The 137,951-nt window shown below is 54.2% G+C and overlaps 8 protein-coding genes across 13 annotated transcripts; 2 read left to right on the top strand and 6 right to left on the bottom strand.

Moving 5' to 3' along the window:
• Nucleotides 1-8,387: 8,387 nt before the first annotated feature.
• Nucleotides 8,388-21,845, bottom strand: PTGES3 (prostaglandin E synthase 3). The gene is made up of 8 exons (XM_077838180.1): nucleotides 21,580-21,845; nucleotides 12,672-12,785; nucleotides 12,435-12,504; nucleotides 11,607-11,705; nucleotides 11,216-11,305; nucleotides 10,267-10,329; nucleotides 9,917-9,941; nucleotides 8,388-9,321 (listed from the first exon to the last, which is right to left on the bottom strand). The coding sequence occupies exons 1-8, from the start codon at nucleotides 21,828-21,830 to the stop codon at nucleotides 9,302-9,304; spliced, it is 732 nt and encodes a 243-aa protein (XP_077694306.1). The 5' UTR covers nucleotides 21,831-21,845; the 3' UTR covers nucleotides 8,388-9,301.
• Nucleotides 21,846-26,541: 4,696 nt separating this feature from the next.
• Nucleotides 26,542-43,041, bottom strand: NACA (nascent polypeptide associated complex subunit alpha). 4 transcript variants are annotated; one of them, XM_077838958.1, is made up of 11 exons: nucleotides 42,944-43,041; nucleotides 41,197-41,268; nucleotides 38,965-39,108; nucleotides 36,765-36,812; nucleotides 32,406-35,270; nucleotides 29,959-30,044; nucleotides 29,383-29,460; nucleotides 28,710-28,856; nucleotides 28,234-28,362; nucleotides 27,269-27,391; nucleotides 26,542-26,669 (listed from the first exon to the last, which is right to left on the bottom strand). In XM_077838958.1, exons 2-11 carry the CDS (start codon nucleotides 41,264-41,266, stop codon nucleotides 26,655-26,657), a joined length of 3,705 nt encoding a protein of 1,234 aa, XP_077695084.1. In that variant the 5' UTR covers nucleotides 41,267-41,268; nucleotides 42,944-43,041; the 3' UTR covers nucleotides 26,542-26,654. The 4 variants fall into 4 exon arrangements, with proteins under 4 accessions (XP_077695084.1, XP_077695085.1, XP_077695086.1 ...); XM_077838959.1 differs by lacking the exon at nucleotides 32,406-35,270 and having other exon boundaries at nucleotides 42,944-43,039; XM_077838960.1 differs by lacking the exons at nucleotides 32,406-35,270; nucleotides 36,765-36,812 and having other exon boundaries at nucleotides 42,944-43,038.
• Nucleotides 43,042-46,799: 3,758 nt separating this feature from the next.
• On the bottom strand, nucleotides 46,800-59,538 carry PRIM1 (DNA primase subunit 1). 2 transcript variants are annotated; one of them, XM_077838590.1, is made up of 14 exons: nucleotides 59,400-59,538; nucleotides 58,261-58,418; nucleotides 55,868-55,974; nucleotides 55,455-55,528; nucleotides 54,618-54,754; nucleotides 54,056-54,114; nucleotides 53,202-53,311; nucleotides 52,402-52,493; nucleotides 51,641-51,758; nucleotides 50,899-50,968; nucleotides 50,094-50,191; nucleotides 48,822-48,920; nucleotides 47,820-47,875; nucleotides 46,800-47,275 (listed from the first exon to the last, which is right to left on the bottom strand). In XM_077838590.1, exons 1-13 carry the CDS (start codon nucleotides 59,500-59,502, stop codon nucleotides 47,856-47,858), a joined length of 1,245 nt encoding a protein of 414 aa, XP_077694716.1. In that variant the 5' UTR covers nucleotides 59,503-59,538; the 3' UTR covers nucleotides 46,800-47,275; nucleotides 47,820-47,855. The 2 variants fall into 2 exon arrangements, with proteins under 2 accessions (XP_077694716.1, XP_077694715.1); XM_077838589.1 differs by having other exon boundaries at nucleotides 46,800-47,875.
• A 5,849-nt stretch (nucleotides 59,539-65,387) lies between these two features.
• HSD17B6 (hydroxysteroid 17-beta dehydrogenase 6) lies at nucleotides 65,388-68,198 on the top strand. Of its 2 annotated transcripts, none has more exons than XM_077838295.1 (4): nucleotides 65,388-65,700; nucleotides 66,472-66,730; nucleotides 67,134-67,297; nucleotides 67,978-68,198. In XM_077838295.1, the coding sequence occupies exons 1-4, from the start codon at nucleotides 65,388-65,390 to the stop codon at nucleotides 68,196-68,198; spliced, it is 957 nt and encodes a 318-aa protein (XP_077694421.1). The 2 variants fall into 2 exon arrangements, with proteins under 2 accessions (XP_077694421.1, XP_077694422.1); XM_077838296.1 differs by having other exon boundaries at nucleotides 67,134-67,294.
• Nucleotides 68,199-72,376: 4,178 nt separating this feature from the next.
• LOC144277498 (retinol dehydrogenase 16-like) lies at nucleotides 72,377-80,309 on the bottom strand. Its single transcript, XM_077838294.1, has 5 exons — nucleotides 80,196-80,309; nucleotides 77,068-77,395; nucleotides 76,091-76,349; nucleotides 74,097-74,260; nucleotides 72,377-72,710 (listed from the first exon to the last, which is right to left on the bottom strand). The coding sequence occupies exons 2-5, from the start codon at nucleotides 77,378-77,380 to the stop codon at nucleotides 72,493-72,495; spliced, it is 954 nt and encodes a 317-aa protein (XP_077694420.1). The 5' UTR covers nucleotides 77,381-77,395; nucleotides 80,196-80,309; the 3' UTR covers nucleotides 72,377-72,492.
• A 21,560-nt stretch (nucleotides 80,310-101,869) lies between these two features.
• ACKR5 (atypical chemokine receptor 5) lies at nucleotides 101,870-102,964 on the top strand. The gene has a single exon (XM_077838873.1). It carries the CDS (start codon nucleotides 101,870-101,872, stop codon nucleotides 102,962-102,964), a length of 1,095 nt encoding a protein of 364 aa, XP_077694999.1.
• Nucleotides 102,965-110,225: 7,261 nt separating this feature from the next.
• On the bottom strand, nucleotides 110,226-121,310 carry ZBTB39 (zinc finger and BTB domain containing 39). Its single transcript, XM_077838613.1, has 2 exons — nucleotides 121,242-121,310; nucleotides 110,226-117,517 (listed from the first exon to the last, which is right to left on the bottom strand). The coding sequence occupies exon 2, from the start codon at nucleotides 117,420-117,422 to the stop codon at nucleotides 115,287-115,289; it is 2,136 nt and encodes a 711-aa protein (XP_077694739.1). The 5' UTR covers nucleotides 117,423-117,517; nucleotides 121,242-121,310; the 3' UTR covers nucleotides 110,226-115,286.
• Nucleotides 121,311-129,822: 8,512 nt separating this feature from the next.
• Nucleotides 129,823-135,417, bottom strand: TAC3 (tachykinin precursor 3). The gene is made up of 5 exons (XM_077838390.1): nucleotides 135,304-135,417; nucleotides 131,132-131,240; nucleotides 130,917-130,946; nucleotides 130,263-130,316; nucleotides 129,823-129,896 (listed from the first exon to the last, which is right to left on the bottom strand). Exons 1-5 carry the CDS (start codon nucleotides 135,415-135,417, stop codon nucleotides 129,823-129,825), a joined length of 381 nt encoding a protein of 126 aa, XP_077694516.1.
• Nucleotides 135,418-137,951: the final 2,534 nt, after the last annotated feature.

The raw sequence follows: 137,951 nt of genomic DNA on the forward strand, positions 1-137,951 counted from the left end.
TTTCCTGACTCCTGATCCCACAGGCCTTTCTCAGCCCCTGGAGCCGGCGTGGCCCCCAGGGAGCGTCTACACCTAGATGGGCCCTTGGCCTGGTTTTAAGCCAGACGGTCCATTTTAACATGGGTTCGACCCCTCTCCGGTACTGAGTGAAAAACCGCACGTGGGTTGGTCTGGGCTCACTTTGAAGAGTGCAAAGCTCGCTCCCCGCTGGCGTGACCTTGCCCCAGACATTCCTGGGGCGGGGAGGGGGGCGCAGGGGGTCACCCGATCCACCCTGCCTTGTAAACCCAACTCTGCAGGGCGGTTTACAAGGTGCTGCCAAGCCGAGCTTCTGTGCCCACACTGCAGGGCTTGCAGTTGCTGGGTGTGGGTCGCCCAGCCAGGCTAACGTACCCATGCTGCAGCACGCAGCCCTTGGGGCTAGGATTTGAGTTGCATCCACACTGCAAAATGACAGGCCTTGGACCTAAATTACAATGGGACCCAAGCTCTGACTCATCCCCCTAGCAGGGTCCTGGGATTCGGGTCCTGAAGGCTCGTTGACCTGAGGCTGGTTTGTGTGTGGACGGAAGGGGAATCCGAACCAGCACAGGGTTTTGTCCCAGGTCACACAATGAGACAGTAGCACTGTTAGAAACAGAACCGTGGAGAATCCACGCTCCGCTCACCCAGCACAGAGCTGGGGAGACAACCCAGGAGCCCTGGCTCCCATTTTCCCCTCCACTAACCGCCTCATTCTGTGCCAAATCAACACCAGTGACGTTTTAGTGTGCCGTTCCCACCGTCGGGTAGCCCTGGCCCCAAGTTATGCCACCATTTTAAGTCTGCCTTTTTTTTAAAAAAAGGAGTATTTCCATAACTGTGAAGCTTGAATAGAAAACATAGTGGTTTGATCACTGTAGCTGTGACGTGCATGGGTCAGATCACAGTGCTCTCCCACTTCGGGTTTGTACCGACCTCAACGATCCACTGCAGGGTTATGCAAAAAGAAAAGGAGTACTTGTGGCACCTTAGAGACTAACCACAAGTACTCCTTTTCTTTTTGCGAATACAGACTAACACGGCTGTTACTCTGAAACCTGCAGGGTTATGAGGTGCCTTGCGAGCCTGCTTCAGTAGCAGACCCATGCCAGCACCCAAAGCTACAGGGCTGCCATGCCCTCTCCTCTCTCCCCTCGCACAGTGCTAGCTTTTCAAAGGAAACATAAAAGTGACATCCTGAGCTCCTGTGGTCACTAAAAATTCCACATCACTTTTTGCGGTGGCTAGTCCCCGAGTCCTGGCTAGAATCTCACTGGGGTAGTGAGCCTCAACCTCTTCCCACCCATGACTCAGTACCCCTTCTCCCATCTAGCCCTTAAGAAGGGTGGTTGCTTGCAACATCCCCGCTGAGAACCCTTTCACTATGGTAATTACACTGTCTCCCTAACCCACCAGTTTCATTTGGACACGTTGTTCTCCAGAAATTCCTCTCCTAAACGTGTGCGCACGGTTATAAACAGCTGCTGTGATCCACTCAGAGGTGGCTGCATTTTAGAGTATATGGGAGGAGGGAAGGTATCCCTGTGATCCGTTCTCCCATCGGTTTCTAAACCATGTTGGCTCCCCTGCCCTTGTGATGAAAAGTGCTATACAAAAAAAAGAAAGAAAGAAATACTAATAATCAGACATCCAAAATTTTGAATAAAGGAAAGTCTTGAACAGGATGGGGAGCAAAACATAGGTATCTCTTAGATTCTGTAATCCCAGGTCATACACAGGAATCTACCACCACCACCACATGAGCAAGACCCACGGATGAGTTATCTACACCTGGCTAAAGAGACTCCAAAAACAGGGAAGGGTACACAGCTTTGACCCATCCAGTTTAGGCACGAAAAGTGTTCCAAAACCTTTGAAGAACACTGACGAATCACATCATTGAATAAGGCAGGCGGTGGAGGTTTCTGAAGTCAGTAATTCATATCCACATGCTATAGCAAGAGCAAGACGTGATCGGTCAACATGAGACCTTCCGATCATCAAGATAAACCTGAGATGGCTGCACACCAATGCACGTATACGACAGGAAGCTTAGCTAAAATAACCTCCCCACTCAGGCCTTGAAAGTGCTTTACAGCCAATCACCTTATTTCACATCCCCAGTATGGAGGTGGTTTATTATCCCCCATTTTACAGCTAGGGCAACCGATGTGCTGAGAGCCGCTTTGCGAACGGTGGCAGAGTACATCAATTTCAGCAGAAACCAGGTGTCCCCACTCCTGTCTTTTAACTATGAGACGCTCCCACAAGAAGCTCATTACCAAATTGGGGACCGTAATTCTTACCAGCACCGATCCACATCATTTTTAAACAGGGTGGGCAGAATTTCATTTTATTAATATAATGTAAAGATATCAATTTAAGCATTTGTTCAGTTCTAGTTTTTAATTGATACAGTTGTGCAAAATTACAGATTTTAAACATTTTTAAATTATTTTGATTGATTCTAAAGTTTAATGACTGTACAGTAGATGTTGAGAATCAAAAAGTGCAAGCTTTATAACTGTTCAAACATAAATTGTTAACATCACGTGTCGAAATATACAAAGTAGATCTCCTTTAAATCAACAGCTGAAGTTCTCAAGTAGCGTTTTTCTTACGTTGCCTCTCTGTAAATTCCAACAATCACCAACAGAAATATTTCTTTTGCTGGCCTGTGGGCATGCAGCGAAACCAACATTTACCCATAAAAATCCAATTCTCCCAAGCCTAATTTTGCATGAACATCAAGGGCTTTACAGTAAAACAAAACATCCATGAGATCCTTAACTCTGACCCTTGGGCATGAAATACAGACACCAGAGCAGCTCTGGAAAAAAAAATCTACTTGCCCGAGATGATTATTCTGGAGGGATGATTAGTTTTTCCTGATCCTTCTTTGTGGTAAGCTAGAAGGAATAAATCTTCTGCCCAGACTGGTAATTTTCACGGGAGTTTTACAAGGTTGATCATTAAAAGATTTATTTATTAAACTCCTCTGGCTGCAGCTTGATTTCCTTTGCCTGCCTATTGTTTAGCCTTGCCCTGAAATGTAGCCACTTTGACAAATGGACCGGAAGGTAATGCTGATGTCACAGGAGCTTGCGTATTGCGCCTCTTTGTCCTTGGTTGAAGTGTTGCTTTGTAACTCGGCCAATCCTTACGCCTCCTCTAACAACAGTCCAGTAAGCGAACTTCCTCCTGAGCTAGCCCGGCCCCATTGCACAAAGCTATCCATAGACCCTGCTAAAGTGCAGACCTAAAATTAGAACTACTGGCCAGCATTTCTGAAACAGGGATGCTTCTTCCATGCCGTAGTCCCAGGTACGCTCACTGCGCCACCCGCATTCTCACCGCACGCTTGGAGCGGAGATCAAAAGGGACAGGCACAAATTGGGGGCAGGGCTGACCCTTGGCTGGAAGGTGAGCTGTCTTTTTATAGGGGATAAGCACGACGCATGAAGGGCCTGAGCCGTAACACACTGAAGTCAATGGAAAGAATCCCCATCAAGGCCAATGAGCCCCCACTCCAAGCAATTGACAGTTTGACTAGTCAGATTAGCATGAGTAATAGCCCCCAACTTGCTAAAAGTTATTCTGCACTTTTTATTCTCATTCTAGACTAAGCCTTGGCCGTGTTGCAGTTTATGTATCCCTAGGTAGACGAACTGTGGTATCCTTTTTGTCTTGTTCCTCACGTTTACAGTATTGCATGTGGTTTTTTCAAGCTACAGAGAGGGCGGGGACACCCCCCATAGAAGGGATTTATAAAAAGGACTTTGGATATGCCCAGAGCCTGACCACCGCTGTTTTACATCTACGCCCTCACGGAAAGAATTACAGTGCGCACACACTCACAGGGACTCTCACTCAAGCTGATATGGACTGAAAACAGCAATTAATAGAATCTAAGATGAGCCCTGCCTGTTACCATTACATAGGGGGGAAAGCCAGGAGAGGTATAACCTGTCTATGACCTATACATACCGGTCATCCCCTTTACTGGCCCCATAGCTCTGAGTTTAACTGGCCCAAGAGGAAGCAGCCCCTTGGTAGGACTTCGGGGACACAGTTTTGGAAAGCAGTAAAAATCATCTCTGCCTGTTGGCACTTTGGTGCTTTCGTTCCCTCCCTCAACCATAAGCTCCTCAGGGTACCGGCAAACACCACTCCTCCTGGTTTGCGTTACACTCTCTTCACAGCCCAGTATCTGCACACCACGGAACAGACGCTTAAGCGTTATCCCATGTAGCCACAGCTCGACCCGCTGGGACTCCCCGTAAACCAAGGCAAATCAGTACAGAGTTGAGTTCATCGGGGCTGTCAGACTCCACAAAAGCCTTTCTACGGTAATGCAGGTTCCAGCTGTTAGGGGACCAAGTGCTGCAGCTCAAAACATACCCTCTCCCCCCAGCATGCAGCTGCCTGGGTCTGGGTCACATGGCAGCACGTACCGATGTAGGTCAGCACGACGAGCGTCAGCGTCTACCCCGAAGCGTCCCCATTTGGACGGAGTGGCTCGAATGCCGGTGTTAGTTCTGTTGTCTCTGGATTGGTGGATGGATCCCCTCCAAGTCTGCCTGGGGGATCCCCTTTGTTTCCTTGATGCCAACCCTCACTCTAGTCAGATGCATCCTCACTGGGCTAGGGAGATCATATGCGGTCCCTGCAGGCCAAGGATCCCTGGTCGTCTCAAGGCTCATGTAAAATATCAGGGAGCTAAGAGCAGTATGTTTAGCCTGCTCAGCCTTCCTCCTCCACATAGTAGGGAAAAATGTATTAATTTGAACAGACAACTCTGCTGCTGCCTTTTACAGAAGCACGCTGGGAGGAGCACAATTGACCCAGCTTTGCCTGGAGGCAATTCGCCTCTGAGACTTTCATAGAAACAACTCGATTCAGCTCTGAGCTGCTTAGCTTCCAGGGAAACAAAACACATTAGCGGGTCTGCTGAGTGGGTCCTTCTCTGAACACCAAGAGTGATTGTTATGCCCAGATGTGGCTAAATCCATCTTCCGGCTCTGGGGGATGCCCCAAGTGGATGAGAGCAGGACGCCCTCTGTGCGCTCTTGTAGACAGCGAACAAGAGAGTTGACAGGTTTCAGAGTAGCAGCCGTGTTAGTCTGTATTCACAAAAAGAAAAGGAGGACTTGTGGCACATTAGAAACTAACAAATTTATTTGAGCATAAGCTTTTGTGAGTGGAGGTCCTAGCTGGAGGGGCCCCAGGGTGTCCAGAATGGCCACTGGTATGGGCCTGAGACCCATCCTTGCCTGGACCACTGTCCCTTAGAATGAGGCTGGGGGTGGGGTGAGGGGAGACGTTCCCCATTCTAGAAGGGATACGGATGGTATCACATCCAAGTCTGAAGAAGAAACTGAATGTTTCTGACAACAGAGAGGCAGAACCAGTTAGGACTGGTGAGGGATAGCCAAGCCCGGGGATGTCATCGGAGGCTTGCCTCTCGATTGCACGGGGTTCTGCGGAAGCTTGGGAGGTAATGGCACTGCAGGGTCTAGACACAGCGAGGTAGGAGCTGTATGTATCAGTCCAGCCGTCCACCTTTTTGTATTGCCAGCAACACTGGTACCAACAGGCTAAGCAGGTCCCTTGCAGCTGCATCTGCTTCTGGGGCGGTTGGGGACAGCACTGTCAATTGCTCCGCAGCGATCTTCCAGGGACAGCCTGGATGGACCCGGCCCAGCTTCTGGAGGCAGCAATCCTCTCTCCCTAGGCAACGGGAGTCTCAGCGTCTCTGTCTCTTCTTGGCTTCGGTACAGACACACTCAATCGACGCACCAAACTTGACGAAGGGCTCTCTTTTCTCTGGCACCGGTGAACGGGAACAAGAGGCTACAGGCAGGCTCCGGTGGGGCACTCTGTACCGAAGCTGATGTATTTGGGGTGCTTTTCCCGTGACATGACTCAAAATGGAGCCTCCAAAAGCAGCACTTGAGCCTCCCCATTGTCTTCCTGTGAGCAGGGCTTGAATCCTTTACAAACGTGACATGTGTCACTAAACTGGGATTCTCCCACACATAACTAGGGTGGGAGTGGGCTGCTGGCCAGCACAGGCTTAGCACAAATCCATCAGGGCTTAAATCCCAGTGAGGCATCGTTCCAGTACGGAGAGAAAAATTGGTCAAAAGTCCTAAAATGAAACCCTAGCACTAAGAACTACATAAGGCTAAACAACAAATTAACTTCTAACAACGGGATACATACACAGAGCGACAAGTGCTTCCCTCACAAGTCTGGAATCGCTCTGACAATCACTGGCGATAAGGAACTGAAGAGGGTTGCGGGGGGCACACATCTGCAGTGGAATGGATGTGTGCAAGGACTCACAGAACATTCACCTTCTCTGCATCAGCTGCCTCTCTCATGTTCCCATGCGTTTTCCATTTCTAGATAGCCCAGTTCTTTTCCACGCGTTTATATTCAATGCGGGGGTTTAGGCAATTGCCCTCAAAGGGCAGCGACTCTATTGAAGCAGGTAATTTAGACCTAAGTTAGATATAGGAGCTGCACAACTTCCAGTTATTACTAACAATATTTAGGACCCCTTTAAAAGGGAAGTTGCGTAAGTAGACATCCCCACTGAGCAGAGGGACACACGGCTTGTGACTACAACAGCATATAGGGACAGTAACAGAATGACAACAAAAAGTGAACAAGCAGGGTCACATCTTAGTATTAGTTGCATGAAGCCTGACGTATGTTGTGCCAGGAATAGGCCAGAGGCTCCTGTTCTGCAGAAGGTACCAGGTGAAACCATAAGTGACGACAGTGTCAGGTAACGTTCTTTGATGTACCTATTGGCAGGTAGCAGAGCTGTCATCAGCCCTACCCGCACAGTTCTATTAATGATCTTATTAACAAAGCACCGGAGACTAGAATGATCCACACAGGGCTGGTCCAGCTTTCTTCTGATGGGCACAAGTGACTCCTTTATCAAGGCTTACCAGCCTAGGAAATCTCCTTTCCTTTAAGGGTGAACCTGGCCCACTTCTCTGCAGTGTCTTTGGCAACTCACCGCTCCTCTCCCATCAGATAGCGTCAAGGCTAAGGCCAGCACCAATGGGGCTTAAATTAAGATCAAAAGGCAACAGAGGTGATCAATTTGCATCCATCTTCTCCCTTCTATGGCCTTCACTCTGCAATTCCTGTATTCCTCTAGCAGAGTCACACCAGCAGTTACAGATTGCATCCCCTGCAGATTCAAATGGCCCAGCCTGCAGTCTGAGGTAGGTGAGCCGCTTACACACCTGCACCTGTGCTTACTGAATTTGTTTCTGGGCTTCTGCACCTTTGGCTCTGAATTGTTAGGCCAGGCCTACACTATAAGCTTACATGAGTACAACTGTCACGCAGGGCTGTGAAAAACCCACACCTGCGAGTGATGCGCTTCAACTGCCCTAACTCTGCTGCAGGCAGCACTATGTCAAGGGGGGTGGATTAACCACGCTGACGGGAGAAGCTTCACTGAAGCGCTACAGCTGGGCCGCTGCAGTTTAAGTGTAGACTGACCACTGGAAGGGGTCTTGTTTTGAGGAACGGTACAAAGCAAGAGCCTCCTGCTGCAGAGGAGAGAAACTGCTCAAAAGACAAAAGTGATTTTCTGATTCGAAACTAAAAGACGTGTGGACTTAGCAACACCAGACTGTTCCCTAATTCCCATACCTGGAGCATGAGAAAGGCTAAACGCTGGCAGGTTTTGGTCTCTGCATGCAGGGACCAACTCATGGCAAGACTGTTCAGCAGAAGGCGCAATCTTCATGGAGACCCAACCCTAGTCATGGTGAGTTAACTGACTGTTCGTAAAGAGATGTACTGAAAGGAGACTAGGCTCGAGTTATGGAACACACAAATGTGCGTGGCCACAAGGCTCGGGCAGGTAGTACCGCGGGCACTAGAATACGGAAACAATCCTTGAGACCCTGTTTGCATCAGGAGCAGCACACTGCAGCTGTACCCATGTGAAGCTTTGCACTTGGGAGTCCAGACGTAGAACATCATGAAATCATGAACCAATGCACCCAGCAGCCTGACAAAGCCCAAGGGCCATTTGGGGAAACTAAAAGTGCCAAAATGCAAAAGCTCAAAGATTTAGGAGGAGGACAAAACATTGTTTTATTTTAGTCAAATCACAACACTTCTTTTTTAAACTGTTGTCAAAGTGTACCTACAATTTTCAATTACAGATCCACTTTTCTGAAGGTTTGCTGGGAACATTATAACTTGCCTCCTTCGAACAGCTGAAATAATCCCACACTAGTAATCCAACTAAAAAAAAAAATCCACTCCAGCAAATAGTAAGAATACACGAAGTTACAGTCAACCAGACAGTTCAAAGGACAGCCATGGAGTCTTCAACAGTTTATTAGAAAGAATGTAGACATTTAAAAAAAAAAAAAATCCCCTCTGCTCTTAACACAGATTGAGGTTTTTCAGTTTTGTAATAAGCTGGTCAAAATAAACGAAACAGAAACCCAATAGTGTATTAATGTTTTGTCACTTGTTTCCATACCAACAGTGCAAATACAATTTGGTCTAAATGTACAGATTGACAAGCAACAATGTACAGCCAGCCACTTTCACCCCTCTGTACTAAGAGATGTAAAAGCTTGAGGGTCAAACAATACCAAATGTACAGGCTTCACCCATTTAAGTTAGGGGGTCACTAGTTTTAGCTAGGATACATCTGGAACACTAACTAGTGATTAAATACAACAAAGTGAAGCAATTTGTTTTTCCTTTTTATTAAAACATTAGTGGAATACACCTGAAGACACCGCAGAGGTATAGCGTGTTACCAGTTTAATTTTGTAAGCCAATTAAAACATTGTTTCAGTCAGTTGAGTTCCAGGTATAAAAATCTGAAATTTTAGATGATCTGCAGTCCACACTGTGAGGGGGAAAACGCTAATTTACCACTTCCTGTAAATTGAGAATCTTCCCATTGTAATTATGTCTTATGAGGAGGCAAGGAGGCTTTAAGCCCTTTTTATTGCAACTGATTTTGTAGCGATTGCCTACACCTCAATTGTTTTTTGGAAGTCTGGAAAAGTAACTTTCCTGCATAACATTATTGCCTCATGTGGCTTAAGACTGCCCTGAACAATGGTACACACCAACCATCAGTGAAACCATTTAAAACAGATTGAACATGGGTTAAAGGATGCAGTATCTGCCTTTAGAGCGATCAACTCAGGAATTCTTCGGTTATGAAATGTTGTGATGAAGTTCTTTCCCCAAACCCTGAAGACGACAGTTCTCCTTACTCCAGATCTGGCATTTCTGAGGATAAAGGTGGCACGTTAGTGTTTGGGTTTTGTTTTGAACACAGATCACCTACAAACTGTTGCACTAGGGGCTGTACAGACATGATCCCCGCACCAGTCTAAGGAGTATGCAGCAGACTTTTCTAAGAATGCTTCTGCTACTTTGTCCACCGGTGAAAAGACAAGTTACGTTCTCAAATACGTGAGCAACTTGACAATGAGTCCTCTAACCGCTACATGAAATACAAGAGGTCAGTCAATTAGCATGTACATAGCACCATGTAGGAGATGCAAATTAGTCTCTAGCCTCAACAATTGTTGTTGGGACTGCAGCAATCTGCAAAGTTAAAAAGTGATGCTTGCAACTCTTGGGAAAGTTTATGATTCTGTATTCTACAGTCCGTTAGACCACACTGCCTAGATGACAGATGTAGGAGTTAGACCTGTATTGAGTACACACTGCAGGTTAACTAGAACACAGTGACTTGTGTCGACATGCAGCACAAAGCTTAGTGCTGGCAAGCTCTCCACAAGACTGTCCTACTTTGGATGAAACAAAGCTTATGCAAGACTAGCGCTCAGAAAAAAATTTGCACGCTAAAATAACTTACTTTCATCATCACTGTCTGGTGAATCCTGGAGAAAGAAGAAAAAAGTTAGCAAATAAGACAAGCTGTTCCTGAAGCTGCTCCTTCTGCCCTGACACTAGCTCAGTAAACACCACCACTAAACTGAGGATGTTTAAGACATACTTTTGATCAGATTTACTGTGACGACCTCCAGGAAGGACTCTATACCTCTGGTACACCCTACATGCTTCAAGGCAGAATTACCAAGAACCACAGCTGAAGGTTTGTTCAAGCACAACAGCTGTGGTGGTAAAGCCACTACCATTTGAGGTCATTGCAGAGGACACAAAAGTAGGTTTTCCCAAATCTGATGTTCCCCATAAACTACTTACATCATCTGCTCCATCTACTTCTGGCAAATCTACATCTTCATCTCCACCCATGTTGTTCATCATCTGTTATAAAGGAAACTAGTGTTAAATTAGAGACTTTGCCTCACTGACGTTTTCTCATTCTCTGTAAAACCCAAGGAATACTGCATTCCAAGTCTAAAAACAGTCCCAATTATCACAGAGCCCTGTTCCACTTGATCAGTCTCCACTGTGCTTTCTGTAAACCCGTCTACACAAGTGCAGTAGTTACTGCATCTTCATTAAGAATATTTCATGAGAAGAGCCCAAGAAAGAATGCAGAGTAGCTCAATTAGTACAAAACTCAAGATTCAAAATATTGTTTTAAAATTTACTGCATCTCAATCTGATGAGAAGTCAAATTAATGCATTAGCTGTCCTCTACCTCTGAAGAGGCACGTTAAGTATAGGTTTGGTCACAAGAACAAATAAATCTGGTAATCTTATCAGAGTCCACAGCCACACCCACACAATCTGTTGCACAGCTCAGAACTGGCGGTCTCTGCTCTGGAGAAGACATGCCTTCTAGCACCACCTATGTGCACTTGGTCTACTGCTTCTGAGTGCTGTGCAGGCCTCCCTTGGCACGAAGCCTGGTTCTTCAAAGTGCAATTAAGAGATCATCATAAGGAAAGATTAAACATACCGAAGAAGCAGCCAGTGAAGTGTTTTTTTTGTTTTTATATATTATGTATGAAGTTGCTACAATTCTAAAATTGATTTGCTTTAGTTGGAACCTGCCAAGTCACCCATTTGGTGCTGGCAACAGCTGGAGTTTAATGTGGAATGAGTGTGCATTGGTACTGATGGCCAAGGAGCAACTTGGTCTGTTAAGACAACTAAAGCGGTCTGATTGCCTAGCCACCAGCTATTGCTTGCAGCCAAAACCCCAAAATGGAACCCAGGCCTTTGGGTTCTCCTCTTCCCTCACCTCAGAGAAGCGATCAAAATTGGACAGGTCTTCATCTGAATCATCTTCCCAGTCTTTCCAGTTGTTGAAATCCACACTGAGCCAGTTGAGCTACACAGGAATACAAACAGTTATCTCCTTGAGGGAGAAATATTTGTTCTAGGGTTGTGTTGGGGGTAGAGGAAATAGACAGGAAAAGTCTTCCCTCACATTAGGAAAATGTAGGCAGGTTCCTCAAGAGCTGCCATTTTGTTTGGAGAGGGGCTGAATGACACAGTAAATACTTAACCCATTCATCATTTGGCATGACATATGGACTCTCCATAATTTGAGTGGCAGTGACCACTGCTTCCATAAGCATAACCAAAAAACAACCAACCACACGCCAAGCCCCCACAGAATAGAAGTGTACCTTTGCCTTCTCTTTTGTTAACCTTGGCCATGACTGGCCAGATTCTCCTTTTCTTAAACAACACAAGATAGATCTGTCTGTTCTTTTATGCTTGGATTCCTGGAATGAAAGAATTGTCCTATTAACATGGTAGAGTCAGGAGATAGGAGCAACTTCAGTAAAATGTATACATCTAGCATTCACCCACCCATTTGAGAGGTCATCACTCAGTTATGCTTGAGAGGATGAATAAAGTATATACAGTAGCTGCCTCCTGTCACATGGCATGAAAACTCTTTACAATGAATGCTTGAATAGATCACCAAAGTCTACTGGAGTGTCTACAGAACATTGCACTGTGATCTACCATGTACTAAAATAATCCCTCCCCCCAATTTTGGGCCCAGGATTCAAACTGAGGACAGGACTGCAAAAAGTCATTATCCATCCGAGACTAAAACCCCACACTCCTGCACAGGAACATTTTACAAGCTAGTAAATATACCTGCTCTAACAGGCGCAATGATGCTGATTGTGTTTGTTTTTGGTCTTGAGAAAGATGGACAAGAATAAAGCAAGGAGAGCTAAGAAAGGACGTGCAAGAACAGTGGTGAGATGCACATAGAAGTGCAATAAGTACGTACTCAGGAGCAGACTTTGACATGCCACTCTTCAAGTAGCAGAAAGGACGGACCAGAAATCCCTTTCTCAGACAAAAATTTCTTTAAGTACATTAAGTTACTAATGGGGCTCATTATCCATAGTATCCAAGTACCTCACATGTTTAGAGTCCCTTTTTCTTGTATAATTATTAAGGGTACAGAGGACAAACGTTCAGAAAATACTTACATTTGGATCAATATAATTAAAAAGATCGATTTCATTTAAATGCTTAAAGTTATCACTTCCGCCAAGACAACTGTAAGAGAAAAGAATTAAGCTAGTTATGTAGCTGGACTGAAAAGTCCCAAAGCAAACATAGTTGAAATAAAATAAAGGTACTAGCTATTTAGTTAGAAAAAGGGTCAGGTCAGCATTTAGATAGTGAAATTTCTCTTCCACTTGACAATGATCTCAGTTATTTACCTGAATGTAAGTTTGGATTTTTCAAAATTTACATTAACATCTTTACTGTCTTCAACGCAAAATTCAATAAAGACGTAGTCCCTTCGGTCATACCACTTCGCAGAAGCAGGCTGCCTAAAAACAGACCATTTAGTAGAATTAGATCAAAACTGAAAACTTGTTCCATTTAATTAAGTCTCTGTTAAAGACAAATTATTTCTTAATTTTTTTTAAAGACAGAGTGTACCAAAGCTCAGCTGTCCTATTCTGCTAGCACATTCAAGGGTGGACATCGCCACTTTATGCACACTTCCCTCTTCCAAACAGCTTTAATAGCATCTGTCTAGTTTTCACTGCAATTAAAGCGACTTTCATCAGCAAGAGAAAGTAGTCTTTGCAGTTATGAGATACACTGCAATAAGCAGCTTAGTACAATATGAGTAGCAGCCCAAATGGAGCTTAGGTTGAAAAGTAGATAGAAGCTGGAGAGAGAACAGAAAATTACTCAGTGTTTAATCCCCCAAAAGCATTGCAAAGTGGTAACACTCCTTGAATGCTTAAAAGTTATCACAGCTCATGAAATGCAATGAAGAGATCATACACTTAAGGCAATCAGGCCTCTTGTCTAATAGCAAGAACTCAAAGGTACTGGAGTAGCAGAACACGAGTGGTTCCTATTTAGCCAGACTCAACATATACCTGTTTTGAAGCAAGTTCTCTAGTTAAAAACTCTGTGAAATAGAAAAGTAATCAGAAGACTCAAGTTTCTGAAGATGAGCTGGTAAGAAAGAGTAAGCTCAGTTTAATTTGCATTTGAATGCCATTAGAAATGGCCAGCAAGCGCACAGGTTTGTAAACAGGACCTAGACAGACAGTTTTAAGGAGAGTAGTCTTTCAGACTTAGCAATGAGATTTTTTTTCTGCTATTTAGAAGTGCTGAGATTTATTAGGAGTTAGAAATACACTTCACTTTATTTATAAAACCCTCCCCACAAAAGCTGCTATCCCTCCGCTCCAAACTACCGTATTACAAAAGCAGAGAGCGGGCAGGAGCCATGTAATTACAAGTTAAACTAAGGAAAATACAACAGGGGCATCCATGACAAGTCTCCAGGAACTGTACCATTTTGAGTTGACCATGTCAGATCTCAGCCTAAGTAGGATAAAGGCTTGCTCAGTCCTTTATGGAGGCCTCAAAAGAACACACGTGCAACAGTATATGCGCTTCACAATTCAGTAGGCGGTAAACCAACTCCCCAGAATAATACAAATCAGATCTTTTGGTTTTTGGATAAGATGTAAAGCTGAAGCTCTGACCACACAAGGTCCATCGAGATCTTGTGTCACTTGTGGTACAAACAGCAGTATCAGTGTCCTGGACAAATTCTGACCTGGGTAATTAGATTCTTACTCCTCCTCCTCATTTCCCTCAATAGCTTCGTTTCCCCTCCTCTAGAGCAATCAATGCTTTTGCTGCAGAATGGAAACCACACCGCATAGGCAGCTGTATTTAGGTGCCCAGGAAGCAAAGCTAGTAAAGGACACAGCATTCTTTCAGGGTGACAGACTTTATACAAATCAGTTTATTAGCTTTGCTGTCAAGGTTTTGAGGTCCCTAAAAGTTCAGTTGCCTAGCCTCTATAGGTTACTTTTAACACCAGCTCTAAACGGATCCCTTGTACATGTCTAGTGTTGGAGGAACAGACAAGACTTGAAAATTGCCTTATACTGAAGTTATCACTAGTTGGTTTTATATTAAGCAGGAAGTGGGTAGATTTGATCTCAGTACCTTTAAAAGAACTGAGCGAGTATGATTTAATGGCACTTTTTGGTTCCACCTGCACTACAAGTTCAATGGTGTTACAAAAGAGACAGGTTCTGTTTTGCAGGAGGATGTGGTTGTTCCCATCTGAATCCAAGGCCTGAGCCAAGTGTTAGCCATGCCTAAGTCCTGGTTACACTGACAAATAGAACCACACCTTAACTATAGGGCAGGGTGGGGGAGAACGGGACTCACTAGGGTCACTAAAGATAACTGCACAAGCAAGCACCTTCCACATGTCTCAGTACCACAGAACAAGAGTGGAAATCCTTTGTCTTCCCCACAACTTGCTAACACTACAAGCAGGCGCAAGTTGGACTACCATTTCTACTAGAAGTAGGACAGTGTTAAGTGTCAGTGTACTCATCTGACAGGAAGAGCTAACATGCTTCAGTATACCCAGTTGCATACTTCCCAGCAAAACTTGACAGATCAGTACAGCTGACATGCAAGCCAGGCTGGATAACTGAATTTCTGCATTCTGGAGGAAAGACTAGTCACCCCCCTTTGCATAAGCTGCTGTTGCCATGATCACAAGACAGGAAGCATTCTTCACAAAGTGCAATGGACTTTGGGATACCTTCCTCCAGAGACCTGGGAGGTAGGACAGTAGTAACCCATTTATAATGTTAAAGGGCAGATCTCAGATACAGAGAACCGCAATGCTGGAACACAAATACAGTCCTGCTCATGAGTTCAGTAAATCGTTCCTATATATCAGAAACTTTTAAAGAAGTGGTCTCAAGGTTTTATTCTTTAATAAATTTTGACTACCTCAATATATTGGGTAACAGTTAATTATTAATACCACAGAAGTCTAGAGCGTTCAGTTGCATCTGAAAGAATGGGTATTTGCACTTTGTATATACAACACATGTAAAGAGCTAAGAATGTGTGGGACATTAGCTTTTTCCTGCCATTACATGGAGGGATTGAGAACAAGGTGCTCTGCAGTCCAACCCTCCATGTTAATGCATTGCAATAACCTGCCAAAAAGAGTATCTTAATACAAGGACAAGTTCTCAGACCATTTCAACAGACCACTGCTACACTTTTGAAAGGTAAAGCTTCTGAGAAGATTCTGACTCAGACTCTCAATTGACTGAGTCAAGCATGAAGTATTCTGCAACGTTTGACACAAAACCAATAGCCAAGCACATTTACATGCACCATTACACATTTAGCAAGGGATTTTCTCCATCCATCTTATAATGCAATGTTCAGCAGGTTCTGTAAGTTTATTTTATGAACAGAATTTTCAGGGTTAGTGTCGGATGGTTTTCCCAGCACACTAAAGGCAGTGTTTCGGTGTTTCATTTTACTCTTGCCAGAAAGAGTAAAGAGCTGTTCTGAACATATAGCTCTAGTATGCTTCTGTCCAGTTACTGCAGCAGAGTCTACCTAAAATTATTCAAGCACTACTCTGATTATACTAGGAACCAAGGATAAGAAGCTTGAAGGAAAGAAAATGTTTGTAAAACGGAAACTATTTATTTTATTTTTGTTGAACTTTTAGTTTGTGTCTTACTTGAGAGGTTAAATCTGAAAACACAGTATAACGTGTCGTTTGAGAGTATTCCAGTAGCACAAGGATTTTATGTTGCTAAGTGAGCAGACTTATTTTAGGTTTCAGAGTAACAGCCGTGTTAGTCTGTATTCGCAAAAAGAAAAGGAGGACTTGTGGCACCTTAGAGACTAACCAATTTATTTGAGCATGAGCTTTCGTGAGCTACAGCTCACTTCATCGGATGCTCATGCTCAAATAAATTGGTTAGTCTCTAAGGTGCCACAAGTACTCCTAGACTTATTTTAGTGGACATGGTTTTAATCAAAATCTTTTTCAAGTGTCTTACTTATTAAAAAGCACAAAAACTGATTCACAATCACACTGATTTTGAAGCATTAGGCAGAGGAGAGATTAAAGAGGCTAGGACTTTTCAGCCTGGAAAAGAGGAGACTAAGGGGGGATATGATAGAGGTATATAAAATCATGAATGGTGTGGAGAAAGCGAATAAAAAAAGTTATTTACTTGTTCCCATAATATAAGAACTAGGGGCCACCAAATGAAATTAATGGGCAGCAGGTTTAAAACAAATAAAAGGAAGTTCTTCTTCACTCAGTGCACAGTCAACCTGTGGAACTCCTTGCCGGAGGAGGTTGCGAAGGCTAGGACTATAACAGGGTTTAAAAGAGAACTGGATAAATTCATGGCGGTTAAGTCCATTAATGGCTATTAGCCAGGATGGGTAAGGAATGGTGTCCCTAGCCTCTGTTTGTCAGAGAGCAGAGACAGATGGCAGGAGAGAGATCACTTGATCATTACCTATTAGGTTCATTCCCTCTGGGGCACTTGGCATTGGCCACTGTCAGTAGACAGGATACTGGGCTGGATGGACCTTTGGTCTGACCCAGTATGGCCATTCTTATGTTCTTATATGGTGGTGGTGATGGAGAACTCAATAGGGAAAAATGCAAACTTTGGGATAGTATTCTGAGAATTTCAAAGACAGCTTCTAGCCATACACAAATAGTTGCTACCACAGAAGAGACCCACTTTATTGGCAATTCTTGCACCAGCTCTACGAAGACTGATCTGATAGCAAAGACAACTGACTGGGTTCACAATTATGTTTTCCTATGCTCCACAGGAAAAAAGTGTTTCCATTAAGGTCTGGTTCTATCTTTCTGGGACCGAGCATAACCCAATAATGCCCACGTAGGAATTAAGAAGTTCCCTCTACCACAAACAGTGATCTTCAAATGTGAAAAAAGAATCCACTCCTGGATGGGTTGTTTGAATTCAAGCAAACCACTCCAACCCACTGGGTGAAAGACTATCTTCCTTCTAGTGACACATTTGAGAAATAGCATGTAAGGCAAGAAGTTTCCTTTCATATTTGTGCGGACCCATGCTGGGTAAATTTAGTAATAAAAGAGTGGTTATTCCCCCAGTTCAATATTTTTAATTCCTTATTTGACAAAATCCTCACCCTGCTAAGGCTTAAAGGCATGTAAAGAAAAAAAGGACAAGGGTAAGCGTGCCCTACTTTTATTTGCCTAGCCCAGGCATCAGACTTGCTGCCCTTGGATGCTATGTACGTTAGCCATCTCCCAATCTGCTGGTGAGAATATGAAAATCCAACTCCATGGAACTCGATACATCAGTTATCACCCAGAGTTGTTACGTCATCAAGAGAAGGGACAGTGATCTCTCTTCTAATGCAAGAGTTTTGTTGAGCACTATTAACGTTTAGCAAGCATTTTCAGTGTCAGAGGAGATACCAGCAGCCTTCTAAGAGTTACATGCATATGTAATAGCTACACATCGGAAGAAACAAGCCATGCCCTCAGCATCTTTGCCAAGATTAACTGGGTCTTACAGGAATAAGGTACTGCACCACTATACAGTATTTCCTAAGAGTCTGCTTAAAAGATTACCTCTAGAATTAAATGGGGGTTCCCTTCCCAATTCCTTAAGCCATGTGATAGTAGGTGATAGTCGCAAGAGGAAATACACTAGACCTATGTTTAAAGTTTGAATTCTCTCGTTTTAGAGTAGCAGCCGTGCCAGTCTGTATCTGCAAAAAGAAAAGGCATACTTGTGGCACCTCAGAGACACAAATAAATTTGTTAGTCTCTAAGGTGCCACAAGTACTCCTTTTCTTATCTCTTCTCCCCCCCAAAATGGCTTGCTGCAGTCAGGTTAAACTGCTCTGGAAGTCTTGATCTGGATGGCTATCTGCTGGTCAGTGTTTAAAAATTAAGCTAAGGTCGATGGCAACCTTAATTTAGGCCCTCACATGATGTGCCAGGAATCAGAATTTCATAACACAAACAGTAATGCAAGATGCACCAGCACTACGAGCAGAAATTCCAGATGAGGTAGTACTGTGTCTATATTTTAATTTTCCTGGAAGAAGAGAGACTAAATTTTTTACGGTGCACTTGTGCAGTAAGGTCACTCCACACCTATATAACCATTATGCAGCACTAACCACGACACATTGCCTGACTAGTAGCGGAGAAATGTGATCTGGATTTTCAAGGGCACCAGTTGCACGCATTATCATGAAAGCCTACCATTTTCCTCTCTTCCCTCAGTGTAACCAAGTCCATCTCACAAGAACCACCACCTTTCATCCAGGAGGGCTGAAAAAGTTCATTTAATATTGCTTCTAGTTGTTCAAGCGGCCACTTGAGCTACAAGGAATGAGGCAGAGTTCTATCACATCAACTTCTCGTTAAGTCCTAAATGCACTATTAGGTTTGTCCAATATTTCAAACAATTTGTACCATGACACACAACTGTCATGTACTTGGAAAGTAAACGGTATCTTTAGCAGAGTTAAAGTAATGTTCTCTGGCCCCTTACAATAAGTAGCCTTCTCCATACAAGTTACCTGTATTTTACATTCTGGTGCCCTTTGCCACTAGATGAAACACACACAAGGAAACCAGTTTCATTTACTTAAGAATTATGACCACAGTGCATTAGATCAGAGCCAATCACTTCTGTTTGCCATTGTTCTCAAATAATGAAAGACCACCTCAGCCCTACTGGTAAATTGGTGTGTTAAACCTAAGTGACTAGCACATCACACTGTGCTATGTTTCATCTTGCATCTTAATTCCTACTTTACAGTGACCTCTTCACTAGTTTCCATCTGATGAGAATCCTGCCAAATTAGCCATACTTGTCTGATGTAGAACACACTGCATTAATGCAATGTGGAAGTGACAGACTACACAGGAAACCACCTGGAAGTTACAGCTGGTGCAGAATACAGCGACTCCTCAGCTTAGCAAAGTTAATTGCATGGACTATATTAAAATCAATGCTCCAAAGATGGCACTGGTATCCTGTAGCATTTGCAGTTCAAGGGGTTGCTAGTGACTGTGAAGTGCTAAAATAGACTGGGGTCCTAGACACCAAGACAATCTTTCCCCATATACCACCACCATTCAAATCAACCCCCAGGTTATCTTGTTCTTTCCCTGGTATTGAATGCCATGGGGTCTAGGTTTCAGTGAAGGGATCTCTACTGTGTAATTCTCCCCCAACAAGGCCCGAGTTGGTTCACTTTATTGACATGCTGCAAAGTTTGTTTGGTGAGCAAGAATTTACCTGAGGGTCTGATAGTGGCAAAGAGTATTTTGGTTCATTGGTGAGTGTGGGATTCAGTTTTAGGTAATGAAACTAGCTTTTATTACAAGTCATTTTACATGTGTACCCAGAAACAAGGCAATAAGCATATTTAAAATATATTAAAATAGTTATGAGGATGCCTGTATGTATATTCTAGAGCAGTGGCTCAAACTTTTTTTTACTGGTGACCCCTTTCACACAGCAAGCCTCTGAGTGCGACCCCACCTTATAAATTAAAAAGACTTGTTTATATATTTAACACCATTAAAAATGCTGGAGGCAAAGCAGGGTTTGGGGTGGAGGTTGACAGCTCGCAACCTCCCCCATGTAATCACCTCGTGACCCCCTGAGGGGTCCCAATCCCCACTTTGAGAAGCCCCTGTTCTAGAGATTCATCATCTGGTCTGGTACCATGCTGCAGACCTGCAAAACTAAGCAATTCTATACTGGACAAAATACAAATTGCCACAACCAGAAGTCAACTTGGGAAGTTTTTGAGTAACACAGTAGTTGGGATCTCAGTTATTTTATGACATGCACACACCTAATATTTTACATTGCTTTGGAATGTAAATGCCTGTACCACTTTACAAATGTTTAGGCTTAACACCCTCCCGAGTCTCCATTTTACAGAGAAACAGAAAGAGAAATAAGGCCATACAGGTGAAGTGGCTTGCTCAAGATCACAAAGCATGTCAGAAGTCAAGCCGTGAAGAGAATTCAGAGTCCTATCTCCCAATTCCCCTAGACCATTACTAGTTCATGGTCTGCCAGAGTAAGTTTCTTGTTTCAGTTTCTGTCACATTTTGCTGCTTGAGAAACGTGGTTTGTAAGAAGATTAACACACTAAAGAACTTAAACAGCCAACAGCAATTAATATAGTGGCTTGCATTCCTTAATCCACAAGAGAAAGCAATGAAACTGCTGTCTTGTGTCCCATTTATACTTAGTTTTGGACTGTATTGAAGGCTGCTGCTCCAGAAATATAATGTAAGTGCCCAATCCCTCAAACAGGGAAGCTGTAAAACAGCTCAGAAGCTGACCGTTCCATGAATTCTTAAAGGGGGGTGGGGGGCAGTTACAGGTTTGAGCGACAACCTCAGGTGCTCCTAGGAGAGACAGGAGACCTGGGAACCCTGACAACACCTCACCTTAATAAAAACAAAGGCTGCTGGTTACATCCAGCCCCTCCGGCTTTACTACTCAGCCCCTGGGCTGTAGGGACCCGCCTCCCACCCCCAAATTACCCTCTCTCACACCCAGACAGGTGATCAAGCCTAAAGGCTGAGCTGCTCAGCCCCCCACCTACCCCACGTGGCCCCCCGACAGCCCTCCCCCAAAAGGAACCCTCCTCCTCCTCCACCCCCACCTACCCCACGTGCCCCCCGACAACCTCCCCCACGTGGCCCCCCGAAAGCCCTCCCCCAAGCCCCCCAACAGCCCTCCTCCTCTCCCCCCACCTACCCCACGTGGCCCCCCGACAGCCCTCCTCCCACACACCCCAAAAAGCCCTGCGCCCTCCCCCCCACCTACCCACGTGCCCCCCGAAAGCCCTGCACCCTCCCCCCCACCTACCCACGTGCCCCCCGAAAGCCCTGCACCCTCCCCCCCACCTACCCACGTGCCCCCCGAAAGCCCTGCACCCTCCCCCCCACCTACCCACGTGCCCCCCGAAAGCCCTGCACCCTCCCCCCCACCTACCCACGTGCCCCCCGAAAGCCCTGCACCCTCCCCCCCACCTACCCACGTGCCCCCCGAAAGCCCTGCACCCTCCCCCCCACCAACCCACGTGCCCCCCCCCGAAAGCTGCGCACCCGACTCCCCATCACCTCCCAAAAGCGCCCCCGCCAGGGCCGCGGCCTTGCGGGGCCCCTCCCCGCTGCGGGGGGAGTAGCTCCCTCCCCCTCCTCCGGCCCCACAGGCCGCGCCGCCCCGGCCCTCATCCCCTTCCCCCCCTCACATGGCGGACGGCGGCAGGGTCGGCTCCGGGTCAGGCGGCTCCCCGGCTCGGGGCTCTCTGGCGCGGGCGGGCAGCGGCGAGAGGGACCGGGTCCGACCAGCGTGAGCCAGCAGCGGCGGCGGCGGCTCCTCAGGGCTCGGCCTAGCACCCACAATGCACCGCGCGCTCGGGCAACGGCGGCTGTTCCAGGCGCTGGTGACGCAGCAAAATACCCCACGCTCCCGCCTCTCGCCGCACTCCCCGCCGCGCATGCGCCGGCGCCGGCGCCCGCTCCCTCAGCGCGCTTTGCGCCCAGGTGGGCCCGACCGGACGCAGAGCGCATGCGCCCCAACCGCCTCGCGGCTCTCGGCCTTCCACGCGCGCGTGCTCGGGGCAGCCTGCTCCGGAGTGCGCACGCGCGTCTCCCACCGTCGCAGCACGCACGCACCTAGCCTCCCTTTCGAGTCCCCTAATTTGCCCCCGGCCCACGCGCGGCGCATGCGCCGACGGCTCCCGCTGTTGCTACGGTGTGTGGGCACAGCTCCCCGGCCCAGGATTGCCATGGAAACGAGAGTGGAGGCTGCTGGGACATGTAGTTTTCTTGGGCCATGGTGGTGCCCAGAGAAGGGGGGGACCGTGTCTCTAGCAGGGGCAGGTTGGGTCTGGGGTCACAACAGCTGGCACCCCCGCCCCCCATTTGTCCACCAGCTGCACAGCTCCTCCAGGGCCAGGGTGCAGGTCCCCTCCCCGCTTCCCTTTAAAGGGCTTTGAGATCCACAGGCCTCAGGAGCCAGAGCCCTGCTCCCCAGAGCCAGAGCCAGGCCCAGGCCCCCACGGCGCCCGTCAGAGGCCACGGGCGCGGAGCCCCTTCTGCGCGGAGAGGGCAGCCCTGGAAGGCCTGGACATCTAAAGCAGAGAGCGGCGGCTGTGGGAGATGCGCTCTCTTGCCAAAAATAAAGAGAAAGACCCAGTCTTGCCAGAGGGCTAGAGAATGACCCACGGTAAAAGCAAAAACCTCAGCATAAAGTAAGGCGCAAAGCCCCCGTTCATGAAGGAAATAGCCATGCACACGATTTGCTCCTTATTTACGAGGGCTCCTCCTCCACAGCCTGTCTTTTGGGAGCATTATAAAACAGGCTTGGAAAGGTCAGATTTTTATCGGCAAATGTCCATAAATGTCGGTTTCACCGGGCGCACACAACCCTACGAAAAAATATCGTCCTACACTGAAATGTAAACGATAGGCAGAGGAAAATGCGGGCTTGAGAACTTTCGTTACCATTATATCCTGCCCGCCACCCACTACAGATTCCCACAATTGTGAACATGTAAATAGAGCAAAAATATTAAAAACGTTTACATATAAAGATGGATATCCATCAAAATATATATCAAATTCCACCACGCCTAATTATAAGCTCTCCTGAGTTGTCTGGGAGATAGGAAGCAGGCACTCACATTGCAGCAGGGGCGGGGGGGGGGGGGGGTGCTCACATTAGAAAGCCTTAACATCCCAGTCAACAACAAAGAAACAGATTCCCTCCTTCCAAAACAGTGAGAGAAGCTGAGTTCATTAGCCTTTCCATTGGATAAAGCTGCATTTTCAAAACAGGGCAACATCCAGGCAGCGAAGCAATTGTCTAGATAATCACAGAATCATAGACTATCAGGTTTGGAAGGGACCTCAGGAGGTCATCTAGTTCAACCCCCTGCTCAAAGCAGGACCAACCCCAACTAAATCACCCCTGTACGGTGGGTGTTCTTCCTATTTTACAACTCAGGAAGTTGAGGCACCCGGAGAAGAAGTTACTTGCTCTAGGTCAACCCAGGAAGCTGGTCACAGGGCAGGAAGAGAATGCAAGTATCCTGACTCCCTGTTTTTTGTTTTAACCACCAAACCATCCTTCCCGCAGGGCAAAAATAAAAGATCATCATCTGGATTTCTAACACTTATCCCCCTAACAACAGCATAAAGGGTGTAATATGCTGCCATTCTATCAGACAACCAGTCAAATCGATAATTAAGCCCTATCAATGCCCCTGCAGACTCAAAGCAACATCTGACAGGTTAGAATAGTTCACACTCAGCTCTACCTCACACCAAATGGGACTCTGGAAGAGATCCTTTCAGGTTTTACCCCTTCTAGTCTCACCTACCAGCCTCTGAATGCAGCCTACTGGAGTCCTCAGCTACTTTCAAATCCTATCACTTCTCTCTAAGCGCTAAAGTCTTAATTAAAACGATCGAGCCCAGCTCCCTGAACCTCACACTCCAGTATTCTTCCCAAATTTGGCTACAGCATCTGGCCCCCTCTGCTCCATCTTCCTGCATCCTCCGAAGGCTTCCCATGGGAGATTCGGAACTCTGCCTGCTTGGATTTACACGGACAGACAGTGATTAACAGCAATATCTATAGGGCTTGTGCGCAGCATGAGGGTCTTCCAGCTAGCCACTCTACCTGATGTTCCTTGCTGCCTGTATTCTCCGCAGTGTAGCTAATCAGTTTGAATGAGTTGTTCCACGGCCCAGTTTCTAGTGCACGGGGGAAAAGCGTTACTAAGCAGTGGCAAGATTCCCATTTTCACCGCTCCTGCCTTTTCCTTTCATGTCACTTAGGATTTCACTGGGCATTAGCTCCCTCCCACCACCTGCTGGTCTTGAAAACCTCCCTCTGCACCGCACTCAACTTTCTGGACAAGGACAGGTTTGTTTGTAGGCCTGGGGAATGAGAGAGAAGCAATCAAAGACATCTCATTACGTGGTCATACACGACAATGCCACTAAAGTTCTAGAAAAGCAGCGTTTTAAAATGGCAGGTATTGTCATTTACTTTGTACATGCCTAGCACAATGGGGCCCTGGCCTGTCTGAGGCTGGCAGGTGCTACTGCAATATGCATGTTAACACCCCGACAGCAAGTACAGGCAGGGACTCCACCCTCAGAGTTACACAACAGGGTGTAAAGAAGGGATGAATGCCAAGAAAAACTTCCCACCACCGCCGATCCAAGGAAGTGGTGGAAGATCCACCAGCTGAGCACGGAGTTGCCAACTCTTGTGATTTTGGGGGTATTTCCAAAAGCTCCCAGTGCTGAAATCAAGAGATCGCAAGGACTGTCTTTTTCTTCTGTTTTTGAACAGTACCTAGCACCGTACAACAAAGAAACGCTGTAGCCCAAGAGAGGTCACTGGACTGGGCCTCAAGAGACCTGGCCCTGCCACTGGCCTGCCAGGTGACCTTAGGCAAGGCACTTTCCTCTCTGTGCCTCAGTTTGCTCATCTATAAAATGGGGGTAACGACACCTCCTCTGCAAATTAAAATCACTAGAGAGACAGGGATGAAAAAAGTAAGTCCCTAGCCTTCATGGTGGCAGGGAAAAGCTGAGACACGTGAAGCGAGTGTAACCTAAAGCCTCAGAAACCAGAAGGCAGATCAAAAGAACGTGACATTTCTTTTTATAAAGAGGTCATGATTTTTAGGCCAATCTCATGATTATGTTCATAGAATCATAGGCCTGGAAGGGACCTCGAGAGGTCATCTAGTCCAGTCCCCTGCACTCATGGCAGGACTAAGTATTATCTAGACCATTCCTGACAGGTGTTTGTCTAGCCTCCTCTTAAAAATCTCCTATGATAGAGATTCCACAACCTCCCTAAGCAATTTATTCCAGTGCTTAACCACCTTGACAGTTAGGAAGTTTTTCCTAAAGTCCAACCTAAACCTCCCTTGCTGCAATTTAAGCCCATTGCTTCTTGTCCTAGCCTCAGAGGTTAAGAACAACTCTTCTCCCTCCTCCTTGTAACCTTTTATGTACTTGAAAACTTATGTCCCTTCTGTCTTCTCTTCCAGACTAAACAAACCCAATTTTTTCAATCTTCCCTCATAGGTCATGTTTTCTAGAACCTTAATCTTTTTGTTGCTCTTCTCTGGACTCTCTCCAAATTGTCCATATCCTTCCTGAAATATGGCGCCCAGAACTGGACACGATACTCCAGTTGAGGCCTAACCAGCACGGAGTAGAGCGGAAGAATTACTTCTCGTGTCTTGCTTACAACACTCCTGTTAATACAGCCCAGAAGGTTTTTTTGCAACAGTTACACTGTTGACTCAGATTTAGCTTGTGGTCCACTATGACCCCCAGGTCCCTTTCATGTTGGTAACATCGGAGTCATTAAAACCTGGAGCAGACTAGACAATTGAGAGCTCTAAAGGGAGCACCCTGGCATCACCCCCGGGGGATGAGGCCCCCTCAGAGATCTTCTAACCTCTGAACATTAGAATTTGCAACTGAACTTTAGACAGCAGGTAGGCTGACCAGACAGCGAGTGTCAAAAATCGGGACAGGAGGTGGGGGGTAATAGGTGCCTATGTGAGAAAAAGACCCAAAAATCAGGGCTGTCCCTATAAAATCGGGACATCTGGTCACCCGAACAGCAGGTGTCCATAAGCTCAATGTTCCACACTCCCGAAGGACCATTCTTGTGCTAGAGTCTGAGCCTTTTGCGTCCCCCTACAGGCTGGTGGACCTTCACACAAAGCAAGGAAACACTAGAACAGGGGTAGGCAACCTGCGGCCCGCAAGCGGATGTTCAGTGGCACTCACGCTGCCCGGGTCCTGGCCACCGGTCCGGGGGGCTCTGCATTTTAATTTAATTTTAAAAGAAGCATCTTAAACATTTGAAAAACCTTATTTACTTTACATACAAGAATAGTTTAGTTCTATATTAGACACTTCTAGAAAGAGACCTTCTAAAAACGTTAAAATGTATGACTGGCACGTGAACCCTTAAATTAGAGTGAATAAATGAAGACTCGGCACACCACTTCTGAAAGGTTGCCGACCCCTGCACTAGAATTAGCAGGCATGCCTTCCCGGGAACAGCAGAGGAGAGAGAATGTCAGGCCTGGGACCTCCTCTGCGATCAGCGGTTACACCTCCTTGTGACCTCAGGGCAAACAAAAAGCAAAACAAAACATAAAAGATTTCACCGACAGTAAGCCACAACTTTTATTTATCGATAGAAATAGTACAAATGTTAAATTTCGCTGCATTTTACTCTTCTCTGAAAAACCAAAAGGTTCCTCCCTTCTGATGGCTACATCGTCAATTCCTGGAGAGACAGAGAAAGAACAGTTAGAAAGTATCTCTGGGGGCAGGTCTGCAATTCCCTGGAGATTTCACTAAGCTCTGCACTCCAGCTCCCTCCAGCATGCTGATGCAGAAGAAACAGAGCAGCGTGAGCTTCAGACTGTTTATCTATCAAGCGGGGCCAACCGGCCTTGGGGAAGGCTGTTCTGGCTGCTCTGAGAGCAGAGAGCTGGGCAAGATCCTGCTTGGATACACACATGGGGGGGGGGAACAGAGGCAGGGGGACGCCTACCCCCCAAATAATAATTTACATCACAACACAGACCCAAGCGGATTTTGTACCATCTGTTATTTCCCCCCTTCCCAATGGGTGACGTCGGTGCAGACAATGAAAACTGCCAGAATGATGCAGAACTTGAGTTGAGACATGGAGAGAGGAGGGGGTAAGTAGGGATATGCCCTCATGGTAACTGATCAGTGAGCTCCTCACACCCATCAGCAGTGAAATGAGCATGCCCTGTTCTCCCCATTCAGGGAGGATTCACTCCAAACTGTAACGTCTGCTCCCCAAGTTTTGGGTTTGTTCGACTGGCTGGGAACTCCGCTCTGGAGGCCACTCACCATAATAGCATTTACAATATCGTTACTGTTGTTCTTCAGGGCCCGGACAGCCTTCGCGCGGGACACGTTCGCCTGGGACATGACCAGCTCGATGTCCTTCACCTCGACGCCGGTCTCGTCAACCTAAGCAAGAAAAGACCAGGACTGTCTCCCAGCTGATGGCACGGATCTCTCTGTGCCGTGCAGGTACAGACGGCCCCGACCCACTGGGGATTCCTCAATTCAACCCAAGCAGTAGGAGCACTCATGATCTGATTTCACTGCTTGCAGATTGGGGAAATGGCTGCTTCATGGAAGCAAAGGAATTACCAGGCTGGATCAGACCCAATTTGGTGTGTTTTCCTGTCTCCTGACAGTGGCCAGCACCAGCTGCTCCAAAAGGAAGGTGCAAGCAGCCTCGCAGTAGGGGATTCTGGGATGGCCAGCACTCAGGGCAAGTTTCTTCTTTCTACCATTAGAGCAGGAAGGCGGCAGAAGGGACAAGGAATCCCCAGGTACCATGTCTCAGTGTCTCCAGCACGTGTTATGGGGCAAATGGGCTCAGATGCCTTGCAGGTGAGTGCAATGGGGAGATATCACAATGCACACAGCAGCAGGAGCCCAGTAGCTGCAATAATCAGTGCTGGTGAGAAGCGCCTGCTCCAGAGTGGGGAAGGAGAGTAAACGTCTGGGGCCTGCCCTCTGCCGGGCTTCCCAAAGAGAGGATGAGTTGGTATGATGGTTTGGGTGAGGTGGACATCTGTCCCACTAGAAAATGGGCTGGGAACCCACCCGCAACTTGCTTCACACAGGGGTCCTGGACACCTGCCAGAGAGAGACACTAGGGTGTGCAAGAGGCCCAACGGGTAGCATGTGCCATTAACCACACGTGCACATTAATACAGTGGGTCCTTTCATCTGAACTGCACGGGCTGTGGGCTTCTGTTTCAGACCCCAAACATGACTGGGACCTGGAGGCAACATACCTCCTCTTCTTCGCTCTCCTCCTGTACGGTGGGAGTCTGTGTGTTTTCCTGAATGTTTGAGACGGCTTCTCCTTGCACTTTGAATTTCTCGGCAGCTGCCAGCTGCGCCTGCTGGGACAGATCTTCGATCTGGGGGTTGGGAGAAGCACAGAGCACAGTGAGATGCTGTCATTTAAAACTGAACCCAAAGAGAAGCCAGGACTTCAGAATGGAGCTTCAAGACATCCAAGGCCTTTCGAGTCAGCCACAGCCACAACAAGATGAGAAACCAGCCCCTAGAGAGGATTCAAAACCCACTCACATCCCACCAGACACACACGCACAGCAGCAGGGAAACTTATCTAGCACAGTTCTGTCTGAAGCAAGATGCCACAGAACTGCAATCCCCGAGGTCTGGCTGGGCCACCGCACTGCTGTGAACACAGACTGAAAGAGCGGTCAGGTGCTCCCGTCCATCATGAGCGGGCTCAGCTCACCTTTGCCTCACCGAAGACTATGTAGGTGTCTGATGCTGGGCTTTTATACACGTCTGGCTTCGTGATGACGAAGAGGATGTTCTTGGATTTCCGGATGGTGACTCGGGTTACACCTGTGACCTGGCGAAGGCCCAGTTTGGACATTGCCTTAAAAGCAAAGCAGAAGGGAAGGAAAGAGAAATAGCTCATTGAGACAGCCTAGGCAAGGTGTAACTAGCTCATTGGCTCAGGACATTGGGATCCCGCAAAGAAACCTCTGACATTACTGCGGCCGAGAAGCCTTGTAGACAGAGGCAGAGTGGAGAGAACCTGGAGGCAGAGTTCATTCCCAGCTCTGCCACCACCTTACTGGATGGCCCGAGGTCTCCTCTCTCTGTTTCAATCTCTCCTGTGGAATGGGCGCGCCTCCTCAGCAGGGGGTCACCAGGGCTGGCCTCTGAGCTCATTGGATGAGAGAGGACGAGGGTCACCCAAACTCCCCTCAGTTCTGCGCCAGCCTTGCCACTATACAAGCAGCACCATGCTGGGCCCGACAGGGTTAAATCAAAGGGGCGCAGAGGGTATAAGCCCCAGTGCACATGGAGATCTTGACAGAGTCATTCCTCTTCCCCGCTGGGCTGGCTGACTCCCGAAGGGAGGGCGAGGAATTGGGCCCACGGCCATGGTCTCTTACCTTTCGTGCTTTCTTTTCACTCCGGCTCTGCTTTGCTTTGCTAACTGGTTCTTCATCTATTTCAGCGGCTGCTGCGAGCTGCAGGGACAGGCAACAAGTGGGGCCTTAGCGAATCCTGGGGAAGACGCCCAAGGAACCAGCAGCAGGGGACCAGCTGAGATGGTCTCTCTCAGCAACCGCGGCTCTGCCATGCTGGGGAGCAGAGTTCAGGACAGAGCCAGCTCACTGTATGGGGGAGGGAGGAACAGAACTGCTCCGCATGCAGGCATGACTCTCCAATGGCCAGCATTCACAGCGGTGTGAGCTAGCTGAGACAGGATCTACAGGGCCTGGGAGGGGTTGCATCTGGGTGGATTGAAGAATGGGGATTTCCCCAGGGCCTTCCCCCTAAGCTGTGAGTACAGTGAGAGATGCATGTTCACATCCGCCTCAAGTGACTGCCTGGTCTCAATCAATTCACAGATCATGGCCCTCCATTGCGTGAAGATGAAAGGTTCTCGCTCACTTCCAGAAGCCAGGGAATCCTGCAACTCACCCCCACCGCACACGCTCAGCTGCAGGGACCGGACCCCTCACCTGTGCCTGCTGTGTGGTGGCCTGTGTAGAATCTTGTTCTTCGAGTTCTGGCACCGATTCGTCACTGTCAGATTCTGTGCCGGACCCTATGGATACAAACGTGCATTCACATTTTCCAGCGTGGGCCCCTGTGGGGAGTAGCAGGCCAGTCTGGAGGAAACAGACAGACCAAGGAAGCTGACCTGTTCTGGCAGAGCCTTTGCCATGGGGCTGTTTAGGGTCTCGTTATACCAAAGGGTTGACATTGCTCCTTCACCCCAGTTCACACCAAAATGAACTTCAATTCAATAAACTTATGCAAGACCTGGTATAGGAACAGTTCTCCCCACACCGATCCCTCTTGGGTAATAAAAGAACAGGCACATCCAAGGAGGACAACACAGACTAACAGCACCAAATGCTTTGGAAATCCAGTGCTCTGAAACGGTGGGGGGAAAACCTTGTGCGGCAGCAGACAGAAGCCTAGTAGTCAGACTGCATGACTGCCTGCTCCTTACCCTCCTGCTCTCTCTAACAACTAGACTGGAGTGGATCAGGATTTGGTATCTATGAGGCCATTGGGTTTACAGACCCTGCCTACACAGCTGACACTGGATTTTGGATAGGAAAGGGAGGGTGAATTTGAGGACGGGAAGAGGGGGATGATGGTTGGTATTCTGCCCCGTCTAGAAGCTGAGAAACAGGAAGGAGCTTAAGGTACTCCCCTAGGCGAAGTGGGAAAGTATCTGTACCTAATCAGAGGGCTGAGCTAGGGCACTGGGCACCCCCCATCTCCTTCAAAATTAGTGGGAGTCACAAGTACTCAGCTCTTTGCAGAATCCAGCTCCAAGCCCAAACCTCTACATTCATCAGCAGTGAAGTGAGTGTTAGGCAGGAGCAGATGATAAACAAGTGTAAAGGCGGGTTCGACAACACCAGAAGAGTGAGTCAGCAAAGCATAACTCGCATCACCAGGGACCCAGCTGGGGCGGGGAGGAAGACAAAATCTGACACTCTGTCAATGCCTCTTCAGTCTGTTTAAATGACAGCAAAATGGGGGATTGTAGGAGCTCAGGCCTAGAGCAGGGAAAGTGGCTACGAGTTACCTTGAGCTTGCAGGGTTGCTGTGTGTCTGCACAAAGCCAGGCCCACCCATGGCTCTATTAAAGGGGTGGTACGACAACAATTAAACCAAGAGCCCTTAGCAGGAAGCAGCATCTCCGGATGCTGAAATGCGTATCTGTGCCACTACCAAGAAGCTGTCAGGGATCTGGTAAGACTCAGAGGACCGCTGGGAGTTCATGAAAGTCTCTGCTGCAGTGGGTGTAGTTAGCTTGCAAGCCCTGACGTGTTGGAGAATGAAACGTGCCTGACAGCACAGAAGTGAAGAAGCAGAATCCGTCTGTGCCACACTCAACCCCCAGAGCAGACTGGGAGGGGCGAGTTACAACCCTCCTCTCCATGCTAACAGCCAGTTCAGAAATGAAGACCAGCTAGGGCACAAACTCAGCCCAATCTGCGATTTCCATGTGGTCCAGTCTCACTGGGAGTGGATACAAGGCTCGGTAACTAGACAGACCCATCAACCACTCACACCCTGACCCTCAGGCCCCTGCACTAAATGCTGTGTGCAGCTTGGTTAGGGTGTGCATAGGGCAGGCCACCACACCAATGACACATACAGCAACGCTCCCGTGGCCCAGAAGTGGGCGCAGATAGGTCAACTGACCAGCACACATGCTAAGAACTAACACAGGCCACGGAGACACATTTTAACATCAAACTTGTTTCCAGGGAAGTAAAAGGATAACCACAGGTGAACCAGCCAGGACGCTAAACCCGAGCAGGACTGTGAGCATCTGCCCAATACAGGCAGACTGAAAGTGACCACGATTAACCCTGGGACCTCTGGTGATCTTTGAGCTAACCTAGATCTCCACAAGGTTGCTGAGAAACAGAGAATTCGGAGAAGAATGGATTAAATACACAGCAGACGTTGGTGAAACATCCAAGTGGGAGGCTACGCAGTTCTGGTGACGCTGGTCCAGACGCAACAGAGTTCAAACCATCCCCCCGCCCCCCCCCCCCCCCCGCAAGCCAGCCCCATGCGTGTCCGAGACCCCTCCGTTAGTAACGTGAACCGCACTAGAACAAACTACGGAAGCTGGTGTCCAACACAAGAGCAGACAGCGGGCGGTGACCTGCCTGATACTGGGACGCCACGTACGAGAGGCTTTACCCCAGCCAGGATCCTGGTCAGCGCTCACGGCTCAGCACGGGGTTATTTTGGCCTCATTACATAGCATGGCACATGGCTTCTAAATGCTACGTTTCTAGGCTAACAAACCAAGCAGGCGAAGTGTGTGGGGGGGAGGAGGGGAATCGAGGCCCGACAGCCTCTACGAGGTTAGTACTCCGTGGGCAGCCGCTGACACTCCATGCACACAGCAAACCGAGGCCGCAAATACCCTTGTCATTCTTCAGCACGGGTCGCTTGGCTGGAGGAAGAGAAGCTGGGGCCTCAGCAGGGGCCACAGCGGGTCTGGGAGAGGAGAGATCCACCAGGATCGGCTGCAAAGGCAGTTCCCCGGCAGGCCCCTCAGGAGGGATGAGAGGCGGCAGCTCGTCCTCATCGATGGTAGCAGCGCAGACAGGGGTGGGGGGTCTAGCTGGTGCTTCGGGCGCAGGACCAGGTGAGGAGGAAGGCGGGGATGGTTTAGGAAGCCCGGGGCGGGGGGTTAGCTCTTCAGCGGGGGAAGTGGGCAGAGGTGCAGGGGCTTGGCTACTCGCTGGAGTAAGGGGAGTGGCAGGGAGGTCAGTGGAAGCAGCTGGCGAGGAAGCTGGTTTCTGGGGAGCAAGGAGGAGCGCAGGGGAGGAGGCGGGGGCAGAGCCAGCAGCCTCAGTTACTGCCTTTGGGACAGGGGGAGAGCCAGGGGTCACCAGAAGTGGGGAAGTGGGAGAGGCTGGGGCCACAGGGGGAATGGAGGGGGATGGGGCAGGAGCTGTAGGAGAGGCTGGGGTCTTTGGGGGAGGGAGAGGGGATGGGGCAGAGGCAGGGATCACAGGGGGAGTGGAGGGGGCAGGAGCAGGACCCACAGGGGAGGCTGGGGCCTTTGATGGAGGAGCAGGGGTTTGGATGGAAGTGGAGGGGGTTGGGGCTGAGGCAGGAGGAGCAGTAGAAGCTGAGGCCACAGCAGAAGAGAGAGGGGTTGGGAGAGAGGGAGGGGTCTCAGAGGGCATGGAGAGGGCTGGGGCAGAAGCAGGACCCACAGGAGAGGCTGGGGGCTTTGGTAGAGAAGCAGGGGTCTTTGGGGGAGTGGAGGGAGTTGGGGCAGGAGGTGAGGATGGGGCCTGTGTGGGGGAGAGAGGGGTTGGGGGAGAGGCAGGGGTCTTGGGGAGAGTGGAGGGAGTTGGGGCAGGAGGTGAGGATGGGGCCTGTGTGGGGGAGAGAGGGGTTGGGGGAGAGGCAGGGGTCTTGGGGAGAGTGGAGGGAGTTGGGGCAGGAGGTGAGGATGGGGCCTGTGTGGGGGAGAGAGGGGTTGGGGGAGAGGCAGGGGTCTTGGGGAGAGTGGAGGGAGTTGGGGCAGGAGGTGAGGATGGGGCCTGTGTGGGGGAGAGAGGGGTTGGGGGAGAGGCAGGGGTCTTGGGGAGAGTGGAGGGGGCTGGGGCAGGAGCTGTAGGAGAGGCTGGGGTCTTTGGGGGAGGGAGAGGGGTTGGGGGAGAGGCAGGGGTCTTGGGGAGAGTGGAGGGGGCTGGGGCAGGAGCTGTAGGAGAGGCTGGGGTCTTTGGGGGAGGGAGAGGGGCTGGGGGAGAGGCAGGGGTCTCCAAGGGAGTGGAGGGGGCTGGGGCAGGAGCTGTAGGAGAGGCTGGGGTCTTTGGGGGAGGGAGAGGGGCTGGGGGAGAGGCAGGGGTCTCCAAGGGAGTGGAGGGGGCTGGGGCAGGAGCTGTAGGAGAGGCTGGGGTCTTTGGGGGAGGGAGAGGGGCTGGGGGAGAGGCAGGGGTCTCCAAGGGAGTGGAGGGGGCTGGGGCAGGAGCTGTAGGAGAGGCAGGGGTCTTTGGGGGAGGGAGAGGGGCTGGGGGAGAGGCAGGGGTCTCCAAGGGAGTGGAGGGGGCTGGGGCAGGAGCTGTAGGAGAGGCTGGGGTCTTTGGGGGAGGGAGAGGGGCTGGGGGAGAGGCAGGGGTCTCCAAGGGAGTGGAGGGGGCTGGGGCAGGAGCTGTAGGAGAGGCTGGGGTCTTTGGGGGAGGGAGAGGGGCTGGGGGAGAGGCAGGGGTCTCCAAGGGAGTGGAGGGGGCTGGGGCAGGAGCTGTAGGAGAGGCTGGGGTCTTTGGGGGAGGGAGAGGGGCTGGGGGAGAGGCAGGGGTCTCCAAGGGAGTGGAGGGGGCTGGGGCAGGAGCTGTAGGAGAGGCTGGGGTCTTTGGGGGAGGGAGAGGGGCTGGGGGAGAGGCAGGGGTCTCCAAGGGAGTGGAGGGGGCTGGGGCAGGAGCTGTAGGAGAGGCTGGGGTCTTTGGGGGAGGGAGAGGGGCTGGGGGAGAGGCAGGGGTCTCACGAGGCGTGGAGGGTGCTGGGACAGGAGCCACAGGAAAAGCTGGGCAAGAGGTTGGGGCCAGAGGGGCAGCACCAGGGACCACCAGAGAAGCTGAGGTCCCAGGGGATGTGAGGGGGGCTGGGGGAGCAGCAATGACTAGGGGAGGAACAAGAGGGGTGGGGGAAGTGGGTTGGGCCACAGGGGTAGCAGCAGCCAGAGCTGATGTCACAGGGGGAGAAACAGGAGCCAGAAGGGTGAGGGGGGCGGGGGTGGCTGAGATTGCGGGAGGAGCAAGAGGGCCTGGCGCCGCAGGGGCCACAGGAGGAACGAGGGGGGTCAGGGGAGAAACAGGAGCTGTCAAAACTGGGCATCTAGGAGAGGCTGGTGCCGCCAGGGGGGCAAGAGGGGTGGTGAGAGAGACATGGGGACACCTTGGGGTAACAGAAGGAGATGCCAGTGCTGGGCCCCCAGGGGACGCTGGAGTAACTGGGGAAGCAGCAGCAGCAGGCCTGGGAGAGCCTGGAGTGGCAGAATCGGCTGGGGTCCCAAGAGCTGGGGCTGTAGGGGGAATAGGGGGAGGTGGGCTGGGCACTGGGATGCCAACAGCTGCAGCTGGGAGCTTTAAGGGAGCGGAGAAGGTAGGAGGCATCAGAGCTGGGACCACAGGTGGGGAGGCAGGGGCTGCAGGGGGAGCTAGTGCTGGGGAAGCAGGAGAGGTTGGGGAGGGGGGCTGCTCTCGTGACACAGCCAGGCCCGTGGGGGCACTTGGAGAGGAGGGCTGGGCAGGGTTAGCAGCAGGAGCTGGAGCTAGTGCCGGGGAAGGAGCAGCATGAAGAGACGGAGAGAGAGAAACAAAGTGAACCAATGAGAAAAGAAAACCAAGGGGGCCAGGGGAGAAAGGTGAGTAATCCAGCGCGACCCCGCGTGGGCTACAGTCCAGCTACCCGGGCAGACGGGTGGCCCCACACCCTCGCCAGGACACTGCCAGGCAATGGCATTTTAACACCCTGTCCCTTGCAGCTCTCAGAAAGCTCTCCTCGCACGACAGACGCTCCCGTCTCCCGCCCTCCAGAGGGAGACAGATCCGTGTATTTTAACACACAAAATACCCCACCCCTAAGGGGAAGTCCCCCTGGCTAACCCTGCCTGCACAGCTCCATGCCCCCATCCCCACGGGCACACATGCAAGCCCCCTAACCTAGAACGCCGGCTGCCCACCCACAGCGTCCATGTGTCAGTAGCACATTGGGGAAGAACCCTGCTCCAGCTCGTTTTCCAGCCCATAACTTCAGTAAAATGATCCTGGGGTCCAGAAAGCTATGGAAATACAGCAGCTTTATTTCAGCACAAAGACCCAGGAAATCATTCTGGCCCGTTGGCCTTGAACGCAGGACCCTGTGCGGGTTTCTAGACACCAGGTACAAGTGCCTGACAAGCCAGACGGAGCGGTCGGTGTCTGGTTGGTTCGGCATTTGCCTGGCTCTGGAAATCCCCCGGCTTTGGTGGAGGATGCTGTCCCAGCAGACTCGTACATGCATTCAGTTTTTCTCCCAAAGGGATTCTGGTAGCATAGGGGAAGTAACACACCCCTGTGCTTCACACAGTCCAATTCAAAGCTTGGCTCCCTCAGCTACTATGGAGGTGTGGTCTGCAGAGGCGGCAGGCCCCAGCATGCAGGGTTCCACCTGCATCCAAACAGGGCAGGATCACATGCCGGGCTTCGCGGTCTCTGAGGGCTGCACCTCCATATTAAACAGGAGTCTGGCTGCAAATGGCTCTTTTTCAGGCAGGTTAGGTTAGGCCCTCAGGCTCCTGGCAAGCGGCTGATGCAGCCTGAGCTGGGCAGAGTGTGAGCACGCCATGCTCAGGGCCAGACAGCACTGTTTGTCTCCTAGCATTTGGGATGCCTGAGAACGGGAAGGAACATCACAAGTTGCTGTACAGCTCCTGAACGTTGCGGTTTCATGGTCCCAACACACCAGGCTCTCACACGGATCCTTTATCCCAGGAAAGCAGCCCTCAGATCCTAGGAGCAAACACTCCCTCCTCTAGCCTCATCCATCCCCAGTGCTTTACAAACATGCAACTAAAAGCCTTGCGTGCTCCTGGAATGCAGGTTTTCTTTTACACATAAGTAAACCGAGCCACACGGCAGTGACGTGGGAGAAGAACCCAGGAGTCCTAGCTCCTAGGCTCCTGCTCTCGCACTGCACGTTTTGCTAAACGTTTTTGTTAATGGGGCTACCCAGCACAGCAAACATTGTTAATGAGACGCACGCGGGGGACATGAGTTCAGAATACCTGACGCTTGAACAGGAGCACCAGCAGGAGGGGCAGGGACAGCAGGAGCTAAACAAGCAAGAGCGAAAGGTTATTACCGACAAGTCCTTCCAATCAGGAACTGCTGCAAGCAAGAAGGTTCTGCTCCATTTCCAAGACAAACCAGGTCTCACAAGAATGGTGCCGCTCACCTTTCACCTCTGGATACCAGAGTTCAAACCCAGGCTGGGCTGCAATCCAAGCGAGCTAGCATGGGGAAGATGGATCCAGGACAGCGCTGTCCTGATGATTCTGCTGGTCAGGAGCTAGGTGCACTGGACCAGCGGCACACCAAAAATAAGCAGCGCCTGCCCATATGATATATAACGCTAGCGAGTGGCATCAGCCCTTTACTTTCTTGAGCCCTAGATGCACCCCAAACCTCTGAGGGAGAGAGCCCAGCGAGGTCTCTGGAAGAGGGTGGCAGGACAAGTCCGGTGAGACTGAACTAGGGAGGAACCTGTGCAGTCTGTATCAAAGGGATCCAGGGGAAGAGGCCACACTTGGCAGCGTATGGGAATGAGCTGGTTCTCATGAGCAGCAATCTGCTTAGCCAAAAGCTGCAGGCATGTTGTTTTGCACAGCAGGCAGAGGGGTCAGGCAAGGAGAGCTGACCTGCTCCAGTTGCTATTCCACCATCAGGTACAGCTCCATTGGAGACACTGGGTGTGACTCAAGCAGCCTGGGGCAGCTTAGTTGGACAGGAACAGCAGAGCTGCTTGGGCTGTTACACCAGTTGACCCAGCATCGGCTTCCATGGGGAGGGGCTAGAAGCTAGGAATGAGGGGGTATTCATGATGAGCAGGAGGGTGGGGAAGAGGTGGTCTGTTCCCAGCAAGCCAGAGGCGTGGTCTGCAGGTGTCTGGGATGCAGATGGCTTCTCCACATTGTTCTCCTGAACAGCTTTAGAATAGAAGGGAAATGCCTTTTCTGAGTCTGACGCCTTGCCTTGCTCCCACTCTGGAGGGCCAGGTCTTCTCACAGCAGGGCAGTGCTGACTAATGCAGAATGCAAGGCTTGGCTGCAGCAGGAAGGTAACCCCAGCGCTGCACTGAGCAAGCGGCTAAGGCTTTCACTGACCCTCCTGCTCTGGGGGGAGGGAGCTGCACCCCGATCCAGGTATGAATGACTGACTCATTTATGTATCAGCCACTGATTTAGGGAGTCTGCACAAAAGCCACTTTGCATAGGTCACTTGACTGCTCACTCAGTGGCAGACACCAGTTGCTCATGTATTGTCCTGGCTCAGCCTTTCCCAAATCGGATTTAGTGCCAGTCAGAGACTAGAACCTGTCATCTCTCAGCTGCTGAGAGCCAGACAGCTAGGCCCAGTCCTGCACTCAGTGAGCAGGAGTTGGTTTCAAGTGTTGGTGAAATGTACGACAATAAAACATGGCAGATCCCAGAGTGGAGTCTAAAATTGGGAGTCCTGTAGCAAGGGGGAAGAAAGGCCCAGCACATGCCCCCCAGAAGTTACCAGTTTCCAAGTAGGGAAACCGATCAGTTTCTTAAAGGGGAACTACCAAGTCTAACAAAGGGGAGCTAATCTCGGAAAGGTGCTGAGCCGAGCATGAACCAGGCAGCAGGGGGCATTCACCGTAACTTTCCCTTTGAAAAATTCTTTCCAGTCTCCATGAGGCCTCATTGATCCTTCCATATTCACTCAAGATGCCTCAGACATTATCACTCTGGGACATCACTGAGACAAGACTGCCATGCAACTGCCAGCTCTAATGCCCCACAATGTGCTCCAGGGGCATCTCCTGCCAACCCAGGAAAGCAATGGATTTCATGGAGGCCGCAGACAACTGGTGAAGGCTCCTAATAACTGGGCTGTGGGGGGTGGGAAACGAAGCCCCATATTGCTGGACCTCAGGAGTTCAGCACTGCATTACGCTCTTTCCACAGGCCAATCTAACTCCAGCAGAGATACACTTAGGTGACAAGAGGTGCAATGAAACCATCTCAGAGATTAAATCTCACACACACGTAATCATACATGTTATCAGAGCCCTCTAACCAGTAGCTCCTTTCGAGCCCCACAAGGCTTTGGAAGATTCTGCTCAACGTGGAGCTGGTATTTCTAATGCCCTAGATGAGTCAGAGCCAGATTTTATTTTACAGACAGGGTAACTCTTCGTGCCCCCCTCCCCCGCACCTCCTGTAGTAACTTGAGACCTACCTGAAGGTTCCAGAGCAGCCTCAGCCTGGGAACCCTGGCCTGCCACCTCAGGACTCTTGGTGGCAACTGCTCGGGTCTGCTCAGCTGCCAGTGTCACTCCTGCGAGAGCCCAGCTTGCTTCCCCGGGGGCCGGGGGAGGAGTTACTGCAATAGCATCAGCTGTTGAGTACACACCACATACTACCAAGACCCACCAACCTTTATATGCTCCATGGCGTGGTAAGACAACCAAGAGATGAGAAGAATCAACAGTGGGGAAAATGTGTGAGTTATCCTCGGCGACCCAGCGAAAAACCATGCCCTGGGATGCTGCAGCTCTGTATGCACCCACGGGCACAAATGGTGCCTGGGAAGTTACCCAGCCATAGGAATCGCATCTACCCCTCAATGAGGCATTTAAAGAAAAATGACAGCATGACCATACTGCTAGTCAAATTGAGCTACCTACTTGACTCATGAATGACAAGCACAATTTAATGGAGAACTGGACTTTAGCCCCCCTCCGGGTTACTTCCCTTCACAAAACCTTTTCCCCAGCACCGTTTGATCATTCAAATGGTCCCAATTTTTCTTCTTGTCCCCAAGTCAAACTCACACAGCCCTTGGACAGAATTCACCACATTTACCAGTCATGCACTGTGTGGCTCCCCCATGCCTCAGGCCCAGTCCTACAGTCATGCAGTGTGCCCCGACCCTCTAGGCAGAAATGTAGCAAACAAGGCCATACTATTTGATAACTGGATCACAGCACCAGGAAACCTTCAAGAGAGACAATTGAGAAGCACAACATACAGTGGGTTGGAAAATCATTACTAAATTCATACACACTGCAAAACGCAAGCAGGATTCTGTTGCTTTTTTTTTTTTTAAAGCTGCACTGACTTTCAGTTCAACTCCTCCCTCCCTCCAAAGAGTAGTCAGATGTTCTTACAGCACATTCATCAGTGCTGCATCACAATGCGCGGTGAATGCCAAGCCCTGCTGTAACTTTCTGGCTGAAGCACCATGTTGCTCCCTGTGTCCACTTTTAGCCATTCCATTGGAGAGAATCTGTTATCTAGTCAGTTTCAAGGAGTTAAAAGGAATCTTGGTTCCTACACCTGCTCTAACACCCTGTGACTCTTTGCGGATTTACAGCTACGTTTTCCTATGGCTTTAAAAGGTTTCTCTCCTCCTTGCTGTTTTGGGAGAGACCCATACATGCAATACGGGAAACCAAGTACACAGGGGAAAGAGTAGGAGGATTTGTGGCACCTTAGAGACTAAAAAATTTATTTGAGCATAAGCTTTCGTGAGCTACAGCTCACTTCATCGGATGCACACAGGGGAAAGAGTGAAATTGACTATACACCAAGTGCCCTGAGACACAAAGAAAACAAGCTGAACAAAATTAATTTTTCTAATCTGTTTCACTAATAAGGACTTCCAGTGTTACTTGTAACAACAGTAGGTTACAAATGCGTGACACAAGCTGATGACATCCCCTGATAGAAGGAATCAGCATTTTACTGAATGTACCAAGTATGCTTTTGCAATTCCACTGTAGGCCGTGTAACACAGAGCTGGCTACACTGGGACTGCTTTGTCAGACTCTGAATGTTACCATACATTTAATAACCAATATCACTGCGGGCATCAAGCGCCTTTCGAGCTGACTGACTGAGAAACACCCACACAATCGTGTGGCGATGCTGTGGGACAAACAGTTCTGCCTTGTACACCAGCAGGCAGCCAAACAATGTGTGGTTAAGAGAAAAGGCACCAAGACCAATGAAACCAACATCCAGCATTTCACCTGGGTTAGGGCAGCTGAGACCCACATACTTGTGTTTCACTTAGTAACCACAGCAAATCAGAACACTAGTTAAACGAAAACAGGTTGGTGTTTTACAGTTAGTATTTCTGCACATCACACACTGCCAAAGCCTTGGTTGTACAGCTGGGCAGCAGTATTGACTGACCCCTTACTGCCCTTCAAGCATGCTACCACCATTTCCATTCAAAGAGCCCTCTTAACTCATCCATCTGAGCAAGTGAAACACAGTCAAGTTACCAGCGCTCAAACTTCCCTTCCTTCTTCAAGGCTTTTAACTAGACTTCCAAAAGCCACCAAAGGTCAAAATATTCTTGTTCTCCCTCCCCACAAACTGGCTTCACCTGTCCTTGAAGTTTAGGCTGGATGAGTTTCGGGATCCTTTCAGAAGGTGTATAATAAAGCAAAGCAACACTGACCTGTCTCAGCCTGAGGCTGTGGCAGTTCCTGCTCTGTGGCTGGGACGGTTTCTGTCGCTTCACCAGGCATTTCTGAGAGCAAGAAAGAAAAACAGATGCCACAATTAATGAAGGATTCAGTTCTTTGGGATTTGAGGAGCTAAGAGAAAAAGTCCCATGACATTCACAGTTAATGTCTCAACCACAATCAGGAAAGCCAAACAGATGCACTTTTGGGTGGCTACAAATAAGGAAGTTTCATAACACTTTTGAAACAAGCAAGAGAGAAGCTGTAATTTTATTTCACCATGAAATTGCAACTAAGTGGTCGTTCCCATTACCAAACCCTTGTATCACAGCATTTCGCATTTCCAACAAGTAAGTAAACTCGTTATGCATGTCCTCAGAGGCAAGAGGTCTGCAATGGTGATCACAGTGACCAAGAACGTAAAGAGATTAAAAATGGAACTGCATATTCATATGGATATCATGAGTATCTAGTGTTATAGTTAATGCAAATGATATGAACGCTTGTGTTTCAGAACAAAACCAAATCTATTAGAGATCTGAATGCCACCTCTGTTTGTGTGTGTGTGTGAGAGATGGGGGCTGAGGGGTTGTGTGTCAAATAATCCCTCATCTGCCTGCTGTGGGGTTCTTACACCTTCCTCTGAAGTTTCTGGTACCAGCCCCCATCAGACAGGAGATTGGGCTAGACAGACTTTGGGTCTGAAATGCACTGGCAACCCCTATATTCCTATGAAACTCAGCGGCTTAGATAATAATTCTTGGCCCATATACACAGCACTTTTGACCCGGCCAACAGCTCTTTACTGACTTCAGTCAGCTCTCACAACTCATCATGAGTTCAAAAGAGGGGTGTCCTCCTCTACTTGAGAGAAAAAATTAAGGGTCAGAAAATTGAAGTGACTTGTCAGAGGCCACACGGCTAGCTGGTGGCAATCAAGGATCAAATTCTTCCTGTCCCATGAACAAAGTACAGGGAGCTAGCAGGACCCAGAAGTTTTGGCCAAGGGCACTGGGACAATCCTGCATTGTGAGACGCACCCCCTGCGACCTGTAGAGCCAGCACTGGTTGCGAGGTCTCCTCAGAAGACCCCACACATTCAGTACAGCGCTTGGGATCGGGTTTATCTACCTGGGCCGGATGAAGGGCTGAGTCAGACCTGGGATGTGAAGTTGTGGGGGCTCCAGACAGTCTTGGGGTTTCAAACTTGAGGCTCAGACACCCCCCCGCCCCCCGAAAGCCCAGGACGTGTGCAAGAGCTGGCTCCACTCCTCACAGTTCCAAAGTTAGTCTGACAGGAGGGAACTCCTGACCCACCCCAGAAGAGGCTGGGAGTGGGGGAGACATGGACACCCCCCCATTCGCAAAGGGAAATGACTCCCCCCCACTCAGAAATCCCCCCCTCAATTTCTCCTAATCAGGCGACCTTCTACCCCCCCCACACCCAGTTGGGGGGAGACACCCCCCTACCCGCCAGGTACCAGGGAGGGGCTTCCACTGGCCCCCCTCCCCAGGACCTCCTCCCCCGCCCCCGCCCGGGAGCCCCCCTCCCCGAGGCAGGGAGGCCCCGCACCCGGGCGGTAGCTAGGACCCAGGCTCCCCCGATGCGGGGCCCGGGCCGGGCCCGCCCAGCTCCTGCCCGCACAGGCCGGGCCCCCCCCGCACGGCCCCCCAACCCCAGCACCCCCGGCCGGGCCCGCCGCCGGGCGGATGGCGGCGGATAGACGCGTCAGGACTCACTGTGCAGGGAGCCGGCTTCAAGATGGCGGCGGAAAGAGAGAGACTGGGGCGGAGAGGGCGGTGCTTCCGGGAGAGCGAGCGAGGGCTTCCGGGGCAAGGGTCACTCACCTCCCTCGTCCCCCTCCCCCGGGGACAGGGAGCTCCCCCAGGGGCTGTTCTGTGCGCCTCCCTCCTCTTCCCCAGAGCCGCGCCCCACCCCGTCAGGGGCTGTGCCGTGCTCCTCCCTCCTCCTTCCCAGAGCCCCCCCAGTGAGGGGCTGTTCCCTGCCCCCCCCAGGGCTAGGGGACCCCTCCGTCAGGGCTGTTCCTGCCTCCCCCCCCAGGGCTAGGGGAGCCCCCCCAGTCAGGGCTGTTCCTGCCCCCCCCCAAGGCTAGGGGACCCCCCCAGTCAGGGCTGTTCCCTGCCACCCCACCAGGGCTAGGGGACCCCCCCAAGCTGGGCCCCCCTCACTTAGTCCCAGGGGCTGCTCCCTGCTTTAAAGGACCCCCCCATTCCCCCTACCCAGGGGCCATTCCATGTTCCTCCCCCCTCTCTGCCAGGACCTGCACCCCCTAGCTGGGGGGTCCCAAGGAGCTGCCGCCAGCTCTCTCCCCTCCCCGCACCCCACATTTTGGCTGTGGCTGCTCCAGCTGCTTCCCGAGGAGGGAGCTGGGGGTTAGTCTGCTCCCCAGCCCAGTTCTCTCTCACCCTGGCAGGGTAACAGACTCAGCTGGGACTGGGGGGCCTGGGCTGAGTGACAATCCTGTCCCCACCGTCTGCGATGAAGGAACGTGGCGTCTCCCCGCCCGCCGGGGCAGGTCGGATTTTCCAAAGAGCCCAGCTGATCACTCTGGATCAGCGGTTCTCAACCTGTCCAGATGACTGTCCCCCTTTCAGGAGGCGGATGGGTCTTGCCTACGGCCAAGTTTCACCTCACTTAAAAACTACTTGCTTACAAATCAGACATAACAAAACAGAAGTGTCACAGCCACACTGTTACTGAAAAATGGCTTCCTTCCTACCATATAATTTTAAAATAAATTGATTAGAATATAAATCTTATACTTACATTTCAGTGTTTCAGAGTAACAGCCGTGTTAGTCTGTATTCGCAAAAAGAAAAGGAGTACTTGTGGCACCTTAGAGACTAACCAATTTATTTGAGCATAAGCTTTTGTGAGCTACAGCATCCGATGAAGTGAGCTGTAGCTCACGAAAGCTTATGCTCAAATAAATTGGTTAGTCTCTAAGGTGCCACAAGTCCTCCTTTTCTTTTTACATTTCAGTGTATAGTATATAGAGAGCTGTGTAAACAAGCCATTGTATGAAATTTTAGTTTGTACTGACTTCACTAGTGCTTTTTATGTAGCCTGTTGTAAAACGAGGCAAATCTCTAGATGAGATGATGTACCCCCTGGAAGATCTCTCTGTACCCCCACAGGTAGGCATACCCCTGGTTAAGAACCAGAGTGGCTGGGTCATTACACATATTGACTCTATTTCCCCATGTTAAGTATCCTCACACCTTCTTGTCAACTGTCCAAATGGGCCAGCTTGATTAGCACTACGAAAGTTTTTTTTTCTCCTGCTGATAATAGCTCATCTTAATTAATTAGCCTCTTAAAGTTTGTATGGCAACTTCCACCTTCTCTGTGTGTGTATACATATATCTATATATCTTCTTACTATATGTTCCATTCTATGCATCTGATGAAGTGAGCTGTAGCCCACAAAAGCTTATGCTCTAATAAATTGGTTAGTCTCTAAGGTGCCACAAGTACTCCTGTTCTTTTTGCGAATAAGACTAACAAGGCTGCTACTCTGAAACCTGTTCTAGAAAACCTGCTCTCACTGTCAGACACAAACCCCCTCCTTTCCCTCCCCCTAAAAAGTGGGCACTTGCTTACCCCCAGGTTAGTTAAACTGTGCAAACCTTGCTGGAGATGCTCCAACTTTGACCTGAGAGCAGATTATTGCAGTTCAGCTTAAATCTAGTCCTACTCCACTTAAACTGGAATCCACAGAGGGCTCTAAACTCATTTAAATTCGCCCCTTTAGCTAAACCGATACAAATGACCCTCACACTGATCTTCCTGAGACCTTTCTGACTCTCCCATCCCTCTGAGCCTGGGTCCAGGGCAGGCCAAAAAGGGGAAGTTTTCAACTTAAGAAGTATGTCTGAACTTTTTATTTTCTAATTTCTATAAATTTCTATTGTTTATATTCTACAAACAATAACCCCTAGCTCTTATCAATGACCTCCCTTTGGGATCTACTATCATTATCCCCATTTTAAAGATGGGGAAACTGAGGTATAGGGAGGTGAAGTGACTTGCCCCACTGAACTGGGAACAGAACCCAAGTCTCCTGATTCCCAGTGTGGTGCTCTATCCACTAGGATACACAATCTCTCAGATTTCTGTAAGAGGGATGCATGAGAGTAAAATCATTCTCTCTTCCAAATTGTGCCCAACTTGTACTAGGAGCTGTACAGAGCTACAGGCAGGGGAGGTCTCTGCCCTGCAGTGTGTTCCCAATTGAAAGCTCCAATCTTGCAACTGGAACCAAAAAGCTAGATCCCCATGTCCCTATAGAGTCATATTGATTTCTAGTCTAGAGAGGTTCTTACATCACGCTCATCACTGGTACATTAAGCAACGTTACTAAATTCTGCCGCGTTTCAGCAGGACAACTTCCGTGTGCGAAGTTAAGCACGCACGCAATCATCTATCTGCAGGATGCAGGCCCAATTTACAAGCATCTCATAGTCACCATTACCATTTCCACTTGCTGTCACCTAGTTTCCTCTTTGTATTTGTGTGGGGCTTTCACGCAGCGCAGGAGAGAGTTAAAATCATTCAAAGCCATTAAAAGTGTTCAACTTATCAAGAGGAGGCCTAAGAGGAGATTTGAACACAGTGTATAAATACCTTCACAGAGGCAAAATCCCGGATACTGCAGGGCTCTTTAATCTAGAGGAAAAAGGCAGAGCAAGAACCGATGGCTGGAAGCTAAAGTCAGACAAATTCAAGGGAGAAATAAGGCACAGGTTTTTAACAGTGAAGGTGATTAACTACTGGAACAAACTTCCAAGGGGAATCGTGGATTTTCCATCTCTTGGGGGTCTTCAAATTAAGAGTGGGCCACTTGCTGGAAGATGTGCTTTAGACAAACACTTGTTAGGGGACTCAATGCAGAAGTCATTGGGTGAAATTCTCTGGCCTGTATTATACAGGGAGTCAGCTGAGATGTTCTAATAGGTCTTAACATCTATGAAAAACAAAATGTGATTTTAAACCCACAGATGCCAGCAGGGGGATGGTGCCGGGTCTGGAATAACTTTTGGGTCAATTTCAGAAATTGTGGATACTGCCCCTTGAAGGTCAACAGGGGGCACTCTTGCAAATTGATTTGCCTAGCAATGACTTTAAATGACTGGCTGTCTAGAAAAGGAGAGGGCTAAAAAAGAAAACAAACCACAAACAGCTAACCCCTGCACCTAAACTATCTGACCATGAACCTTTAAGGCCAAAGGGCTCTGGGAGAACTGGAGTGGCGAGGGGATACTTGCAGAGGGTTTGCACTTTATCCCACTCCTGAGTCATGTTTGTTTCTTTACTTCACTAACTAACCTCACGCATTAAAACACAAAGGGAGAGCAACAAACTAAATGGAAGAGCCAGGGACCCAAGTACCTGTCACTCACTGTATCCCTCAGACCTTTCCAGTCCTGCACCTAGCTGTAATCCCACCTCTTCTCTTTCCCCTGAGACATGGGGTCTAGTAATCTTTTCAGATCACTGGATAACTTCCCAACCATGCCCCGTGAACCCAACCAGCAGCCCACAGCACAACCACCACCAGAAAGACAGACCGTCTTCAACAGAACCCTTTAATAGTTTTCTTTGTGCATAAAAAAGTACAGAAGAAGGATGCACAGACCGCCTCCTACTGGGCCATCAGACCCAGGCTGCCTGGAGTCATTCGACACTCCGAGATAAACAGCTTGCGAATTAAATCCCACAGCAGGGAGAGGACTACACAGGCTGCAGCCAGAAGGGAACAGTTAAGCAGGAAGAGGGACAATTGGAGTAGCCTTTGATGTCTGGAATAAGTCAGTCGAGGTCAAAATCTGGAAGAGCTGGGCCTGGGGAACCATTGCTTAGAAATGACGAATACAATGGTCCAATCTCACGCATCTGGGGCTGTCAGGCAGCTTCTTCCATTAATAATGGTTTGCCCCAGAGCACAGGGTGCTCTTTCCTTCTGTGCTGACAAAGGACAGCGATCTAGACACAATCTCCATTGCCTGCCCCCGGGTTGAAGGATCAGCTTCAGTCTCAGCAGAGTTACCCTGATAGAAAGAAAACCCACAGGTCATTTTTGCAGGCACCAGCCAGGTGCCAATTCCAGATCCCTGGTCCCTTGGAATCTATCAGCCGATGAGACTTCCTCCCTTCCTCTTGAATCAGCCAGCTGGGATCCGATCCCCCTGCTCCTAATTCCCACTTTACCAATGGCTCTTGGTCAGGCAGGTAAAATTCCACCTTGCCCTTGTGCCGACAAACAGGGCTGGGTGGGTTAAGCCACCTGCTGTGTGCAGACAAGGGGAGGAATTGACATCAGCTCATGCCCCATCTCCTTGCCTCACGCAGAAGGAAGCAGTTCTAATTTCTTGCCAACAATCCACGGTGTGGCCTTCTCCCAGCGCGTGCTCCAAGCCCAGGCTCATGCTGGCCCCTGCAAAATGAACATCCTCTTCCTCCATTAGGCGAGACCAGTTGGGTTTCTCTTTGTTGGAAGTCTGCTGGGTAAAGCCTTTAATGCCAAGAAGAATAAGGGAACTACAACAGTCCGCTGTCCTGATCAGAGCTCTTGTAACGGCTGGCTGGACTTACCAGACGTAGATTTTCCCCCCGGAGACGCCAGAATCCTCAGAAATCTCCTTGTAAATCTAAAGGAAAGAAACACAGGATCTTATGCACCAGAGAAAGCTGCACCTGTGGCTTATTATATGTCTGCCTTTCTTTTCCTCCAAGCCAGTGATTCTCAGATCGCAGCAGTTCAGGAGCCAAATTAGCGCTCAGCATTCCCCAGCAGAGCCGCCAGCATGTGAATTCATTGTTTCATTGATGATGGGTGCTCTATATTCATATTTTTAACAGAATGACGGGGAAATATTGAACGTATATATTATTCTCACAGCAAAATCACTGACTAGGTATTATTATTTGATCAACTACAATCAGTTATAACACAGTAAAAGCACCCTGATGGGCTAATAATTAAATCATAGTGTTTTAATATCACGTGCTGCGAAGAGCGGCAGGAGACACACCGAAGAGCTACCCGGTCTGAGTATGGCTGCAGTAAGCGGAAGTTTGCGGGCATTAAGACACACAACCTTCTTGGTTACGTTTTCATTGAACAGAGCAATGCAGTTCATCCCTAAGACTGTCCGTCCGTAGTCACTTCAGCCACCATGTGCAGGTCCCTGGGTCTTTGTTATTAACTATTTGTATTACAGCAGAGCTCAGAGGCTTCGGCTGAAATCAGGGCCATACCATGCTCGGTGTTCTGCCGCATCTCAGTCCCAAAGAGTTCACAGCAGCTAACCCGAGTTAAGAACAGAGTTGCCATGTCTTCAGCGCTGGATTAACCTGAGTGAAGAACACCCCTTTTATCTGCAGGGAGGACACAACCTAAGGGGAGCTGAAGTCACTTTTCAGGGTGACACAGCTGGAATAGAACCCAGGCAGCTGTGCACTGACCATTGGACAGTATCGCCCTCCCACGCTTAGAAGTCAGGACCACATTTCTGCAGGGAAGGGAGAGCCCTGAAAGGTTTCGAGCAGCCTGGAAGAGGAAAAGCCCCACCCAGTCCCCTCCTTGGCCCCTACCGCTCTTCCTGAGTAGCTCCCCTTTGCGAGACTTGTCCATTTCCTCCACGAACCGTTCGAAGACTCTCACATAAGGAGCCAAGCTGGTTTTCTTGTAGTCTAAGGGACAAAGAGAGACATGTGCAAAGGATCTGCTGGCCGTACAGAGCATGATGCGGGAGATCCTGCCATGCAGCCCCACTTCCTCCTGTATGGAAAGCCCTGAGAGCCCCATGTTACAATCCCTCACACCTGGGCTCTCAAGGCTGGCTGTATCAAGAGGGGACGTGAATTCAACCTCCGTCCAGGCCTGTATCGTAACTTAGCCTTCGTAGTTTCAGCGCGGGTTTACTGTGTCAGGTGTACAGGGAAAATTCCACCCCCCCAGCATTGCTCACATTGCTGCAGTGGGATGCTGCCACTGCAGAATGGCAGTGTTGCCTAGAGGCTAGTGCACAGGCTTGTGACTCGGGAGACCTGAGTTCAATTTCTGGCCCTGCTGGAGTGACTTCCCCTGTGTGTACCTCAGTTTCCCTATCTGTAAAACAGGGGATAATGTGAAAAGCGCTGTAGAAGAGAAAGGGGTTAATTCTTATGAAAATGCCACTGGGCTCTGCAGCAGTTAATTCACATGTCTGGGAGTTTGCCGCTAGGGTTGGGAAAAATTCTAAAGCTGGGGGCACTTTTTGTTCTACTTTGGAAGCTCATTTTTCGGGTGCAGCAATTTCCAGGGGGTGCCTCTTTCCTCCCCTTCGCGAGCTGAAGACCTCTGAGCTGTGCGCCCTGGAGCAGCTCCGGCCGTTGCATGAAACTGAGCCAGCCCCTTGGTTGACGAGTGGCTCTAGGAACATGGGGAACCTGGTTGAGGCCGCTCTGGGGACTGGAAATACTGACTAGGAAAGAGGGGTATCAACTTGCAAGACTGACCGCTGGGTCAATACGTAAGCTAGTCTCCCCCGCGCCCAGACGGAGCTGCCATGCCTGACCTCAGTTGTTAGAATATTCTTTGTTCTACAGCATCACCAGCGAAGTTCGGGCCCCACCGGGCCGGGCGCTGCACAGACACACAGCAAGAGACAGCCCCGGTCCTGGAGAGCTTGCAAGCTAAACAGATGAGAGAGGCTGGGAGGGGAAACTGAGGCAGAACACGGCAAAGTGCCTTGCCCATGGGCACAGAGCAAGGCACAGAACCCAGGTCTCCTGTCTCCTAGACCACGCTCTCTTCCGTGGTTCCATATTAACGTGTTTTAATAAAAGCAGCATCTTTCAGGACGACTGCCTCCAGCCACTCACCCCTGGTGCGACGCTTGGGCACTGGCTCCGCCTCGTTTTCCGTCTCTCCATCCTCCTCCTCCTCCTCATGAGCCGTGTCCAGTTCACTACAGAGGCGGCTAAGAACAAGCAGAGTGAGAGTCCCTTAGAGCTGGCTACCCAACGCCGCTGGTTAGCCTGTAGCCACGATCGGCCCCACCAAACAGATCAGCACAGAGCAGCCTCATGGCACGGCTGCTCACTCGCGGAGCGCAGACCCGGCCCACTCCGCGCCGGACAGATTACGCGAGAGAGGGGTTCCCTGCCCCGCGGTGTAAAAACCAACCAACTGGCCCCATCCACCTTGTGCTGATAAATACCTTGGGGATCGCTTGTTGCTTCTGCACTCATTAGGAGGCTCCATTCTCCCCTCCTGCCCCCCCACATGCCAGGGGCTGAGTCTCCCACTGTCCCCTGCTCCATTCCAGGAGCTCTGTGTCTCCTTCTTTTGTCTCCCCCCGGTCCCTGGATTGGCAAGTGGCTGGCGCGCTCTCTCCCTGACCAAAGATCCTCATATTACAACACATGCTAGGAAGGATGAAGTCTCCTCTCCTTCTGGCTTGCCTCGATGGCTGAACATCTGCCCCACGGGGCAGGGGCTCTGGGTGTCCCCCATTTTCTCTCTCCCCATTTCCTGATCTCCCCCCAAATCAAAAAGGTTCTGCCCGTCGACGCTGGAATCCCAGACTGAACGAAAAGCAGCATTCGGAAGTGATTGTGTTACACAGCCAGACAGGCCCCATCATGCGGAGAGAGGGGTCCCGCAATCCCGGCCCATCACTGGTACCTTATGGTTGGAACGGCGAACGGGTCAAACTGATCCAGCTTCTGCAAATCGATCGGGACCGAAACACGACCTAGGAGAGGCAAAACCAGCATCACCTTACCAGCAGCATGTTTCCTGTGTCACCCAGAGGCCACAATGAGGGGTCAGGGCCCCTTGGGCTGGAAGCTGCGCAAGAAAGAAGCTAGACAGCCCCTGGCCTAAAGAGCTAGCAACCTCGGTTTGCTGCGAGTCTCAGATGGAGACACACAGCCAGGGCTGAAGAGAGGGAGGGGACAGGGACAGAAGCGAGTTTAGCATAGAGAGATGCAGTCACAGCTCACCACGAGCCCAGGCAGGGGATGGGACTGTCTTTTGGTTGTGTTTGGACAGCGCCTAGTGCAACGGGGCTCATTAGGCCCTGCAAATTACACTGGCCGAGGTATGAGATGAGGAAGGTAAGGTAAAGACGGTGGGGATTTCTGGACTGCATGGAGACCTGGGTCCGCAGGCAGGAGCTGACCGTCAGCTCTCTGCCCGAAAGGAAGCTCATGGCGCCAGGATCTCCCATTGCATTAGCCAGGGGAGCATCTGGCAGGGAACTTACTCCCCACCCTGGTCTGAAACGAGGAGGGGCTTCGGGGGCTGCCGACGGGGCGGAAGGCGGCTGGCTGAGTTTCTCACGCTGGCGAGATTCCCCACCCGCGGAATGGGGATAACACGACCGCCCCGCCCCGCGGGACCTACATCGGTGTGCGTGCATGACCTGTTTTGGGGTGGACGCTGAACGGGCTCTTCAGTAAGTGGCTGACTCCCTTGCTGACGTTGATATCCAGCCGGGGGAAGCAGAACTGCAACATGATCTCCGACTCCGCGTGGGAGGGCTAGGAGCAGACGGACAGTCATGGGCTGGGGACGATTTTTGTGCTACAAGGCCCCATACACTCCCTGTCTCTGCGCCCGCTGGAAAAAGAGTCCTACCCCGGAGATTCAAGGACGTCACCACCCCAGGTAAAGCCAGCGTCCCCGATTCTGGATGCGAACCAGCCACCAGGGAATACCCCTCGCCGTGGGGTGCTGTTGGCAGGGCAGGGCATCCCCATCCGAACAGGGCCCAGCGCTGGATTGAGACTCAGAAGCCTGGATTTTATCCCCGACTCTGCCCCTGGCAAATCCCACCACCTCGCTGTGCCTCAGTTTCCCCATGAGTAAAATGGGAGGGAACGATACCAATCTTTGTAATGCACTTTGAGGCTGACGGATGGAAAGCATCAGATAAGAGCTCGGCACTGTTATTATTCTAGGGGCGTGCCCAGATCTGGATACTGCAGAGGCCCATATAGGGCTGGGGCAGGAGCAGAGAGTAAGTTAAATCAGACCCCAGAACCTGATGCAAAGAGCACTGCACCCAACGGGGGAAAAAATATTCAATCAATAGATCGGGCCCAAAGACTAACCGTCCCCAACAAGCCACAAAGCACCTCGATTCTCTCCCATCCCCAGCTACGTTCTTGGGCTGTTCCTTACCCTGCATTTATCCATTTTGTTTTTCAGGAGCTCCCAGCGCTGGAGCGAATCACGCTTTTTGGGGAATTCCCGCAGCAGGCTCTCTCGAACCGGTGATCAGCTGTTAAGGGGTTACAACAAGGCTCTCCTAGGGGCCAACTCCCCATCAAGGGAACGCCGAAGCTCCAATATTCAAAAGGCAACAGCTGGGTCACTCTCCGAAGGGCAGTAGCATGGGGACCGGGGCTCTGTGAAGCACCCCCCAGAGACAGACAAAGACCCTCGGAGCTTACAGCACTGTGCGTCAATCCCACGCACACGCCTTTGTATTTCTCTTGTGCCAAAGGCGCGCCACGCGCATTTCCCACCTCGGAGAAGTGGGGAAAACGCAGCTATACCCCAGGAAACCCAGACCTGACCAACTGACACGGCTACGGGGCTATCACAAGGCGTGTAACGCGACAGCCCCTAGAAGCCCTGACCGAGATTGGGCCAGGGGCGCTCTGTGAAGGCAGGACAGGACTCTGTGGCCCAGAGCCCCAGCAGGTGGAAACTGGGGTCACTCTACTGCGATCGATGGGCCGCCCCCCAGGCGGTAGCTCCCGTGAATTACAGGCTTGGCCCGTTGATTTCACTGCCCGATAACCGTTTCTTGGCTCCCTTGACAGACGTCGCCCCTAGAGCCGAGCTGAAGGTACTCAGCGCATCCCGCACGCAGAGCCTCTGTCTTGGGAGACTCCAAGAGCCGGGACCCTCGAGTTCTAGCCCCCATCCCCAGAGGCAGCGCTTTAGGAAAGGCCCCGCGAACAGCCGAAGGATATGCTCTGGGACGAGGGCAACCACCTTCTCCCAGCTCTCCTTGCTGCCCAGGATGTCCTGGCCCACCAGGGCGTATTCTTCGAAGTACGGCTCCACCAGACTCAGCGAGTTGCTGGGGGAACGGGGGGTGGGGGGAGATGAGAGAGCTAAGAAGCTTGACGAGCTGCCATGCGCTTTGGCGGAGGAAGGCAACACAATGCCTGCATTTAAGCCTGATGCCCCTAACCTTTATCCAATCATAGAATATTGGAGGTGGAAGGGACCTCAGGAGATCATCTAGTCCAACCCCCTGCTCAAAGCAGGACCAATCCCCGATTTTTTTTGCTCCAAATCCCTAAATGGCCCCCTCAAGGATTGAACTCACAACCCTGGGTTTAGCAGACCAATGCTCAAACCACTAAGCTATCGCCACATGGCGGGCCTGATGCTCAGCTACTTCCTCCCTGCACGTAGGGCGAGGGGGATCTAAGCTGTATTCTGGGACCAGGCAGGATCCTGCCTGGCTCCTGATTAAGTTAGAGCAGCCCCAGGGCTACTCCAGCATACACTCCTCTCCCTGTGGCCCTCAGGAAGCAGAGATTAGCCATAACTCAAGTGCGATCTAGTCACACCCTCACCCGCCCGCTATGCCAGGGGCTGGGCGCAGAGCAGATGAAGAGCCCCTTATGTCTTGCTCCACACCATTGCGGAGGGGCTCTCAGGGAGTCATTCTCACCTCCTTTAAGCTGCTCTAAGCGGCACAGAGGGGTCTGAGTACAACCGACACCCAGGCCCAATGCGCCCCGGAGCAAGGCACGGCACACGACTAACCCAGACTGAGGTACATGAGATGCCATCCAGCGTCACGGCAACTGACCTGATGAACGGGTGAATGGGGTCAGTCAGGTTCACCTTCTTTACGGTTTCGGATCCGCCCTGGGAAGCGAAAGAGGAGACTATTCAAACAGCCCAACCCCTCCCCTTATCCGGAAACCAGGCGCTGAGCGAGGAGCCCAGCGCCAGGCACCGGGGTGGGAGATTCTGGCTCGAGGGCACCATCTGCAGAGGACCTGAATGCTCACAGCTCCAGCTGGGGTCCATGCTCTGGACCAACCACAGACGCCCTCGAGGTTAGAGCCCTGCAAGCCTGAGTCTGCAGACCCGGCCTCAGGCTCGCTGTCGCAGGTCTTTTTTTTTTTTTTTTTTTTTGCAGTATAGACGTACCCATTCTGCCTCAGTTGTGCAAATGGGGGGGGGAAGGCTCTCAAGGGGGTGAGGATAAAGCCATTGCTGATACCGCAGTGACTGGGGCCAGACGAGCACCTACGACCGACAGGCCCCATACTTGCGTTGCCGTGCTCGGCACAGCCTGGCTTCTGAAGAGAGATGGGAGGCAGCCAGTTTCTCAGCCAACCCCTGCCCCGTCGGCTCCCACGCACCTTCACGAGGGTGAGATACTCCACCGTCGCGGAGCGCATGGCAGACGACCACTTCCGGACGGCGTCATCACACACCCAGCAGTGGACGCCTCGCCGGCCCGAATACACCCACAGGCGGTGCTTCACCCCGAAATCCTCTGCGGGGGGAGGGGGGAGACACGGAGCAAAGTCAGCGCAGAGCTCGGGTTGGAAACAAGAAGGATCGTACAAGAAACAGGTAAACCTCTGTGGAGCAGAGTTCTGGGGTGCCCTAGGTCCCACAGAGGGCCAGGATACATGGGGTTATGTTCTGGAGTCTGCAAGAGAGGCTCCAGTTTATTTTGCATCCCACATGCCCTACGAGCCCTCTTGCCCCTCCTGGCTTAGCCCATATCCCTCTTGGCAATCGGGTTAAAACGAGCGGCATCATAACTGACACAGAGCTGGTCAGGAGCCCAGGGCGAACAGCACCCCTCGGGCTGAGCGGGCAGCCCGCAAGCTGTGCCAAAGGACCCCGCACGGCTCTCGCCAACACATATGTGGCCTACATATCCCAGCATGCAGTGTGCCATCTCGACCTGCAATGCACACTGGGACCTGTGGTCTCTGCGGGTCCCACCGCCACATGTCGGGCCGCTGAAATGGGTCCCGTTTTACACCAAATAGGAGTTGCCAAGGCGGCTCCCAGCCAGGTGCAGACTGGACTCCCTGGAGAGCGCGGGGGGGGGGGGGGGGGGGGGGGGCACCACCGCAGACTTCTGGGATGCGGTTAGGGAGGAAACGGCCGAGCCCCAACGGTGCCATGCAGACCGGCCAATAGAGCAGTGATGGGCCCCAAGGGGTGCGGCGGGTACTTGCCCACGAGCGCGCGGTCGATGACCCGGATCGCGATGGTCATAAGGGTCCAGCACTTGGAGCAGATCTCAGCGGAGCTGAAAGGAGAGCGGCACAGAGGCAAGGCAGAGTAAGCATGAGCCTTCCACAGTATAAACCCCCATGACCCGGGCACGGCTGACCAAGCAGCCACAGCGTCCTGCTGTCAGAACCACGCCCAGTTGCCTACCCCTTGCTCACAGCCAGGGTGGGAACTCTCTGGGGCAGCGCCTTTGTGACCTTGGCCTGACCCCGTGCCTCAGTTTCCCCATCTGTAACATGGGGTTCCTTTGTCTGCTTCATCTCTTTAGACTGCAAGTAGGTTGGGGCAGGGACTGTCTCATAACATGTCTGTGCCACACTGGGGCTCTCTAGGAGCGACTGGCAAGAGCAAATACCTGCAGCAGCTCCGGACGTCGTCGTAATCCGTCATGTCTATGTCGAACACCAGCTCCTTCTCCTGAGCCTGGAAGGCGCCCCGGTGCACGGCGTTGCACTGGCTTGGCTGCAGAAGGGGAAGAACCGGTCAGTTTCGACGGCCGTGGGGCCCGCGCGGGCGACCGCCGGTTTGGCCGGGGATCCCTCCATGGGACCTGCTAAGCCAGCGGCGTTGCGTTCACTTGCCACCAGAATCGCTGCATTACAAGGCAACGGAGATCGGTCTGGCCACCAGCCCTCGCCGCCGCGGCTGCTACAGGGGATTTTGCAATGTGCTCCCAGCCCCAGGCTAGCACCTCGTCCAGCTCTCTCCCTCGGTTGGCGGGGAGCAGAGTCTCGCAGACCCCGCACCGCACCAGGGATCCTGCCACACAAATGGCACTTCCCGCACCAGACCAGGAGTCAAGATTCCTGGGCTCTAGTCCCAGCTCTGGGAGGGCAGCGTCGTCAAATGCAGGGGCTCTCAACGTTTCCAGACCGCTGTCCCCCCTTTCAGGAGTCCGATTTGTCTTGCGTACCCCCAAGTTTCACCTCACTTAAAATTACTTGCTTACAAAATCAGACATAAAAACACAAAAGTGTCACAGCCCCACCGTTACTGAAAAACTGCTTCCTTTCTCATTTTTACCATCTAATTATAAAATAAATCGACAGGAATATAAATACTGTCCTGACATTTCAGTGTACAGAGCAGTATCAACAAGTCATTGTCTGTATGAAATTGTAGTTTGTCCTGACTTCACTAATGCTTTTTATGTCACCTGTTGTAAAACTAGGCAAATCTCTAGATGAGCTGACGGACCCCCTGGAAGATCTCTGCCTACCCCTGATAGAGAACAACTGGTCAAATGGTTAGAGCAGCGGGGCTGGGAGTCAGGACTCCGAGGATCTCCTGCTAGTCCGATGGTGCAGGGGATGGAGAATATGAATCAGGACTCCTGGGTTCTACCCCAGGCTTCAGGATTAGTCTGGTCAAACGGTTAGAGCAGAGGGCCCGGGAGTCTTTGTTCCTAGGTGTACGACTTTACATTAGTCCCTACTGAAAACACAGTTTGCGTGTGTCCAGTTTACCAAGCAACCCAGATCGCTCTGTGTCAGTGACCTGTCCTCTTCACTCTTCTCCCAATTTTCTGTGTCATCTACCAACTTCGTTAGTGACGATTCGACGTTTCCTTCCAGTTCAGTGACACATGGTCAAGAACCAACTCCTGAGGGACCCCCCCTAGAAACGCACCCTCTCAGTGATAATTCCCTATTTACAATTAATTTGAGTCCCGGCAGTCAGCCAATTTTTAATCCATTTAATATGTGCCATGTTGATTTAGCATCGCTCTAGTTTCTTAATCAGAATGGCACGTGGTACCAAGTCAAACGCCTTGCAGAAGTCGATCACATCAGTGGTTCTCGACCAGGCGTATGCAGGGATCTTCCGGGGGGTACGTCAACTCATCTAGATAGTTGCCTCGTTTTACAACAGGTGACCTAAAACGCACTAGCGAACTCAGGACAGACTACGATTTCATACAGACAATGACTTGTTTATGCTGCTCTGTACACTGCACACTGAAATGTTAGTACAATATTTATATTCCAATCGATTTATTTTATAATTAGATGGTACAAATGAGAAAGTCAGCCATTTGTCGGTAATAGGACGCTGTGACACTTCTGTATTTTTGTCTGATTTTGTAAGCAAGTAGTTTTTAAGTGAGGTGAAACTTGGGGGTGCGCAAGACAAATCGGACTCCTGTAAGGGGGACAGCGGTCTGGGAAGGTTGAGAACCGCTGGATTACATCAACACTATGACCGTTATCAACCAAACTTGCAGTCTCATCGGAAAAAGATCTCAAGCTACTTTGACAAGATCTGTTTTCCATAAACCCCTGTTAATTGGCATTAATTATATTATCCTGCTTTAATTCTTTATTTATCGTGTCCCGTATCAACAGTTCCATTATATTACCTGGGAACAAGGTCAGGTCTATAATTTACAAGGTCATCCCTTTTCCCAGTTTAGCCACATCCCTCTCTGGGCCTCTGTTTCTCCATCAATAAAGAAAAACGATAAACCGCCTGGGTGACCTGCCCTGTCTACACTCCGGGTGCTAGAATCGTACGGCTACCGTGCCATAGCTCTCCCGCTGTAAACTCATCGTGTAGACGCAAGGAACTCCACTTCCCTCAGCATTCATCCTTCGACCAAGCTGAATCTACACCCTGGGTTAGGCTGGCAGAGCTGAGGGGCTCGGGGCGGGGAGGGATTTTGACGCCCTGGAGCACCATCACTACGCTGATGTTCGTTTAATGCGTAGACCAGACCGGCGAATACTGGATCTCTCAGTCCGGACTCACTCGATGCGAATACACAGCTCCCACGTCGATCTTATAGGGGTTCATTTTCTGCATCTCTTTCTCCAGCTCCTGGGGGCTGTTGAAGGACTGGTACCGCACGTAGATGTCATCGCGCAGCGTGAAGGAGAACTCCCGCCGCTGGAAGTAATTCTTCACCACTGCAAGGGAAACGGCTGCTGCACGTGGGACTGTCTGAGCACCCTAGGGAGATGCTGGAGTGCGCACACACCCCGATCTAAGGGCCCTCAAGCCTGACCGACAGCCCCCCGCTCCCTTAGCTTGGGGCTCCCCCCACACGCAGCTCCTCACCCCTTAGATCCCCTCCTTCCCTGCTGCCCCCCCGAAGGGTCCCAACTTCAGGACCTGGGCCTTTTAGAATCCCTCCTTTTACACTTCCCTGTCCTGCTCCCTGGCCCCATCTTCCCCCCATGGTACAAGCTCCCGCCTCCCCGAGCATGCACCCTCCCCCCCATGCACGTGTCCCCCCCATGCATGCACCCCCATCTCCCTGTGCACCCCCATATCCCCATGCACCCCCCACCACTCCTTTCATGCACCCCCTGCGTGCACCCCTCATCTCCCCGTGCACACACCCCCATCTCCCCGTGCACCTCCCCACCGCCCCCCTGCGTGAACCCCCCCAGGCACCCTGCCATCTCCCCGGGCACCCCCCGCCGTGCACACACCTCATGTCCCCGGGCACTCCCCCCATCTCCCCGGCCACCCCCCCCCCGTGCACGCCCTCCATCTCCCCGGGCACGCCCCCCATCTCTCCGGGCACCCCCCGCCGTGCACACACCTCATGTCCCCGGGCACACCCCCCATCTCCCCGGGCACCCCCCCGAGCACGCCCCCCATCTCCCCGGGCACGCCCCCCCCCGGGCACGCCCCCCATCTCCCCGGGCACGCCCCCCCCGTGCACCCCCCCATCTCCCCGGGCACGCCCCCCATCTCCCCGGGCACGCCCCCAGGCACCCCCCGCCGTGCACACACCTCATGTCCCCAGGCACCCCCCCCGTGCACGCCCCCCATCTCCCCGGGCACCCCCCCCCGTGCACGCCCCCCATCTCCCCGGGCACACCGCCCGCTGCGTGCACCCCCCCGAGAGCCCCCGGCGGCCGGAGCCCCCCCCAGCTCACCCCCGCCGTAGCTGAGCCAGCGCCCGTAGGGCCCGTGGGGGAAGAGGCGGCGGTAGTAGAGCGGCAGCAGGTCGGGCAGGGAGCCCGGCTCGAACCCGGCCATGGCCCGCGGGCCGCAGGGGCAGGGACCGGCCGGCGCGCGCGGGAACCGGCTCGCGCGCGGCGCACGTGGGCAGGGCGGGGCCGGCGCGGGGCGGCTGGGAGCTGTAGTCCGGGGGGGGGGGGGGCTCGCTCCGCGGCAGCCCCGGGGGCGCGACGCGAACCCGCGCCCCCCCCCCCCAGCCCGCATTGCAGAGCGAGCCTGGGGGCTGCAGAGCGAGCCTGGGGGCCGCTGCGCCTTGCAACCCACCTGCAAACCCCTGACTTCAGGGGCACCTCCCCCCCCCGGGCACCCCCAGGTGCTGCAGGCCCCCCCCCCCCCCCGGGCACCCCGAGGTGCTGCAGGCCCCTTCCCCGCCGGGCACCCCAAGGTGCTGCAGCCCGAGCCCTCTGGCTCCAGCGCAATGCAGGGCGGCCCCAGTCACCGGACGGGCCCCCAGAGGTGCAAACCAGCCCCCTGCCTACGGTGCCTTGCAAAGCCCCTGGGGGCCGTGGGCAGCAGAGCCCCCCGCCTGGCAAGGCCAGTGCCCCGAGTGGCGTGAGGAGCCAAGTCCCGCCTCAGACTGCAGCCCCCCCGACTGCGATGCCCGGCGGCTCGCTGCCCGGAAGGGCCACCCCCGTCCCCACTAGGGCGACCAGATGCCCCGATTTTATAGGGACAGTCCCCATTTTTGGGTCTTTTTCTTATCTAGGCTCCTATTACCCCTTGCCCCCGTCCCGATTTTTCACATTTGCTGTCTGGTCACCCTAGTCCCCACATACACAGCCCTCCGCCCCAGCCACCGCCCCCCAGCACACGCATCGTTCAGGGGGAAGCTGCGGCGGGATGGAACGGGACTGGCCGTGTGTCAGAGGCCCTGTACTGATTGCGTGTCATGGAGATCCTCGCCATCTCACGGGGTCAGGGCCCACGCTCCTCTAGTACCATATTGCTTCTCTGCACCCCCCCCCACACCTATCTATGCTTTGGCTTGGTATTCGCTATGCTCAGAGCCCTGCTGTTTTCACCTTGCAATCTGTGGCCATGAAGCCTTTGCACGGGGGTGGGGGTAGGGAGGGCTCCACAAATCATTCACTGATTGAAGGCTGGGGCCCAGTCGATCGTGTCCCTGCTTTCCCAGGGGCTGCAAAGACGGAAACTGGTTCCCCAGCCTCCCTTCAGCGCAGCCTCCCTCGCTAACAGGCAGGCAGGAATGAATGCACTCCCCCTGGCTGGTGAACCGCTGGGGGAAAGTTGATATTTGCTGGACCTTGGGGCAGTTAATTATTCATTTCCCCAGCGATAGGGAAGGTGCTGAGATTCCACAGGACAGAGGGCTGGTTGCTGGGGGAAGAACTGCACCACAGTCCAAGGCTGATCCTGAAATTCACGTGGACAGTGCAGATTTCGACCTCTCCCCATCTTCAAAAAATACCAATAGGAACAAGGGAGAGATTTAGGGTCTGCGTGACAAGGACAATATGCTGCGGCCGGATTACAAATCCTCCTGCTTCAGGGCATGAGCCAGCATCTAACTATCGGGGGGCAGGAGGAAACGGTCTGTGGGAGACCCTGATCCCAGGGAGCACGAGGGGGCAGGGGCCGCTCACTGTGTGTCTGGCCAGCACCCACTAAGATGGGGCCCTGCTCTGGGTCGGGGTCTGTGCAGCGCCTGGCACATTAGGGCCCCTAATTTCAGTCCCCGGGGGGGGGGATCTATGCAACACCCAGCACAGTGCGTCCGTGATCAGTATGCAATCCAGACCAGTGAGGGGCTCTGTGCCCCCTGCCCTGCAACCTTGCTCCAACGCGGACTGTTCACAACCTGCCACTAGCCTGCAGGTCACTCCCTGGTGTGTGTGTGTAACTGCAGCCTGCCAGGTGCACCCTGGCTCTCACCAGCCTGGGTTACAATGCAGGGTGACCCTGACACACTCCCAGTCCCAGATCCCCCCTGAAACGTACATCCTGTGCTGCCCAGCCCCCTCCTGGACAGGGTGAATGCGGTAAGTCTCTTATTCCTTCAGGGGAATAATATACAGCAGCTTGTCACCTGAACCAGAGTTACCCAGACACCTCAATGTAAACACACTGGGTTAGGTCAAACAGTAAAACAAGCTGATTAGCTACAAAGCAAGAGGCTTGAAGTGAGTACGAGCACCGAGGCATACAAAAATCAGAAATGGCTACAAGAAAAATAAGGATAAAACACTTCCTAGTGCCGAATTTAACAACCTGTATCCGATACAAGCGGAGTTCCTCACCACATGCCTCCAGCGCACGGTCATACTGACCGAACTCTTCAAGTCAGGCCCCGTCCCCCAGAGTCCAACAGCTGTTTCCTTGGTCTTCTCAGCTGCAGAGAATGAGATGGGTAGGGAGAGAGAGGGGGGATTCCCTGAGGTGTTTGTCCCTCCTTTTTATCATTTATGTCCCCCCCGAAAAACATTGCCAGCTGAGAACCAGTGGACAAAGCATATATGTGGAAGGATGTTCCCTGCTGGGTTTTTTCACCTGCATGTACTTACATGCAAGTTTCCTTTTGTTTCCTTCCTTCCCCTTTTGCACCTGATGACTCTGTTTACTGCTTAAATGCAGATTAAGGCAAACACACAGTCTTTTGCTCAGGACAAACCCGCTTGCTGACTTCTGCCAGGGCACGGCTTTGGGGTTTGGACTGTGTGTAAATCACATCGTGCGGGGAAAGCGTCTCGCTTCACATCCAATGCTGCCAAGCCTATGTGGTCAGGACACTACTGATCAGCAAAGGATGAGTTTCCAAACGATACCTCCCCAGGCGTCCCTTGTACAAAGACGGTTACAATGGCGTGCCAGGTGTGAATACAGGGGTGCATTGCATCATGTGGGGGCGGGGGTTGCACAGTGCCAGACACAATGGGGCCCCCATCTCGGTTGGGGGTGTGTGACTGTGTAATGCCCGTCACAATGGAGCCCCAATCTTGGTTGGGAGGGGGGTCCGTCCAGTTCCGGGCACACTGGGGCCCTAATCTCAGAGAAGCACCAAAATCCTGGGCGTTCCCTTCTGTCGATCTCTAGGCAAATGTTATACCAATAAAATAAAAACGAGCAGGATCTTATTAAAGGGGAAAAGGCCAGATGCCATGTTTACTGTGAACACAGAAAGAATCCTAGTAAGCAGTCAGTTATAGCGATAACATTCCATCCAATTTCACATTCATTCACACACACACGGGTTCTGCCAGGTTGTTATCACAGTTACCAGCCTTAGAGTTGCTCGTACCAAGCCACTGGCCAGGAGGCCTGGACACGAGGAGGGAGCAGGGCCTTGTCAGATGTGCATCTGATGCTCCTGGAAGTTGGTTTGCAGAATCAGACCTAAAGTCCTCAGTCTTCAGGGTCTGTTCTTGTAGGGATCCATCCTCCTGTATTTGCCTCGTCATGCTGTTCTCACGTTTGAAGTGACAGTCAGTCACACAGATGGCACAGCAAGGACGGAATGACAGCATGTTGTCTTGTTCTTCGGCCCCCAGTCCCTGGGGCAAGTATGCCCTCAGGGTTATCAGGCTGTCTCATCCACTGTATTCTTCAGCCAAACGCTCTTATTTTAAGGCTGGCACCTCAATCTTTAATCTTTCATTCCTCGTTCAATCATACATAGAATCCCACTCACACTCCAACGTATATCCTGTCCCATCTGCATTTTGTCACCTACCCATCCTTTAACATAACCATTCTAACATCAGTGGGCCATGGCACACTTCAATAAGTCTACTCATCCCGCTTGTTACCCCTAAAAGGAAACGAACAAGATAAGCATGCAAGAGTGGGGGGTTCACAGATCTTATTCTGGAGTTTAGGATGTCCCCGGGCGATGCTCTGGAACTGCTCCCTATGAAGCCAGTCAGGACTCTGGGGAAGTCTCCTCTCTGGGAGCAGCCTGTCTGCAGGACACACAGCTCACCCGGCTCCACCTTCCTGGGTCTGACCTCGGAGCGCATTCGGCATCCTCTGCCCCTCCGTGCGCTTCCCACAGCGAGTCTGCCCAGGCGGGCTCCTAGGGAAGCCAGAGGGTCCTGCCCCGGAACTCCGCAGTCAGACGGGACTCTCAGCCAGCCAGTAAAACAGAGGTTTATTAAACAACAGGAACATGGTCTAACACAGAGCTTGCAGGTGCAGAGAACAGGACCCCTCAGCTGGGTCCATTTTGGGGGGCAGTGAGCCAGACAACCCCTTCTGCCCTTCACTCCTCGTCCCCAGTCAGACCCAAACTGAAACTCCCTCCAGCCCCTCCTCCTCTGGGCTTTGTCCCTGTCCCAGGCCAGGAGGTCACCGGATTCCTTTGTTCTCCAACCCTTTAGCTCTCACCTGGCAGGGGGGAAGGGCCCAGGCCATCAGCTGCCAGGAAACAGGGTGTCGGCCATTCTCTGTGTCCAGACCCCTACACACGCCTGCCCTCTAGGGCTCTGCAATGATCATACACTGTTATCCCACCACCTAGATACTTAAGAACTGCCTAGGGGAAACTGAGGCACCCCCACACTATTCAGAGGAAACATTAAGAACAGTCCCACTTCGTCACATAGGAAAACAAAGTTTGTACCAGCCATCAAGGACAGCCGTTATCTTGTTACTTTTAGAATAAACTCCTTGTCTCTGGATGTTTTTCTCCAATTGGCACAGACCTTGCAAATGGGCATAGATGTTGCAAATTGGCAGACCTCTTTCAGCGAGCACAAACTCAGCAGGCCGAGAGACATATTTTCTTTCTAATGGTCACGCCAAATCCGGGGTCTGTTCTGGAATCGTTCTTTCTTACATTTTCCACAACATAAAACATTAATTATTACTTTTAATCCAACCCACGCCCATTCCAACTAATCAGCCTGCCCAGCCACACTTCCCCGCCTACAGACTAGGCTTTGATACCCCCAGTCTGAGCACCCAGGAACTCAGCACCGCTGGGATTTCACGGGCTGGTTTTTCTGAATCCCTTTTGGGGCCAGAACAAACTGACACAACACTTTTGTTTATGCACAGGCAGAACCTTGCACCCTGGCCTTTCCTCTGTTGATGCGTTCGCCGCCCCCATCCACTGCTCAGACGCCTGCCCGGGACCTCTGCCCAGCTCCGCTCCACGGGGCGTGGTATGTCCTTCACCTTCATTGTGTCCATCTAGTCCGAAGGCTGCAGACCAGGCAGACCAGGCGGGAGCTGACAGCCAAGGCAAGCGGAGATCTTGCTCACAGGTAGCTGGTTGGAGGCTTGACGGAGCAAAGGGGCCGGTGAGCAAAGGGGCCGGTGTCCTCCTGCGTGATTGATACAGGGAAGGGTAGGGGGCAGGGGCTGGCTCAGGGCTGCTGGCTCGGGCAGATCTCAAAGGGACCGTGAACCGTGGTCTGCAGGCCGGCACAACTGCTACCTAGGGCGAATCAAAGGGGTGGGTTCTCCCCTGGCTGGCCTCTTGTCCCGGCGTTCACCTCCGTGCCCAGCGGCTGTAAACCGGCCCCAGCTGGGATCTCCTACCATTTGAGGCTGGTGAATTTAGCGGGGCTCGGTGCGTTGGCAGCAGGGCTCGTTGGGAAACCTAGACTCCTGCGGCCCAGCGGGAGTTGCTGGCTGCTAAGCGCAATTGAAAATACGGCCCGTGTTCAGAACATGGGGGGGCTGAGAGCTCAGGAAAATCAGTTTTATGTCCATAAGGAGTTTAATTCTAAAACGCCAGGCTCCGTCTCTTCTAAAGTCCCACTTGTGTTAGATGCGTTGGGCCGTGGTGCTCATGAATCCTGTGGCCGCTGCAGGCAGGCTTCTACGCACTCCTTCGGTGCTCCGCGCTGTTAAGTGGCTGCTCCGACCCACCCCAGAGCTGGCTGCATTTCAGCGCAAGTCTTGCCCCATCTGGCTGGTTGGTTTGTTTGCAGTGCGGGAGGATGTGGCTGTACCTGGCCGCCCTGCTGGGGCTGTACTTCCTGCACCGATGGTATCGGGAGCAGCAGGCGGTGCAGAACCTCCGAGAGAAATACGTCCTGATCACCGGCTGCGACTCCGGCTTCGGGCACCTGCTGGCCAAGCACCTGGACATGCGGGGCCTGCGGGTGCTGGCGGCTTGCCTCACCCAGCAGGGCGCGGAGCAGCTGAAGAAGGCGACGTCGGAGCGGCTGCAAACGGTGATCCTGGACGTCACCCGCACCGACAGCATCGCCGCGGCCACCGCCTGGGTGAAGGAACAAGTCGGGGACAAAGGTGGGGCCCCTGAATCCCACCTGCTCCTTTGCCAGGGGCAGCTCTGAGCTCACACAGGCTGGGGCTGTGCTAATGCGACAGCCAGGAAAGGAGTGAAGGGTTGGGAGCTAGGACTCCTGGGTTCTATTCACATCCTGGGGGGAGGGAGTGGGGTCTAGTGGTTAGAGCAGCAAGCGCTGGGAGCCAGGACTCCTGGGTTCTATTCCCATCTCTGGGAGGGGTGTGGGGTCTAGTGGCTTAGAGTAGGGGGGGCTGGGAGCCAGGACTCCTAGGTTCTATTCCCATCCTAAGGGGAGGGAGTGGGGTCTAGTGGTTAGAGCAGTGAGCGCTAGGAGCCAGGACTCCTGGGTTCTATTCCTATCCCTGGGGAAGACGGGGGGGGGGGGGGCTAGTGGTTAGAGCAATGGAAGCTGCGAGCCAGGACTCCTGGGGTCTAGTGGCTTAGAGGGTGGGGGCTGGGTGTCCTGCCCTCCCCCAGCTCCAGTTTCAATGCACCAGTTCTTCTCCGCCAAGGACAAAGCGCCGTCGGCAGCTGCGTTCAAGGCACAGTGATGCCAGATGATGCCAGATAACCTCAGCACGCTGCAGACGGTCCCGGCCCACGCCCAGAGAAATGGCCCTTTAGTAGCTGCCCCAGGCACACATGGGGGATTGGGGCCAGGACGGGGGTTGGTTTAATTGCCAGGTGTGGATGGACGTTGGTGCTGTTAGGAGATTTCAGATCGAAGGGGAACAGCCTCCCGCCGTGCTCATTCGCTGTCCCTTTCCCAGGGCTGTGGGGCCTGGTGAACAATGCGGGGATCATCGGCTCCCTGGCCCCCAACGAGTGGCTGACCAAGGACGACTTCGTCAAGGTGCTGGACGTGAACCTGATCGGCCTGATCGAGGTGACCCTCAGCGTCCTGCCCCTGGTGAAGCAAGCCAGGGGCCGGGTCGTCAACGTGGCCAGTATCCTGGGCCGGCTGGCCTTCTACGGAGGGGGCTACTGCCCTTCTAAGTATGGCGTGGAGGCGTTCTCCGACAGCCTCAGGTACCTGCGAGAGCCGCCTGCTCCCCTGCCCCACCTCGGCCCCAGATCAGCCCAGAAATGGCCAAGTGCAGAGAGGCCCAGGGCTAGGAGTTTCTAAAGCAAATTTGGGGCCCACAACTTTTGAGGGCCTGCCCTGAAACCCCTTAAAAGAGCCTGAGTCGCAGAGATGATCCTTTGCGCCCGCCCTCAGGGGAGCAGGCTCCTTTGAGGGTCCCCCGTCGGGCCCCCAAATCCTTAGTCCTTTGGGAAACCTGTCCCTGGCCACTGATTTCCAGGTGCTTTGATTTTAAGGGGCCCCACTCCAGAAGCGTTGGGCCTTGTTCCCAAAGGGGGAGCTGGTGGGGGGGGCTCCCGAAATCCGCGGCGCCCGGTGGCGGGCGGTGACGGGCTCGTTCCGTTCCAGGCGCGAGCTCCGGCCCTTCGGCGTGAAGATCGCCGTGGTGGAGCCCGGCTATTTCCGCACGGTCATGACGGATACCCAGCACCATCTGGCGTGCCTGGAGGAGATCTGGCGCCATGCCCGCCCCGAAGTCAAGGAGAGCTACGGGCAGTGTTACTTCGACAGCCGTGAGAGCTCTTCTGGCGCCGTGGGGAGACAGGGGCTCTCTGGGCAGGCTCCCGAGGGTGGGAAGAGGGGAGAAGCCAGGCAGCCCATACACAATCTGTCCCCCCGTCTCCCCTGACGGGGACCCCGGAGCTGCGTTTGCCTGACTATAGCCACATTTCCGCAAAGGGGCGCTCGACGGCTGTAACGGACTCACGCGCTGGGTGTAGGTGGGAGAGGCTGCCCTCTGCAGGACGGATGCACGCTGCGCGGTTGTGGGGGGTCCACCCTACGCCGTTAGCAGCTAATGGAGATTCTCCGCAGGTAGGACTTGTGCACCGGGGGCTCTGAGTGCGTTTGAGGGGTGTCGAGTCCTCCGAAAATTTTAGCCTCTCCCCAGAGAGTCAGTTGCTTCCAACTAGGGGATTCCCCAGAGTTATGCACTGACATCGACTGGAAATCCAGTTCCCAGGGAGTCATCGTTATGTTTAAGAGTCAACCCGCCAATGATCTGAATTGGGGCCGAGCTATTGACGCAGGCTGCCTGCAGACTCAGGAAGTCACCGTAACGGTCAGAGCATTTCTTTGCAGCCGCAGGGGTCAAATCTTAGTCTCCCTCCCCTCCCACAAAGGGCTGAACCCCTCTGGATTGAAATCTGCGGGGGAGGCATGGGACTGACTTCTCCCCCTTGTCTGCTTACAGTCTACAAGCTCACCAGAGAGTCACTCTTGACAAAGCCCAGCACCAATCTCTACCTGGTCACCGACTGCATGGAGCACGCGCTGACGGCCCGCCACCCCCGTACCCGCTACTCCGGGGGCTGGGACGCCCAGTTCCTCTACATCCCCCTCTCCTACCTGCCCACGGCCTTGGCGGACTGGGTGCTGACCTGGACTTGGCCTCGCCCAGCCCAGGCCGTGTAAGAGGGGGAAGGACAAACAGGGGGCATCCCAGGGGGCGGAAGAGGAAGAAGCAGGGAAATCCAGCAGGGCCCAGCTGCAAAGAGCAGCTTTGCCTGTCTGCACCGGGGGGGCATCTGCACTGGAATTGGTGCCAACCCCCCCCGGCGCAGTGCAGACGAGCACAGTTCCCGGCAGCTCCTTCTTAAACGGGACTGGATCCTTCTGTTGAATGGTTAAGGGCCAGATCACTTCCCAGGCAGGTGGCTGGGAGGTGCAGGTTCTCACCAGCTGGGGAAAGCCAGCTCGAAAGCAACCGGGGAGGCTACAGCCTTCAGCCCCAGCTGGCCATTACAATCGTTGGCAGCTCAGCCAACACCCGGGCCAAGGCAGTGCAAAGCACCCCTGGGCCAGTTTGCTTCCAGGGCTCGTTTCCTTCTACCGCCCCAACTGCCTGCCTCCACCTGATGTCTCTTGCCTTAGATTGGAGGCTCCTTGGGACAGGGCGTCTCTTTGTTTTCTGTTCGTACAGCACCTAGCACAGTGCGGGGGGGGGGCCTGGTCCCTGACTGAGACCCCCAGCGGGGAGGAGGGTGCGGGCGCTACTGTCATACACCGAATAAAGAAATATTTCCCATTGATTCACTCACGCCCTTGGCTCTTTGGTTCCTTGTTTGGATGGGAGCATTTGCTGCATTTGAATAATACCGAGCTCGTCTCACCCCTAGAACTCAAGGCACCGTACAAAGGAGGGCTGGGGCAGGATCCCTTTTTACAGATGGGGAAACTGAGGCACGGGGGGTTGGGGAAGACTTGCCCAAGGCCATCCAGCAGGCCAGTGGCCGAGCCGGGAAAAGAATGCAGCCCTCCCAAGCCCCAGTCCAGTGCTCTAGCCAGTAGGCCTCACTGCCTCCCATTTTACACAGTGACACTTTGCGAGCCCAGGTCCCAAGGGGATTCCCCAGCAAAGCAGCCCCCCTGCCAGGGTTGAGCCTGCGTCCCCGAGAGCATGAGCGGCGTCGGGAGCAGCTGGGACGTGAGCTCCCTGCGCATGCTGTCATGTGAAGACCCCATCCGCAGGGCAATGGCAGCCCCCTTGCCCCAGCTGCAAGGTGGGCGCTGTCTCCCAGGGGTGCTGGACCAATGTGCATAGTGGGGGTGCTGAGAACCAAACTGGAAACCACTTCCAGCCCGGGGGGGGGCAGCTCCCCAGCACCCCCAGTTCCAGCACCCAGGCTGCCTACACTGCGCTGCAAAGCCCCTGAACGCCATCGGCTGCGCAAAGGACCCACCCACGCTGCACCAGAAGCTGCAATGCAAACTCTGGTTCAATGCAAACTCCCTCTGCAGAGGGCAAAAGGGTCACTGCAGCTTGCATGGGACTCCCCTCCTGCTCCCAGCCCCACGGCCAAGTCTCCCACGCAGGGGAAGGGAGAGGTCTCTGGGCTCTGCGAGACCCCCTGGGAAGCGTAGTGGAGCCGACGGGTGCGTTTCATCGCCCTGTTATGATGAACTCGCACGGCGGGTCACACAGGCCCACGGGACTAAACGGCTAAAAGGCTCTCAGCCGGTGGATGGCCGAAGTATACTAGGGAGCCTGTGTGAGCCGGGGAAGGGTGCAGCTCTTGAGGGGAACTTCCCTGGCTTCTGCACGACCCCGGGGAGATGGGCTGGCGAGAGAATCCGAGTCCTCGCTCCCACTCCCTTTACCCAGAGCCCTACCTGACCTCAAGGGCTCCCCTCCCATCTCCTGGGCCAGAGTCCTTGGAACCCGACACGGCTGGGCCCCGGATTCCTGGGGGGCTCCACCCCCAAACCTGTCGTGGCCACGTAGGGCCGGGGCTGGGGTGTTCCCACTCTGGGGGGCTCTCGCTGCGGGCCGGACACTTGCTCTGGCGGTGGCCATGTGTCCTCAGGCTCCAGGTGGCAGGACCCTTCTGCCCAGCGTCGCCCCTGCCCCGCCAGGTTACGATCCCTGTCCACGTCCGGCCGGCAGGGCCCCTTGGCTGGGGCATCTCCCTGCGCTGGGCCCCTGCCCAGGGTCCCCCCTCACTCTGCCCAGCTGCTCCCCGCACCCGGCTCCGGAGAGCCCCGGCCCCAGCTCTGGCCGCAGCCCGGCTCTGGCTCCAGCCCCAGCTCGCCTCACCCCGGCTGCTGCTTCTGCTCTGCCTCCAGCTCCTGGACCCTGGGCTGCGTCTCTGGCCCCTCTGGCTCTGGTGGCTGCAGCCCTGCTCCCAGCACAGGTCTGCTCCCTGGGCTGCTTCTGTGGCCCTGCTCCCAGCACTGAACTGCTCCCTGGGCTGCTTCTCTGGCTCTCTCTGGCCGGCGCGGCTCCGCTCCCCTGCTCTTTCCTTAGCTTGGCCCCCCTCTGTTCCAAGCTATTCCAGCTCAGATGGAGAACAGGCCGTGGGGCTCTGCCCCGACAGGGGCAGGCCTCGCACAAGGCAGGGAGCTGGGCTTGCCTCCCTTGTCCCCCACAGCTGCAGGAAAGCTGAGATTTGCTACAGTGCAGGAGGGTTAATTATTTCCCTGCAGCTAGCAAGGGCTGCAGTCCCAGCACGGGGAGGGGGTTCATTTGCTCCCAGAGCAGAGTCCAGTGCTGATCCTGACCCCCACACACCCCAGCCCCACAGAACTGGCCAAGAGAGGGCGGTGGCTGCTGCCGGCTGAGATGCAGGGAGCTGTGGCCGGGCTAAAGTCACTCCTGCTTCAGGGCACGAGCCCCTAACTCTGGGGGTCAGGAGGAAACGGTCCCGGAGCTGGCTGTTCCCTTGCCTCTAAGGCAGTGGGATTCCTAGGGGCGGTTCTGGCGTACGTCCCTTCAGTAGGGAATCTTACAGATGGATTCATAGATATTAAGGTCAGAAGGGACCATTATGATCATCTGGTCTGACCTCCTGCACAACGCAGGCCACCAAATCTCACCCACCCACTCCTGCGACAAACCTCTCACCTCTGTCTGAGCTATTGAAGTCCTCAAATCATGGTTTAAAGACTTCAGGGACCAGAGAATCCTCCCACAAGTGACTCGTGCAAGCATCTGCCCTGACCCCTCTGATCCAATCCTCCCTGCTGTGTATTCTCTCCAACAGTCCTTTAAGGCAGACTAGACCCCACGAGGCAGCTTCCCGAAACCCCAGGCCGTCTCGGCCTCCTTTTCAAAAGAAAGAGCCCGGGTCTGTGGGGTCTAAAGCGCTTGTCCAAGCAGCTGTCACAAGCAAAGAGTCCAGGGCTTTCCACCAAAGGTCAGTTACAGCTGGATTTCAGCCACTGAACCCAAGTGCCTCAGTTTCCCCTCTGTAAAATGGGGACAATCGTTCATTTCTCCCGTGCTTTGTCTGCTCCGCTTAGCAGGTCAGCTCTCTGGGGCAGGGCGCAACTCTGCGTCGGGGCAGTGCCCAGCACACTGGGGCCCTGAGCTTGGTCCACTAATAAGCAGCAATGGGGACTACCTAGGGCTAAGCAATCAGGACCACCTTGGATTTGCCTTCCAGAGACAGGTGCTGGCTGGCTGCGAGTTCTCGGGTCTCTGGATTTAGACAGGCTGCTTGCTTAAGCTAGACATGACGCAACTGGGTCTCCCGACACAGGTATGGGGAGGCACCAGCGGACAGGGACGTCTCTCACACCGGCGCTGAGTAATTGCTTGGGAAGGAATCTGCAGGGCAAGTCATTCTCGATGATGCCGGCAGGATCTGTTACGGGCCGGCTAGCGATTCGTTCCCAGCCTTGCCTGCAACTCCCAGCAGGGGATCCGTCCGGTGGCCAAACTGGCTTCAGGACTCGTGGTCTGGCCTTGGACCCGAGAAGAGGCTCAGCGTGCAGTGGGTTGGTTTCATCAGAGGTTCTCGTATGGTGGAGTTTCAAACTGCTGTCTCCCCTCCAGATGGGCTGGGTTACCCTGCTGGGGTCACCGGGGTGCGAGAGACCCTGGACACAGATCATGGAGATTTGGGGACAGGCAGATAGGAAAGGGAGCTGAATACCAAGGACGGGCGGGTCACGGACACAAGGAGAGGGGTGGTCTACGTTCGGGGAGCTGGTAAAGGGAGGGGGTGGTGGTGTGCCCGGGGGCTGGGGAGGGTTGGTTAGGAAACCACATTCCATCCCAGGACACGGAGAAGAGGTTTCCCTGGTGAAGCAAACTCCAAGGAGCTTTGTTTTGATTCAACATTTGTAATTAAGAACTGATTTGCATAGTCTCAGCTGGGTGCCACGGGACAGGGGTCTCACCCCCGTCGGGAATCCGGACCCCATGTACCAGTGACGCTCCTCTGGTCGCTGCCCCCTGCCGAGAGTCTCACGCTGCCTCTTCCTCCTACGCTTTTTGGGCTGGGACCGGGGAGGACCACGTCAGCACCAAGTCGGCAAACCAGGTGGGCAGGTAACTCAGCGGGAGGAAGACCAGCTTGGCGTCCCAGCCGGCGGAGTAGCGGGTGCGGGGGTGGCGGGCCGTCAGCGCGTGCTCCATGCAGCTGGTGACGATGGACAGATCGGAGCCGCAGGATTTCTGCATGTCGTGGGTGGCGCTGATAACTGCACAGGCAAAAACAGAGAGTCGGGCCCCGCCGGGCTTAGCCGCAGCACCAACCGCACCCGGACTGAACGGGTCGGCCGAGAGGTCAAAGAGGAAGGACAGACTGTGAGCACAGGCTGCGAAACGGCAGCGGCAGGATGGCCTAGTGGTTAGGGGCTCACTTGGGAGCTGGGCTCAATCCCTGCTCTGCCCCACGCAACCCGGGTGAGCCTGGGCCAGTTGCTCTGTGCTGCCGTTCCCCATGTGCGGCTATTTACAGCATCACTGTCGGCTCAGGAGACCTGTAGCCGGATTTGGCAACCCGCCTCTTGTGGGGCCTGATCCCACCAGCTGAGTGGGTGACGGAAGGGGCTAGATCCTGTGTGATACTGAGGGCCAGATTTGCAAAGGGCCAGCAGACACCTATGGAGGCAGAGCAGCGCCTCATGGAATTTTCAAAAGCACCTCGGTAAATTCGGTGCCTAAGTCACCTGGGCACCTATGATCGTCCCACTAGACTCGTACCTGCAGCGTTAGGCGCCTAAGTACTTTTGTAAATCTGGCCCACAGTATCGCACCGGATCAGGCCCCTTGCATCACCCAAGGAAAGACACATGCAGCTCCATTTTCAGGCGCTGAGTGCTCAATCGGAGACCCCCCAGGGCTCATTCGTGCTGAGGTCTGCGCCCGTGGCATGTCTCAAAACCCAGGGCTAGGGGCTTTGGGAAAAATCCAGCCAATGAGACGCAGGGATCCAGCACTCCCCGGGTCTGAGCAGGGGCAAAAAGCAGCAGGAGCGTTTCTGTCGCTGATTCCGGCACACGGATCTGAACACAGAGGGGCCATTTGTCCAGAAAAGTAAAATCCCCTGAGAGAAGCAGCAGCTGCCACTGATTCACCGGTGGAGAATCGTCCTGGTGCAGCAGGGGGTGAGGCGGGAGGGGGTTATTACGCTCAGGAGATCAGCGTGGGAGCTCTGCTCCCGTGCAAGGATCAGCAGGGTTCACGTGTGCGAAAGACACACCTGATCTCGGGGCACGCACGTCCAAACCTCTCTGAATGGTACATTAAATTGTGCCCACATTTAAGAAGGGGGGTTTCAATCCTGTTCAGCCAGCTGGGCTGAGCTAACCGGATTGAAAACAAAACCACCTGATTTCCTACCTAGACAAGGCCTAAGCGGGAACTAGGAGTCTGACCCCACAATGCCGGGCACAGTGTGACGTCATTTGCACTAGTGCAAAGGGGGTGTGCAATGCCACTCAGTCACAACGCACGGCAGCTGAGACTCTGCCCCCAGCTGCCCCGTGTACGCTGACACAAAGGCTGCTCTGATGCAGCGCAGGGCCGGGGACTAGAGCTGTTGCTGCTGGCTGGTGGGGAAGGGAATGGGACGACGGACTTACAGGTTTTCAGGTAATTCTCCCCGTAACTTGCTTTGGTTTCCTCGGGGAGCCGCTCCCAGAGGCGAGTGAAGTTCTCGTTAATGAGCTGAGGGTTGGTAATTGCGGTGCGGAAGTAGCCCGGCTCGATCACACACACCTTCACCCCGAAAGGCAGCATCTCACGCCTGAAACGGGACAAGCAGGATTAACCCGAGTGGGAACAGCACCTTCCTGGGGGCTGGCCTGGTTCCCGAAGAGGTGAGATCCGAAACTAGCCCCGGTCTTGTATGTGGCCAGGTTTGGTGGCTTCTACAACCTGTGCGGACACAGAGATACTGGAATCAAGGGGCTTTCGGGTTTGTCTACACTTGGAAGTTAATTTGGATTGGGGTCAATGCGAATTAAAAGCACAGTAGTTATTCCAGAATACCTCCATGTGCGGAGTGCTGCTCAACCGAACGCCTTCCTGATTTCCTCCATCTGAGGCTCTGTCCCTGGAGGTTTAACTGACTTACAGAGCTGGCAATGTGCAGTCCTGGGCCCGTCCCAGGATATGAGAGACACACGGCGGGGGAGGTCATCTCTTTTATTGGACCAACCTCCGTCGGCGAGGGAGAAAAGCTCCCGAGCTTACGCAGAGCTCTTCGGAAGGGGCACGTGAGACGACCGACAGGTCGACGGAGCCTCACACGCGGCAGCGAGGAGACCTTCCTGGGACCCAGGCCAGCTCTAAACCAGACCCTTTTGCCAGGATAGCGCCCTCAGGGAGTTGAGTGATTTCTGCGAAAAACCACCGAGGGTAGACGCAGTGATACCAGCATCCATGTGCTTTTGCCAACGGAGCTTGTTTCACTGACTGGTATAAGCTACACCATATGCCTACTCAAGCAGCGGTTTTCAATACAGCCCTGCTGGCATATCTTTGCTAGAGCAGACGGGGCCTCCGTCCCAAGATGAGCCCTGGTGGGGAAGGACGGTGCAGCTCCTGTTAAGAAAGGAGAATTCCTCCTCCATGCCGCGGCCCTGATCCTGCTGGGGCTGTCTGTGGGTGGATCCGGGGCAGCTAGCAGGATCTATTTCGTATTTAGGGTTGGGCTTGCAGATGCTGGTTTGTAAATTGCACCCACAACACACGCCCAGGGCCGGGAGCACATGGGAGAGTTGCGCCAGTCTAACCTCGGGTGTGAATTCAAACCCGTCTAGTTCATCCAGCCCCAGCCGGGTGCCCTGCTCTCAGGATAAGGGCAGCCGAGAGCGGCTTGGTTGAAATCGGCCGGAATCACAGCGTCTGCACTGGGGTCCGCCACAATTTAACTCGCTTGGTTTAAAACCTGATTTACATTAAACCCCTGCAACTCTCCCGCGTAGACAAGGCCCAGTGGTGCGGGGCTGCACCCGGAGGAGCCTCTGAGCTGACGCCAGGAGAAATCAAGTCTCAGCGAAGAGCCTGTCTCCACAGCGAGTCGCGGCGGGGCACGGCAGGGGGTGGACCTGCAGCACCCCAGCTGGCAGGGGGGGGAAACACCCCTCGCCTGCAATCACAAATTTTGCACTGGTTTCCCCTTTCCTTCTCTATCCTCCCAGATCAACCAGGGGCCAGGCAGGAGTCCACTAACCCCTTAGATGCCAGAGCGCCTTCCTGCCGGACCAGATCCTTGCTAGTGGTCGCTAACCCGTTAGTACAATGGGCAGCAGCGCATGTTTTAAGGGCCGAAGGCGACAGATTCAATCCCCATGGCCACCCCTGAGCAGGAGTCTCGTGGGTCCAACCACAACAAAGAGCCAGGTGCATCATGTGCAGAAATACACACACGTCACCCCTGCGTACACACACGGCTCACAGCCATGCTGTTTGCATGTTGCACCAAGTACGTTCGGGCCCCAACTCACCGTTCGGCACTTGGCACCATGGGTCAGTGCACGGGGGGTGGGGGGGGTGCACGGGGGCATCCCACCCTTCAGGAGACGGGGCTGAATGTGCAGCTGAAAAGGGCGCCCCGTCACTGGTCACTCACCGGAGGCTGTCGGAGAATGCCTCCACGCCGTACTTAGAAAGGCTGTAGCCCCCTCCGAAGGGGGACAATCGGCCCATTACGCTGGCCACGTTGACGACCCGGCCCCTGGCTCGCTTCACCAGGGGCAGGACGCTGAGGGTCACCTCAATCAGGCCGATCAGGTTCACGTCCAGCACCTTGACGAAATCGTCCTTGGTCAGCCACTCGTTGGGGGCTACGGGGATAGCGATCCCCGCGTTATTCAACAGGCCCCAGAGCCCTGGGCAGAGGAGACGGGGTATGTGACTGTGGGGCGCTGTTCCCTCTCCTGTCCCTCCCCCAGAAATCCCTGCTCCTCTCCCACAACCCACTGCTTTCTCTCAAATCTCCACACTGCTGGGAGAACGGGACGTCCCTTTTCCCTGGATCTGCCCCGTACCCCCACAGCTGTTGTGGGGGACGGAGGACCCCCCGGGAAAGTTCTCACCCCCTGCCTATGCTCTGGGCTGTGAGCCAGCAATAGGAATAAAGTCACGCTGTCCACTGCCCCCTCGGCATGCAGATTCCAGCAGGCTATGCTCAAGGGGAAGGATGGTCCAGTGGTTAGGTACTGTCCTAGGACTTGGGAGACCTGGCTTCAGTTCCCTGGGTGATGTTGGGCAAGTCTGGGCCTCCGGTCAGTCACAGCCAGTCCAACCTGCTGCTTTCCCTTCCAGCATATGAGGGTGGCGGTTTAATGCAGGCTAATGCCCGGGGGAGCACGGAACAGCGACAGCCCCCCGCTGTGGGGCCTGCGGATAGCAAGACCCCCCCCCAAAGCTGCAGTCACAGCTCCCCTACCTGCTCTACAGTCCAGATGACACCCAAAGAAGAACTGGGTGTGACCCTGCCGCATGCTAATAGGACAATCAACACCCATATGCCTGTGATGAGTGTCTAGCAAGGGCGTTGACCCGGGGTGGGCAAGGGACGGGCACAGCCAGACCCGGGCCCCGCACCTTTGTCCCCGACTTGTTCCTTCACCCAGGCGGTGGCCGCGGTGACGCTGTCGGTGCGGGTGACGTCCAGGATCACCGTTTGCAGCCGCTCCGACGTCGCCTTCTTCAGCTGCTCCGCGCCCTGCTGGGTGAGGCAAGCCGCCAGCACCCGCAGGCCCCGCGCGTCCAGCTGCTTGGCCAGCAGGTGCCCGAAGCCGGAGTCGCAGCCGGTGATCAGGACATATTTATCCGGGAGGCCCTCGACACTCTGCCGCTCCCGGTACCATCGGCGCAGGAAGTACAGCCCCAGCAGGGCGGCCAGGTACAGCCACATCCTCTCAGGCGGTCTCTGGGGGTGAGAGGAAAGGGAAGTGTTACAGGGCACCGGCTCTGTCCCAGGGGGCACCGGCTCTGTCTCAGGGGGCACCTGACGGCCTGGTGGACTCAGGAGAACCGGGTTTGATTCCCGGCTCTGCTACCAACTCCCTGCGTGACCTTGGACAAGTCACTTGCTCGCTCCAGGCCTCAGTTTCCCCATCTGTACAGAGGGGATAATCCTCCTCCCTTTGTAGGCATAGACTGGGGCAGGGCCTGTGTCTCACTCCGTGCCTCTGGCGTGAGGGGCCCTGATCTCAGCTGGGCCTCCGACGTGCTAGTGTGATACTCAGAAGGTCCTGTCCGGGCGGGAGCACATCAACGGGCAGACCCAGCGACGGGACCAGCCTGTGCTGGGTGTGCCTGGGGTCTCCTTGGTAAAGACGGACCCCGGGGTAACTGGTACCACACCAGGGCCACTAGTACCACAGGGGCTCTGTTGCTGCCTGTCCTTTGCCTCCGGCCCAAGGACGAGCTCTCAGCGACGGGGCTCGAACCCTCCTGCACCTTGGACTGGACGCCATGCACCCCTCTCCTGACAGTGCCCACCTTTGAACCCTCTGAAGGTTCAGCTCCTGCCGAGGGAAGTCCGACATGTCCGGGTTTTTAATACCTTATGGAGACAACCTGGGACCAACCCCTTCCAGAAGCTTCCTTGAGCAAATCATTTACCAATCCCCCCATGTTAACCACACAAGAACACCCTGGGGCTGGCTGCATTGTTTGCCCAGAATTAGCCTCCTCCTCTCCTTCAAACAGTCCCGGCTGTTGCGACACCCATAGGAATCCAGCCAGCTGATAGGTGCCAGCTAGCAGGTGGGTTAATATGCCCGTGAGTCTGTATTTCATTCCTCTCCTCCTCCGGTCACGTGTCCCAAATGAGATCCTGGTCCCATCGTGCCAGGTGCTGTACAGACATCCAGCAAGAGGCAGCTCCTGCTTGGAAAAGCTAAGGCCCAGATTTTAAAAGCTATTTAGGCCCCTCACTCTGGGAGCTGGATGCCTAAATAGCTTCAAAAACTGAGGCCTTAAAGTCTAAGTAGCCAGGACAGACAAAGGGTGGGAGGGGAAACTGAGGCACGGGGAGGGGAAACTGAGGCACAGAGCAGGGAAGTGACTCACCCAAGATCACCCAGCAGGTCATTAGCAGACCTGGGTTCTATTCCTGAGTCCAGCCTAGCACTCCATCCACTAGGCAACACTGCCTCCCCTGTTTGCTTTCTCAGATGGAGAGCCCCAAGGGGTGGGAATTCTCTGACATGTGGGGAGAGCCCTGAGCAGAGCACATTGTGAGTGCTGCCTTACAGAAACACAATCATCACCATAATAGCCCGGCACGATTCCTGGATTCCCTCTCCTACTGTCCCCTCTGCAAGACACCATCAGCTTGGTTCGCTCCACAGCTCCTTGGATCAAAGGCTGGATGTGCATCATGGATTCCACTGGAGGGTTGTTTTTCACACCACATCCCGGGCTTTTCACTCATTAGCGGTTGTGCTTGTGAGCTGAGCGGACTGCAGGAGTTATAGGGAGCCCACGGCTGGATTTGGGGGCGGAACTGAGGGGTGACTGCACAGGTGTGTGATGGGGTAGCCCAGGGGCGCATTAGTGGGTCGGGGGGGGAGCAAACTGTGGGTCGGGATTGAGGGGCATCAGCAGAGCTGTGTGTGTGGGAAGCCTAAGAAATGGGAGTTGACAATCTGCCTTGGGGGTGGGGGGTTGCTGGAGTTGTGGGGTGGGGAAGGGGGCTCTGGGGCTGAGATGCACTTTGCAGTCAGGCAGCAATTCGCCCAGCACTTAGCTGGGCGATCGGCCTTCCCTTTCAGGAACCCCCATGGTGAAAAGCCAAAAGAGAATCGGGGACATGCGGGAGGTGTGTGGGTGTCTGTGTGGAAAGAATAGATCTAATTAAAATACTCTTCAGAAGGGGAAATGGGGGTGGGGCAGGGAAGAGGTCAGATTGTGTTAAAACTGCTGAAGCGTCCAGGTTTGACTAAGGCCCAGGGGAACGTCAGAGTTTCAATTTGTGCCCAGGAATGCAGAAGTTGCAGGCCTCCCAGCAAACCGCAGGTTCAATTCGGGTGACCAGATGGCCCGATTTTACAGGGGTCTTTTTCTTATATAGGCTGCTATTACCCCCCACCCCCGTCCCGATTTTTCACATTTGCTGTCTGGTCACCTTAGGCTCGATCTGGCCAGGGGCTGAGCCCCCTGGCCTCGGTCCCCCGGAACAGCCCTGAGCACATGCGTCACTTTCAGAGTGTGCCTCGTCCCGCTAAAGTCCATGGGGCTTACGGTGAAGCGGGTGCCTGGGTGGTCTGCGAGCCCGGTGGTCCGGCCCAGCTCCTGCCAGCAGTGATCAGGCACGAACGCTGCTGCAGCGGTGGGGACAGTCGTGGGGAGAGGAGAACAGGGCCCGGTTTGCGCGATGCAGGGAGATGTTTGCTCTCTGGGCAGTGGCGCGGGGTGGGGGGGGGGTGGGGGCAAATTCCAGCCGTGGAACCGGCAGCCCCGCTAAAGCCGTTCTGTGTGGAGAGCCAGCACTTTCCTCCTGCTCAGGCTTGCGTGTATTCACAGGAACTTCCCCTTTGGGCTCTTGGCTCCACGGAGGTGGGGCCCTGCACCCGAAGCTGCCAACTTTGCACCCCAATATCCATCCTGCTGGCTGCCCCTTCTCCCCGCCAGCTTCCCCTCCAACCTGGGCGAATCCACCCCCCTGGGCCTGGAATTGCTGCTGTGGGAACAGCTGCGGCATCCTGCAGTCTCCCCGTTACCTGGGAAGCGTCTCCTGGGAAGCTGGGACCTCTGCTAGATTGCAGCCTCCGGCGGGTCCCCTCTTTCCTGCCTTTCTGAACCAGATCAAAGGCTCCTGGAGGGGAAAGAGGAAGCATTAGCAAAGCATTAGCAGCCTGCGATTGGTGGGGAGTGACAGGCCGTCTCGCAGAACAGCCAACCACAGAGGCTGGAGACACAGGACATGGAGAGGGGAGAATTGGGCTCTAGGGCTGGGCGCCATGGGGCATTCTGAAGTCCCGCTAAGTGAATCACTGCAGAGCAGGGAAACCTCTTCCTCCCTGCAGGTGTGTGAGCGAATCGAGCTGGAAAGGACAGTTTCCTTGTCTCCTGGCCGTCTCCACTCGTTGTTTCTGGTCTCATACTCAGACTGCAGCTCTTTGCGGGCAGGGCCTCTCTTTTCACGCTGTGCATGTACAGCGCCTAGCACAACAGGGCCTGGGTAAATAATAAGAAGTGTACGCGTTTTTATTTAATTGTGTTGATAGCAGCAGCCTGACAGGCACAAATATTGTTAAAACACGCACAGGAGAAAGTAAAAAACAAGGTGCAATTCATTTTGTTTAAAATAAAGAGCTGGCATTAATCCCCCACCCCTCTTTTTTTTAAAGGTACTTTCTTTTCAGTCAGATCCCAAGTCCAGAAGGGATCGTTGTGAGCATGTAGGCTGACCTCTTGCATAACACAGGCTAGAGAACCGCCCCGAAATAATTCTTAGGGCAGGGCTTTTAGAAAAACCTCCAGCCTCAATTTAAACATGGACAGCGCTGGAGAATCCACCACAGTCCGGTGAATTGGTCCAGGGGCTAATGACACTCACTGTTCAAAAGCTGCAGCTTATTCCCTGTCTGAGTTTGTCTTGCTTCAACATCCAGCCACTGGACTGGATTCTCTGATAGACTGAAGGGCCCGTTATTAAATATTTGCTCCCCATACTCGGACTTCAATCAAGTCATCACTTGACCTTCTCTTTGTTACGCTAAACAGAGTGAAACTCTTTGAGGCTATCACTAGAAGGCAGGGTTTTTAAAATCATTGTCTTGGCTCTTTTCTGACCCCTCTCCAGTTTATCCACATCCTTCTTGAATTGTGGGTACAAGACCCGGACACAGAGCTTCAGCAACTGCCAAACCCAGAGGGGAAATACCATCTCTGCCCCTTCTCACGATTCCCCTGGTTCGGCATCCCAGGGTTGCGTTAGCATCTGGTCGCAGCCTCGCACGGGGAGCTCACGCTCAGCTGATTGCCCACCAGGACGTCCAAATCTTTTTCAGAGTCGCTGCTTCCCAGGAGAGTGGAGCCCATCCCATAAGCATGGCCGACCTAGAGGTCGACATTTACATGTAAAACGCATAGTTTGCCTGTGCCCAATTTACCAAGACATCCCGATGGCTCTGCCTCCGTGATCTCTCCTCTTCCTTATTTCCCACACCCCCAGTTTTTTGTCATCTGCAAACTTTAACAGTGATGATTTTCTGTTTCCTTCCAGGTCATTGATAAACACATTGAACAGTGCAGAGGCCAGCACCGATCCCTGGGGACCCCACTAGAAATCCCCACACCCCAGTGATTTGCTGTTTACAGTTCCATTTTGAGACCGATCTGATAGGCAGCTTTTCTACCATTTAATGCGCGCCATGTTAACGTTCTCTGCTTCTAGGTTTTTAATCGAAACGCCGCCCAGTACTCAGTCAAACGCCGTACAGAAGTCTAAGTCTATTACATCGATGCTGTTACCTTTATCAACCAGACTTGCCATGCCATTAAAAAAGATAGCAAGTTTGTCCCACAGAATGTATTTTCCACGAAGGCAGGTTGATTGGCATTAATATTACCCTCCTTTAGTTCTTTTTGAATCAAATGAATTGGTTGCCTGCAAAAACACCCACACAAATTAACTCTCCAAGATTCCTTTAGGAAACAATAAATAATAACGACCTCCAAGCTCCGGATGTCCTGACATGACAACCAGGGAACGCAGAAACAGCCAGACAGGATCAGATCCAGCTTCTGGCTACCTCAGGATCCCCATTCTGCCTGGTTTCAGAGTAACAGCCGTGTTAGTCTGTATTCGCAAAAAGAAAAGGAGTCCTTGTGGCACCTTAGAGACTAACCAATTTAATTGAGCATGAGCTTTCGTGAGCTACAGCTCACTTCATCAGATGTAGCTCACGAAAGCTCATGCTCAATTAAATTGGTTAGTCTCTAAGGTGCCACAAGGACTCCTTTTCCATTCTGCCTGGTCTCCCGGCAGCTCTGGACACAGCTCCGGGATAATCCATGCCCAGGACAGTTTCTTCCTGTGACGATGTGACGCAGCAGGGAGGGGGAGAGTGTTGACCTGGGAATGTGCCCTGGGGATGGGAGACCTGAGAGCCTGTCACCTGAGCCAGGAGGGGGAGAGGGAGGTAACACCTCTGCCCGGGAATGTGAAGACAGGCTGCAGGAGAGAGCCTGCTGGGGGGGTTTAGTTTCAGTTTGGGGCTGGGTGGAGGAACACAGGGAACCCCAGGGCTGGGGTCTAAGCTCCCTGCTCCCCCAGAAGGACTTGACTGAGGGGTCCTGGGTGTACCCACAAGCTCTGTTTTGGACTGTGTTCCTGTTGTCCAATAAACCTTCTGTTTTACTGGCTGGCTGAGAGTCTCAGTGAATCCCAGGAAGAGGGGTGCAGGGCCTGGACTCCCCCACACTCTGTGACAACTGGTGGCAGCGGTGGGATGTACTGCACCCCGTGAACGGCCCTTCCTGCCGTGACTGGGGATCAGTAAAACGAAGGGGGATTGACGGGGACCAGGCGTGCTGAAGAGTCAGAGAGAGACGGTTCCAGGGGGCGGTTAACCCCTGGGAGTGTGTGACCAGAGAGAAGGACTTTTGCAGTAACAGGGTCCCCCGGGGGATTGCAGCGAGCGGTCCCAGGGGCGGAGGAGTCTGCAGCTCGACCCTGGCAAAGAGGTGGTGACCTCAAGAAGGACTGGCACCCTAGGGGTTTTTCCTGGAAACCGTGGAAAGCCGCCCGGCCTGCGGGTGGCCAGCAGGGAGATGTACGCTAAACGCCTGAAGAGCGACCTGGTGGAGCTGTGCAGGCAGAGGGGGCTGCGCATCGGGAGGTCCACCAAGGAACAGCTGATTGCCCAGTTGGAGGAGAGGGATCGCTTGGATGACCCGATCTCTGTCCCTGAGCGAAGCCACCCGGTGGACGCAGCGTGGGCCCTGGGGCCTGACCGGGCTGGGAGGGGTCAGACTGCTGCCCAGGACATCCCGAGACCCTTCCTACCTATGTCTGGGGGAGGGGTTGGGGAAAGCCCGGTGAATACCGAGGGCACCCTGACCCCGGCAGCCAGCAGGGGATCCTCCCAGCGGAGCTCCCCATCCCTGGAGCGGAGGCGGCTGGAATGGGAGAGGGAGATGAAAATGAGGGAGCTGGAGGATCATGAAAAACAACGTCAACATGAGGAGAAACAACGTCAACATGAGCAGGAGGAGAAGGAGAAACGTCAACATGAGCAGGAGGAGAAGGAGAAATGTCAACATGAGCAGGAGGAGAAGGAGAGGGAGCGTCAGGAGAAGGAGAGGGAACTTCAGGAGAAGGAGAAACAAAGACAGCATGAACTGGGGCTGGCCAGGCTGAGGAGCAGTGGGGCCCCGGCTGCGGTGAGTGCGTGGGGACCCAAGACTGCAAGGAGCTTTGATAAGTGCTTCCTGGCCCAGCGTAAGGAAGGGGAGGACATAGATAGCTTCCTGACGGCCTTTGAGAATGCCTGCGAGATGCACAGGGTTGACCCTGCAGACAGGCTCCAGTTCCTCACCCCCTTACTGGACCCCAAAGCCGTGGAGGTGTACAGCCGGATGACAGGGCCGGAGGCAGGGGACTATGAACTGTTCAAACAGGCCCTGCTCCGTGAGTTTGGGCTGACCCCTGAGATGTACCGGAGAAGGTTCCGGAGTCAGCGTAAAACACCTGAGGTCACCTACCTACAACTGGTCAACCGGATGCAGGGATATGCCCGCAAGTGGACAGCTGGGGCCCAAGCTAAAGAGGACGTGCTTGACCTAATCGTACTGGAGTAACTGTATGAACAGTGCCCTTCCGACCTGAGGCTGTGGTTGGTGGACAAAAAGCTGGAGAACCCCCAGCACGCAGGGCAGCTGGCCGACGAGTTTGTGAACAGTCGGTCAGGGGGTAGCCGGGAGGAGTCCCAAAAGAACAGGCCCCCCCGATGCAGAGAGAGAGTCACCAGGGGGCCTCCCAACGGGGAAATAGGGAGAACCCCCCCCAAAGGGGAACGCCTGGTGTCGGGCCCCTCCGACCCGCTCGAGGGGACCAAAGTGACCTGAGCTGCTATCACTGTGGCCAGAGAGGCCACGTACGGTCCCAGTGCCCCAGGCTCAGGGACAGACTGATCAGACCCAACCTACCCAGGGTTAACTGGGTAGGGACACAGCTGGACGAGGGGCAGACAACCCAGGAAAGGGGAGCTACCAGTTTACCACCTGCGCAGGAGGGAAGAGTACCCCAGGCCAGCTTCGCCAGAGGGCTGGAGGCTCTGGACTCAGGGTGCTCGGTTTACAGGGTGGGCGCGGGGCTGTCCCTCCGGAGAGAGTGCCTTGTTCCCCTGGAGGTGGATGGGAGGAAGGTCAATGGATACTGGGATACGGGCGCGGAGGTGATGCTGGCCCAGCCCGAGGTGGTGGCCCCAGATTGGGTGGTGCCCAACACCTACCTGACCCTGACAGGGGTGGGCGGGACCCCATTTAAGGTGCCCATGGCAAGGGTACACCTGAAATGGGGGGCCAAGGAGGGCCCCAAGGATGTGGGGGTACACCACCATTTGTCCACTGAAGTTTTGATGGGGGAAGACCTAGAGGACTGGCCAAGCAACCCCCAGACCGCCCTGGTTGTGACCCGTAGCCAGAGCCGGCGAGGGGCACTGCACCCTGACCTTGGGGAGGGTACCACACCGGAGGTGCAGGACCCTTCCCTGGTGGGGAGGGAGCGCCGAGGGGCACGGCTCAGAGAGGCGGAGGCCTCAGACCCAGCCGATGAGAGGGAACCGGTCCCCATCCCTTCCCCAGCCGCTGAGTTCCAGGCCGAGCTGAGGAAAGATCCCTCCTTGCGGAAGCTCAGGAACCTGGCCGACCTCAGTGTGGTACGGACCATGAGGAGAAGCTGCCAGGAGAGGTTCCTGTAGGAGAAGGGGTTCCTGTACCGAGAATGGGCTCCCCCAGGGGAAGTGGAGTCCTGTGGGATCAGGAGGCAGCTGGTGGTCCCCCAGAAGTATCGCCGCAAGCTCCTGTGCCTGGCCCATCACATCCCCCCCGCAGGGCACCAGGGAATCCGGCGCACCCGGCAGAGGTTGCTACAGAATTTTTACTGGCCCGGGGTCTTTACCACCGTCCGGCAGTATTGCCGATCCTGTGACCCCTGTCAGAGGGTGGGGAAGGCCCGGGACAAGGGGAAAGCGGCTTTGAGACCTTTGCCCATCATAGAGGAGCCTTTCCAGAAGGTGGCCATGGACATCGTGGGGCCTCTCAGCAAGACGACCCGGTCGGGGAAGAAATACATTCTGGTGGTGGTAGATTTCGCCACCTGCTACCCCGAGGCAGTGCCCTTAGCTTCCATTGAAGCCGACACCGTGGCAGATGCGCTCCTGACCATTTTCAGCCGAGTGGGGTTCCCCAAGGAAGTCTTGACAGACCAAGGCTCCAACTTCATGTCGGCCCTGCTCCGGTGCTTGTGGGAGAAATGTGGGGTCCGGCACGACTGGGCCTCAGCTTATCACCCCCAGTCCAATGGGCTGGTGGAGAGGTTCAACGGGACGCTAAAGATGATGCTGAAAACCTTTATGAACCAGCACCCGCAGGATTGGGACAAGTACTTACCTCACCTGCTGTTCGCGTACAGGGAGGTGCCCCAGGAGTCCGGATTTTCGCCTTTCGAACTGTTATATGGCAGGACCTGATGAGAGACGAATGGAAGGGGAAGGCCACTCCCGATGGAGAGTCAGTGGTGGAGTATGTCCTGATCTTCCGAGAGAGACTGGCTGAACTCATGGGCCTGGCCAGGGAGAATCTGGCCAGAGCCCAGAGGAAGCAGAAGGTCTGGTATGACCGCACGGTGCAGGCCCGTGCCTACGCCACCGGGGATCAGGTGATGGTTCTCATCCCTGTGAGAAAGAACAAACTACAGGCCGCCTGGGAGGGCCCTTTCAAGGTTGTCAAGCAGCTAAACGAGGTAAACTATGTGGTGGAGCTGTCGAACCGGGCTCACCACCGCTGGGTGTACCATGTGAATATGATGAAGCCGTATTATGCCAGGGGGAATGTGGTGTTGGCCGTGTGTGGACAGTGGGAGGAGCAGGGAGATGACCCTTTAGTAGATCTATTCCCTGGGACCAGAGCTGGTTCCCCCCTGGAAACAATTCCCCTCTCGGATCAGCTAACCACTGCCCAGCAAGCTGAGGTCAGGGGGGTGCTGCATCCGTCCCGACAGCTGTTTTCCAACCAGCCTGGATGCACTAATCTGTCTGTCCACTGGGTGCAGACAGGGTCGCACCCGCCGATAAGATGCTCCCCCTTCCGAGTCACAGGGAAAACTGCTCAGGACCTGGAAAGAGAGGTCCGGGACATGCTAGCTTTGGGGGTGATCCAGTCATCTGCCAGCCCTTGGGCCTTGCCGGTGGTGCTGGTCCCCAAAAAGGACGGGTCGGTCCGGTTCTGTGTGGACTATCGGAAGCTCAATGCCATCACTGTATCTGATGCCTACCCCATGCCCAGGCCGGACGAGCTCCTAGACAAGCTGGGAGGAGCTCGGTACCTTACCACCATGGACCTTACAAAGGGCTACTGGCAAGTGCTGCTGGACGCAGATGCCCGTCTGAAATCGGCCTTTATCACCCCTCTGGGGCTCTATGAGTTCCTGAACCTGCCTTTCGGCCTCAAGGGAGCGCCGGCCACCTTCCAACGCCTAGTGGACCAGCTCCTGAGGGGGATGGAGAGTTTTGCTGTGGCGTATATTGATGACATCTGTGTCTTTAGCCAGACCTGGGAGGACCACGTGTCCCAAGTTAGACAAGTGCTGGACGGACTCCAGGGGGCTGGGCTGACTGTAAAAGCGGAGAAGTGCAAGGTGGGGATGGCTGAAGTATCTTACCTGGGCCGTCGGGTGGGGAGAGGGTGCTTAAAGCCGGAACCAGCCAAGGTGGAGGTGATCAGAGACGGGCCCGCTCCCCACGCCAAAAAGCAGGTCCAAGCCTTTATTGGGATGGCAGGATACTACCGAAGATTTGTGCCCAACTTTAGCGCCATAGCCACCCCCATCGCCGAGCTATGCAAAAAGGGGAAGCCAGACAAGGTGGTCTGGACCGAGCAGTGCCAGGAGGCTTTCTGGGTGCTGAAGGAGGCTCTGGTCAGTGGCCCAGTTCTGGCAAACCCAGACTTTGACAAGCCCTTTGTGATGTTCACCGACGCCTCCGACACGGGACTGGGGGCGGTGTTAATGCAGGAGGATGAAAAGGGGGAGAGACACCCCATCTTGTACCTGAGCAAGAAGTTGCTACCCCGGGAGCAACACTATGTGGCCATCGAGAAGGAGTGCCTGGCCATGGTGTGGGCCCTCAAGAAACTAGAGCCCTATCTCTTCGGGCGACACTTCCCCGTGTACACCGACCACTCTCCCCTGACCTGGCTGCACCAGATGAAAGGAGCCAACGCCAAACTCCTGAGATGGAGCCTGCTCCTGCAGGATTACGACATGGATGTGGTCCACGTGAAGGGAAGTGCCAACCTGATAGCGGACGCGCTGTCCCGGAGAGGGGGCCCCGAACTTCCCCAGGTCACTGGTCAGAGTGACCCCGCTCAGTTCAGTCTCGAAGGGGGGAGAGATGTGACGATGTGACGTAGCAGGGAGGGGGGAGTGTTGACCTGGGAATGTGCCCTGGAGATGGGAGACCTGAGAGCCTGACACCTGAGCCAGGAGGAGGAGGGGGAGGAAACACCTCTGCCCAGGAATGTGAAGACAGGCTGCAGGAGAGAGCCTGCTGGGGGGGTTTAGTTTCAATTTGGGCCTGGGTGGAGGAACACAGGGAACCCCAGGGCTGGGGTCTAAGCTCCCTGCTCCCCCAGAAGGACTTGACTGAGGGGTCCTGGGTGTACCCACAAGCTCTGTTTTGGACTGTGTTCCTGTTGTCCAATAAACCTCCCATTTTACTGGCTGGCTGAGAGTCTCAGTGAATCCCAGGAAGAGGGGTGCAGGGCCTGGACTCCCCCACACTCCGTGACACTTCCTGACCCCCAGAGTTGGAGGTCGTCTCCTGCCCTGAAAGCGCAAGAGAATGGGTAACACGGGCGATCTAGGGACCCCCCCACGGCAGTCCTAGCAGGCTCCCAGGAGGTGGCACCCTCCCCCGGTAACACACAGAGTCATGAAGCTGGGCTGCCCTGCCCGGACCGCGGGGACAGTCTGACCTGCTGCATAAAACAGGTTGGGAGGGCTTCCTTGAATTAACAGGGCTTTGGCCACAAAAACAAGTCGTACCACTTTAACTATCCCGGTGCATCCTCCTAGTGTGGAAGCAGATCTACTGGCAGAAAGGTGCTAACACTGTTCCCCAAGGGGAATCAACCAAACTGATGTCACACACCTTCATCTTGGTATATCTGCAGCCACACTGGGTATAACAATAGGGGAGAACAATCATCCCCCTGTAACCGACCCAGTTATACCAGCCCTGCAACCTGAAGGCACTCGACTACCAGGTTGTTTTGACTCTCTGCCTGCTGCCCGGTGGAGGGGTTGGCTTGGCAGGGGCTGCCTGTCCTGGCTGCTGCTGTTGCCTTGCTGTGGGGCGAGTGCCCCAGAAATCGTAGAGCCTCTCAGCCCACGGTGCACACAGCACAGCGGGGATGGGGGTGGCATGAGCCCACATGCAGGAGGGTGATAAGAATCACTAGACTTATAACAGTCTATATAACGGTCGGTATGAAAATAAGCAAGATTTTAGGCAATAAACCCTGATGCTCCAGGGCATGAACTGAGCTCTAAGTATGGGGGTCAGGAGGAAACTAGCCTAAACTGTCTCTAAACCAGGTGGTCCTGGCTACTGATGGAGATGGGTTAGATCCGGTTTGGCAATGTCTGTGTCCCTAAAGCCTGCAGGGAGGTTGGTCATTCCTCCAGGATTAAGCAGCAGTGAAGATTTTTAAGTGATACCAGCCACTTGCAACGATCTGGAGGGTCTCTGAATGCAAGTGCCCCACCTTCCCCAGGGAAAAGGTGATCGGCTCAGCCTCCTAATTCTGCTAAACCAGCAGGTGAACATGTCACCACGGGCATGAGCCATGACAATTCTTTGGACCACAGCAGCCCCTCGAGGCCTGAGCCGAGTTTGGGGCCCCTGCATGCTAGGACGAGCACAAATACACACTAAGAGGCAGTCCCTGCCCTGGAGAATTGACCACCTAAATCGGGAATTACGGCCCAAGTTGTCCAGACGGAGAATTGAGGCAAACTGGAGCCAGGCTGGCGAATCGGGGCCGGGATCTGATTCACACTTGCTAGGGGAAACACCGAGAAATTCAGTGGGGTTCTGACCCCAAAACGTGGGGCGTTTTGGCAGCACTTTGCTTTTGAAGCTCGCACCGGGGCTCGCAGAGAGCAACCAGCCCAGACCTACGGGAGCTGGAAGCACCTCACCTGGCATGGCTTGGACTCAGCCAGAGGGGGCTCTGCTGAGCTGGGGGGGAGGGACTGATCTTACTGTCCCCTGGGGGCCGAGCCCTGCCCGGAGCTAGGAGGAAGGTTGAAGGGTGTCAAGCCTGGGACACGAGACCTGCAATGAGCCTGGATCCCCACCTGGGTCGACCTGTCAGCTTCCCCTACTCTGCAGGAGTCACCCTGCATTTCTGGGATCCACTGGTGCTGCTATTGGGGAGTTCATGAGTCCAGCCTGTCCCTGGCCTGGGGGTCCCCGCTTCCCTGCTGGGTTGGGGAAGTCTAGAGATGCCGAGGAAGACAATAGAAGGAAGATCATTAGTGCAAGGCTGGCAGGATCCACAGCGGCCGCTGATGGGGCCAGGAAGCACCATGCACCACGAAGGAAACCGAGACGCGGCCAGGCGCCTCTGGCCACTCGACAGTCCCGGAGGATGTTGGGAGAATGATGGAGGGGCAGGATGCGGGGGGCAGAGAGGGTGAGGCCAGATGGTCAGGACAGCATGGAGGCCAAGAGGGGCTATGGATGGAGCATATTCGCGGGGAGTCTTAGGGGGCTGCTCCCTGGTGGAAGGGGGTGACGTGATGGAGGCAGGGCTGTGCCGCGGTGATAGGGGCCACGTTCGGCGGGAGCAGCGCCCCGTTAGGCCGGGCCTCCGGGGGGCGGGGATGGAGAAGATGCAGAGGACAGCAATAGTGCTTGGGCAAATCCCACCCGCGCTGGCCCAAGCTGGATGCAGCTGGATGGGGAAGTCGGACCCTCGGGAAAATGGGACCCAGGGGCACCCAGTGACTTGGATCAGATTCTCCCCCAAAGCTCTGATGCTCCCATCTAGCTCAGGTACTTCCCGGGCCCCCCGGGCCTGCAGTATCCGAGCTCCCCGACGTATTTCTCCTCACACGCCCCTCCGAGGCAGGGCGGGAGACTTGCCCCAGGTCTCCTGAGTCCTAGCCAAGTGTTCTCGCCCCTGCACTGCCCTTCCTCTCTGAGCTCAGCCTTTCATCGGAGGAGGTCCCGGGCCTTCGCTCGCTCAGACGCCCAACCCCTCCGAGAAAGGGGACAGCAGCACTGCCTCCATCTTCCAGATGAGCCACGGAGGAAGCAAACCCCCTGCCCCGAAAAGCTGGGGACAGAACCCAGGTGTCTGAGTTGCCAGGCATGGGCCTAGCCCGCGACCACCCTCCCTCCTTTATTCAGCAAAGGCTCCTAACGTTTCCCCTTCACCGAAGCAGGTTGTTCTTTCAGCCTTAACTCTTCTCCCCACGTTTATTCACACGGCTTGAAACAGGGCTCTGACCGTGGGGGGCTTCCCCTCCCCAGCGCGGCTCAGAAACACTGACGGGGAAGGGAAAAGCTTTAGTCTCCGCTACATTTCATGCCCACTGCAGAACCCTTTGCAGGAGCATTCTCTACTGACTCCACACACAGCTCGACGCCAGCTGAGGATCTGGCCTTGTGATTCTGCACGGACACGATCGTTAAAGCCAGAAGGAAGCCTTCCGTTCATGGCACACCCCCCGCCCCAGAGATGTTAGATTAAAACATAAATATAATCTGGCTGGAACATCGCACCAGTTCTTCGCACTCGGAGCGACGACACACAAGGGCCCCAAGACAGAGAGACGTAACGTCGGCTGCTGCCAAAGCCAGAGAGACACGATCACCTGCCGGCCGGCCGGCTGCTCTTTGGCCCAGACCCCAGGCTTCACTACCGAACCTCGAGCTGGCACGCAGGGCCAGGAAACCCCCTGGAAATTTAAAGTGGCTGCTTAAAATTGTAAGATTCCAGAGGAGCAGCCGTGTTAGTCTGTGTCCGCAAAAAGAACAGGAGGACTTGTGGCACCTTGGAGACTAACAAATTTCTTAGAGCATAAGCTTTCGTGGGCTACAGCTCACTTCATCGGATGCACAGAATGGAACATAGAGTAAGAAGATACAGATACACATACAGAGAAGGTGGAAGTTGCCATACAAACCGTAAGAGGCTAATTAATTAAAATGAGCTATTATCAGTTTGAAAGGCCCTTCAGGAGGCTGGCTCTGTCCCCTTCCTGGACTGGCCATGAGACCCCCAGTCCTGCAACAGCAACCTGGCCTTGGTGATGAGCAAACTTCCCCCAGGCCAAGGGCAGGCTGGGTCTGTGCTGAGCAGGGAGGTCAGCAGAGACACTGGGCTATAAAGTGCTGACTGGCAGGGGGAAAACGAGGCCACCCTAATTAGAGCCCCTTATCAGCCTTTCCCTGTTGCCTTCCGGGAGGCCGTTTATGTAACCCGTGATCCGGCAGGAGCGCCAAGCGGACCCAACTCCCATCAGAGCAGCAGCGTCCGGAGGGGAAATGGCCTTTTCCATTTATCTCCTCCAAACAAAGAGGAAAACAAGACCCCCCGGAGAGGGGGAGTGGAGGGGGGTGCTTGAGAGCAGTCTGGTGACACCTTCCCCCGCCCCCCCCCCCGTGCACTGAGCCTGCCGCAGCTGTTACCATGGGATCGGGAAGGGCTTCGCCCGACACCCAAGAAAGCCGTTGCTTGAGCCATCGTTGCGGACGTCACATTTCTCCCCCCGGTCGCCATGCAACTCGTTTAAAGGTGGCCCACTCCCCTCTCGGTACAACCGGGTCAGGCACGCAGATTGCGGTAGCACCTGGATAGACACTGGGTCAAATACCGGACGGTTAAAGCTTAGGGGTTTTCTGGACACGCTTTTATATTAAGGTCCAGTTTGTAAAGGGCTAACAGCTGTTCTAAGCAGGTTGTTGGCACGTGGCAGCATGCAGGAGAAGCAGAAAGTGCTGTGGATGGGTCTAAACCACGTAGTACGCGTTAGGAACACGTCCATAGGGCTGCAGACGGCGATAAACCGTGTGGAATGCACGCATATACATGTACGTAGTACAGGGGTGGGCAAACTACGGCCCGGGGGCCACATCCGGCCCTTCAGACGTTTTAATTTGGCCCTCGAGCTCCTGCCGGGGAGCAGGATCCGGGGCTTGCCCCGCTCTGCGCGTGCTGGGGTTCTGCGCGGTTCCCGGAAGCAGCGGCATGTCCCCCACTCCGGCTCCTACATGTAGGGGCAGTCATGGGACTCTGCACACTGCCCCTGTCCCAAGCGCCGCCCCGTAGCTCCCATTGGCCAGGAACCATGGCCAATGGGAGCTGCAGAGGCGGCACCTGCGGATGGGGCAGCGCGCAGAGTCGCCTGGCCATGACCCCGCATAGGAGCTGGAAGGGGGACATGCCGCTGCTTCCAGGCGCTGCTTGAGGTAAGCACCACCCAGAGCCTGCATCCCTGGCCCCCTCCTGCGCTCCAACCCCCTGCCCTGGCACTGATCCCCCTCCTGCTCCCTCAACCACTCGGTCCCAGCCCAGGGCACCCCCCAAACCCCCAGCCCCACCCCAGAGCCTACACCCCCAGCCACAGCCCTCACCCCCGCACCCCCACTCCAACCCCCTGCCCTCATCCGGAGCCCCCTCCGACACCCTGAACTCATTTCTGGCCCCACCCCGGAGCCCTCACCCCCTCCCACACCCTAACCCCCAATTTCGTGAGCATTCATGGCCCGCCATACAATTTCCGTACCCAGATGTGGCCCTCAGGCCAAAAGGGAGGTTTGCCCACCCCGGTGTAGCGGCATGACATCAACAGAAGGTGCCGTAGACAGGTCTAGAATCGCAGGGACCTCGAGAGGTCACCTAGTCCAGGCCCCTGCACTCACGGCAGGACTCAGTAGGATATGCCATGTGCTATGTATGCAGATGTATGTATGTAGTATGCATTAGCAGTACATCTGCAGAGGGTGTTATAAATGGCTACAAGCCCTGGTTATAACAAGCAACCTGTTCCCCTGCTGGACCAGTTGGACTAACAACTGATGGCTTATTCAAGCAACTATCCATCGGTTATTAAATGGGGCCTTACTACAAAGCATGACCTGTTTTCCTCCAGCGCCCAGCCCTGCAATATCCATGCTCCCCACTGCAAAGGGGTGTGTCGGCCGGATGCCTCGGTGAGACCCATGTGCCCACGGAAAAGCGGCCGAAGAGGGTGAGTTCCGTCCGAGCTGCAGGGGGTAGGAATTAGGGATGGCCAGTCTGGCTCAGACCAAGGGTCCATCTAGCTCGGTCTCCTAGGGCACGTTTACACTGCAATAAAAGACCCGCAGCGTGGCCGTGGCTGGCCTGGCCCAGCTGACTCTGGCCTATGGGGCTCAGGCTGTGGGGCAGCGTAGCCATTCGGGTTTGGGCTAGTGGGAAACCCAAATCAACTGACCCAAATCTGAGACGCGGGGCTGCGGGGTTTTTATTGCAGTGTAGACGCATCTCACGCACAGGGTACATCACAGCAAGTCTCAGAGCCCAAGTCAACGACTCAGGCTCACAGGGCTCGGGCCGGAGCTCGGCCTCGGAAGCCCACCCCCACGCCCTCAGCTTCAGCCCGGGCCGCAACATCTACACAGCTATTGTTAGCCAAGGAGCCCGAGTCTGTCGATCCAGACTCTGAGACGTCTCTCTGTAGACGCTCCTGTAGTGGCCGGCACCAGGTGCGTCAGAGGAAGCATGAGAAAGCCTGCATTGATGGGATAACTTGTCCCCAGGGAAAGGCCCCTCCTGAATGCTAGCAGCCAGCAGCTCCTCTATGCCCTGGAGCTGGGGGGTCCGAATTCCAAAAAAATCCTTCACCTCAGAGGAAGAGTTACAAGAAATGTCACCAATGGGGCCTGATTCTGCAGGGTGCAGAGCGCCCTTCAGTTTGGCCCCGGGCAGGTTGGGAGGGGGATCTATTCCTGGCTCTGTGAAGGGAATGCGGTTCCGTGGTTAGAGCAAGAGATGCTGAGAATCAGGACACCTGGGTTCCTTCCCTGGCTCTCCCATTGATTTGCTGTGTGACCCAAGGCAACTCATGTCATCTCTCTCTGCCTCAGTTTCCCAGTCTGTTAAATGGATAGAAAAATACTTCCCTGCCTGGCACAGAGGTCACAAACCCCAATTAATGGTTTGTAAAACTGTCAGAGATCCTCCCGTTGAAAGACAAAGGGCTAGAACGACCATAGCATCTGTCTTGGTTACTGACTCACTTCTCCACGTAACTGTATCAGATCAGTGGTAGACTAGAGCCAGGTATAGAATCACAGAAATGTCGGGATGGACGGGACCTCGAGAGGCAGGACCCAGTAAACCTAGACCAGCCCTGACAGGTGTTTGTCCAACCTATTCTGAAAAAACTCCAGCAAGGGGGCTCCCACCCCCTCCCTGGGAAGCCTCTTCCCGAGCTTAACTCCCCTTAGAGTTAGAAAGTTTTTCCTAATATCCAACCTAAAGTCTCCCTTGCTGCAGATGAAGCCCATGGCTTCTTGTCCTCCCTCCAGCAGACACACAGCACAAGTGATCACCGTCCTCGTTATAACAGCCCTGAACAAATGCGAAGCCTTAGCAGGTCCCTCCTCAGTCTTTTCACAAGACTAAACATGACCAGGTTTTTACCCTTCCTCATAAATCAGGGTTTCTAAACCTTTGATCACAATAGTCTCAATACCCTCACCAGTGCCAAGTCGTGTGAGACAATTCCCTCCGGCGTCTTACGTATGACACTCCTGGTAATACAGCCCAGAACGATATTAGCCTTTTAAGCACCTGTGTCACATTGCCGGCTCACCTTCAATTTCTGATCCACGCTAACCCCTAGATTGTTTTCAGCAGTACACCCGCCTGGCCAGTTATGCCCTGAGTGCAGTGCTTTGCACTCCTCTTTACTGAATTTCCCCTTGTTGATATCAGACAAATTCTCCAGTTTATCGAGCTCATTTTGAATTCTAATCCCATCCGCCAAAGTGCTTCCAACCCCTCCTAGCGGCACATGTTAAAAGCGTGCTCTCCAGCCCATTCTCCAAGTCACTACTGCAAATACTGAATTGTGCCAGCCCAGGACTGACCCCACTAGATGTGTCCTCCCAGTCTGATAGTGTCCCGTGGATAGCTCCTCTCTGAGTAGGGTCTTTCAACCGGTTGTGCACCCGTACTTCCATCTTGAGCACATCTCCCTAGTTTGCTTCTGAGAACTGCAAGTGGGACTGCATCGAAAGTCTTATTAAAATCACGATCGATCATGTCTACCGCTTCCCCCTTATCCACTAGGCCAGGAACCCATGGGGTGCTAAAGCAACATGCGCCCCACTGCATGTTGGATGGGGAGGGGTAGCTCAGTGGTTTGAGCATTGGCCTGCTAAACCTAGGGTTGTGAGTTCAATCCTTGAGGGGGCCATTTAGGGACTGGGGGGCAAAAATTGGGGATTGGCCCTGCTTTGTGAGCAGGGGGTTGGACTAGATGACCTCCTTAGGTCCCTTCCAACCCTGATATTCTATGATTTGGTAAGAGAATAAAGGCAAAGGGTTTCTGTTTGCAGTCATGGGGCAGGGTCCTTAGGATACCTGCTTTCTAAGGTTTGTTTTGTTAGAGGCTTGACTTATAGGGGCCATTACGCTTCCCTGTTCCCGCTGGGCCTTCCTTCCGAGCTGATTGTTGATCACAATGTCTTCTCTGCTTCTGAGAAGGAGATTTCCAGGAATTGTTTTCCAGGCTTACTGCTCGATGCAAAATGTTCTCTCTGAAAACACCCCCACTCTCCCCCACCAACTGCTGGAGCAGCGCCACAGCCCCCTTCCCCTTCAAAACTGCAGAGCAATCATATCTTGTGCAGGAGTCGTGTCATGGCCAGGAAGCGGTTTTGTTGGAGGAATTGGTCTGAGAATAAGACTCAGCTGATGGACTAGTTGAACGTACATAGAATGGGCACCTACCTCCTTGCCAGGTCCGTGGGGCTATCGGCATTCCTTCTTTCCAAGTGCAGGGAGATCTGGAGACGGACAGAGCTGAAGAAGAACAAAATGTTTCTGATTATTATTTGTATTACGTAGCACCGGAGAAGGGGGCCACCCGTTGGCTCTACAAACACACAGTGATAGTCCCGCAATGTTTTAACTGGGTAGTTTATTCTCCGCTTTCTGTCCTACACGGTCACGTGGCCCAGGCTGCGTTGTGCCCCAGAGGAGGCTGCATTAGAGTGGTGGAGGAAGCGATCGGAGCTGTAAGATCCCTGCACACCCCAGCAAGGCCACTGATTAGTAACATTTTCAAGACCCTTTGGAAGAAAGGTGCTGTGCCAAAGTCTCTGTGGCTGGCTCGTTCCCAGACTGAGTTGCTGGGAAGGAGTCGCTCACCAGTGTTGGCCTTGTGCACACTCTGCCAGCTTCAGGAGCCACGACCCCGTGATTCCCCAGCTGGGTTCTGGTGCTACTAAGCTGACTGCCTACCGCTTATTGGCCTGCTCTGCGCTCTCAGGCCAATTTGTCACAGTGCCCCACATACGTGACGTGGGGATGCTTCCCCTCCTCATGCGGGGGGGGATTTGTTTCAGGATGAATTAAAGAACGCTCTGGAGGGGCTTAGCTATTACTGTGAGGAAGGACTAGACAGACCCAGATTGCTTTATTGCATCCATGGATCAAACTCTATCTGGGGCCCTATAGATACAATGCTATAGGCCCCCCTATCCCCACTCCCGCTTGGAGTGGCAGTGATCGGGGTTCCTTCCTCACAACAGAGAGAGGCATGGGACCGCCCTCTCCCTCCCCAGGTGTAGCCTCAGCACCCCCCGTCTCTGGCCCAGAGAAGTGGGTCTTAGAAATAACGCGCCACTGAGCTACATGGGGTAGACCCCGCCGCTCAGCCCTACTGTCTCAGGCTCTCTGCACACTCAGGCAATGGTTACTCTCAGGTGACAGCTCTGAGATTTCCATTGCAAGCGGGAGGGCGAGAAACAATTTTACAAAAAAGAAAGCTGAGGTTCTGACATCATCCCATGACTCCAGGAGCAGGGGGGTGGGGGTGGGGAAACGTAGGCAGGGGTCAATAACATCTCTGCCTTCACCCATCTTGATTCACTGGGACAGATTAACCCAGAGCCAGGAAGGCCAGCTTTCCTCCCTGCCTGGAAACGGCTAAGCCAGTGTGAGCCCTGCTGAGATCTAAGTAATAATTGGGTGGGCTCCATCTCATCAAACAGGTCAGGCAAAAGCTGGTTGGGGATCTGAGTGGGGCAGGCTGTGGATTTCGGAGCCTCGCTCTGTGCGGCAAAGGAAATTAACCTGGAAAAGATGCGCCCACTGGCCTACCCCACTTTCATGTCCTATCTGACCTGTCCCCAAAATCTTCCTCCCCTCCCACCCCCCAGCTCTGCAGCGAAACCAAACCCATCTTCATTCTAGCTGAGCCAGACCCCAGGAATTAGGAATCACGTCCAATGTGGCCTTGCACTGGGCAGTGTTTTCAGGATATCAGGCGATGATGTACATTTCCTGTATGGAAGAGAGCTCCGAGGGGTGGGGGGTATGCATGTGGAAGAAGCCAGCGAGCCCACCCTGAGGTCACTCTGGGAACGACGGTCCCTACAGCATAGATCCGCCTGAGCCACAGAGCTGGAGGCATCAGGGCAGCACCTGATCCTTTGCCACCCATCCGGACACACCTTCAGCCTTCCACTGCAGGTGAGCATGGACCTGTTACTTTCCACCCGTGTTTCGGTCTCTCTCCTCCCCCATTGCATTCAAAGCACCAGGCTTTTCAGTGACATCCGTCAAACCACCTCCGTTAATGGGGTTAGATTTCCGCAGGCATGAGTCCCCCCTTATTTATCTGTCTTTTCCTTTCTCCAAACATTCTGAAAAGAGCAACCAAGCCCCGTCCTCCTCCTGGTGCACCGATGGATGCTTTTGCAGCTGACTACCCAGTTGCCAAGCATTCCTCTGGGTTGTATGCGGCTTTCCCCCCCCCCCCCCACTGCCTGGATTCCTGAGCTTTTCGGAGATCATGGTGAGGAGGGCCCTATAAATACCTAGCTAGAGTAGCGTGGTCTGTAAGCTTTACCGGGGGGAGCCTCTTGTCTTGTGTGTTCTTCCAACGGCATCACACTGAGACCTGGGTCACGCCGTGTGTGGACACAGCAGCTCTGGGATTTGGATAAGTAGGCAGTTCTGGAGGTAGTGTGCTGTGACGGTCAATTGCTTCTCTCTGCAATTTGTAATTACCACGCCTGATTGTGGTCCCAGTGGGAAATGGAACAGCAAAGGGGTGAGATTTGGATAGCACAGAGAGGTTGGGGTTGAAAGGGGGAGTTGAATGGCACATCTGTTGCTTTGGGCCAAGGAATATAATGGTGCTGGAGTGATCTTGAGCATATTTAACATGCTGAATGTTTAACAGTAACCCCATGGCCAGTGGCTCAAAGCTCAATCAGTGATCGGATTTTGGAACATGAGGAAGGGCTCCATATAGACAGGGTCAGAGCCTCAGCTAAAGTTAATGGAGTTACACCAATTTCCACCAGCTAAAGATCTGGCCCAGCAGTTCTTTAAGCCAGTGGCTCTCAACCTTTCCAGATGATGGTCCCCCTTTCAGGAGTCTGATTTGTTTTGTGTACCCCCAAGTCTCACCTCGCTTAAAAACTACTTGCTTACAAAATCAGATATAAAAATACAAAAATGTCACAGCGCCCTATTATTGACCAATGGCTCATTTTCACTGTATAATTATAAAATAAATCAACTGAAATATAAATACTGTACTGGCATTTCCATGGAAAGCATAGAGAGCAGTATCAACAAGTCATTGTCTGTAGGAAATTTTAGTTTGTCCTGACTTCGCTGGTGCTTTTTATGTAGCTTGTTGTAAAACTAGGCAAATACGTAGATGAGTTGATGCACCCCCTGGAAGACTCTGCATACCCCTGGCTGAGATCCGCTGCTTTAAGCAACCCCATTCTCGAGACAGCACTGAGACCGGCTACGGGTTTGGGCTAATATTAGTGGAAATCGTTTTCCTCCATGTGCTGCAGGGTTTCCATTGGGTGGAGGGCATGTCTGCATGGGAAGGAGACCTGAGAACAGAATAAGTAATAAGAACACCACCTACCTCTTACACAGCACTTGTCCTCAGCAGATCTCAAAGCAGACAAATATTTACAGAGCTCCCCATGGACTGAACCAGACTCAGACGCTGGGGATGTGAATTCAGAACTAGGATGCTCCCACGGTTTCAGTGTAGACTCTGGAACGAGCGCTGGGAGCTGCAGACGATCGTGTTCACGCAGCATTCCTACACACACAGAGCACTCTAAGTGTCTCTGCCCACCCAGTTGGCTGTCCGCGGATTTAGACTCCCTTAGACCGAGCTGAGGTGCTGAAGCGAGGAACTTTCTCTGAGCAGGCAGCTGTCTTCCAGCTCTGGTTGGCTTGTGATGACTCCGTCTCTTCGCCGGTATCTGTTTCAGATCTGAGGCTGGCAAAGTCCCTTCTCATTTTTGCAGAGTGACAATTGCTGGCATGTTAGCCACAAGAACGAAGCAAGTCTGGCTGTAGGGGGAAGGTCAGTTTCACCTCTCTTGGTTTTCAAGCTGTCCCATTACGCTCAGCGCAGCGCCTCAGAGGCTCAGAGATGAAACCCTTTCTTGCAACATGGACTGCACGTGAAAATAAGGCTTTTTAACAAGGCTCACCATTTCTGAGCTTGATGCTGGTTTCTCCCCGGCTGCAGAGGAGCAGTAGCGAGGGAGGCAGAGGGAAACACGAGGTCAGAAAATTGTCACCCCAGTTTCCAGCAACAGGTTTAGCATCATCTCCTCCATATTTTTTCGTACATTTAAGCGAGACTCAGAACTCGGCAGTGGCCACTGGGACACTGATGACCGGAGAGCCAAGTGCTCTGAACCCAAATGCTGAGCTCCTCTGTAAATCTGGCCATTCGTTTAGATGCCGACATGGGAGTTGTGGCTCCTTTGAGAATCTCCCCCTGATTATGGTGGTTCTCATAGATTCCCAGAGTTTCAGGCCAGGAGGGCCCATTAGAACATCTCGTCCGACCTCCTGTGTAGCACAAGCTAAAGGATTTCCCCCGGTTACACCCGTTTTGAGCTCAATAACTCGAGTTTAGCCAAAGCATCTACAGAAGGGCATCCAGTCCAGATTCAGAGACATCCACCACCTCCTTTGGGAGTTTGTTCCGAAGGTTAATCACCCTCATGCTAAAGAAGTTTCCGTCTTATTTCTCACTGGAATTTACTTGGCTTTATTTCCAGCTACTGATGCTTGTTCTGTCTTTCTTCCTTGGGTTAAAGGCCCCTTCGGTACCCAGATTTTGTCCCCGAGAAGGTACCTAGACACAGTCACTTCTGGATCTTCTTTTTGATAAACAGAATTTGCTGAGCTCACTTGAAAATCTGCCCACAAGTGACAGATTGTTCAAAGTCACATCAGGTACATCTACCCTGCAATAAAAAGCAGGACCAAGTTTCAGAGCCTGGGGCTCAGGATATGGGGCTAAAAATAGCAGGGTAGATGAGTTTGTGCTCTGGCTGAAGCTGGGGAGCCAAGACACACCCCTTCATGGGGTTTCAGAGCCCGGGCTCCAACCCCAGTGCCTTCACTGAATTTTTTAGCCCCACATCCTGAGCCCCGCAATCCTGAGCCAGTTGATCCGGGCCGGCCACAGTTGTGCTGTGGGTCGTTTACTGCAGTGTAGACATCTCAATAGCGAGTCTACTGGGGGCAGAACCTAGATGTCCTTAGCCCTGGCCCAGTACCGTAATCAAAAGAGTGTTCTCCTCTACAGGAGACAATTCAACTGAGTGGGGACAGCAGTAGAGCTTGGGTGATCTGCTCTTCCAAGCAAACATTGCTGCTTGCGGGGGATGTGTGTGTGAAGGGGGGTGGTCGTGTGTGTCTGGGCACGTGTGTGTATGTGTCTGGGCGTGTGTCTTTGTGTGTGGGGAGGGGATGATCTGGAGATCCGGAGAGGGCTTTGGAAAGGATCCCCACAGAATGTTACTACTTGTCGTTCTGCAGCCAAACCCCAGCAGTTAATCGCCTTCCCTTTCTTTCCAGCCGCTCGCCATCCACAATGGCCGAGGTGACCACGGTCCCCGCTGAGACGCCAGATCCCTTTAGCAAGTTCGGGGACTACCACAACTGGACCCAGCTGCTCCAATACCTGAATTACACCTTCACCTTCTGCGACACTCACCTGGACGAGAACATCAAACGGGTGATGCTCTTCATCCTCTACTTGGTCATCTTCGTGGTGGGGCTGGTGGAAAACATGCTCGTCATCTGGGTCAACTGGCACACCTGGGGGAACAAAAACCTGGTCAACCTCTACATCCTCAATATGGCCATTGCTGACTTAGGGGTGCTGCTAACCCTGCCCATCTGGATGTTGGAGGTCATGCTCGACTACACCTGGCTCTGGGGCAGCTTCTTGTGCCGCTTCACCCACTACTTCTACTTCGCCAACATGTACAGCAGCATCTTCTTCCTGACCTGCCTCAGCGTGGACCGCTACGTCTCCTTGACCACTTCATCCCACTTCTGGCACCAGCATCAGCACCGGGCACGCCGCCTCCTCTGCTTCGGCATCTGGCTCTTCGCCGCCCTCATCCCCTTCCTGGAGGTGGCCCACACGCAGCTGGTGGACTCGGTCGAGCCCATGTGCATCTTCCTGGCTCCCTTCGAGACCTATGATGAGTGGGCCCTGGCCATCAGCTTAGCCACCAGCATCATTGGGTTCCTCATCCCCATCTCCATCATCGCTGTCTTCAACATACTGACGGCCAGGTACATCAAGCACTCCAAGCCGGAAAGCAGGAAGCACTGCCTCCTGATCTATGCCTACATCGTCGTGTTCCTAGTGTGCTGGCTGCCCTACCACATCACGCTGACCCTCTTGACCCTCGATGGCAGCTACTTCATTTACAGCTGCAACGTTGCCAACTTCCTCTACTTCTTCTACGACATCATAGACTGTTTCAGCATGTTCCACTGCGTGGCCAATCCCATCCTCTACAATTTCCTGAGCAAGAACTTCCGCGGCAAACTCATCTCAGCCGTGGTGAAGTACATCCCCAAAGACCAAATCAACCAGAAAGGCGGGGACAATTCCTCTTCCAGCACCCAGCACTCCATAGTCATTACCAAAGACAACATCCCACCTAATTAAACATCCACCGGGCTCTCCACGCATTGCTGGCAGCTGGTCCCAGGGGTGGCTGGCTTCTATTTCTTCCCCCGGAGATAAGGCAAGACACTTTGCTTTTTGATGGCATTTTCTTGTTGCCACCCAGGGCTCTGAAAGCTGGAGGGACGGTAGAAATGAAAGCTGGAGGGAGCAGCAGATATTTTGCCTCTGACATGGTGCTGTATCAAATCTATTTAGCTAAAGAACCAGAGAGGAAGAGATGTCCTATATTTCAAAGAAATGCTCATTGGTTTATTACTATCGATTATTCTGGCTACCCAGGGACCTCAATGCAAATCCGGCCACTTTGCTCTCCAGCGCCAGCTACGCAGGAGTTGGAAAGAGCAATGTTTTGCCCCCAGCTTTTCCGCGACTCCTGCCTTTTGCTTGCAGACGTGCTCCGGATATCCCACACCTGGAAGAGACCAGGCATTAAGCTGCCTCTTTCCTTGAACCATCTAGCTCAGAAAAAAGGAGTGGAATTTTTTTCCTTCGGAACACACATCAATCTATGCGCAGTACCAGTGAGAAAGATGAGGGGCTGATCTCGCAAGGGGAAGCCAAAGGGAGTGGGAGCCACTCAGCACTATGCAGGATGAAGCCTTTACAAGGGAAACAGCATTTCACCGCCAATAGGAAACGGCTTTTGGAGAGCAATATTGCAACCACAGAGGGAAAGAAGGAGAAAGGAATAAGGTCACTGTACAGATGTGTTTCCCTAAGGCTTTGTCTACACTACCACATTTGCCCGCCAGAGATGTGAAAAAAACACACACACACCCCCGACCGACGTAAGTTTCATCGACAAAAGTGCTGTTGTGAGCAGTGCGGGGTTGGCAGGAGAGGCTCTGCTTCCGACATGGCTCACGCCCCTCATTGGGGCTGGTTTAACGATGCCGGCAGGAGAGCTCTGTTCAGCCCTGAGCAAATTCTGCGAAAGCACGTGGGGAGGGGAAGGCGAGAAGGTAACTGGAAAGACTGGGAATTAATAACTCAAAAAGAACCAGCTGATCCATGGCCTTGGACTGCTAAAAATACGGGAAAACAAACTGGACAGGATCTGGAGAAAGGGTGCTTCGGTCAAGGAAAGGAGAGGCTGATGGCAGGATGTTCCCAGAGGCAGAGCCGTCCCTTGGGTATGGTGAATCAGGGTGACTGCTCCGGGCCCCATGCTTCAGCGTTCGTGGGTCATGCGGGGGATGCCAAGAAGGCCCGGGGGAGGTGTGGGGGCGGTTAGGAGTTTGGAGGGCCTGGTGCCAGCAGCAGGGGTTGGACCCGCACTCACTGGCTGAAAGCACGCGTTGCATTTCTTTTTCTTGCTCGGCATCGGGGGGCTCGGGCTCAGTCTCTGGCAGCAGCAGCAGTGACCCCAGCCTGCCCCACTGGCTCCTGGTGTCACCCAGGCCAGGCTGATCCCATCCATTGCCCTTCTGCCTCGGACCCCCCAGCACAGGGGGCCGCCTCGCCCCTAGTACAGGTGCCATCCTGTGGCTCTCCATCATCCCTCGCTCCCCTGCACTGGTGTCCCCTCCCCACACCAGATTTCACCTGTACAAAAAATGTTAAGGGGGCCCATACAGGCTGATTTGTCCCAGGCCCCACATGCCCATAGGGATGGCCCTGCCCAGAGGTTGAAAGAACGAATCATAGCAGACAAGAGAAGCAGGTGGGACAGGCCCTGCTTCTCTGACAAAGTGCACTGCATTCATTATGGGGCTTTCGGGCGATACACACCTTGCTTAGGGAGACACTCCATGTCCCTTTGCCTCCTTGTTCACCTGGGAGACAAAGGGCAGGGGCCTGTGGATTTCTAAGATGAAGGGGTTTCCATAGCAAATAATTAGCCCCATCAGAAGGGGATTTTTTTTTTTAATTGCAGTGGAAAGTTACTGGTCTCTTGCCCGCCCTGCCCCACCCCTCAAGACCTCATGTGAAACAGATTATGTGACATTTCACGACATTGCGACAGATTAGAATGAGGTGCCTTTTGCATGGCCGGGGACAGCGGAGTCTGTATCCCCTTTGGGAGCCATACGAGCCATGTTTCTCCCCTCTCCCCTTGGAATGCCTCCATGCTGCTCTTTAGCAGTCCCGCAAAGGGACGTGGGTCACTCCTGCTCCTCTGCCCCCAGCCCTGGGTTCAGGAATCAAACTCCACTCTTCCAAACGGCAGCAGGCCAGACACACAACCAGCCAATCCAGTACCATTCGCGCTCCCGGCGGGCCTTTTGCTGGCTTCCAGCACACACCTTGCTACCTACGTAGATCCACATTTGCCTGTAAAATGCGCCCATTCATCTCCACCAAGGCCTTGAATGCAACGGCTATGGGAAAAGGCACCGACCCTTTAAAGAGAAGAAACTTGTGCCCATTCCCCTCCTCCTGTTGGGCAAAGTTTAACAACGTGCGCAATGTAAAACAGCAGCATAGACTGTCGGCTTTTTGGGGCAGACACTTCCTCGTTTGCACAACACCTCAGACAGTGCGCTCCCGGCCCACGACTGGAGCTAGGCTATGCTGTGAGCATACAGATTGTGACCACCACCACGGAGCCAGGAACAGGATGGCAGCCACTCCCCAATGACACGGTCCAGAAAGCCAGTCCTGAGCGCCCCAGGGACTTCTCATAGACGCGCCTTTGCTGTCCTCTTGGCTAAAGAAAAGGAAAGTCACGGCATGATAGAAAGACATTTGGTGTGTGATAAACCCGCTCTGCCTAGGTAGAAATGTATCCAATCTCTTCATGATACCTAAACATTTAAAGCTCTCTCTATTTGACCTATTAAACTTCATTTTTAAAACCACGGTTCTGTTGCCTGGCTAACTTTCTGTGCCACAATTCAGAGATATTAAAGCCAGAAGGGATCATCCTGTCTGACCCCTGCACGACCCAGGCAGTAAAGTTTTACCCAGTGACCCCTGCATGGAAGCCAATAACACAAGGAGGGACTAGACAGCATCTTTTAGAAAGGCAGACAGGCGAGAGTACAAGATTTCCAAAGATGGAGAAACCTCCACATCTCTTGGTGAGCTGTCCCAAGGATTAATTGTCTTCAGAGTTAAAAAACGCAGAATTTCTAGTGTAAATTGGTCTAGCTTCAATTTCTAGCCATTGGAGCTTTGCCTGATAGATTAAAGAGCCCTCTGCCATCAGATCTCTTCTCCCCACGTAGGCACATAAAAACCACAAGCAAGTCACCTCTTTACCTTCCTTAGCACTGAAAGACTATAGAGCAGTGAGACTCAGCCCCCAGTGGTTCAAGGAGCCAAATTAGCGATCTGCATTCCCCACAAGAGCCACCACAGTGCGAATTCATTGTTTCATTTACTATATGGTCATAGTTAAACAGTATGACGGGAAATATTTTGTGTGTGTGAGTATATATAGAGATATATACACACACAATTCTCACTGAAAAATGACTGACCAGATACTAGTCTCTCATCAACTGCAGTTGGTTAATAACAGAGTAAAAACATCCTAATTGGTTAATAACTTAGATTGGTCAATAATTTAAATCACACAGCGTTTTAATTTCACGTGCGGCACAGAGCCGCAGGAGAGACATTGAAGAGCCACTTGTGGCTTGCAAGCCTCAGTCTGAGTATCGCTGCTAGCACAGATCTACCGATCTTAGGTACTTACAAGATCCTCCTTATGATAATAGCTGAACACCGTGCAGTCTTAAATATATTTATCCTCGCCAGAGTCCTGGGAGGTAAGGAAGGATTATTACAGATGGGGAACAGAGGGACAGAAAAATTAATTTTCAGGAGTGTCTAGGTGATTTGGGAGCCTAAATTCTACTGATATGCAATAAGACTTAGATTCCTAAATCCCTATCTGAAAATGGGACGTTGGCTCCTTTCAAAGTTTTACTGTAATGCCCAAGGGTACAGGGAGTTGGGGCGAAGAAGGGAACTGAACCGGCCTTCCCCAAATCCCAGGTTAGTCCCCTAACCGATTCAGGGACACCTGGTGCATGGGGTTGCGTCCCTTGCCATCTTGGCGAACAGCCGCTGATGGCCCTATCCCGGACGTGGGCAAACTACGGCCAGCGGGCCACATCTGGCCCGCAGGACCGTCCTGCCTGCCCTTGAGCTCCCGGCCAGGGAGGCTTCCCCCCGGCCCCTCCCCTGCTGTCCCCTCTCCCCCGCAGCCTCAGCTTGCCACGCTGCCAGTGCTCTGGGCGGCGGGGCTGCGATCTTCTGCTGGGCAGCGCGGTGACATGGCTGGCTCCGGCCAGGCGGGGCGGCTGCCAGACACGTTGCTCTGAGCGGCATGGTAAGGGGGCGGGGCGTGGGAGGGTTGGATAAGGGGCAGGGGTCCCGGGGGATGCAATCGGGGACAGGGAGTGGTTAGATGGGGCGGAGGTTCTGGGAGGGGGCAATCAGGGGAAGGGGAACAGGGCGGGGTTGGATAGGCGTGGGAGTCCTGGGGGGCCTGTCAGGGGTCGGGGGTGTGGATAGGGTCAGGGCAGTCAGGGGACAGAGAGCAGGGGGGGTTGGCTAGGGGGTGGGGCCCCAGGAGGGCAGTGGGTCCTGGGAGGGGACAGTCAGGGGACAAGGAGCGGGAGGGGGGCTGGTTGGATGGGTGGGCCGTTCTGAGAGGGGCGGGAAGTGGGAGAGAGTGGATAGGGGCCGGGGCCAGGCTGTTTGGGGAGGCACAGCCTTCCCTACCTGGCCCTCCATAGAGTTTTGGAACCCTGATGGGGCCCTTGGGCCAAAAAGTTTGCCCCCCCCGACCCTATCCTCTGTGAACTCAGCTAATTCTTTTTTGCACCCAGTTACACTTTTGCGCTTCACAGCATCCCTTGGCAACGAGCACCACAGGGTGACTGTGCGATGGGTGAAGAAATACTTGCTGCCCGTTCGTTTCACACAACAGACGTGGCGAGTTCAGCCAAACCTCGCACATCGCTGCTAAGGAATTTAACCCAGCCCAAGAAATGTTTTAAAAGATTGGTCTGAGCAACAAGAGGCACTGGGTAAAATTTACAAAAGCACCTAAATGACGTAGGAGGCTAAATACTAAGGGGACACAGAGCATTCAGATGCTTTTGAAAGGGGCTGGAATAGTGTGTTTTCCAGAGCTAGAGCAATATATATTTTCCATCCATTTATGATGCTCAGTCTACGTGAAGCATGGCGTGAAACAGACTGAAAACGTTCCCAAAGAATGTCAAGTTTCTCCAATATCTTACTTATGATGCTACCGCTGTGGGTCATCAAACATTTTAGACATAGCGTGATGGATAATTAAAAAGGTCATGAAAACTCTCCAACATGGCAATATTGTAGGGATATTTTTCTTAACACCGTCACAGATTGCTAATCCATGGGCTAGAAAAGCCATTTGGCCTTTAATAAACACAGGCTGTGCCAGAGCCAATAAACAAATGTGGTTTGGGCCATCCCAGCTCATCATTTCACGCACGCAGAAAATCTGGGCTGGGACAGGTGGCCCGGCAGTATCCCAGCTTTATAATGACTGTTCATTACTTACATGACAGTAGCACCGAGAGGTGCCAAATGGGACAGTTAGCAAACTGTACAGACATAGTGAGCCACAGCTCTTCTGTTCAGAAGAGCTTTCAATGTAGAAGGAGGGGCATTGCCAGCCGATCGAGGGGTGTGATCGTTCCCTCTATTCGGCACTGGTGAGGCCTCATCTGGAGGACTGTGTCCAGTTTTGGGCCCCACACTACAAGAAGGATGTGGAAAAATTGGAAAGCGTCCAGCGGAGGGTAACAAAAATGATTAGGGGGCTGGAACACGACGTATGAGGCGAGGCTGAGGGAACTGGGATTGTTTAGTCTGCGGAAGAGAAGAATGAGGGGGGATTTGATAGCTGCTTTCAACTACCTGAAAGGGGGTTCCAAAGAGGATGGATCTAGACGGTTCTCAGTGGTGGCAGATGACAGAACAAGGAGCAATGGTCTCAAGTTGCAGTGGGGGAGGTTTAGGTTGGATATAAGGAAAAACTTCACTAGGAGGGTGGTGAAGTACTGGAATGGGTCACCTAGGGAGGTGGTGGAATCTCCTTCCTTAGAGGTGTTTAAGGCCCGGCTTGACAAAGCCCTGGCTGGGATGATTTAGTTGGGGATTGGTCCTGCTTTGAGCAGGGGGCTGGACTAGATGACCACCTGAGGTCCCTTCCAACCCTGATATTCTATGATTAAACCATCAAAGGACAGACAAGTCTAATGGTCACCCCCATTTTCCAGGTTGGGGTCTGAGGTACAAAGACAAGAAGTGGCTTGCCGGATGTCACATGTGAAGTCTGTGACAGAGATGGGAAATGAATCCAGATCTATCCATGCAGGGTGTCATACCGCTGCCCATCCCTGTAGCATCTGGGTGGCTTCCACATAAAATCAGCAGCAACGGAGAAATCCCTATAGCGTCTCTGGCACGTCTCCCAAAGCTCTCTAGTACAACTCCAGCACCAGCTCTCCCACAGTTTTATGGAAGGGTTCCGGTTGGCGAGAAGGGGCTGCAAAGAGCTTGCCCGTCCTCCCAGACGTCGGAATCTATTAAACTGGCAGGCCTGCTAGAGCGAAGCCATTTGACTTTCGGCTCATTGTCTCCCACACACGGCAGCCCTTCCACCGAGAAGACAAATGCCTGGGTTTTCTCCAAGAAGCACTTGAGACGGCTCCTCCGGGGAACGGCTGCCTCATTTGTTTGCATCAGCAGAACAACCAGTTCGTTCTCTCCCTGAACTGAGAAGGCAGCCTTGTCCCCAGAGAAAGGAATGTGCCTCTTGAAAAGACCAGCATCACCGGCTTGTTAGTTTGGTTTGCCAACGGGAAGACAACCAGCAGGCTGTCTGGGCCAGATTCGCGATTACACTAACTCTGGCAGCATAAAGGGGCCTTAAACGCAGGTATAAATGACTCCTTGGGAATCCCCCCTGTGGCAATATAGAGCTGATGGAAGGGCCCTTGGCATAGGGGATGAATTAGGGTATGACCAGACTATACTGCACCATGGCCATTCTCTGCTCCCCAGAGGCTATTGGAAGCAGAAGACGAGTCTAATTTAGAGTGGCCCTGAGGCCGGGCAGAGTGCAGCAGAATTACCTACAATCCTTGACCCCTGCCACTGCCCTGGCCCCGAGAAAAGGGTAACTGAGAATCAGGTCTGGGACCCACGCAGTGCTTGACCAGAAAGGCCCAAACCTCCACCTGCAGATTAAAAATAATAAACAAAAAGACACAAAGCGCAAGGGGTGGCTGTTTTCCATTTTATTATTCTAAATAAAAACCACACTTTGTGCTGGATGATGGAGTATAAAAGAATCCGATGTACAATGATTTTAGACATCTACTGTTTTGGGGGCGTGGGGGAGTTTACAAAATATACAAAACTTTACAGCAAATAGATAGTAACCACTTAAATATCAGGTCAGTACCTACTATTAACTTAATGGAAAGGTTAGACAGTAATTACAACTCTTTTTTCTGCTTCTTTTTTTTTTTTTTTTTTAAGAGATCTGGATCCTTCGGGAGAGGGGAGGAATGAAAGCAAACCCCATTTGTGTTTCAGAAATAAAGAGACCAGTCTCATAAGGTTACGTTCTCCATTGGGACACTGCTGCCTTTTGGTTAGAGACGGGGCAGCTTGCTTCAAGCCCCATTAGCGTGGCAGGCACCTGGGATTAAACAGAACCCTACAATGCCGCTTGGATCGTTGATAACGTGTTGTCCTGTTAGAAGCCACTGTTTCATCCCCAAGGATCCCAAAGCACTTTACAAACAAGAATTAAACCTCACACCCACCCCCATGTGAGGTAGGTATTTCTTAGTGTCCCCCATGTTTACAGACTGGGGGGTAATTGATGCAAGAACACACATTGAGCCAGTGGAAAAGCTGGGAACAGAACCCAGGGGGTCTCTCTCCCAGCCCCCTGTATGGTCTACCAGACAATACTGTTACCTTTTCCCACTAGAAGTAGCATTTGGCTTCTGAAGCGGGGCCAGGGCATGAATAATTGTTAGGCAGTAAACCAAAAAACCAGCTCTGTGAGCCGGGGGCATCAGCAGGACATACATGGAATGGGAGACGGATTCTGGACTCTAGCCTCAGGGAGCAGAGCAGCCTGCTCTGGTTTCATGGTGAAAGCATGAGAGAGACTCCTTCTGTCTCTGGACTCCACCCAATCCTGCCCTCCACAAATCGGCATGGACATTGCTCGTGAAGACTACTTGATCTCCTAGCCTGGCTGGCAGGACCCAGTGGTAGCCATATGACAAAGGGGAGGCAGAAAACTGAATGGTAAAGAAGGTGGCCCAAGCAAGGGAAGACACCGGGACCCGTTGCAGATTGGTCATCGCGTCTGGGGTTAGGGCCTTGATCTAAAGCCCACCAAAGTTAGCAGAAAGACTCTACTTGACTCCCGTGGAGTTTGGGTGTGACATATCGAGGGAGGGCGCTCCGGAGGGTGACGGCTGGATCCTGGCATTGGATCCCCAGGCTGGGAGGGAGAGCCCAGGTTTTGGCCTCATCCCAATTCGGAGAAACTAAGGGATTGAACTTGTGACAGAGTTTTGCAAATTGGAATTTTTTTCACTTGCCCACGAGCAAGCACACAGTCAAATGGCTGCCAATCTCTTGAGTGTTTTGAGGGAGAACTAAATGGGTCATTATAACCCAGGGAAAAGCCAAAGGCAGAAGTGGGCAGGGATCTGAGTTCTGGCCACTCCCTGGCTGAGCCAACAGCTCCCCCTTCCTCGACCCACTGGCGACAGCTACGCTGAGCTGCGGAGCAGTCGAAGCCCGGGGAGCGGCAGCAGGGGCCTCCCTTAGCCGTGCCAAGTAAATACCCAGCGGTTTCAGATGGTCCCTGGGCCACCCTGGCTTCACTGCTACCTCAATGAGTTTGTGGACACAAAAGGGGACTCACACCCCTAGCTCATACTGTAGACGTAGCCACAGACCAAAGTCACGAAAAAGGGGGCAGGCGTCAGCCTTCCCTTCCCCTGACCTTGCGCAGGGTGTCGCTTGCCTGTTAGTGTTTCAGCGTCCAAGCGTTTGTTTGCTTTTTTGCCGCAAAGGCTTTTGCTTCACTGCTTTGATTCGGGTGTGCAGACCTGTAACCGTGGGGCAGGGCCCCGCAGTGTTCCACACGGCTTCTGGGACATGGCAGAATGACCTCCGGATGGCTACGGGCACCCAAGAACTTCTTGCCTCTTTGAAAACCCTTCATAGGAACTCCCCTACTGGCTCAGACCTGTCGTCCATTTAATCAGCACCAGGTGGGGCAGGGAAAGGTGTAGGACACCCCCTCTATGACAATCACGGGTTTACCTGTTCAGTTCGACATGAAGTCAGAAGTCAGCCGGGGCTAGCAAAGTTCGGGGCAGATTTAATCAAGAACTAGAATTCTGTCATTTCAACATCCACTTCCTCTTTTAAACACCTTCCACGGAGGGCCATATCCAGGGGCTGGGTCAAGCTTGGAGCCACCCAGGGATATCTGCATACGGCATCCCTTAAACTGGTTAACATTACACAGACTACGGAGGGCAGATCTCAGATGATGGTCTCGCCACCATAGGCTTTTTCTCAGTGCCACGTGGTTTGACTGGGGCACCAGTGTTTGAAAGCGCACGTCAGGACAGAGGTCAGCAGGGTTCCTTCTGCTCAGGAGCTGTGGTTGGTTCCCCATGTGAGCTCTGGCACTGCCTGGAGGAATGCAGCCAGATGCCTTCAGGGCTCTGTCTCCATCACCTGCACTCACATGCCCTTATCGCAGCTTGAGGACGAGCCAATGGGGGCATTAAACCTTTACACTGAAACAACCACCATCAGCTGCAGACGGGAAGGGATTCTGATGACCGTGCTAAAAAGCAGGAGCTTCCAAATGTGGCCGGGGATGCTGCCCTTCTGCAAATCCCACCCCAACCCTAGAGCGTGAAGTCCGACTGGCGGAATCGGTACCGCTCCTGACTCTAATCAACAGGAGATGAGCAAGAGACTCGCTCTGTTCCCCAGGGCTCCCGGCACAATTAACTCTTAACGCCCTCGCCCCCTCAGACCGCAAGCTCCTGCCTTCCTTGTGCACCCTCAGACATCATGCCCCTCCTGCAAACCTACTCCTGGCGCGCTAGGCTAAGCAAGCAGTCTCTGCTTATTGCTCATTCCTCTTCCAGTCCTCATCCTACCCTTTATCACGAGTGTTCGTTTCACAGGGCCCAGAAACAGAGAGCAGAGTACGGAGAAGGATGATGCTGCAGAGCTGTTATTGCACCCAGGGGCAGGGGTAGAGAGGGATTTTTTTTTAAAGGAACGTGAGGGGTCATTTCCCTAGGATGCTACATAATAATACTCATAAGTGCTCTTCATCTTCAACACGCTTTACAGACAGTAACTGGTTAATCGTCTCCACGCTCCAGGGAGGTAGGTAGGTACCACAAGTATTACCGCCCCCATTTTACAGATGGGGAAACTGAGGCAGAGAGGCGAAGCGACTTGCCCAAGGCCACAGTGAAGTTAGTGTTAGCAGTGGGGTTCGAACAGAGGGACGCCTAGCCCCCAGGCCAGACCAACGCTGCTCCTCTGAGGGTGTCTACACTGCAGCAGTACCGAGCCTCCCCGCCCGGGCAGACAGACTCCTGCTAGTTTTGCTCGAGCAGGTGCGCTAAAAATAGTAGCCTGGATGTTGCAGCACCAGCGTCAGTTCTAGCGAGTCACCCGAGCTCAGATCCGGGGCTCGCCTGAGCCCCGGCCAGCGTGGCTTTTTTAGCCCGTTGCTTCGAGCGCAGCTCGTGTGAGTCAGTCCCTCTCAGAGGCAACATGGCAGAGAGAAGCTCCCTGGGGGGCTGGGGGAGAGGCTGGCAGAGTGTTCAGAGTGTATGGAAATGCGGGAGCCTGTCCACAGGTTCCCGTGGCTTCAAGCCCCGAGCGCTTCCAGGTTATGAGGTAGTACGAGTCACCTAGGGACAGCTCTAACCCAGGCTGCTACATGTGTCGTATTCAAGCCTTTCCCCTCCCCGCCCCAGGGCAGTCACGCTGGAAAAACCACCCCGACCTCCACCAGCGGGCGCGTGTGAAAAGCTACAGCGTTACCCGGTGAAAGCAGAAGGGGCAAACTTACGTCGGCACCGACGACGTCCTTCGATAGAAACCACGTCACAGACCCGGTGGCCGTTCCATTACCGCGGGGTGGGGGGCTAACCCTGTAGCGGGGAGAACGCTCCTCCTGCAAAGACACCTTCCCAGGAGTTAAGGCAATGGTTTCTTTTCACCCTCATTCTAGAGGGCTTTGCACGGGCACAGGGATGCCCGATGCGCTCCACACCCCAACCCCTAGACTGCTGCGCTACCGACTTAGGGAGGGCGGGGTGAACTATAGGTCGTGCCCCAGCAGCATTAACGTGCTACTGCAGGCCGCAGAATCACAGAGACTTGGAGGGGATGATCTCTGCTAAAAACATTTCTCTTCGGTATGGGGGTGGGGAAAGGGGGAGAACAAGGGGGAAACCAGCCCTTCTGCCAGCATTTGCTACGTGCTTCCCCTGGCTCAGTGACTCTTCAGAGAGGGTAACGTGTTCCCTCCTGACAATCTAGCCTAGTTTATGGAGAGAGACCTCTCCTCTTTTCTCCAAGAAGCTCTGCCCCTGAGCTAGGGCTGCTCTGTTACTCCTACATTTCCCTGCCTCTCAAATGTGACTTTTAAACTTCAGAAGAGGTAAGGGAGGAGGGGGGTGGGGGGAAGGGGGAGAAAACAATCGGCAACTGCGGCCCTGGCTCAGATGGGCGGCTAGAGGTTGCGCTAATCCCCCTTTTCAAACATCGAGTCGAACTCCTGGAGCGCTCCCCAGGCCGCAAGGCCACACTCTGCTTTGTTCCTCCCAGTAGCAGCAAAGCCTAGAAGAAAACCAACTAGTGTTTTCGTGTCCAACACCTTCCCGTCCCGGCTCTACTGCGGCTGGCTGTCAGGATAATAGCAGCATAAATCTAGGTGTGATCTCAAACCCGTGGGAGGCCAGGCTAGGGTTAACCTGCTCGACGGAGATAGTTGTCTATTTATTCAATCCAAAACCTGGGAAGAAACGCCAACCCACGGAACTCAGCGGCCTCTAACGGGACTGGAGGTAAGTAAAAAGAACGGGCTTCTTGGTTTAGCTCACGTGCTGTTAACTGGAAGGATGCCGACAGAAAAATCCCGAGGCAAGGCCAAAAAAAAGGAGAATTCCATCCACAACGTCCGACTGTTAAAACTGTGTGTAAGTGCGGGGGGGGGAAGTCACCACTTTGTAGTTAGCGTTTGCTCCCCCACCCCACCAGCGCCGCCCAATCAGCTGTCTGTGTTTTTCTCTGCGTCTTTGGAATGGATTATGTACATGAACGTCTGTTCGATGGTGAAATCGGGCGGCAGGCTGCCTTTGTGGACGCCGATGTGCTTGCTCATGAGGTTTAAGGTGGAGCTGTAGTGTCCACACACAGTGCATCGGTACATGAGGGCCCCCGAGTGCGTCTTCAGGTGGCACTTGATGGTGGAGCGGCCGCGGAAGAATTTGTGACACACTTTGCACTGGTAAGGCTTTTCTCCCGTGTGAATCCTCCGGTGGTAGTTGAACTCGCTCGTGTGGGCAAACCTCTTCCCACAGACCTTGCAACTGTACTTACTGTTTCCTGGCTGGTTCTGCAGAGCCAGGTCCTCGCTCAGGAATTCCTCGGGCACCTTCCTCTTCTGGAGGGCTTGCTGCTGGAGCCGGTCTCCGAAGCTGGGCCGGACGACGTCCAGGCTGCCGCCACACTTGTGCTGGCTGACATGGTAGCGGTAAGCCGCTTCCAGCTTGAAGCTCTGGCCACAGAAATGGCATCGGAAGAGAGTCTCTTCCATGCTTTGATGGACTGCCATGTGCTTCTCCAGCAGATGCCGGTCCACGAAGCTGTTAGCACAGATGGAGCAGGAGAAGACGGAGATGCCCAGGTGGGACAGGGTGTGCCACATCAGGCTGCAGAGGTTGAGCTGCCGCTGGTCGCACACGCCACATGTTTGGCCTTTCAAGTTCATGTGGTCCAGGATGTGGCCCCGGACAGTGTGGAAATCTTTGGCCAGTGGCTTCCCGCAGGCGGTGCATACCAGCTCCGAGCCGGGCCCTCCGCCAAACAGGTTGATCTTGCTGGGCAGTGGGTCGCTGGGGTGGACGATAACGTTGTTGTCAAACACCCCCTCTCTCCGGTGGAGGGTGAGCTGCCATTGGGTGAAGAACTTGGTCTCGCACATGTCGCAGGAGAAGAGGAAGATCCCGATGTGGGACAGGACATGGGTGACCCGGGAATTCCGGTCCTGGAAGTGGGTCTCACACACCTTGCAGTTGCCGGTGAGCAGGTCCACGTGGTCCCTCGCATGCTGGCGGATCAGCTGGATGTTGGGTTCCAGGACCTTTTTGCACACCTGGCAGGGCATGGCCTTGCTCTCCCGGCTGTCGTTCTCAAAGGCCAGTTCCTCCTCGCTGTCGTCGCTCAGCTCAATGACCTCCTCCACCGGGCCCAGCTCTTCGCCAGTGTCTTCAAAGTGCAGCTCGTCAGCCCCTAGGTCCTCCAGCTGCAGCTCATCCATCTGCCCGAAGCCCTGATCTTTGGAATGGTCACTGTTGCTGGGGCAGGAGTTGCTCCCGGTGGAGATGTCCAGCGAGGTATCAGCAGCGAAAAAGCTGGTCTTGCTGAAGTCCCCGTTACTCTGGATCTTATAGGGCTGGCAGGTACTTGCAGTGGTTTGAACGGCCATGTTTACATTGCCCAGGCTGGGTTGAGCCACCATGTTGGTGGGAGAAGCAAACTGCTCCGTCAGTTCCTGCTCTTCTGTCTTTGGAAGCGGTTGATGCATCAAAGGCAGGTTATGGCCGGATTCACTCATGGGATTCCTGTCATCCTCTTTGTAGCCACCTGCCAATTCCCCATGCAAGATGCAATTCCGCTCAGGGCCAAAGTGCTCCCCACTGCTCCGGAGTTCGCCCAGGGAAGGGTTTGGTTCTGTCGCCGTGCTGCCCAAAGGGCCCGAACGGCCTTCTCCCGACCCAGAGGGCTGCTTGGTAATAGCTGAGCTCTCCAAGTCGGGGAAGGTGGAATGACAGGCCTTGAGCAGATCCTCCATGCCCAGCCTCTCTGCCACCTCGTATATGACGCCCACGTTGATGAGGTCCGTGAAGAGCTCAGAGGTGTAGACGAAGCTCAGGATCTTCTCAAAGTTGGCCGGCGTGATGAAGTCCACCACGTAGGTCCTGGCAGCATCCAGCCCCGTGTTTAGGAAGAGGTTCTGGAAGTAGCCGGCCGCGCAGGCCAGCACTGCTTTGTGTGCAGCAAAGGAGCGGCTCCCCACCACAATGGTGACGTCACACATGGTTTCCGACAGCCTGCACTTGTTGAGTTCCTTCAGCAGGTTGTTGGGGTGATCCGTGCTGTGTAGCTTGATCCTCATGCCCATCTTAGCAGTTGCTCAAGAGTCCCTCCTCCTGGTCAGCTTCTTATTCATTCGTTCACCAGGCGCTTAGCATCCAGCGGCTGGCAGGGCGAGAGGCTCTAAAAAGAGGAAAACGCAAGAGTTTACACTTCGGAGTCATCGCTGGTTTGGGGTGAAATGTCCCGGCATGTTTCACGCTTGCGTAAGTAGCAGCCAGGGAACAAGGCGGCTGCATTGGTGGAGATTCTCTCTCCAATTACCAATTCAAAAGATACACAGAGGTGAGGGGGTATGTCACAAATGAAAGGACAGAGAGAAGTGGCTGCATTCTTGCTACTCTCCTAAATGGGAATGTGTAATTTGGCATAATGATTATGATGCTGGGACTCGAGACCTGCTGAATTCTACACACACCTATAAATCCTTTAGATTTTTAAGACCAGGTTAGACAAACATGTGACAGGGATGGGCTTGGTATCCTTAATCCTGTCTCGGTATGAGGGGGCATCTTCTCAAAGTTCCTTCCAGCCCTACATTTCTATGATTCCATTCTGTGTCGGTTCTTATGCTGACCTCATCACTAATATCTGGTCCACTCTTCAAAGCTAGGTTGACATAAGTTAGGAGCTCAGGGGTATGAAAAACTCACGCCGCTGAGAGCCATCAAGGATTCTTGTGGCACCTTAGAGACTAACCAATTTATTTGAGCATGAGCTTTCATGAGCTACAGCTCACTTCATCGATGAAGTGAGCTGTAGCTCACGAAAGCTCATGCTCAAATAAATTGGTTAGTCTCTAAGGTGCCACAAGTACTCCTTTTCTTTTTGCGAATACAGACTAACACGGCTGTTACTCTGAAACCTATCAAGGATTCTGCCTCTTGGAGAGGTGGACGACCAGCAACAATGGAAACCGCCCTTCCATGGCAGTAGGAAGCATCTACACTGCAGTGCCCCATAGCTCGGCTGCTGCAGGACTTGCAGTGTAGACATGGCTTGAGTGTCTTCCAGTTCTGCATGAAGTGACATGACTAGCACCTACCTTTTGCCCTGTACAATTTAGAAGGTATACAGATACCGAAGCAGTGAAGGGTTAAGGATTTCTTTTTCCCCCTCTCGGGAGAGGCATATGCTAGATATTTTTTCTAATGCCTTGACTACACACAAACTGGCTCTGATCTCAGTTAAACCAGTGCAGCTTCTGCATGTAGACAACGCCTAAAGAATTACTACTATTCTTATCTCGTTGAGATCCAAAATACCCCCGGGGCAATTCTCACTTCACCATCAGAATTGGCAGAGGTTAAAAATACAAGAACTGCCACCACAGAAGAGACTAGTGATGCAGTGAGCCTGGTATCGCACCCGAGGTTCATGAGTGAACCTAGTTTAAGATCCTGCAGCAACACAAGGAATAAAAAATAAAAGTCTGCAACTTTAAGAAGCGTGTGAAAAACTTAGAGCAAGTTCTCTCCTTCGCCTCCTGTGTCTGAGCTAGGCTATAGCTATTATTAAACATTGTCAGCTCCCTGCCTCAAAAAGCAAATGGGGGAGTCCCACAACACGCAACCCCCAGGTATTCCCTCCAGCGGAGTCCCTTTGATTGACCTAGAGAATGGTTCACGCTCCCATCTACAGGTACAGTGCCTCAAACCCTTTCCAAATGATGAGAGAGGCTCAAATAAGGGCTTAGGTCAAAGGTGCAAAAAGACCAAATAAAAAACCATGCTACAAAAAGTACTTTACTTTGCCAGTCACTATCTGAGCTCCTGTTTCTATATGGGGGTCTCTGTCTCCCAGCACAACTTCCCTACCCGTTCTGTAGTAGCCTCATTAGCTATCTTTATAAATACGCAACCTGGATCGCAGACTTCTTCCTCACTGGCTGGGCACTATCACTTCTAGGTCTCTCCTAGTCAGTACGGCTCCGTAGATTCCTTCTGCCCACTGAATATCTCCAGATCCTCCCCCGGCCCCAACACACGCACTGACTTTCGTTTGCCAGGTTGGCTCTCATTTCAGGTCTTGCCCCTAGTTCTAAACTCTCTACATCTCTTTGAATTATTTCTCTGCTCTCACCGGCATCTGCATCCGCTGTCTTTCCAGACCATTATTACAGAAGACTAGACTTGTGATACCCATCTCTGCAAGACCCAACCAGGCCGCTCCAACTCGGCCTGCACCCCCTTTTTGTTTATGATCTGTTGGGACAGTTTTCAAATTGGACAGACTACTCAGTATCGAAACGTCTCCAGGGCAGCAGCAGGCTTTGAACCTCAGCCCTGGAAGCCTGTTCTCAATTTTTCCAGGACACCAAAGGAGACAAGGGGAAGATCCAGATACCAAGCAGAGAGGCGACACAGGAAGCCCAAGGTTGCTCCAGTTTAGAAGCCATGAAAGAGGGTGTCCCAGTTTGCAGACTCTTAGCACCCGGGGGATTTTCTTAAATAGGGAATCTTGGAAAAAGAAAAGAAAAGCCACCCTCATCAATAATTCACCAGGGAAATGGGAGGTAACGGGGGCTGCTCTGTTTGGAGCGTAGAGCATGCAATGCTACCCCTGAACCTCACGGAGTAGGTCACCCCGGGCCCCGTTAATGTTGCCTATAGCAGCTGCTTCTCCTGCTTTGCAAGTGTACAACCTCAGGTTTGCCTGTTTATTACTTGATTTCCTTCCCTCTGCCAGAGGGTGAACACCCCAGAGGCCAAAAGAAGGGATGGGGTCCTCAGGGTAAAGGGGGGGACGGATGGGAGGAGGGGGAAAAGATGAAGGGGGGCTGCATGGATGAGTAAGGAAAGCGGGAAGATGGGATGAGCCACCCGGGCTCCCCCACTTGGAGTACATGTTTTGGGGGGGTGGGGTGGGAATAGGGGCTCTTCTCCATCACAGGGTTGGGGGGTGGATGAAAGGGTGGGAAGGGACATGGCAGGGGAATGGGGCAATCCAGCAGGAGGCAGACAGGGTGAGAGGAGGCTCTTTAGGAGGATAAGGGGGCTTTGGGGGCCAGCGTGTCCATAGGTGGGGGGGGGCAAAGGGAAAACTGCTTGGGGAGCGAACGAGAGGGACAGCAGTAGGTGCCAGTGGGGAGAACTTAGGAGGGGGCAGAAATGGCAAACGAGGTGGCCCCTGTCCAGGCAGCTGGGATCCCCCCAAAAAGGGAGGGGAGCCCCACATGCGAGGTAGGTGCAGAGAGATCCCCATGCAAGAGGCGGAGGAGTCCCTTGTACAGAGAGAGGGTTGGGGGGGTCTCCTAAATAACAATCCCCCACACCAGACGGGAGGGGAAAAGTCGAGTCCCGTACTGAGGGAGGGGGAAGAGGGGTCCCCCCGACACAGGAGTGGGGAAGAAAGGCGAGATCGGGATCCTTGTCCCCAGGGAAGGGGGCCATAGAAAGGGGATGGAGGCAATACAGGTCCCCTGTGCAGGAAAAGGGGGGCTTCCCTATGCCAAGGAGGATCCCCTATGCAGGGGGCAGGGATCCCCTATACCACAGGAGGGCAGGAGGGGGGTCCCCCATTCGGGAGGGCGGGGGGGGTCTCACAGGGGGTGGGGCCCCATCCAGGGGTCCCTCATTCAGGGGGAAAGGGGGGGCTCATAGGGGAGGGGTCCCCTGCTGGGGGGGAGGGGCAGGGGTCCCCCATGTGGGGGGGGACAGAGGGTGGTCCCATGGGGGGCGGGGCGGGGGGGCAGGCCGGGGTCCCGCGGGGGGAGCGGGGTCCCATGGGGGGGTCCCGCGGGGGGGTCCCATGGGGGCGGGGCGGCAGGGGGGGTCCGGTGGGGGGCGCAGGGGGTCCCGCGGGGGGGGCGGGGTCCCACGGGGGGCGGGGCGGGGCCCCCCCTTACCCGGCCGGCTCCGGGCACCATCCCCGCTCGGCTCCACACAAAGGCTCCGACCCCCCCGCTCCGCCCGCCCGGCCCCGCCGAGGAGGCGGCCGCGCCGGGCCCGGCAAGAGGCTCCATCCGCCCCGCCGAGCGCCCCGAGCCCGCCCGGCCCAGCGCCGCCCCTGCCCCGGAGGGGGCACTGCAGCCGGGGGAGCGCGGGCGGGGGGAGGGGGGAAAGAGGGGGGCGGGGGCGGGAGGAGTGGGGGGAAGGGGCAGGAAGAGGGGAGCTGGGGGCGGGGGCGGTAGGAGGGGGGGCAAAAGGGGCAGGAAGAGGGGAGCTGGGGGAGGGGGCGGGAGGAGTGGGGGGAAGGGGGCAGGAAGAGGGGAGCTGGGGCGGGGGCGAAGGGGGCAGGAAGAGGGGAGCTGGGGGCGGGGGCGGGAGGAGGGGGGGCGAAGGGGGCAGGAAGAGGGGAGCTGGGGGCGGGGGTGGGAGGAGGGGGGGCGAAGGGGGCAGGAAGAGGGGAGCTGGGGGCGGGGGCGGGAGGAGTGGGGGGAAGGGGGCAGGAAGAGGGGAGCTGGGGCGGGGGCGAAGGGGGCAGGAAGAGGGGAGCTGGGGGCGGGGGCGGGAGGAGGGAGGGAAGGGGGCAGCAAGAGGGGAGCTGGGGCGGGGGCGGGAGGAGTGGGGGGAAGGGGGCAGGAAGAGGGGAGCTGGGGCGGGGGCGGGAGGAGTGGGGGCGAAAGGGGCAGGAAGAGGGGAGCTGGGGCCGGGGGCGGGGGGGGGGGGAGAAGGGGGCAGGAAGAGGGGAGCGGGGGGCGGGAGGAGTGGGGGCGAAGGGGGCAGGAAGAGGGGGAGCTGGGGGCAAAGGGGGCGGGAGGAGTGCGGGCAAAAAGGGCAGGAAGAGGGGAGCTGGGGTCGGGGGCGGGAGGAGGGGTGAAGGGGGCAGCAAGAGGGGAGCTGGGGCGGGGGCGAAGGGGGCAGGAAGAGGGGAGCTGGGAGCGGGGGAGGGAGGAGGGGTGAAGGGGGCAGCAAGAGGGGAGCTGGGGGCGGGAGGAGTGGAGGGAAGGGGGCAGGAAGAGGGGAGCTGGGGCGGGGGCGGGAGGAGTGGGGGCGAAAGGGGCAGGAAGAGGGGAGCTGGGGGCGGGGGTGGGAGGAGTGGGGGCAAAAGGGGCAGGAAGAGGGGAGCTGGGGCCGGTGGTGGGAGGAGTGGGGGGAAGGGGGAAGGAACAGGGGAGCTGGGGGTGGGAGTGGGGAGAGCTGAGGGAAGTTGAGGGGGCAGCTGATGGGGAGCGGGGCTCGAGTCAGGTGATGAGGGAGCTCTCAGGTGATGGGGTAGGGTCCGGTGCGGGATTAGGGGAAGCTGGGGGGGCGATGCTCGGGAACTGCTCCCTACGCAGCCAGGCAGGACTCTGGGGGAGCCTCCTCTCCCCAGGGCAAGAAGCTCACCCGGCTTCCACCTTCCTGGGTCTGAGCTCGGAGCATCCAGCATCCTCTGCCCCGCCCTGCGCTTCCCACAGCGAGTCCGCCCAGGCGGGGTCCTGGGGGGGCCAGAGGGTCCTGCCCCCAACTCCGCAGTCAGACGGGACTCTCAGCCAGCCAGTAAAACAGAAGGTTTATTAGACGACAGGAACATGGTCTAAAACGGAGCTTGTAGGTACAGACAACAGGACCCCTCAGCCGGGTCCGTCTTGGGGGGCAGGGAGGCCAGAGCCCCGTCTGGGCCTCCCTCCATTTCCCCAGCCGGCTCCAAACTGAAACTCTCCAGCCCCTTCTCCGGCTTTGTCTCTTTCCCGGGCTAGGAGGCCACCTGATCTCTTTGTTCCCCAACCACTTCAGTTGGCACCTTGCAGGGGAGGGACCCAGGCCATCAGTCCCCAGGAGACAGGGTGTCGGCCATCCTCTGGGCAGACACCATCCCACTGGCCCCCTAGGGTGCCGCCACAATCACACCCCCTTAGCCCCCCACCTAGATACTTAAGAACTGCATAGGGGAAACTGAGGCACCCACACAGTATTCAGAGAAAACATTAAGAACATTCCCACTTCGTCACGGGGGCAGTGAGGAAGGACTGGGGGTCAGGTATTGGAGAGGGAAGGGGGGTCAGGGGAGCTGGGGGCAGTCAGGGCGGGGTCACCCGAGAGGAGGATCTGCAGAGGGTGCAGTGACCCCCTGTGTCCCCCAACCACAAAGCAAGCTAGGGGACACTGGGGGCAGGATGGAGACTGGGGGACATGGGGCAGGAGGACAACTGGGCCCTGGAGCAACGTACAAGCAAGGACAGAGCAGGTTGCCCTTGTGGTGAGGAGCAAATCCTGGCCCGGCTCTTCTGGGGCTGGCAGGTGAATGAGGGCCCCGAACCACTCCATTGGGATTGATGGAACAAGTGCTGGGGCAGGAATGCCTGAAGGCTGGCGTGGGGGGCAGAGCTCCTGGTGTGGATCCCAGCCATGACCACCAGAACCGAGGGGATCGGGGAGGAGAAACAGAGCCCCTGGCCTCTATCTAGGGTTGCCAACCCTCCAGGTTTGGCCTGGAGTCTCCCGGAATCGGCATTGATCTCCTAGTGACTATTGAAAGCAATCTGGGAGATTGAGCACACTGCCAGGTCATTCATGCACTTTGACCGCCTCTGCAGTCCTCCAGCCAGCGTTTGGCCCCATTTTGCTGGCTGGGTCCATCTGAAAGCACCTGCACTGAGCCACCCAAGCGGGTAAGCCAGAAAAGACCCTGGACTTGCCCTGAGCTGGACACCAGTGGAAGAAGCTCGTTGCCTCCCTGGCCTGCTTCTTGGTGCTCTGCCCAGGGCACTAGTTGCATCCAGGAATCAGTGTTGTGTCCCATCCCTACGTTCCCCTGCCGTCAGCGCCCACATCCTTGCGTTTGGCAAATCCCATCTTTCAGACGGGTCGCTGGCCGGTTCCCACAGCATTCTGGTGTCAGAGCTGCGCGAGGAACCAAATTCGCAAGAGGGCAGCGTGGCTGCATCAAACCAGCCCACGGCGCCCGCTAACAGCAACCAGAGGGCTTATCCGAATCTGTCTGTCAGCGCTAGCTGCTCCTGCCTCCCACTCCAGAGAGAAGCCTGGATTTTCAAATGCCATACCCCGTCTCTTATTTCTACACTGGCCATGGGAGGCAGGGCCTGAGGCCAGTTTCCTGCTAAACGACTCTTACTGTGGATCTGAGTTTTGTATTGTTTCGGCTTTTGATAGTTAACTGCTTCTGCACTGCACGCCTGTGAGCTTCACAATGCAGCCACAGGGAGCATCCCGTGGTGACAGGTGTCTCAGGTATTCCCCCGGTAGGACAGAGGCCGAAAATCCACCCTTGTGGTGTTCTAGAATTTATTCTGGCTCCTTGACAATCGTTCTCAAAGTAAAAGATGACGGAGCAAGTTCTGTACTCTGTTCCCTGCCCTTTGGGAGCAAAAGGAGCAGAAAGCACCCCTTTGGCATCAGGGAGTCCCCACAGCGGACATGCAGCTGGCTGGCAGAAAATAGAGCAGCTCCCACGTGTTCTGACCCGGAGCCAGGGCAGAGACTCTCGGAGCCACAACTGGCTCCCTTGGTCCTGCTCTTACACGGAGGAAGAGAACATGGCTTGATTGTTCTTACTGCTGGTGCTACTAACCCCCCCTTCTCCCCCCAGATCCAACTGGGATCTGCAACAGAGAAAGATTCTGCCGTAGGAATTGAGCTGACGATTCTTCTGCTGATGCCCAAGTGGGAATCCATTCCCTCTCCCTGCATTGCATCAGTGACACAAATCCATGACTCAGAGACCCACCAGGAGGCCCTCTAAAGAGCTGCTGCTTTCCCAGGCATTGTTCGGACCCTAATTACAGCTGTTCTGCTGCAGCAACGAAGTGGTTAAATGATGCCCTGTGGCTACTTCTATTTGCCACTCTGCTCATAAAATTCTGAACTTTCTGAACTTTCCAGGATCTCCTCTTAGCTGATTCGAGGGAAACAACAGTTTGAAAGGGTGGGGGAGTGAAATGGAAAGGTCTGGGCCAGAGTCCCGGTCAGTCAGCAAGTTAGCAAAGTGGGGAGAGAAAAAAGGCAGCTTGTGAACTTCCAGGAGATGCATCTTAAAGGCTTTCCTGAAACGGACAGTGCTTACACAGCCAGGAAGTGTTACAGGTGAATACTAGTTGACTGAGGGGATGGTATAAACATCAGACAGGGTTGAGATCAAGACCCCGGCCTAGTGCGCTGGACTGGGAGCTACAATTCATAACTTTGCTAGGCACCAAAAAGCCTGGACTCAGTAGAGACGGATTGATGGCTCTTTACAACAGTCTGTAACCCGCCGCCCCTTTGAATGACTTCTCACAATATGTGTTAGCTGCTTATGCTTAACAATCTGTCCCACCTTGCACTTGGCCATGACACTCCGAGGACCTCTCCCCGCCCTGAAGAAGAACTCTGTGCAGCTCGAGGTTGGTCCCATACAAGATAATTGCTTCCCCCACCTTGTCGCTGTACAATGCAAGGCAAACGAGCACGCTCCGGCTGCCTGCTGATTCAAGAGTCACTTCTGGAAGGGCAGGAGAATTGCAGGCGCACGGTTCCGAGAAAAGTCACCGAATCCTCACTCAGCGTCTCAGCCAGCACATTAGGACCTACACTCAGCTCGTCGAGACCTTGTAGGTCTTACAAGGATGCTCCCGCTCAGAGGCCAGAGTTAATGGGCAATCCTTCCTGAAAGAAAATACCTTCTATCTGGCCAGAGGAAGGGTGGGACTAGAACTGGGTGGAGATGGACAATCCCCTTTCACCCCAGCTTTCTCGAGGTTTCAGAAGCTGGTTTGTTCCACATTGGCTTCAAACCCAAAACGCTTTCAGAAAATGGAATGGGCCCCAAAGGCCCCTTTTTAGGGATAGACAAGGTCACATGTTCAAGCTGGCCCCTCGCTGCAAGTAGCCAGCGAGTCCGCCCTGCCCCTCACCACCTTAGAGATGTAGCTCACGAAAGCTCATGCTCAAATAAATTGGTTAGTCTCTAAGGTGCCACAAGTCCTCCTTTTCTTCTCTGCCAAACAGTTTCAACAGCAGATTTTGACAAGAAAAAAATGTTTAATTGCAAAAGTTCCACCCGGCTCTCTACAGCAACCAGGCAGGATTTTTGGGTTGTTACCTCTGAGGCTGGGATACCAAATGGGTGGGCAACATTGCAAGAAGCTAGGGAAGATGCCTCGTTACTAACGGCATGCGAGAAGGGAGAAAGGCCAGGCTTGAGGTTCAAGCAGAGGATTGGGTGTGAGGACATCCGGATTCTCTTCCCAGCTCTGGACCTTGGGCAAATCACCTGCCCTCTCTGTGCCGAGGAGCATAGGAATTGCTGGGCTGGATCAGCATCTCACCCAGTATCCTGTCTCTGGCAGTGACCAGTGCCAGAGGCTAGAGAGGAAGGCGTAGGACTCCTGAACTGCACTGATGCCTTGCATAGTACAAACCTGGTCTTTTATAGTTAGAAATCGGCATTAGCCCTGAAGCACAAGCCTTAATACCCCTTCTCCCATATGGAGAACATTTCCCTCTGCAAAGGAGTGTTCGGCGGCATGGGGAGGGATTGGCTTTTCATTCTGTGTCCGTCCCGCGCCCAGCACGGTGGGGCCCTGGCGAATTACCAGGCACAAGTGTAATGTACCTAATATATAATGCACAGCGCCCAGCACGGTGAGGCCCTGGACACATGACTGGAGCCCAGCAAACAACACAATCCTAGGAAGCATCAGGCAAAGAAGCTGAGAGACAGGGCAGCTCATAGGTAAAAATCGTGGTGTTATTGACTAGTCAAGGGTGGTTTCAACCTACGCCACAAAGGGGGTTCTGCTGGCTGCCCGGGGTGTCTGCGGCCGGTGCACACGGCGGGGAAAGCACCATGGGGCGGGGGCATTACTCTATTTCCAAACAGTGAGCACTAGCGTTAGGACGAGGCGCAGGCTGGAATGGGGCAGTGGGGACGAGATGGGGCAGGGGGGAAGAGTTCTCCACGACACGGCGAAGGGTTCCCGTTCGGTTGAGAGCACGGCGGGCTTTGGCGAGCGGCTTCATCTCCATTTCTCGAGGCGCTGTGGGCGCTTTGCTTGTCCCCAGCGTGGGCACCTGCAGGAAAGAAGGAGGAAACCCGCGGCACGTTGGCTCCTTCCACCCTGGGGTGGCTCAGTCGTGGGAGAGCTGGAAAAGCCTGGTTAGGTCGATTAGATGCTTTAGCCTCGTTCCCTGCCCCTGGAAGCCAGCTCTCCCACTCCTTTCCCTGAGCTTGGTATATATGAACCAGCTTTCACTAACGTGCAATCACACACAAATTGCACACGTGCAAATAACCCCCTGCCCCCAAGACACAGCCCAGGGCGGGAGTGGAAGGCCTGGCGACCGGAGACAGTGGGTGTAGCCGTGGTACCAGACTCATCTGCATGCACGGAAAGCGCCTTTCACAAATTTGCTCTTTTCCTCCATTTCCTAAAATTGCACCGCAATTATCGTTAAGGCTTAGGCTCGGCACGAAGAGAAACCCGCCAGCTCTTGGTCTCATTACCCAGCCGTCGCCGGGATGCAAATCACCAGCTAATGAATTTGTAATTGCAGAATAAGTGCCGTGTAATCACCCAGTTAGGGAGATTACAGCTATTTATGTCCCGTTACTCAGGCTGCTGTGTGCTAACACGCACAGGGTCAGGGCTCTGCTCAGCGCACGAGTGGGCGATAGCGTGTGCAGGACCATCAATGGGATTTTCGATCTGTAATTAACCCCCCCACCCCGCCCCGTATGGGTATTTAAAGGCTAATGCGCGAGGCGAAGCGAGACCCTTTGGGACGGTTTGCTCAGGCGGCTGTGGTTTGGCAAACCTCGCATTTCTCGGCGGTAACCGCTCCCGCGGTAGTGAAACTAGCCTGGAGTAGGCAGCTCCCGGCCTGGTGTGCAGGGACGGGGCGTCTTGAGTGGAGACGGACCCCGTTTCCCAACGGCTAGCTAATACAGCACCTTAGCAGAAGGCATTAGCAGGACCTGATGTCCCAAAGGGCTGAGTTGAGACCATGGGGGGGGGGGTGATCAGCCCCTCTGTAGTATGAAGGCAAATACCAAGCTTCAAGTTGGACACCCAAAAACGGAAGTGCCGGAAATCAGGGGCCACGTTAACGTTCCCTCCCAGGACAGGACTAACAGGAGGGTGGGTTGGTACGTGCAGGACAGGTAGGACTTCCATCGGCCACTGGGGAACAACAGTAAAAGGACCAGAGACAAAAGCCCACGTGGGGAAAGTGCAGGAGCCCAGAGCAGGCCCTGTGGACTCACACCACACAGGGGACCTCTGTAACCCCAAGCAATGGCTCCTTCTCCAGCCCAAGTTCGCAGCCGTCCCCATAACGTGAGCCCAGGACTCAACAGAAAAATGTTCTCAATTCCAGGGCCAGAAGGGACCATTGTGATCACCTAGTCTGACTCCAGGGGGCCCGGGGGCCATGGCCCCATCACTTTTTACCAGCCATAAGGGCGAGCGATGGGGGGAGGGAGCAGAAAGGAGTGAGCAGGGGATGGAGTTTTGGGGGAGGAAGAAGTGGTGCAGAAGCGGGGCTCGGGGAGCTGGGGCAGCGTGGGGGCGGGGCCTCGGGGAAAGGGGGTGGGCATCAGGTGGAAAGGGGGTGGGGCCGCATTTTGGGCACCAGTGGGCCCCCCCACCACACTTTTAAGGAGTTGCAGCTGCTCCTGTCTAGCACAGGCCAGAGAACTGCCCTGCCTTAATTCCAGCGGTTAGCGACCCGCCTCGTTAAAATTGTGCACCTTGTTTCCAGTCAGAATCTGTCTAGCTTCAACTTCCCGCCCTTGGATCTCACTTTGCCTTCGTTTGTTAGATCCAAGAGCCCTTGGTCGTCAGATTTTAGTTTCCCATAGAGGTATTCCTGGGCCGTGATCAAGTCATCCCTTAGCCTTCCCTTTGTGATGCCAAACCTGCCAGGACCCCCCGCCCCCATCTCGCTACAGAGAAAGGCAGGTTGGTCACCACACACGCACACCCCCACACACCAGTGAGGTTTGGGGCACCATGACACGCTGAATACTCCCCTTCCGGATCAAAGCAATGGGACTCATTGGTCAGCTGGAGGGGTGACCTTCGCCACCCGCCATCCAAACCTTCTGGGGTGAAACTGGCAAAGCTCACTGAAGCCAGGATGGCTAATCCGTGATGCCAGGATCTCACCCTCATTGTCCCAGAAGCAGGTGGCATTGGCCACCTGCATCTCAGCCTGGCACAGCAGCTCTGTGTCCGGACTCGAAAGAGGTGAAGGATTCGCAGTCCCAGGGTGGCAAGGACCTGGCAATTCAGCTGGCCTGTAGCCCAGCCTCTCATCTGAGCGCCATTTGCAAGCGGCCCCCGCGGATCGGGTAACACGCTCCCAGCTTCCCCTGCCAGAGGCCCGAGCTGCAGGGAGACTGGGGGCTGCTTTTCTCAACCTTGCCGGGCCCCAGGAAAAAGGACGACAGAGCACCAAGCCTGGGCTAGTCACACACGCACAAGCTGCGGGCGTATGGGCGTGAGCCCGCGTGTGTCGCACGGGAAGAGGAGCTAACAGAACCGGGTCCCCACTGCCCTCACCTCATTCTGCACTTGGGGGATATTTGAGGTCGCCGAAGCCAGTGGAAGTCTCCTTGTTCCTGTCTGTGGGGCCGTCTAGGGTTAAACAGCGGGGCAGAGAAGCAGTCAGTTCCTTCCCAGGCCCATTCGCCCAACCGGGACGGCCCCCACCCACTTCTCAGCCCCTGCAGGAATCTCCGCTCCTGGAACGGTCAACCTGTTCCGCCCCCCTGGTGTCACCGGAGTGGGGAGACAGCGGCCAGAGCTGGGTGCGCTGGGACTGGGGCAGCCCGTCCTGCTCTGTAGACGTAGGGTGTCCGTTAGCGACATCAAGGCCTCTCCCCTGGGCGGACGCGTGGACACTTGACGGCGGTGGGAAAGGGCGTCCTGGGGCTTCCGGGTGACGCCCTGCCACACAACCACCCCCCACGCCCAAGATGGCCTGACACGGGCCCCACCTACCGGGCTCTGGGGTCCTTTTGCCCATGAGGCCGACAAAGAAGTCGTGCATGTCCCCTGCAGAAAGACAAGGGGGTCAGCAGAGTGGGTGCCCCAGGCTGAGTCAGCCCGGCAGGCCGGGGCAGGGAAGAGACGCCACCCGAGGCTTTTCATCCTGGGCACCTTCTGGGTCCAGATCCCCTGCACCCCCACCCCCCGAGACACCTCAGGCCCAGCTCCCAGACTTGCCGTGTGCCCGGCCCGAGCAACTGGCACAGCCGGAGCTCGACGTTTGCAGAGGACCTCTGGCTGGGCACACAGCAACAGAGGGGCAGTTGGAACCAAACAGGGCGGCACACGGGAGCAAAACTCCTACGTGTGGGGGTGGGGCTCTGGGGCAGGGACTGCCCTGGCCGCCCCAAGGCTCCAGGGCCCAACCCGGGGCCAAGTGCAGACGGGACCTAACTGTGGCCCTGGGAAGCCGGGGCTGCCTGAGGCTTTGGCTGGCTTTCAAGGGCGGGTCCTGTCTACACTCCAGCTCGTGACAGCGTCGCCTGCCTTCATTGCTGTGTCGATCAGGAGCGCAGAGTGGAGCGGGGGTGGGGAGAGGCCGGGGCGTCCCCCAGATGGACAGGGCAGAGAACCCGGTGCCAGGGAAGGAGGGAAAACAGGACTTACGTTTCTGAGGGGGGATGGGCATCTTGGTACCTGGAAGAGAGAAGTGGGGGGGGGGTCAGTGGTGCTGGGGGGCAGCAATCAACCTCGCCCCCCTCCCGCTTTCACTGCTTTCTCCCCATCCCCCGCCCGATAGCAGCTCCCCGCTCCTGCCCCTTCCAGTCTCCTCCGTCCCCCGGTTAGTTTTCTCAGGGCAGGGGGTGGGGCCGGGTACTCACGGGCATCGTCCTTGCCCGCCAGCTGGAGCAGTTCCTCGTAGGAGACCCGGTGGCCATTGTAGAGTCTCCTGAGCAGGGCCGTGGGCAGCTTGTAGAGGTCTGAGCTCGGCTGCGGGGAAGACAGGGAGAGAGGCAGGTGTGAGCCCCAAACGCAGCGGGGCCGAGGAGCCAGGCGGGCGCGGAGAGCCAACTCTAGGGACGAGGGACGGCACCACGGGCCCCGATTCCCTCCCCTCCCCAGCTCCTGCCAGCCCTGGCGTCTGCGGCCCTGAACCCCACCCGGAGTTCTGCCCGCCCCGCGCTGGCCCTGCCATGCTGCAGCCGAGCTCCTGGGGCCGGATACCTCCAAGATTTTGGCAGCGTCAGGGCGTCCCCGACTGTGGGGCGTCAGCGGCGGCTCCCAGCCGCCCCCCCCGGCTCCCCATTATGTGCAGGAGGGGGTGGGCGCCCCGGCCCAGCCGGCCCAGTGCTCCGGGAGCAGGATCTTCCCCATGGGGATTTCGTCACATTTGCATCAAACGCCACTCAGCCCCCAACCTCACCTGGCAGGAGACGCCTGATCGCAGTGACAAGCCAGCGTGAAACCTGACAGCTGTTCCCAGCGCTGTGGGGTGGGGGTGGGGGGGACGGGCTGAGTGGGGGGTGGGCCCAGCCCCAGACTCTCCCCTCCAGCCCTGCCGGTGCCCCTCAATCCCAACCAGCAGCCCCCGGCAAGCCCAGCCCTGAAATTTTCTTGAGCCCTGGCCACTGTTCCTGTCCATCTGCAGCCGAGTCTCTAGGCTGAGCTCGCATTTAACTCATCTCACTGATGTCCTAACCAGCCGGACTCCCGAGGGTGGGGGTGTCTCCAGCATTAACCCCTGCACTCCTGGGGCTGGCCACAAAGCAGGCCCTGCCAGCCCTACAGGAACCTCCCTGACGCGGGATTTCCTCCTGGGGGGGAAATCAACCAGCAGCTCCCCTGAGAAATCTGCTCTCGGAGCTGGGGTGAGGGTGGACGTGCAGGGGGGACCCCCGGGGCTTGGTGCGGGCTCAGCAGGGGCCCCGGCTTATCCCCCCCAAGCTGGCAGGAGAGTCAAGTACCTGTGAGGAACAGGTGATTTGCCAGCAAAATCCTCACTCCCCTGCAAATCGGGGGGAGGGGGGGGCGTGCTTGGGGGAGCCTTTAACCCTTAGGAGGCCAAGTGCTAACCCACCCCCAGCATGAGTCCGCCCCCCGGCTGGTTCATCATCTCAGCTGCTTTTCTGGCAGCAGTCTACCGCTCAGAGACATTCCCTATTGCCGAGCCCATCAGAAGAGCCAGCCCTCGTCTGTGTCTCGTTCCAGCCGCTGCTCGGGGAGAGGAGCAATTTACGGAGAGAAAGAAAGAAACAAACAAAAGCCCACCCCAGACAAAATGAGGAAAATGGTCCTGAAGCGACCGACCCAGAGAGAATCGCTTGCCAATGGCCTGGCGTGGCCCTGCAGTTCGGGGCCATTTGCTGAAAGCAGCCGCCCGAGGCCGGGGATCTTAGCAAAGGGCTTCCCAAAGCTCCAGTTGTGGGGGGCTGAGGGGGGGCTATTGGAAAGCAATTTACATTCCGCAGAGCCCCTGCCTGGAGCAAATCCCCCGCCTTTGCACACCACGGATTTGCACGCACCGAGGGTGACCAGATCACAAGTGCGAAAAGTCAGGACACGTTTTTTTCCCACGAGGAGGGGGAGTTATAGTTGCGAATATAAGAGACAATGCCTAAGATTGGGCCAGCCGGTCGCCCGCTCTGCCATCGGCTCCCCATCGCCGTGGACAGAGACAAAGCTCATGATCTACCTCACCCTGCTCGACCCTTAGGTGCTCCTGGTGTGTGGGGATGCAGCCTAAGGGAGTTAGGTGCCTAAGTCCCCTTGGAAGCCAATGGAAGGCAGGTGTTTAAGAGGCTGCCAGGGCAGAGGGGCAGAAGCATCAATCACTCTGGCAGCTGGCATAAAGGGGGCACAGAGCCGGCCTAACCCCAATGGCCCACAGCCAGAGCCTTGGCGCAGGGGGCGTTCCAGGACGGGGGTGGCCCTTCTCCCAGCCTCCCTTCCAGCCAGGGAAGGCGCCAACCCAGCACATCCGTCCGTCTGTCCATCCAGGTCCCCGTCTTGCTCGATTCCCAAGCCGGGGAGGGGCCCTCCCCAAAAGCCACTGAAAAGCCTCTGCCCTGCTTGGGGGACATACGAGGAGCCCATGCCCAGGGAGCCAGCTGGCACAGAGCTGCAGCAGGGCAGAGCTGGGCACCTCTGGGTATGTGAGAGCCCAGTGTGCAAGCAACGCCAGGCAAGGCAGTTTTGTCTCACTGGTCCCTCGGGCTTTCCCGTCGGTCCGTAGCCACCTGCTGGCCCTCGTCTTAGAGTGGAACCACGCCGGGCCAGGACTGTCTTCTTGTCCCATGTTTGTACAGCGCCTAGCGCCGGGGGTCCCACTCCATGACCAGGGCTCCCAGGTGCTACCGGAATGCAGACAGGTTAACAAATAATAATGCCTAGCTCTGTCCAGGAGGAGATCTCCCACATGAGCAGAACTCCCTAGCTACTAGGCCAGGCCAACTCCCACGTCCAGCTAAGAATCATCATTAACAAGGGCCTGGAGGCTGCAGGGCTGTCGTGAGTGGTGGTGAAAAGAGGAATTGGGATCTCTGCATGGAGCAGGCTGCCATGAACTGAGGGAAACTGAGGCAGACTCGCCCAGCACAGACTCAGTGAGTCTAGACCAGAGATGGAAATGGGCGGGGGGCACAAAGCAGGGCCTGAACGCAGGTGGTGGGGTGGGGAGAAGCCCCCTGTCTGCCGGAGCACGGCCGCTCCCCCAAGGGACGGGTCAACGGGCACATGCTTGTGTGTGTGTGTCCCTGTGTCCATCTGTCCATCCTGCTGCCCCCGCTGGAGGGTCTGAGCCCTGCTCTGTGTGTGCACACGCGTGGGCAGACTGCTTCACATCTCCTGCGTGCCCCCCGCCAGAGAGCCCCCCCTGAAACCTAGGGGTGTGGCACCAGCGGGGCACAGCTCTGGGCGTGGGGGTGTATTCGAGTCCTGGTGAGTCTGAGGGGTTGGGGATGCGCCCCGAGGGGCTGGGCAGCTGGACAGCAGGTTCCAGGACTCAGAAGGGGGGTGCCCAGGTCTGTGCCCTAAGTGTGTGCCTAGGGACCCCGAGACTGGGGCAGGGGCTGGACTCTGGATCCCCAGTGAGTGAACAAAGCCCAGGGGCTTGGCTGCCCCCCAAGCCGTCCTAGGGCGGGGGCGCTTGCTCGCGTTTGTTCCAGCCCAGGCAGGTGAGATCCCTTCCCTTAGCAGGGGCTACACAAGACTCTTCGGCCACCAAGGATGAGCTGTGCCGGGAGAGGAGCGTGGGATCGCGGCTGGGATGGGCAGCGCCGGCCACGGGGGCACGGCCAGGGAGCTCAGGACTTACCTCCCAGCCGCTCTCCCGAGAGCAGCGGTTTTGTCTCCAGCCAGGTCACCCGCAGAGCAGCCGGGAGCTCGCTCCCTAATTGCTGTTCTCCCTCGCGGCCAGAGCCGAGTCAGGGTCGCCTGCTACCAGCACCTCGTTGGGTTAAATGGTGGGGGGGACCCATTAAGGGGGAAGGGCTCTTCCCAAAGAGCTGCCGGGCAGCTCATCAGAAACATGCCCTGGCCGGCAGAAGTCAGCGGGTCGTTACTGTGGTGGCGTTTAAGGTCACAAGGGACTGGCTGGGCCACCCGCCCGTATAGCACGGACCTGAGAGTTTCACTCAATTTACCCCTGGGTTGAGCCCAATAACCTGGGTTTGGCGCACGTACCGGCTCCAACTGAGATCAGGTCACTTGGGAAAATTTTGGCCTGGATGTTTTTTCCCCAGACATGAATGTAAATGGTTTGGATTTGCCCCATGATTAACTAATGCTCCCCATCCGGCTAGATCGCTAGTCACCACAGAGTTTCCTGGTGGGGAGACAACTTGAATTTCTAATGTAAAAACGCCACGCAGAGTTGTCCGGGAAAGCCAAAAACCCAGGCACAAAACCAAATTGTATCCCCCTTTTGGCCACGGGCCCGCAGCGCCAGGGTGGGAGGTGAGTCAAGAACATGTCTTGCGTTCCTTTGCCCCCGGGGCCAGCCACGTGGACTCCGATCTCTTCGCACCCCAGCCAGCCCCGCTCCCTCCCTTTCTACCTTCGCCTGGATCCCGCTGGCCGTCTGTTGCTTCTCGGTCCCTTCGCAGTAGCCGTGACACAGCTTGGCCGCCGCTAAGGACAGCAGCACCGTCAGCACCAGGGGGCTTTTCATTTTCCTCTCCCGAGGGCTGGGACTGGGGGTGATGGCCAATCTAAGGAACGAGAGAGACAAGGTGGGTGCGGTCCAATAAAAGATACAGGCATTTCCAGACCAAAACAAGGCCGGATTCATTCTTAGCATTAGCAGCAAGGACGCGGGACTGCGTTCTAGTCCCCACTGGCCTGCCAGCTGGCCTCGGGACAAGTCACGGCCCCCGCTCTGTGCCTCGGTTTCCCCCTCTGTACAGTTGGGGTCACACTACTCACCTGTCTTGTCACAGTGCTTGGAGATCCACGAGCGTGGAACGTAAGAGCGAAGAGCCTCTACTCATGCTTGGTGGTGTAAACGCTTGCAAACGGGAGTGAGTGTTACATAATCAAGCCCTAGAAGGCAAATCAACTGGGGGAGGGGGGGGCGCGAAGGAGAAGTGGGGGGGAGCAAACCCAGGGGCTAAAACCGAACATGTAGATATTAGTAAGATCGGTGCAAGGCGTGCTTCTCACTAGTGCGGGGAGGTTCACACTAGACCCAGTGCCCTAATGCCTAAGGCAGCTCCCCACCCAGCTAGGGAAATCATCAAATAACCCCCTTCCCCAGCCCTCTCTCCAAGCCTGTTGCCAGTTCACCACTTGGCTCCTGGACTCTGACTTGAGTACGACTGCAGATCGCCCGGTGCAATCTGTCCGCCAGCCCCACCAGCCAGGGCAAGGGCTGGCGTTTCTCCTCCCTGGAATTTCGGATGGATCTGGGTTGGATTTTAAGCAGTTTTTGCCTGACGAGCCTGAAAAATAAAGTCCCAACTTTGGAAGGGGGGGAAAAAGGAAGCAAATGACGTTAAAGCTAAGGAACAGAATGTGCTGGGAATTTGGAGGAAAAGCCGGAGACTAGCAGAGAAACTCAGTGACCCAATCTTATTTCTTTCCCATCTCTCTTTTCTCGGCCTGTGCAACCCATGGGAAATTATCTTCTCAACCTGGCGGAATCTCCTCCCTGGCACCGAGGCAGAGGCGAAATAGCGGAAGCTGGAGAAAATTACTGCCAGCCATTCAGAGTGGGAACATGCCTCTCCCGCTGATGGGATTTTACGAGCTCGGCTTTGGTTTTGCTGATGAGGTGCCGGTCACCACCTGTCTGTTGGCATCACCCGGCTGGGACTGATATCGATTCTCTGGGCTAATCAGCTCACTGGAGCCAAATTTAATGCCCCCCCCACCCCCGCCAGCTAATCAAGTCTGTTTACTGAAGTGCACATTGCATGTCACCCAGCAAAGCCACCATGGGAAGGGCGGCAAAACCTTCACCCCTGGAAATCTCTCAGCCCTTAATGAGACACAGTCACACAAGAAACTCAGAGCCAGAGAGTCAGGAAGGCACCAGCCCCCCATTAGCCCCATGCCAGCCTCTCCAGGGCACCGCTGCTTTTTGCAAAGTTTGCTGGAGGTTGGCAGAGAGGGAAGCAGCCAGGAAGGAGTGTGAGGGAAAGGGGCCGTTTGCCTTTATTGCGGGGAGGGGAGACACATCATTAAACAGCGCTTAGATGTCACACACATATGCCCAGGCACGATAATGCCCACCCAGCCAATCGTGCACACGCGCGCTCACGTTCACACACACTCACAAACCACGATCCACTGACGCACACGCGTGCAAACACACTCACTCACGTTCACACGCACTCACAAACCACAATCCTCTGACGCACACACGTGCAAACACAGTCGCTCACGTTCACACGCACTCACAAACCCGGATCCACTGACGCACACGCGTGCAAACACACTCGCTCACGTTCACACGCACTCACAAACCACGATCCACTGACGCGTACGCGTGCAAACACACTCGCTCACGTTCACACACACTCACAAACCCAGATCCACTGACGCACATGTGTGCAAACACACTTGCTCACGTTCACACGCACTCACAAACCACGATCCACTGACACACACGTGTGCAAACACACTCGTTCACGTTCACACGCACTCACAAACCACAATCCTCTGACGCACACACGTGCAAACACAGTCGCTCACGTTCACACGCACTCACAAACCCGGATCCACTGACACACATGTGTGCAAACACACTCGCTCACGTTCACACGCACTCACAAACCACGATCCACTGACACACACGCGTGCAAACACAGTCGCTCACGTTCACACGCACTCACAAACCACGATCCACTGACGCACATGTGTGCAAACACACTCGCTCACGTTCACACGCACTCACAAACCACGATCCACTGACGCACACGCGTGCAAACACACTCGCTCACATTCACACTCACAAACCCGGATCCACTGATGCACACGCGTGCAAACACACTCGCTCACGTTCACACGCACTCGCAAACCCGGATCCACTGACGCACACACGTGCTAACACACTCACTCTCATTCACATGCACTCACAAACCCGGATCCACTGATGCACCCGCGTGCAAACACACTCGCTCACGTTCACACGCACTCACAAACTCGGATGCACTGACGCACACACGTGCAAACACACTCACTCTCATTCACATGCACTCACAA

Source organism: Eretmochelys imbricata, chromosome 20 (genome assembly GCF_965152235.1).
Source record: "Eretmochelys imbricata isolate rEreImb1 chromosome 20, rEreImb1.hap1, whole genome shotgun sequence".
NCBI classification, from domain to species: Eukaryota; Metazoa; Chordata; order Testudines; family Cheloniidae; genus Eretmochelys; species Eretmochelys imbricata.

What these genes read in the sequence shown, in the direction of transcription:
- PTGES3 (XM_077838180.1), bottom strand. Translation starts at nt 21,830, where the DNA reads ATGCGCGGCGGGGAGTGCGGCGAGAGGCGGGAGCGTGGGGTATTTTGC. An exon ending in AAATCCAAACTTACATTCAG is followed by an intron (nt 12,505 to 12,671) that starts GTAAATAACTGA and finishes TTTCTCTTACAG; the next exon opens with TTGTCTTGGCGGAAGTGATA. An exon ending in AAGTAGATGGAGCAGATGAT is followed by an intron (nt 9,942 to 10,266) that starts GTAAGTAGTTTA and finishes TTCTTTCTCCAG; the next exon opens with GATTCACCAGACAGTGATGA.
- NACA (XM_077838958.1), bottom strand. Translation starts at nt 41,266, where the DNA reads ATGCCTGGTGAAGCGACAGAAACCGTCCCAGCCACAGAGCAGGAACTG. An exon ending in GTGAAAAGAAAGCACGAAAG is followed by an intron (nt 28,857 to 29,382) that starts GTAAGAGACCAT and finishes TTTGCTTTTAAG; the next exon opens with GCAATGTCCAAACTGGGCCT. An exon ending in AGGAGAGCGAAGAAGAGGAG is followed by an intron (nt 27,392 to 28,233) that starts GTATGTTGCCTC and finishes TTTCTTGCTTAG; the next exon opens with GTTGACGAGACCGGCGTCGA.
- PRIM1 (XM_077838590.1), bottom strand. Translation starts at nt 59,502, where the DNA reads ATGGCCGGGTTCGAGCCGGGCTCCCTGCCCGACCTGCTGCCGCTCTAC. An exon ending in AGTATCTCACCCTCGTGAAG is followed by an intron (nt 54,115 to 54,617) that starts GTGCGTGGGAGC and finishes TTCGCTTCCCAG; the next exon opens with GGCGGATCCGAAACCGTAAA. An exon ending in CCCATTCACCCGTTCATCAG is followed by an intron (nt 53,312 to 54,055) that starts GTCAGTTGCCGT and finishes CCGTTCCCCCAG; the next exon opens with CAACTCGCTGAGTCTGGTGG.
- HSD17B6 (XM_077838295.1), top strand. Translation starts at nt 65,388, where the DNA reads ATGTGGCTGTACCTGGCCGCCCTGCTGGGGCTGTACTTCCTGCACCGA. An exon ending in GGAACAAGTCGGGGACAAAG is followed by an intron (nt 65,701 to 66,471) that starts GTGGGGCCCCTG and finishes TCCCTTTCCCAG; the next exon opens with GGCTGTGGGGCCTGGTGAAC. An exon ending in GCGTTCTCCGACAGCCTCAG is followed by an intron (nt 66,731 to 67,133) that starts GTACCTGCGAGA and finishes GTTCCGTTCCAG; the next exon opens with GCGCGAGCTCCGGCCCTTCG.
- LOC144277498 (XM_077838294.1), bottom strand. Translation starts at nt 77,380, where the DNA reads ATGTGGCTGTACCTGGCCGCCCTGCTGGGGCTGTACTTCCTGCGCCGA. An exon ending in GGAACAAGTCGGGGACAAAG is followed by an intron (nt 76,350 to 77,067) that starts GTGCGGGGCCCG and finishes TCCTCTGCCCAG; the next exon opens with GGCTCTGGGGCCTGTTGAAT. An exon ending in GCATTCTCCGACAGCCTCCG is followed by an intron (nt 74,261 to 76,090) that starts GTGAGTGACCAG and finishes GTCCCGTTTCAG; the next exon opens with GCGTGAGATGCTGCCTTTCG.
- ACKR5 (XM_077838873.1), top strand. Translation starts at nt 101,870, where the DNA reads ATGGCCGAGGTGACCACGGTCCCCGCTGAGACGCCAGATCCCTTTAGC.
- ZBTB39 (XM_077838613.1), bottom strand. Translation starts at nt 117,422, where the DNA reads ATGGGCATGAGGATCAAGCTACACAGCACGGATCACCCCAACAACCTG.
- TAC3 (XM_077838390.1), bottom strand. Translation starts at nt 135,417, where the DNA reads ATGAAAAGCCCCCTGGTGCTGACGGTGCTGCTGTCCTTAGCGGCGGCC. An exon ending in CCAGCGGGATCCAGGCGAAG is followed by an intron (nt 131,241 to 135,303) that starts GTAGAAAGGGAG and finishes TCTTCCCCGCAG; the next exon opens with CCGAGCTCAGACCTCTACAA. An exon ending in CAAAAGGACCCCAGAGCCCG is followed by an intron (nt 129,897 to 130,262) that starts GTAGGTGGGGCC and finishes GTTTAACCCTAG; the next exon opens with ACGGCCCCACAGACAGGAAC.